At 44.6% G+C, this 142,239-nt stretch overlaps 8 protein-coding genes across 16 annotated transcripts; 3 read left to right on the top strand and 5 right to left on the bottom strand.

Moving 5' to 3' along the window:
* Positions 1 to 239: 239 nt before the first annotated feature.
* On the bottom strand, positions 240 to 6,922 carry oprm1 (opioid receptor, mu 1). 6 transcript variants are annotated; one of them, XM_047029509.1, is made up of 3 exons: positions 6,909 to 6,922; positions 1,669 to 2,036; positions 240 to 766 (listed from the first exon to the last, which is right to left on the bottom strand). In XM_047029509.1, exons 2-3 carry the CDS (start codon positions 2,021 to 2,023, stop codon positions 240 to 242), a joined length of 882 nt encoding a protein of 293 aa, XP_046885465.1. In that variant the 5' UTR covers positions 2,024 to 2,036; positions 6,909 to 6,922. The 6 variants fall into 6 exon arrangements, with proteins under 6 accessions (XP_046885465.1, XP_046885464.1, XP_046885463.1 ...); XM_047029508.1 differs by lacking the exon at positions 6,909 to 6,922 and adding an exon at positions 1,184 to 1,186 and having other exon boundaries at positions 240 to 769; positions 1,669 to 2,033; XM_047029507.1 differs by lacking the exon at positions 6,909 to 6,922 and having other exon boundaries at positions 240 to 784; positions 1,693 to 2,033.
* A 15,651-nt stretch (positions 6,923 to 22,573) lies between these two features.
* rgs17 (regulator of G protein signaling 17) lies at positions 22,574 to 30,648 on the top strand. Of its 2 annotated transcripts, none has more exons than XM_047030213.1 (5): positions 22,574 to 22,727; positions 26,756 to 26,886; positions 29,620 to 29,688; positions 29,954 to 30,185; positions 30,427 to 30,648. In XM_047030213.1, exons 2-5 carry the CDS (start codon positions 26,780 to 26,782, stop codon positions 30,613 to 30,615), a joined length of 597 nt encoding a protein of 198 aa, XP_046886169.1. In that variant the 5' UTR covers positions 22,574 to 22,727; positions 26,756 to 26,779; the 3' UTR covers positions 30,616 to 30,648. The 2 variants fall into 2 exon arrangements, with proteins under 2 accessions (XP_046886169.1, XP_046886168.1); XM_047030212.1 differs by lacking the exon at positions 22,574 to 22,727 and adding an exon at positions 25,216 to 25,632.
* Positions 30,649 to 38,161: 7,513 nt separating this feature from the next.
* Positions 38,162 to 55,974, bottom strand: pcnx2 (pecanex 2). The gene is made up of 35 exons (XM_047029442.1): positions 55,622 to 55,974; positions 54,358 to 54,560; positions 54,151 to 54,268; positions 53,995 to 54,031; positions 51,989 to 53,236; positions 51,620 to 51,800; positions 51,274 to 51,416; positions 50,799 to 50,877; positions 50,393 to 50,528; positions 49,671 to 49,813; positions 49,362 to 49,515; positions 49,222 to 49,254; positions 48,709 to 48,880; positions 48,447 to 48,557; positions 48,255 to 48,346; positions 47,572 to 47,681; positions 47,201 to 47,309; positions 47,003 to 47,095; positions 46,599 to 46,749; positions 46,277 to 46,418; positions 45,572 to 45,746; positions 44,672 to 44,780; positions 44,338 to 44,467; positions 43,522 to 43,580; positions 43,209 to 43,424; positions 42,845 to 43,098; positions 42,387 to 42,620; positions 41,863 to 41,966; positions 41,485 to 41,629; positions 40,945 to 41,175; positions 40,354 to 40,628; positions 39,619 to 39,791; positions 39,251 to 39,429; positions 38,749 to 38,997; positions 38,162 to 38,555 (listed from the first exon to the last, which is right to left on the bottom strand). Exons 1-35 carry the CDS (start codon positions 55,772 to 55,774, stop codon positions 38,373 to 38,375), a joined length of 6,324 nt encoding a protein of 2,107 aa, XP_046885398.1. The 5' UTR covers positions 55,775 to 55,974; the 3' UTR covers positions 38,162 to 38,372.
* A 660-nt stretch (positions 55,975 to 56,634) lies between these two features.
* On the top strand, positions 56,635 to 73,192 carry map3k21 (mitogen-activated protein kinase kinase kinase 21). 2 transcript variants are annotated; one of them, XM_047030269.1, is made up of 11 exons: positions 56,635 to 58,377; positions 63,374 to 63,554; positions 63,690 to 63,838; positions 64,054 to 64,229; positions 66,378 to 66,618; positions 66,826 to 66,948; positions 67,381 to 67,485; positions 68,154 to 68,304; positions 68,429 to 68,523; positions 68,721 to 69,494; positions 69,647 to 73,192. In XM_047030269.1, the coding sequence occupies exons 1-11, from the start codon at positions 57,597 to 57,599 to the stop codon at positions 70,039 to 70,041; spliced, it is 3,171 nt and encodes a 1,056-aa protein (XP_046886225.1). In that variant the 5' UTR covers positions 56,635 to 57,596; the 3' UTR covers positions 70,042 to 73,192. The 2 variants fall into 2 exon arrangements, with proteins under 2 accessions (XP_046886225.1, XP_046886226.1); XM_047030270.1 differs by lacking the exon at positions 67,381 to 67,485 and having other exon boundaries at positions 56,636 to 58,377.
* Positions 73,193 to 73,661: 469 nt separating this feature from the next.
* Positions 73,662 to 76,409, bottom strand: il22ra2 (interleukin 22 receptor, alpha 2). Of its 2 annotated transcripts, none has more exons than XM_047030272.1 (6): positions 76,267 to 76,409; positions 75,852 to 75,981; positions 75,322 to 75,563; positions 74,670 to 74,839; positions 74,390 to 74,561; positions 73,662 to 73,744 (listed from the first exon to the last, which is right to left on the bottom strand). In XM_047030272.1, exons 1-5 carry the CDS (start codon positions 76,331 to 76,333, stop codon positions 74,412 to 74,414), a joined length of 759 nt encoding a protein of 252 aa, XP_046886228.1. In that variant the 5' UTR covers positions 76,334 to 76,409; the 3' UTR covers positions 73,662 to 73,744; positions 74,390 to 74,411. The 2 variants fall into 2 exon arrangements, with proteins under 2 accessions (XP_046886228.1, XP_046886229.1); XM_047030273.1 differs by having other exon boundaries at positions 75,322 to 75,500; positions 76,267 to 76,399.
* A 728-nt stretch (positions 76,410 to 77,137) lies between these two features.
* Positions 77,138 to 83,519, bottom strand: ifngr1l (interferon gamma receptor 1-like). The gene is made up of 7 exons (XM_047030271.1): positions 83,281 to 83,519; positions 79,638 to 79,758; positions 79,218 to 79,396; positions 78,913 to 79,070; positions 78,370 to 78,538; positions 78,150 to 78,265; positions 77,138 to 78,049 (listed from the first exon to the last, which is right to left on the bottom strand). The coding sequence occupies exons 1-7, from the start codon at positions 83,342 to 83,344 to the stop codon at positions 77,654 to 77,656; spliced, it is 1,203 nt and encodes a 400-aa protein (XP_046886227.1). The 5' UTR covers positions 83,345 to 83,519; the 3' UTR covers positions 77,138 to 77,653.
* A 28,755-nt stretch (positions 83,520 to 112,274) lies between these two features.
* On the bottom strand, positions 112,275 to 113,456 carry olig3 (oligodendrocyte transcription factor 3). Its single transcript, XM_047029906.1, has one exon. It carries the CDS (start codon positions 113,340 to 113,342, stop codon positions 112,578 to 112,580), a length of 765 nt encoding a protein of 254 aa, XP_046885862.1. The 5' UTR covers positions 113,343 to 113,456; the 3' UTR covers positions 112,275 to 112,577.
* Positions 113,457 to 125,847: 12,391 nt separating this feature from the next.
* tnfaip3 (tumor necrosis factor, alpha-induced protein 3) lies at positions 125,848 to 135,866 on the top strand. The gene is made up of 9 exons (XM_047029131.1): positions 125,848 to 126,161; positions 127,308 to 127,648; positions 130,331 to 130,521; positions 130,622 to 130,763; positions 131,352 to 131,522; positions 131,622 to 131,802; positions 131,975 to 132,924; positions 133,267 to 133,472; positions 133,608 to 135,866. Exons 2-9 carry the CDS (start codon positions 127,342 to 127,344, stop codon positions 133,896 to 133,898), a joined length of 2,439 nt encoding a protein of 812 aa, XP_046885087.1. The 5' UTR covers positions 125,848 to 126,161; positions 127,308 to 127,341; the 3' UTR covers positions 133,899 to 135,866.
* The last annotated feature ends 6,373 nt before the right edge of the window (positions 135,867 to 142,239 follow it).

Raw genomic sequence — 142,239 nt, forward strand, 5'->3', positions numbered from 1 at the left:
GAAGCGCACTAGAGTCATGTTCTAGTCATACTGTGTTTGTGGCGTAGTAGCAGTGTGTGTGTGTGTGTGTGTACATGTTTGTGTGTGCTAATGCTCGGATGCGTCGGGGGGCCCTCCAGACCCCTCTCTCCCTCTGTGTGTTTCTGTCAGAGGGTTGTCGTTACCTGTGTGACCTCAGAGTTCAACTCGTCATTGGGCTGGCTGTGGCGTGAGTCCAGCGAGGACGCCTCCATGGCTAGTCATACCTGATGATTAGTCCGATCCACTGTGTGCCCGCTGGACTGTGGGCCCTCACGCTGGGGGTGACGAGCACGAGAGGAGTTCTGCAGCTCCAGGACAGACGGGGTTGGAATGCAGAACTCCCTGAAGCACCTCTTGAAGTTCTCGTCCAGGAAGGCGTAGAGCACAGGGTTGAGGCTGCTGTTGGTGTAGCCCAGAGCAATGCAGAAGTGCCAGGTGACTGACTGTAGAGTGGAGTTGGGGATGTTGACCAGGGCTTTGATGATGACGAAGATGTGGATGGGCGTCCAGCAGATGATGAAGACGGCCACCACCACCAGGACCATGCGGGTGATCCTTCGCAGGTTCCTGTCCTTCTCTTTGGAGCCTGACAGCATACGCACGCTCTTCAGGCGCAGGATCATGAGGCCGTAGCACACAGTGATGATGAGGACGGGCATGATGAAGGCAAAGATGAAGACGCAGATCTTTAGCAGCGTATCCCAATACCAGGAGGGATGGGGAAAGAGCAGGGTGCAATCAGTGACTCCTGTTGGTGTGAGGGAAATGATGACAACACACAGACACACACACAGACACACACACACACACACAGGCCCAGCCACAAATGAACACAGGGACACAGTTGACTGCCACACAAAGAAAATATCCATGGCTTTCTTACATTTACAGGTTCTGACATACTGGAGAGATGAATTACAACTTCAGCTCTCAGCTGTTAACAGCTCTTCAAAAAAAACGAAGAACTTGACCTACTTGCATTCAATTAGAAGGACTCAAAGAAAATAACTGGTGTGTGTATTTGTACTCATCCGTGAGTAAGGTTTCAATAGAATAATGTCTCAAATGAAAAGTACATTCAGTAACACAGGTTGCATCTGTTCACTAACTGCCGTTCTGAACAAAAACATCAGAACATTGGCTTTGAAATGCTTTTTACAACCCCCTCTCATGAATTTGCTCACTCATCAGGAACTTTTCCCACCAATTGTACACACTGTTTCCTCCACTCGTACTGCAATTATGCCTAAAACTCTGGAAGAGCAATACACGTGGTCTCATCTGCCAGACTGCACTTTATACTTAATTGACCTTGATCACATGAACCTGATTTGTAAAAGCTGTAGTTACGGGCGATTGTGGAGACACACTCATGCATCATCAGCAGTTGCCTAGCACACGACTGTGTCTACTGTCCACAAACTGCTACTATGGATGCAGTTAGAAAGCCAAAATAGTAAAGCCTGCTGGAATAGTTTAATGCCTTCATCACCCTCATGAGGGACTATAGCTAAGACCCTTACTCCCAAGCCCTCAGATTAGTGTGGTGTCGAGAAGCTGGACAATTGGTCTTGGTCAGATCCATGGAGAGCAGTAGTTCTCTATGTGCTGTTTGCCACTAGGCCTCTGAGAAGAGTGTGAATGTACAGCTGTACTTGCCATGGTTGGTAACAGTAGAAGCCATAAACATGACAGGCAGGCCGATGGCGGAGGACAAGATCCAGTTACACACGTTGACAATCTTTGCATTGCGTGGCGTGCGGAAGTCCAGCGCCTTCACGGGATGGCAGACGGCAATGTAGCGATCGATGCTCATGGTGGTCAGGGTGAAGATGCTTGTGAACATGTTGTAGTAATCGATGGAGACGACCATCTTACACAGCACATCTTCAAACGGCCAGCTGCCCATGAGAAAGTTGACACTCTGGAAGGGCAGCGTGCTGGTGACTAAGGCGTCCGCCAGCGCCAGGTTAAAGATGTAGATGTTAGTGGCTGTCTTCATCTTGGTGTACCTGGGCAGAAAAGAAACACAATAGTAAAACGTGCAGGACCGACGGCTCAGGTTAGAAGGCCGCCCACTCACTGATACATAAACATGTAATGAAGGAGAACGTTTCAGTAGGTGGACAGAGAGAGAGAGAGAGAGGGGGAGAGAGAGAGAGAGAGAGAGAGAGAGAGAGAGAGAGAGAGAGAGAAAGAGAGAGAAAGAGAGAGAGAGAGAGGGAGAGATAACACCTAAACCAGTCTTTTCTCCACTGTTGTATGCTTTGAACTGGTAAACGGTGTAAACAATAATACAATGCATGGTCTTGTGTGTTATCGTACACAAGCTGCCATTTTGGCTTTTCTTGTTCCTGTCCAATGTACCTAAGCTTGTTTACTTGCAACCTAAATCCTCTTATAACAAGTGTGGACCGACAGCCTATAATTAAACTTTATTGGCTTCAACTAACATGGATATCAAGTAATTCCTTCCGCACACTGTTACATCTTACTGTCCCGTTTTTCTTATATGACAGTGTGTGAGAGAAGGCTGTGTCCTGGAGGAGTTGGGATTCTTGATTCATGGGATTCTTAACTGGTCTCAGCTTCATTATAGTATGCTGTTCCCCAAGTTCTTAGGAGCCCCATCATTAAAATGTTATTGTCAATTTTCTTTATTACTATTTGCATTTTTTTGGTCAAGCATACCAGCCAGGAAACCATGATTTAGGAACACTGTTTTAGTAACTACTAAAACTAAAGAAATACTTAAAAATATAATAAAGAAGCTGGATTTTGAAACATTTATAGAAAATAAGGTTGTTTGACTTGCGCACTGAACCAGTATAATCTGTTGGGACCAAATAGTGATTACAAAGAACTAAACGGCTTTAGACATTTATTTTCCATGCTAATGGATAAAAAAGTTTAATATTACTTTCAAGTAGCAAGAACTTTTAACAACCCTTATTAGAAACAATAATCCAAGGACACTAAACACTGGCCAATGGAAAATAGGTCATCACTATACTAATTCTAGAATGTCTTCATTTGGTGTTCCATAAACCCTGTACATAACAACACCTGCATCCATAATGTTTCCTAATTTGCCTTTTTAATAAGACCACGTTTAATTCATGCCTGTTCCTTTTCACTCAGTCGGAGTGAGTGTTGGTCTTTACCTGGAGATTTGAAAAATGGTCTAGGTTTATCTCATTTTCTAATATCTTTATTCCCCACTAATGAGGAGATGAGAGATATGGTTGAATTACGGCTCCGTCAGCGACCACAGAAAAGAGATCGGGCTATTTTTCCCATCTCTCTCATCAGACATGATGAAGGGGTGGTTATGGATATATTGGACATCCATTATTCATGCAGCCACATAATTTCACATGCACATCAATTCACCCAAATAGTTAGCATAAATAGAGCACAATAAAAACTTGTAATGGAAGAGTTAAGAAAATAATTCATGTGGGAGCCATACAGTGGCGATTTTAGACCCTTTTAGGGGTGTTCAAGCACCCCTAAATTTCATCTCAGCACCCCTAAAAATAATAATATATATTTTTTTAAATATATATTATTGTTTATTATAATTTGATGCTGGTAGTTCATGAAGAAAGGGACATCCTTAGTTTTTTCATTCATTCAATATTTTGCATAATAATACATAAATGTATTAATTGTTATCCAGTGAATTTAAGGATTTATTTAGAAGGAGGGGGTTTAGCACTTTTCCAAGGCACTGTATTCATGTCACATTCTCATTGGGGTCTGAGCACCCCTAAAGGACTGATCATAGCATCGCCCCTGGAGCCCTATGCACACCATGTAGGGTCATACAGTAGTAAACCCCTTCTTTGTGGCTGGGTGAGGAGTAGTCCCTTCTCACCCAGCAGGGGATGCACCGTTGATATGGTTAGTGAGTTACAGTACAAAGCTAGCAATAACAACTGAGTATTCCTGTCACTAACCAGCCGGGGCGATCCAATTCCATCCTATAATGGATAAGTTTGAATGCACCAAGGCTACATCTCACCATGGCAACACAGTGCACCATAGGGGCTTGAGCAAACTGGGCACAGAGGAGGCTTAGAGTATCAGGGAAGTAGATATTGTATCCACCTGAACACACAAGGACACTTCACAAGAACCAGCCTTTTATTAAGCCTGAGTGGACCATGGGTTTTGATCAACCAAACTTTCACGAACTGGATTTACACAAAAACAAATACGATTAAATAGAATGTATTTCACTACAAAAGTGGCAGAGTGGGATAGATGTATGCCCACGTTTTTGTGATTATGTCTTGTTATTTACCCTCAGAATAGAGCCATACTCAATCTGTGAGGTGTGGAGGTCAGGTGGATTAAAAACATAAGATGCCAATGTATAGTACACAGACTGCCTTATGATTTACACATGATATCTGATGAAGAAAGTGGGTGTGTATTGAGTCTTTGTGCATGAGCATGTTTATGTGTGGTGTGAAGAACACTGTTTAATATTTCAAAGAACGTCAAGATGATGGAGAGAGGCTGAAGCTGGTGGTGGACCCTTTGAGAGTGGCTTGTGTTGGAGCTGGGTAATGCGTCTGGGTCTGGGTCTAGGGAGAAGGACTGGGGCAGTAGAAAGGGGCTGGAGTGAATTGAAATGAGCAGCCATAACTAAGGCAGAGGAATCGCATAAAGGTATCAAAATGACTTTGTTTCAAAATGGAAGACTTCATAGAGCATGTATTTAGTTCCTAGTTAGCAATATTAAGAGAAATTAAGGATTAATTATACATATATTTGTATCTTGAATTTGAAAGATTCTGATATTTGTTACTGATTAAAGCCAAGAGACAGTCACAGAGAGACCAATAGATAGAAAGATAAAGAGGCAGAGGGAGAGCAAGAAATACATAGATAGATGAATTGTGTGAGACAGTGGGAAATAAAAAGAATGAGGGTGAAGGAGGGGAAATTATGGGTATGATTCTAGGAGAAATTATAGTGATGAGTCTGCCACTCCTACACCACTTATCTAGTGATTGGTGCACAGACTAGCAAACTTGTGAGTGAGTCAGACCCTTAGACCTCCATCTCGCTCCCACCTCTCAGCCTCATCTCAGGATATTCTCTGTCCCACTTGGGTCCTGCATGGCCCTGGACCCTGGCCCCTATTCCCTGGCTAGCAGGGTGCTTGGGAGCCTGGAGGGGTCTGGTTATCATCAATATTAGCTTTCCTTCCAACCAGTTCATTAAACCCGTAGGGGAATGGCATTTGGAAGATAAGGCATTGATCAGCCTGAGGGGCTTGTATATAGGAAGTACGGGAAGCAGTACATAGTAGATGTGGGGGAGGGGTGGTCGGGCTGTGTTCAGCCCAAAGAGGAGCAGGTTGCCTTGAGAGACAACCCACCTCATCAGGGCCCCTAGATGAATCCTGGTGTCACAATGACAGGACAGTTCCTCAGCTGCAGCAGGTCCAACTGGGACTGATGGGGCCCTTAGCTACACTTTTCAGGCAGAAAGATAGACAGATACTGAAGTGATAAGACAGGCAGACTGATTAAAAACCAGGCAGGCAGACAAGCAGAGAAAAATAAATGACTGAATATCGAGTGAAAAAAGACGATCTACCAACTGTCAGTGCTCATCAGGAACCAGATAACGTCTGGTGGAGTAAAGCCACACTCTCTGAAGGAGGGACCCCTGGAAGGTTAGGGCAACATGTGAACATGAAAATGATCATACTGCTCCGGGAGGTGACTTAAGACAGAAGTTCCAATAGCATCGACCAGACCGCCCACAGTAAGTCCAATTGACTACTTCTAGTTCTATACAGACTAGATTTCATGAAACTGTAGAGCAAATACTATACACCAACACTGTGGGCCTCATTTATCAAGCCGTATGCTTCATGTTTTGGTTACCCGTTGTTAAGGATCATTGACCCATGCACTGTAAAGCTCTCAAGCTCTCTCTTGGAAGTCGCTTTGGATAAAAGCGTCTGCTAAATGAGTATCTCAATGTCAATGTTCTGCCCTGTAATATGTTCAGGTTTGCTGTTACTTCATGCATGTCACTACATTTAAGCTTGCGCTTTCTTTTTCCCGTAGGAAGATCCATGATAGAAATATGCGATCCCATTGTTATTTTAGAGGCGCGCAAATTACGCTTGAGGGTGGAGTATGCGCTGATTGCCTGATGGGTCAGGTTTGATAAATACTAAGCAAAATGAGGAAGCATAGCGGGCGCTGTTTACCAAACTTGCAAAAACAGACGCAGCGTAACCTGCGCCATTGTCAGTAAATGAGGCCTTCTAAGTTGTTCTTTCTGACAAGGATTCCAAGAAATCACCATCACGATACGGCTTACAAAAACAATACAAGGTTTGTTGGTGCCTGATATGGAAGCAGCATACGGGTAAATTATGCTATTTTGCTCGACACACACAATGAATCTGGTAGCTAAGACTCTGGCCTGCCTACCATCCTAGCTTCTGTGTATGGCTATGGTGTCCTGTTGCTTAGGAACAACGGCATTCTGCACGACTCATGCTTTTTGTCTGCTCAAAATGAACCCTCAGGTCCGTTCCATACATGGTTTTACATGTTATACAGGATTATTTGTCAAGTATAGTAGAGGGGCCATGGTCGTCATGTGGTTTTGTATCAGCAGATGACTAGGTGAATGTGAATCATAACATGGAAACGATGACGGCCATCTCTTTATAACTCATATTTTGTAACAGTCCAAGGAACTGTTTTCTAACTGCCTTGTGGAGAACGAAGATTGTTCCTTGTAGCTAAATGTCATTTTGTCAAATATGTGCATCCTTGAGAGGGAACATAACAAAACATTTTAATGCAGGCATTGTGTTTTAGGGGGCATAGAAATGAGAATGAGTCAGCAGACAACAGATTGAGACTGTCTCATTCTTGTCTCATTCTCAGATTGAGAATGAGACAACAGATTTTTACGAAGTGAAGGCTCTGATACATTGTCTACTCTGAACCGTAGGCCTCTGACAAAATCAACACAGTGACTAATACATTCATTGAAGGATAGACAAAGCCCTACTCATCTGAGTGTTGAAGACAAGTTCACTAAAGATTTGTCAGACTGAAAACAAGTGAACTGCTCTTCTCTCCATTATCTAGATATTTTCAGTACAACCCAAAAGCAACAAAAGATGACAGTGCTCAATTACATTTTTTCTGCTTGGAAAGATTGTCCTTCATCAGCAGTGGAAGTCATCTGCTCTTTCCTTTAGAAGCTGGAAGGGTCAAGGAAAAACAAATGAAATGGGAAAACATGATGATATGTCTATACCTACAGAAGCTATATTCACATTCCCACTGTCACCTTTCCATCATACTATCATATGCATACTGTCATCCATCATCATATTAAATAGGAGAGTTCCATCTAGGTTCCATTTGGATCCAGCCTGGGGGTTTAGGCCCTGGTATATAATACGCACATAGACTAAGGTACTCCAGTTGCTTTAGCCTTGCGGGAGCTGATAGAGAATCTGGGAACTAGTAATCAATACAACAGAGGATCTTTTTCTACTTACTGGTACAAGATCTATCGGCATCTGCATAGAAGTCTTTCTACCAGTCAGGGTCAAAGCCTTATTTTCTGTTTGACAAGTGTTAAGCTTAGGCAAGGCACACATACTGATCTAAAGCAGTAAATTGTCATTTATTGTGGATAAATATCCTGCTATTGATTGGTAAAGTCAACTTAAAAGGCATTCAGTATCAGATAATACGTTATGAGGGTAATTAAGACCCTCAGTCAACATAATGATGTTTGTGAATAGAGAAACAGCTTTGCAGAATTGCAGCAAGAGCTTTTTGTCTCATGTTCAAAGTCCGAGGAAGCCTTCCTGTGGATTGTACTCTAAGAGGCATGTTGAGCCTTAGGTAAGCCAGCTGGAGGGCCTAAAAGAGGGGGGTCGTGAGTGTGTGTGGCGGGGTTCACAGAGAACGCTATCTCCATGACAACACAAAGCACAGGGCATTATTTGAATTCCCTCTGGTGCCTGACTCTGCAAACTAAAATTGATTTTTGAATGACGGCAAAACTGTTTGCCATCGGCAGCAAGCACTGATTTGGATATCAGTGTTGGGGTGACAAATGTTAGAGACTCAGCTGAGATTTATGGTTGGAACATTATCATTAAGCATGATTGGAGATTGCAGGGATTGAATATATTGTTACGTTTATGAAAAACCCTGGATGAATTAACTTAAAGGTAAAGGGACCTGGGCAGATAGAACAGAATGTATATGAAATAGAGAGGTACAAGGCAGATACATAATATTTACCCCAGCCATGGTCATTTGCCATGAAGATGGTGGTCAGTGTGGAGCAGCAGATCTGGACATGAAGTCTACAGTACATGAGGTAATAAACTAAAATCCAAGAATCAAAATCCAAGATTATTTAATTTGTTCCAAGGTAAATTTGTCTTGCTCTTTTCAACTTGATTGAATTGCTTACTTCATTATGGTCCTCTACAAAAAACAAACGTGTAATCAAGGAAAGGATAATGGGTTACGAAATGCCACAAATGAGATACATGCACATTGCAGCAACATCATAGAATCTATGTCACTACTCCCCCAAACTTGTATGTTCAGACACGCTAGAGATGCATGTAATGTAAATGTAATCACACAAGCAATCCTCCGAGGACTGGTCAGCACGGCTTTCTTGATGACTCCTGCTGACATAAAGATTCCTGATGTTCTATTCCTAATAGGCTCAAGACAGAACTCAGGACCTCATGGACTAGACCCCCCCCCCCCCCCCCAAACCTCAACCCTTCCCCATTCACTGGGAAAGTCGGTATTGACTGCAGATGATAACAGCTCTGTATTGGGAGCTCAATAATAACAAGTGCACAAGCTACAATATCTCAGTTGAGACTGGATTAAAATATGTCTATTCCAATCCCCATATGCCCTGAGGATTTTTGTCCCATTCCTATTGTTATTAATCTTCTCAATCTTTGTCACTATTTCTAAATGAGTCCATGCTCACTTTCTCTTCCCCCATCTCTCTGTATCGCTCTTTCTCTTTCAGATATAACCAACAACTATTCCATCTTGAGGTTATACACAATAACAATTGGAAATGTTGTGAAGAAAATGCCCTTCTTGATTGTGTAGCTACATTGATTTGATAGGCGTTGGAGACAGTGCTGTTAAATGGCCTTTGAAGTGAAGCAAATGCATGGCCAGCAGTATAGCTCGTAATTTAACATGATATCATTCTCTGTGAAATTACTTTGTTTAAACATTATGAGGGACTTCTTTTGTGATCAAAGCTACTTACTTACCCGTGTATGTGTGAGTGCGCGCGTGAGAGCGTGTGCGTGAGAAAGCGCGCGTGTGATTCCAATAATGTGTCTGTTTACTGCTCCAGCTGTTTAGCACCAACCAATAGTCAATGTTTTGATTTGAACTTACAGTGTACACATGTAATCCATTTAGATATTGTCATCGTTAGTATAAAACAAACAATATTCAATGTTTTAGAAGAGGAGATTTGATTGCACCGGCCCGTATACAATTAATATAGTTGATGCTGGATGAAAAATCCATAAACAAGCCAATTCAAGGATTATTGTACGGTACTTGCGCCTCACACCGGCCAGCCTGGTGCCATTCCTTCGCATTCTTACACTCCGTTTGCCCCACTGCAAGTCGCGAAACCGACGGGCCAGGAGTAAATAGGTTGTGATTTACGTACGATGCCATGGCTTGGAGTAATATCAGTGAGGGACAGTCTCTACTGGCCTCTGAAGACATATTCATGACATATTTATGGCATGTAATATGAAACAATTTGCAACAGGTTACTCACGGCACGACTCCTTTTATCAAATTACCACAAACGTAGCCCATTTCCTACACGCAGTGGATGTGATAACAAATAGTAAAAGTAACAGGACAACGTGTTAGGACATGTATTTTTGTTTTCTGCAATCTTACCTGATAATGACATACATGACGAGCACGTTGCCAACCAGACCCACCACACATACGATAGAGTAGAGAGCGGTGATAACAATTGCGATTATCACGGGGGTTGTGTCCTGGCTCAGTAAATTGTCACAGTTTGCATCCATGAGGCTGTTGTTGTCAGCCAAGTTCCGACAGCTCACATTGTTGTTCAACATGGCCCGGTTGGAGTACAGGTCTCGGTACAGAGTATTAGACGTGTTTTCCATATGGCCTAATGATGTATGCGTCGGGCGTCGATGTGTTGTCTTCAACCGATCACTTTTCGTATGGTTCCAACGTCGCTGTCCGGTGCTGATGCACTCCACAGCACAATTTAGCTTTTCTCCTTGAACGATACTTTCGCCTACCGGACTATACGAGTTTAAAAGCGCCTCGCCGACCCTAACGCACGAGCCATGGGACAAAGATGAGACACGAAAGTAAATTAGTTTCTCGTGGAGCGCTTTCTCATTTATCGAGCAGCGTGACGTCACTTACCGTGCTATTACCCGCAGAACGGGCGTTTTAGAAAGGAACTGGGTGGAGTGTTTACACCCCACTTTTCAATACATATAAAAATGGTTTGAATCAACAAGTAGACCATAGAAACTATACTTTATTGTAACTTAATCTCAAATCTACATTTACAGTAGACTTGTAGTAGCCTATTTTACAATTAAAACTTGAGAATATGGCTATGTCTATGCTATTGTTTAGGTGTGGATATATAGGCTACGTAACCTAACAAAAACCACGAAAGCCGCCTATCTGAAACAAACGTGGTGTCCTGATTTAACTTCCTTCTCCCGGCCAGCCATCCAACTATCCACTACGGGATTTGAACACCAATGTCCCGTTATTATAATGCTAAAATGAATTCAGCAACAGTAACCTCATGTTCTCACGTCTGGTAGCCGTTCTGGATGTTGAACCGTGCTTTGCAACTGTTTTTGCACGCCTTAGAAAGTTTTAATGATATGTCTCTATTCCAAGGATACCATGGCTCGGAAATGGGAAAGTCGTAATGATATTATAATTGGGTAAGGTCAGGTAAATTTCACCTGTTCTGTGTAATCCAATTGTGATTGATTTTAATCAGGATAATGCAAACTCTGATTCATTAAAGCATCAGCAAGGTGTTAAGTGGGTTGCATTAATGCAGAAAATCTACACACAACCACAATTCTCAATTATTTTGAAAACTGAATTTGCTGATCGCCAATATTTTCAGACAATTGATACAGAATGAGTTTTTCAATATTTGGTTAACTGTGCTGAAATGATGGAGGCACTGATGGGAAGGAACGTCTAAAATGTTGCATCTTTTTAGGGGGCTGGTAGTAAAACACTGTTCATTAGAGACCTGATCCATTTGGTTCTATCAATGGGCGTTTGTGTTCCCATGAGGATAGTCAGGGCTTGGAATCCCACCTTGTTACATCCCTCATTATGACTTCTGTGGAGAGATGATATCAGCTTTTGAAACATGATCAGAAAGGATACTCGGTCTCAGAATAAATGCTAAGACTTTAGGACTTCAATGCCAGATGGTGATCCTTGAGTACATGTGTTGTAGTCAATGAATCAACCATGGCTGTTACACTTCAAGATAGGCACACAATTATGGATCCGCAAAGCCAATTTATTCACATGCTCACACAATAGAAAGAATGAACAGCCCCCGTGCTTAATTAATTACAATGGTCAGGAAAACAGCCACTTGACCAGGTGATAGGAGTTTAAGAAAGAGTCATTCAAATGGCTATCTATAACAACAACCACTGTCTGCAGAGAGCCATCTTCACTAAAGAGAGGCAAAGGCTTCACACTGTTGCCATGGCAACGGACATTTTCTCTATACCCTGTCTTCACCAGAAAACCTTGTTTGTTTTACTCCTGTCAGTCAAATCCGGCCTGATGGTGAGATGATGGTCATGCAGTGAACATTCAGATGGGTACCTTCTGATTACTGACATCTGGCATCATAGAAAATGTGACATGAGCGGGAGATTTTGGTTTTAGCTCAAGTACTGTAGATTGCATTTGTCAAGGGAGAGACCGTTCCAAAACCCTCCTCAATCTGGTTGTTTAGATCTGTATATGAGTCAAAGATGGGTTTACTAGGCCTGCGCAGAACTGTAGGCAATGACCATATAGATCACCCTGCAGGCCTTTACCTAGGGATGAGACACTGAGCAGCAACAAAAGACTCAGGCTTTAACTCATGTCCGCAAGACAACCAATTATTACATCGTTTTTGTAGCATGTGAGCTTCAGAAGACACTGGTGTCTTCACCAAATCTAAATATTTATTCATTCCAGTTGACTATTGAATGTGTTCGCTCACGTTTAAAGATGTTCTCACAGTCTCAAGTTTACAGATAGACTTAGTATTGCAAGGCAAGTTGGTGTTGCCATTGCTGTAATGCATTGTCATGTATGGAGTACATTACAATTCAGAAATTACAATTCAAATTACAATTCGCTATTCATAACAGTGCACTTGGATAGAGTTACAGATGAAAGCCATTCAAGTCTCAGCATTGGTATCCTAAGCTTTAAATAGAAGGGGAAACTATATAATGTCCATAAAAACGTTGTCAAAACAAGATATGTTGGAGTCAGCATTTACTTCATATGTTTACAGAGACTAACTATTTAACAAAACAAACTATATTGGCATAGGGTATCTACTCTCTTTAGGTTAGGCGTGTGTAACTTTTAAGGACATCTCTTTAAATGGGATTTGTTTTTCTACACAATTTTAACTGAAAGCTTGAGGGCATGCTAAAGTAGGTGTAAACTTGTCTTATTCAAGGGTACATTTCCATTAATGAGCAGTTAATTTGATGAGTTTTTGAGCTTACTCTGCTGGCTCTGTTCACCTCACACCAACTCGGTCCTTTCGGTCGCCATCTTGAGCTGAAGCCTCATTGGTGTGTTTAGTGTGTATAAAGTGTGTTTTATAAGGGGTTTGTTTCCATAAAGGGCTTTCAAACTTTGTGCCTCCATTTGAACTCTTTTTTTTTTGAGAAGAGAGACTGAACATTGATTTAACATAGTCTATGAGTGAGGCAAATGAAAAGACAGCTGACAATGTATAGAGCGAGATAAGATGTTACAATAGGAAAACAATCCAAAATAAAAAATGAGGGGGAAGTTTTCGGTCAGTGTTACAGCAGTTTCTTTAGATAAAAGCTTCTGCTAAAAGAAAACATTATCAAAAAAAGACAACAATATAATTAAAGAAATGTGACCATTTAGAAAGAAATGCAGAGAGACGATTTGCATTAATGTGTTTAAGTAAAAACTCAACTGAACTAACTGTGTTCAAATAAACTAAAAGAAAACCCATCAGATTAAATATACAGAATTTCCAGATGGTTGGCTCTAATATCATACAGTGGACTTAGGGTCCAATCTACTCAAAGTAAAAACTTTTTTTTTGCTCCACCACTTGTAGCTCAGTTATACAGAGGAAATGCCGTTTGTATGTATATGTATTTTATCTTGTTCGTTGTTTAAATAGTGTCAAACTGTATTTACAAACCGAAGTCTGGGTCAAATCTCCTGTTCCCTTTGTTATTTCCAGTTCCCCTCACCCCCGACACTCTCTATATACACACACACACACACTCCTGTAAAGAGATTATATCTACGTCTGTATTAGTATTCATAGGATAGGAATGAGGAGAGGGTGACTTGGCGAGCCATTGAAAACACCTGAACATTGAGTACAAAGTATTATCACTATGCAACATGACTGTAATACTTTTCCTGATTATTATTTGTAATATAATTGTCAGCCCTTAAAGCATTATACCCAGTCAGAACAGTCACAGATTTGTGTGAACAGTCCTTTAATGGCTGTTGTGCTTGTACGTAAACTTGCTTTGTTGCAGAGACTAAAAACCAAATTGTTTCTTTTTTAAGGAAAAGTAAACAATTCCCTCTGGCTGCAGTGTGTGAACCCAGATACCCTGGGTAAGAGAGGAGTCAAGTCAATGGCAAGTTCATGGTTAAACTGTGGTGACGCTATGCAGCCACTGCCACAAATTAAGGAGCAGGAGCTGGGTAAGCTGTTATACTACACACTTGCACACACACACACACACACAAACACACACTCACACACACACACACATACACACACTCACACACATACTCTTTTATATTCTCCACAATGTTTCCCACACCTTATGAGCTTTACAATGCAATTCCTGATAAGAGTAATCTGTGATAGACCTTCATAAGATTGAAACAGCTTGAAAAGGACTTCATGCGAAGGACAACAGAGAAACAGGATGCTTTGTCTTCTACCAAGGACACAGAGATAAGGTGATTGTTGGTGATAGTCAGATTGCGTCTTAACGACTATAGTTTAAATGCCTCCATAAATAATTCAGTTATACTTCAATGTTGATTTAGGTATTAGACTTGCACATTGATGTATGCTACAGTACTTTCATTATGAGTTAATGCACCCAAGTACGCTTAATTGAATTTAGAGCTGTGTCAAAGGATTATAGATATCGCCCACTGTCCCTGAAACTAAGAAATTAATTAAAATCAAAGTCATGTGATAATTTTTTTGGGGTCCATTATTAAATATTACATAATAAGGTATTACCAGGATAGTTCACCATTTCAGTTTTTAGTGTTGTTGAAAAGCACACACACACACACAACTGGGTGTTGTGTTATTTTCTTTGTATGATGAAATTAGACACTCAAATTGTGCTGGTCAGTGCATGCCCACATTTTATCTAAAAAGTGCTGTAAAACTATTGAGAAAATCTTCAATTCCTCTTATCTCTTTCCTTTTCTGGGAGAATGTTTCGGCTTTATATAACACACTCAACCTTTTGTTGTCCTTATCCTTTTATCTTTCTAACCTTTAATCAAGCTCTCACAACTAGATGTTGTTAAGTCAAGATCCATCTATGGTCAGTTGAAAAGCTAGATAACTATAAAAGTAAAAGGGCTCTTGACCTGTGGGGGGGTGGGGGGATGGGGGCGATTGGGAGGCCTACCTCCAGGATATCGCTCATTTTTTTTACAGTTTCCCAAATAGGCGGTTTTGACAGCCACTTTGAGACTTATATCTGCCTCCCGAGGATTATCTGGCAGGTTTCCTGGAATTCAAATCAAAGAGAGACACAATCGGAGGAGTACTGATGATCACACAAGTGTCCCCATTACTCTAGTGGCAGAGCAGTACTCAAAGAACCAACATGGAAACACCTGAATATGGAGGACTTTTAGAGACATGCTGCATGTCAAACAGATATGTCAAGCCCAACTCGGTAACATTCTGTACTGGCTACCCCCTCACATTTTTCACATTTTGTCATGTTACAGCCTTACTTTATGATTACAATTAAGGTCCATTTACAAAAATCAATTGATTCAAAGTCTTTTTAAATTTTTTTTACGAACAAACATTTTGAGCAACATTTGTTGTTTTGGAGTGAGGTTAAAATGGCAGGGCTTAGTGTCATGTTGTCTTATCTACACAGCAGGTTTGAGACATGCTCTGCACATGCAGACAGGGATAGATTACACTCCTTGAAGAGATTATTTGAAACCACACTAGTCTCAGCCAGCTAATACATCCACATGTTGAACTCCCTGTTCGCCAGAGGGATGGCTAAACATTGCCACTCATTATTTACAATGGGAGAGAGGCTCCACTAGAACATTCCAATTAAAAAATGTTACCACACTGTTCCACCTGTTCTTATTGAATAATTCAATGATTAGCAGTGAAGAGCTGCCAGGTGCAGGGCTTCCAACATCAGCGTGTGCCCTAGGCCTTCTGGGGCCTGGCCTGGGGATAGGGTTCAAAGAGAGAGAGAGAGAAAAAGATTGAGAGAGGAAGAAAAAGAGAGAGACTTGAACACACGCTGCATCCCAGAACATCAGGAAGGCTGTGGCTCAGCCAAATACAATTACACCCTCAGAAACTCGAACTACGCTCGGCAACCCACCCTTGGGTATATCTTGTTTAGTATCCATGGCAACGAGGATGTCTGCTCAGTGGACTCTGGCACATGCATTTAGCTGGTTCACCTCTTCAAAGAGGAGGGTGGTGACATGACTAAAACTTCTGCAGACTACCAAGTGTTCCCTATGAACATTTAATATTCAGCTGGATATTTTAACTCTCTACCATGTACAGTTTGATGGATGAAGTCCTCTAAACTCGTAAATAACATCCGTCTGTCTGTCTTCATGGAGTGAAAGAGACAAACTGGAACCGTTTGAGGAGGAAAATGGCTTTTCAGAATCTCACCAGAAGAGGGCGCCATGACAGCCACATCCCTTGAACTGCAGTATGCAGTACAATATGTATCACCGACTGTTGCAGGTTCCAGTCATATACGTCTACATCCTGTACCCATTTTCTTCATGAAGCAGTCTCGTGGAAAGATCACACCAGAAGTTACACTCACAGCTTTTACTAGGGTCTGGAGCTCAGATACATTCTTCCTTGCATCCTTTCTGGAACCTGCTTTGACTAAATATTATTTTCGAGATGAGAGAGCATTATTCGCCAAACATCTGTTAAAAAAGCAATCCATTTCAATCCAACCATCCGAGGTTGCTTGAGAAAGGGAAAAGAGCAGCTGTGTATCACATTCAGTGTCTTCTACTGGTGCCCTCAGCCTGCTTTAGAGCTGTCAGGTGTGTGATTGGCCACTGATGAACAGCCATTACATCCCTATCCCAGGATAGAAACCATCAAACCACATTTAATAGACTTGACTGGCAATGAGTTGAATCACGTGGACGAAGGCCAACCTTGACTCTTTTGTTTGGCTTCTGGGAACCCTCACAGATAACTCCATTAATGCTAATATCCCATTACTGTCCAAGCGTTGCTTGTGTGTGTTGTGTGTGTGTGGTTGGAGGGGGGGGCGTCATTATTGGTTGGGGCTGAGTCTTTTTCATCACCACTGTTATTCTCATGTTGGAATGCAATTAGTGTGGTGTGTGTGTGTTTGGGAAACTGAAAAAGGAACATCTATTTCCATACTGTGTATGTGAGTGTGAGTGTGAGTTACCTCATGTATTTTTTATTACAATTGGCCTTTGGGATTGTTGGAGACAGAGTGTCTCGATGTTTTTTGGGTTCAGTTACATTTTTTATAATCGTTCTGATTGAGGCTTTTTGTAGCTCTGGGGATCCAGGTTGATTGCACAGGTGCTTAAGTGAGCTGGGTGTAAGGTTGCTGCAGTAGAAAAATACACAGATGGAGACGATTTTTAAAATCAATTTCATCATTTTGTGTCTCTTTTCGGTCCATTTTAACTTTGCATACATTTTCTGGAAACTTGAATCTTAGTGTAACAGGTGTCATTGAGTCACGGTATTGCTTCCTTTTTTACGATAACCAGTCTTAGTCGATTTCGAAAATAACTCTTTCCCTAAGACTTGGCTGTTGCATTGTCCAGAGCCATGTCCACGCTGACAGTCCTTTACATCCATTTTGGCCAATCAATCATTGCTCTGGTTGTGGACAATCCAGGAAATGTACATTCACTTCAGTTTTTGTGTTAAACTATGTTGGATGAGGGTCAAAGTTTCCTATGTATTTTTTTTCTTCAATTTTGTCTTAAAATTTAATAAATAAATATAATAAGTAAATACTTAAAATTGTTGTTATATAATTCAACCGATTAACTGGACCTTGCAAAATGTATTAAATGCATTTGTAACAAGCGTGTACATATGTGTACTCTCCCACATGTAAAGAGAGTAGAAAAGATAGAGGCAACCTCCTACCATTGCAATGACAGATCTCATCTGGATGTCTGGTGTCATGATACTATGATGGGGTTAATGTGGAGAGTCATTCTGGATCTACAGTAGGGTTCAGGGGCTACTGACTACTGTGTCTAGCTTCAAACCCAAGCTGTGATCTGATACCCAGAGAGGATATATAATTCCATTCAAGGTGTTAGATATAGCTGTGGGTTTGAATGTTTCATGTGAGACAGGTGTTGTTACATAAATTCAATTCTCATGAGTTACATAATAACCCTTATAACCACAATCAGTTTTTTTGTTCTGTATTATAATGGGTAAATCCTTTATGAGGAACATTGCAATTCCTTTAATTGCCTTGGGGACATGTTTATTTGAAGCCTTCAATCAACTAGTTAAATGTTTCGAGTTGGATAATTATTATACTCATCAGGAAAATGTGCTTCTTATTTTGCTAATTATTTTTCCAGCCATTTGAAATATCCAACACTTAGGGAAAAATCTCACCAAGGGATTTCTTCAACTAAATTTGAGTGTCTGACTATCAAACCTTTTCCTATTTTCTTTTATCACATGGATACAAAAGCTCTGTCTTGGTTCCGATCTGCTTTACTTTGTGTTTGTGTACAGCGTACTGGTGTCAGTTTGAACTGATAGGTTCAGGTATATGAGTGACCTACAGCATGTTGAATTAGACATTACACAACACATTTGATTAGCTCACACACTTTCACAATCAAACAGCTGAAACTGTTTTTTTGACTCAGTAAAAACTTACCAGAGGCAGCACACACAACAACGTGTTGAGATCCCCAACTGTACGCTCATCAGTTTTTACAGTCCACTGATAGCTAGCTTTTGTTTGCTTCTCCTGGCTGCACCCTGTCCTAGTGCCTGCGGCTCTGTGGGGGCAGCAAGTCTTGGAGGAATATATCCCCTTAATTAATTAGGCTTTTTAATTAACAAGTCGTCTTTCATGGGAAGTTGCACACAGAGGTAACACTTGAATGCATGCGGAATGGGTGGGTGTGGGTGGTGGAGGGGGTGTGGATGCAGCTTGTCAGTGTTGCTCATTCTTTCAGCCAAATGGGATTTAAACCACGCATGGTTTTAGAGTTCTCTGAAAACTGAGGGACGCTGTGATGCGAGAAGTGATGCTTTTTCAATTTGAGGCTCTTATCCTTTGAATTGTCCCTGGTGACCGAAACATTCACACAACAAAGGCTCTCAGATGCAAGTCTGGCTTCATTTTGTTCCGCCTGAAATAAAAGCACATTAAAGGACTATCCATATTAAATACATCAAAGAAGAAGTCTGTTTCAACCCAAAGTGTTCTAATAATTTAAATTATATGTTTCAAGTGGGAAGGAAGGAACTGACTTTCCTATAATTAAGTCTGGCTCTACATCAGGTAGATCAATTTTTCTACCTCTGAAAGGTCACGTCAGACACCATATTTCTCATAATGCGTGATTAGATGCCCAAACACTCAATCTCCTTCAGCATTCACAATTTGACATGTGTGAACCAGAAATAGGTAAGAATTATTGTGCTTTATATAACGTTATATTTGCCTGTTAAAAATTACACATGGAAGGTATTCTTTTATGATAATTTGTAACAATCTTCACTTTCAAGTTTTTTTTTTGCACATGCAAATGGTTTGGATTTTATTCTAGGAACTGTGTATAATCTTTATTAGCTCAGAATTCCAGTTTAACAAGTGGAAATATGGGGTGGAGTGCAACTCTTCCAACTCAGATTCTCATAGATTCTCGAATGTGCCCAGAGCTGACCCAGTAAAATATTGGCATGCTTCTGATACTGTGCTTTCCAATTAAGTGCAAAACCAGCAGGAAATTTGCAATAGGTTTGAATTATATAAATGCAAAACTTTGAATGGTTTTTAACTGACTAGACAGAAACTCATGCTATGTCTGAGTCATGAACCATGAACCATGAACCAAAGACCATACGCAAATCTCTACACTTGTTCAGTCTATAATATGAAGTTTTGATCAGCCATCCGATGTACATTTTCACATTTCCTTTAGTTAATTGCACTGAATAACTGAAATGTGAAGTGGATAAGAAATAATGAGCAGGAGAGAGAGAGAGAGATAAAGACAGACAGAGAGATAAGGACAGAAAGAGAGATAAAGACAAGGGACTCTGAGCTAGAAGGTGTCCAGGAGCCTGACACCTCACACTATCCTGTCCTCAGATGATGTACATCACTGTAACAAATATTCATCCGCTCCTCTTGCCTCTTTGTCCCTGCCAAGGTTGATTTGAGCATATATTTGAACCATCTGGGGGGAAGGTTCTTGGGGATAGCAGAGGTGATAATTAGGTGCTGATTGTAATTGTAATTGAGGAGAGGGGATGATTGATTAAAGTTTGTCTGGGAAGGGGGCAGGGGGGGGCAGAGAGAGAAATAGGGAGGTGTGGGTTAATGTAGAGGAGGAGGTAGAGGGAAGTTGCAGGTGGGTTGGAAGTGGTAATGGACAGGGGTAAGGTAATTAAAGGTTCCTGATTGTGCTCGCATGCTGGGTAGATCTGTATCCATGGAAACCTCCTGTCAGATGACTCAATTCTGATAGCTGCTGTGGCAGTTGGAAACACTGCAGATTTGGAACAGACCTTCTGGACCTGAGGTATAGACCTCACAACAGCTCCCTTCCAGAATAGGTCATCACAACTGGATAATATAGATACTGGACAATGTGGTAAGTAACAGTATGAGTACTATAATATACAGAATATACAGTGTACTGGAAAAAAATAAAGCACAAGTTCCATGCTCAAAAACACAACAAAGTGCAGAATCATTGGGCTTTGTAATCAAAAGATATTGAAAAGCTTGGAGGCTCAAAACGTTGCACTGCTATTACAATTTATTCAAATGATTATCCCCTCAAAACACATTCACTTAATGATAAACTGATGTTGCCACCTGGGTCAGTAAACAGCTGTGGGGAACAATCTTCCCATTACAGTATATGAGCCTCCATTCTTACACACAGGACTCGTCATGACAACAAAAGGGGCGAACAGTTATCCTAAATGATAGCATGTTTATCCACAGGTGAAAACCTTTTACTTGACTATTTTTATACAACTGGTACTCGAAAGTAACTGAAAAATGTGTAGAATATTCACACCGTGTAAGCGTGTGTGGGTTGTGTGTGTGCATGTATGGAGAGGTGTGAGAGAAAAAGAGAAAGAGAGAAAGAGAGAAAGAGAGAAAGAGAGAAAGAGAGAAAGAGAGAGAGAGAGGGAGAGACCTGAAAGGCAAAATCAAAGAGATGTATCTTCTTTTCAGTTACATTTTCATCAATCAAGGCTATAATAACAAAACCGTGTAAAATGCATTAATTTGAGACTGAAAAACGGTTCAGTTGGTTCACTTGATCGAAGAAACAAGGAAATGAAATTTTAAATAAAGATTGTATTCATCTTATCTGTTTTAAGAGGACATCTTATATGTCAAGTACGTCACAGCACTTGACATATACTTCTGGTGATGACTCATCCATCCTGCTGGGCCATAAAATCAGTGTTCTCCATAGTTGGGTCTGAGTTTCTCTGGTAAACAGGGCACCAGAGGTAAGTGACCTTCAAACGAAGCCGCATGCACTGTTGTTGGGTAAACATCATTATAAATGTTTGTATGGGTAAGGAAAAGTCAAGATAAAACGAACATGAATGGCTCCATGGTATCTTGCAAACAAACTCCTCTGTTCATCATTCTAAAATAAGAATTCTTCCAGATGCAGGGACGTTGAAAGTGTCTTATAGAATGGGAATGTCATAGTGCATCTGGCATGAACCTAATATTATGAACTGCTTAAAGGGAGTTGTGATTTTTACCCAAAGTAACAGGTTTTCTTGAACCAACACCATAGACTTCTCTGTCTCAAAAGTGTTTCCACAGAAAAGAAAGAGGGCAGCAGTGTTTTGGGGCCCTCTAGTGGAAAAATGGGTCTTGAACATTGACTGAACATGACCAGCACCCACTCTCACTCCGTTGAAAGTGGAATGCTCAAACAAAACAAAAAACAAATGAAGATGTACAATTCAGCTTCACAGACCAGGCCTCTGTTCTTATCCACAATGCAGGTGCTACTCATTTTAAAACATTTACATAATCTATTTATTTAAACATTCCCCAAATACATTGTCTGTGGACTTGGAGAGAGTGAACATGTCACTGGAAAGAAGTATTCATGTAACCTGAGTCTTGCACTGATATCAGGAAAGATGCCTGTTTGAATAAGCTTTGAACATACCATTGACGAAACAGTTTTTAACACATTTGGGCACCTTCAAGAAAGACTCCTAATGATTATGTCATGAAACTGGAGGTTAAGTATGCCTTCCTTGAAATAGGGAACCTCTGCTAGGTACAGTTTCCAGTAGGAAACTACTGGAACTGGTACTTCCTACATGCATTAGGTCTATAGGTTTGCTATAGGTAAGCTCGTCAATGGGATATATATTGAAATAGCAGCATTGTTTACAAAACAGTTAACACTGCATGGTTCTCACATTCTTTTAAAATGTCTTGATGTAAAAGCTTTGTTAGTTTTAACTCGCTTGTAATTAACCCATGATAGTGACACCGATGCAGTGGAAAAACATGGTCACCATAAGCGTGATACATTTTCCTTATTATTTCTATGGATATCAATAAAGCAGCTGGCTCCCACTGCAGCCTCTGGCCAGCGCGAGGCGAGCTGACAGTGACAGCACGCCTGCGCAGTGTATCCACGGGCTCGCCGTCGGTGGGTGCTGAAGTTGGGCGGATGGAAGAAAAGCAGCGCCGATGGAGATAAAACATCGGGATGCAGATTTATGATGCGATTAGACAAGCATCAACATTAAAACACATTTAAAGTTAACACTATTGGGAACTGACAGGCAGAAATAAAAGGGTAAGATGCAGAATATTCTTTATTCGTGCCATTACAAATGCCCCACTAGCTATCTTGTTAGCACTAGCATGCTAGCTTCTGCTGTCGCCTCCTCTTCGTAGCGAGATAACGGTCTTGGTCGGTCGGCAATTGAGAAGTGGGTGTTATTTGTTTTTTGCACATTGTTGATGCGACAGCAGGGCTCTCATTGCTTCCTTGATGTTTAGTATTACAACTGGGTGTTCTATAAATCGGAATAGGCTTGTCTTTGCAACCTACCTGCAATTACTTAGTTCATCAGATGCTTCGAAGGCGAAGCCCAGCTGCAAGAGACCATGCAAAACACGCCAGGCAACAGCAGCAGCAGGAAAGAGCAGCTAGCTGAATGAGAAGACTGTAGTGTAGCTAGTTAATGACATACGGTTTGCACAGGCCTCTAACATGGCAATGAGCTGCAGTAGCTACATGTCACAACGTAATGGTATTGCTTTATGCATTTTGCCATTAATATCAGCTAAGTTTGGCTAATTAATTAATTTAGCAGCTGACATGATCATCCACTAGCTAGCGGAGCTTATTTGGAGCCCAACGCCTGCCTCGATGAGATAAAACCCAATATCCCGGGGAATTCGTCTTGGATCCAGTAGCAGATTTTTGGGTTCCGGTGTAAATGATCTGGGATCCAATACTACCCAACACCAGCCTATCACTATTTTATGAATATTAATCTGTAGCTCACTTGTTTCTGTTTAATGCTTCACAGATATAAAAACGGCCACTTAAGTGAAGTGACATTGCACTGATATCAGTTAACTGATGCATTTTTTAGATGGTACAGGTAGCTTCATGTGTTTTATTTAGGCACAGATACACGTTGTTTTTTCTTTCTCTCTTACTCTTACTGTATTGTAGGCCAGTTATACAGCAATAATATGATATTACTTATATAATTTATGTTGATGTATGACAATAATTGTCAGATAAGTCACTATTATGTGATGGATTATGGCAATTTCCCAGCATTGAATTCCTGACTGAATTGGTGTCCATCATTAGTTGTGTAGGTCTACTAATCAAAACAATTGATAAGTAATTTTCAATGTATGTTATATGTTGTAATTTAACCTATAAGTTCAGCATTAAGCTATTTAACAATATGTTTGCCAGTGTTTTCAATGGGTACTGAAGTAATTACATAATTAATATACATGCATTGGTCAGCATCATGTAACTTTGCCACTCTGACCGTGAAATCCTTATTCGTTTTCTGATCTAAGTTTCCTTCCAGGATAGTGTGTTGGCTGTGTGCTGTAGGCCCATTTCTGATCTAAGTTTCCTTCCAGGATAGTGTGTTGGCTGTGTGCTGTAGGCCCATTTCTGATCTAAGTTTCCTTCCAGGATAGTGTGTTGGCTGTGTGCTGTAGGCCCATTTCCGTAAAAAATCATCATCTTGTTTCTGTTTCAGATGTTGTTTTTCTGCTCCCCGTTTTCTCAACTCAAACACAAATGGTCCTCTCACTAAGCCCCTCCTGAGCTCCACTGCAGCCCCAGTGGAGAGAGAGAGATAAGGACAAGGGGAGAGAGAGTGAAAAGAGAGAGAAAATAGAGAAGGAGAGAGTAGGAGAACGAGAGACCTGTCCTTCTCAGACTCCGTCTCAGGGATGGTGAGAACACTGTCCTGTAGTGGCCAGTCTGCTTACCTCTCCTGCACCAGCCAACCAGTCAGCCTCTGTAGTCAACCTCCAACCTCTCACCACAAAACCATGACTTTTCTGTCCAATCAGATAGTGGAGACTCTCTAATTCACATGGTATGTTCACAGTCCTCTATCGTGTGTATATTTGCAGTCAATACCAACACACATTTGTGGGAAGTTAACCTTCAGGTCTTTCATCTTGAGTTGAATAGTTTTGATAAAGTCTTTTCAGAAATGATTCTGGATCAAGGCTGGAAGATCTATTGAGGTGACTGAAACAAAAATGTATGGTGACATGACAGAGTTGATATGCTAATTTGAATCACTTCTCCTAAACTGGAGACGATGTTAGATAAGAGTATTGTGAAGTAGACCTTCCCTTCAAGTGCTCTACTGGTCCACATTAGACATTTTCTTAAAGACGTAGCAATGCATGGGACTTCCAGGCACTAATGTTTCCAACCCGATGAAGATGTCCTCTTGGTCTAATGGGAAATAAATGTGTAGTATTAGGTTCAGTAATCGATTAGGCCAAATCCAAAGTAGTGTTATTCTTCATTTACTTACTCTGTCTATTATGGTACAGTGGATCTAACACTATAACATTCTGAGATTGCAATGTGTTCTTATGGCCAAGTTGGAGAATACAAAGTTATCTCTTGTCGGAGTTGTTACTCTAATAAAAGAGGTTCTGTAAGCGGGTTTGGTTGTCCTTGGGTAGGAACCCTTTGTCACGGTTATTTTTTAAACCCAACCGGTTATTGCACTGTGTTTCAATGGGGGTTTTGTACACTGACGTCAGAGGAACGCTCTGTAGTTCTAGGTTGTGATAAGAGTACAGGATGGCCCGGTACGGTCATCCATGACTGGAGTATGGAGAAAGGTCTGAAGTGTGTTTGTGTTTCCACACAGAGCCTCACGTATTTGCATGTCTTTTCAGCCCGCAGCCTCCTCCCTCAGCCAGAACAAAGGTGTCCCTTACTGGGTTTTGCATCCATGTGCATGTTTTCCACTGTTCTCCTGCCTCTAGATACTCTGGTACTGAATAACTGATACTCAAGTACTCTGCTCTGGTTTTGCATATGTGTCTGATGCCAGTGGCCTGTGTGGACAGTGACACAGAGCCAGACTTACTCAGATGGGAAACTGCAGTGCTACTGAACGCATTCTTAGGACTTGCCCACCTACCCTATATGCAGGAGGAACCCAGGTTGAAAAATGACTGTGGAGGTAAGATTATTTGGCTCTCTGTTTGAAGACAGATAGTAGAGAAAGTGTATTGAACATAATAGACCTGCTTCAAAGATTAGCCTACCAGTATTTAGGGACTTTGTAAGGGTGATATGATGCTGATTAACCCTATTTCAAGGATAACGACCTGGATTTTCTGATTGTACGGTCTAGGAGATGGTACTGTGCAATAAGGCTGGATTGTCCGTCTTAGAAATGTAGATGGCCATTTTGAAGGGTGAACCAGGCCTTTATTTTGGTTATTGGGTGTGGATGGTTAAGCTTATTTTTGTTTGCTCAGCAGCTGTTACCCTCAGTGTGGCTCTTCACTCTTATCTAAGCAGTCTAAGAGGGTCAGTGAGTGTCATCGTCTTTGAGCAGTGCGGTATTCCTTTTATATAGAGCCCATTTAAGATAGACTTTGACTAAAAACAGATCCACACTGTTAAGCTGATGTGTGTGTGTGTGTGTCTTGCTCACTCACTGCAGAGATTTGGCTGTGGACCAGAAAAGGCCATCACCAGGAAGGGAATCCTCCCTCTTTCTGTCTGTGTCTTAGTTTTCATGACAGAGTTGTATGGATTTTCAAACCCATACAACAGCATACGAAATGCTGTACAATACCACTACAGTGTTAATAAAATAGAGAATAAAGAGATTTGTAGAGATAGAGATTAAACAAATTATAAAAAGGGAGGGTGAGATTCAATAAAATGTGAATATTTTCCATTGATCTTAGGGTTGCATGTTACGGCTGACATGACTGACCTACACATGAGTGAAGACAGTTAAGGTCAATTGTGGGCAGCAGGGACAGACTGACCCTCAATCCTAGATCTGGCCTGTGACTCCATTTTCTTTTTTCAATTTATTTATGCATTACTGTAATATGTCCCTTTAACTTTGGAGTTGAAATGTTCATAGCAGTCAGAAGTGTTTTATTTTGGAAAGATCACTCACTCACACTCTACTTAGTTGTAAATGTGTATTTTTCTTATAAAGTAAATTATACCGTGATTGCATTGACAAAGGCGTCTGCAATAGCTGCAATAGTTGATAGTTGATAACTAGTTATAACCTGTGTATGTGTGTGTTTGTGTGTGTGTGTGTGTGTGCCTTCTAGCTCCGCAGTGTAAGTGGACTTGAGATGAGGAAACGGCAGCAGGCCCACATCGAAGGCCCCCCCCAGGCGTCCGGACCGCCCAGGCCCAATACCTGCTGCCTCTGCTGGTGTGGCTGCTGCAAATGTCTCTGGTAGGTCACAGCTCGTTGTTCTGGTTCTGGAAGGTTAAGTAGGTCCTGTGTTATCTCCTGAATGTGGGAGAACACCTAGAGCCAACAGTGGTGAACAGGTGAAGGTGAAAGTTCATCTCATTGTATAATAAAATGCTGATATATATCATTTTGGCATAACAATGAAAGAATCCTCTCAAAAAGCATTAAAAAGGAACCCCTTTGAACGCTGGTTCAACCAAGAAATGGTTCTTTCTAACTAGATAAATAAGGTTCTTCTGTTGTTGCTTGTTTCTAAGGAGAAGCCTTTTTGGGTCTGCTTACTTGAAGGTACAGTTATACCTAAATTACAAATCCTACTTATTTCTGGTCGGTTGTCATTTCTCTGTTTCCGTGGCTTCCCTTACTGGCAATGTGCTACTTTTATCAAATGAAGAAATCCTTATCAGCTGTGGACGTCTGACGTTGAAATGTTTTGTTGTACGATTCCAATGTGATTGTGTTTGAATGCAAAACTCGACAACTAACTGCTTTCAATTTGCATATGATGCAGAGATTACATTGATAAGACTTCCTGTTGAATTGCGTCAGAGTTGGTGAGTCAGTGTCTACACAAGACGGCAGACTTGGTTGTATCCGGTTGGAGTTGCTACTATTGTCTAAACTCCTAAGTGTGATGCCTTGTTTGTCACTAACTCAGACTCAAAGGCACTCGTCCAATTTAGACTATCTGGTGCTTCAGCACTAATAGTTCTGGAGATAACGACAATATTGAAAGGGCCACAGCCAAGCAGGACAAGCCTTGTGCTTGTGCTTCTCCAGCCTCCTCCAGCCTCCCTCGCCCCCCCTAGCCGCTCCAGCCCCTCTCCGTACCCCCCTGCCCCTCTACACGTCCGCCTCCCTCTCCCCCTCCACGTGTGTCTTCCACTGCCGTCCTCCCGCTCCCTTTCAGCCCCCTCGCCTCTTCGTCCTCCCTCAGCTTCCACCCTACTCTTTCACAGCATCCCCCTCTGCCTTCCCCCTGCTTGGGGGAGGCCTTATCTAGTCAAGGAGCAGCTATTTCCATCATCACATCACATGCAAAACAGCTGTGAAGAACATGCTGTATATTTAGAGCGTTGGGAGCATGCAGGGAGCCCGTGGCTGACTAGCCCATTACTCTGACACAATGGACACTTTGATGGAGATGCAAGGAGGAAGTGAATATTCGCCACTGTGGCATCCAAAATAGACTCTTCAATAACACTGGTCATGTGTGGTCACAGATAAACATACTGTGGATTTACTACAGTCGATGCTACTTGGGGTGACCGACGGTTTGCATGGCTCAGTCAAGGCTCATTTGTGATCCGCAAGCATGAACTGTGTGGTTCTGCTTAACCGAGTGGTCTTTTTTGTCCGATAGCAAAGAGGCCTGATCGCATAGCTGTCCTCTGGTGGCCTCTCTTCTCCAGCAGCTCGGTCATCATGGTCCAGACACGTGGATCCTCCGCAAGGAGTTGAATCATTAGACCGAAGAACAGGGCTGGGCCTCAGTTCACGCTAGATCAGGAGTCAGGTCTTCTCACTGGGCCTCTTAAGCTCTGTGGTGGTGTGAAGGACAAAGGCAGTGTCAGATCAGTGTGAGATTCCAAGAGAGCTATGTGTGTGTGTGTCTGTCTGTGGGTGTGTGTGTGTGTGTGTTTGTGTGTGGTTTATGGGGTGCGTGGTACGGTGGTAGCAAGAGAATGGTAGTAGAGATCATTGTGGTCTGCCAGGATCAGGTCACTGCTGAAGAAGGAAGAGAGATATGGGAAAAGGAGGTCAGTTAGCTAGGCAGGCCCAAGGCTGGGAGCACATGAGTGCTGGAGCAGAGGCGTCACAACACGGTATAACATGGCTAGAAGTAGCATAGCATAGTGGACCTCAAGAGACATGAGTCAGGTGTTTTCAAAGCTCGGTGGCAGAGTAAATGTCCTGGGCAAGTTGAGCACTGACTAGCTCAACTTGTTTTTGATGTTAAATAATTATTTTGGGGCATTTTTTACGCTGGACAGTTTGTAGGTGAAGTGTTGCATAGAAGGCAGGGAGCGAGAGAGGGGAAGACACACAGCAAAGAGGCCATGGCTGGGTTTGAACCCAGGCCGCTACCAGGGCACCTTGTGGTTCCTTAACGATCCCACGACATGCTGTTTTTGGATGCTTTCATATAGGCCTTAGTGGTCCCTATTACTGTATCTGAAGTTTCTTTCCCGAAATTCAGCCTTGTTGCAGAATTACAGCCACTACGAGCAGTCCCACAATGAGCTTTCCTCAGGATGTGCTGTTTCTGTGTCTGTAGCTTTAAATGCTATGAGGAAGAAAGAGGCGGGGCTAACTGCCATGCTTTGGTCGTTTGCAAGCCATGATGTCTCGAGGAAAAACCAATATCGCGCTCGCACGGTCGTTGCTCATTTTCTCATTGGTGGGCCAAATTCTCTGTGCGGGCTAAACAGAGAAAGGGGAGGTAACCTTTCTCCTAATGACGACATAAGGAGAGGATTTTCAAAACCAAGCATTTCAGCTTCATTTTATCTAAGGCGGAGAAGAATACCCAGGGCTAGGTTTACACCTATTGAAATTTCTAGCCACTGGGGGACCAAAGGCAGGCTAGGGGAACTCATATTAATGTTAAATAACCTCATAAAGTGAACATTTCATGTCATGGGACCTTTAAAGAAGGTGGCCTGTTCTGTCATGTTCCAGCCATACTGATTCCTGTGTGTCCTGTTGCAGGAGTGAGGACCGGTTGGAGAGGAGACAAACGTACCCTAACATGGACAGTATCGAAGCCACAGAGGAGCAGTAAGTCCCCGCTCCTCTCTGTGTGTTCGTGTGAGAGCACAAAGCTTCTTTTGATTGGCCAACCATGCTGTCACTCACTGATTCGGTACAGTGGGCTGTCCGAGTCATGGCTTGGTTGAGTCTCGCCATGTGCTTGTTGTCACAGTAACATAATGGAAGTGTATGCATTACAATGCTACTCAAAGCTGATTACCCAAATACGAAACAGAAGTTAATTTAGTTCATGTTTTTTGGTTTGTGTGTGTGTGTTTTATATTGCGTCCAGGCACCCTAGTCTAGAAGAGCTGGTGTCCTGGGCACGGAGCTTTGAGATGATGATGCGTTCGTCCGAGGGGCGGGAGCTGTTCAGTGAGTTCCTGCGTTCCGAGTACAGCGAGGAGAACCTGCTGTTCTGGCTGGCCTGCGAGGATCTGAAGAAGGAGACCAACCCCACAGCTGTGGAAGAGAATGCCAGGATCATTTATGAGGACTACGTCTCCATTCTGTCCCCTAAAGAGGTACAGGATGTGGATTAGGGAGTTTGGAACGGTTGGATGGCTAGATGGATGGATGTGTGGATGGATGAATACATAGAGAGATGGATAGATGGATGTATGGATACAGACAAGGACCATGGAAAAAGTGAATGAGGCCATAAGGGATAAGGGAGTGAATGGATCACCCTGGATGTACCCGGAGTGAACATTTTAGCACTGTCCGGTTTCCTCAATGTGAGAGCCTACTGTTCGTCCCCCCCAGGTCAGCCTGGACTCACGGGTCCGAGAGGGCATCAACCAGACCCTGGCAGAGCCCAGCAACCTGATGTACGAGGAGGCCCAGCTCCAGATCTACACCTTGATGCACCGCGACTCCTTCCCCCGCTTCCTCAACTCGTCCGTCTACAGAGACCTCCTGGACAGCCGGAGACGCTCCTGCCTGGACACTTAAAGGCACGCTGCCACGCCACAGCGCCCCCCCCCCGCCCCCCCCCCCCCCCCCCCCCCCCCAACCACCCTCCGAGACGACTACTTCTGCTCCTGACCCCCCCCCCCCCTCGAGGGAGCCGCCGGAGCCGGGTTTGCTCTCTCCTTTTATTGAAAAGACATGGGGGGGGATAAAAGAGAGAAAGAGTGGATGGTGGATGCCATGGTCCAGTGTGTGCTGGCCTGTCTGTCTGTCTGGTGGGCTCTGCTGGCCTTTCTGGTCTGTCTGTATGACTGTGTGGACCAGGACCCGACCGCCACCCCCCTCAGGCTACTGGGACACAGAGGACAAACCCACTACTTCTGTACTGTACTGTATACAGCTCTCCTCTTCTCCCTCCTCTCTCTCTTTCTCTATATATCTTTCTGTCTCTCTGCCATTCTTTCTCAGATATCTACACCATGCCTCAGGCTGAAGTTGTTTGTTTTTTTCCAGTAGAGGGTGTGGCTCCTGAGTGACTGAGGCAGTAAGGCTTGACCGTGGGTCAACCATTTCCAGAACCCCCCTGACTGTGCATGCAACAAGGTTCTAAATCTTATCTCTATCAAGGTTCTCTGTCCCTCTCTCTTTCTCTAACCTCTCCGTCTCTGATCTCTTAGCTTGGCGTTTTTTCAACCGCAGACTGAAAAAGGTTCTAGAACATTGATATGTGTCTGACGACCTGAACCTCTGACCTTGGAGCCTCGTCTCCCTCTAGCGCTGTCCCTCCTGATGCAGAGTCAAGGGAACGTCCACTCCACCCTTTTAGCTTGTCCTTGTTTTATTGAGGTCAAAGGCCATACAGCAGCGTTGTCCGTCCATCTGTCCGTCCATCTGTCCGTCCATCGCAGCACTTTCCTTCTTTACAATTCTATGGGAGAAGTAAGGGCTAGAATTGTGGTTGGGCAGCTACACGTTTTATGAACTTTACTTTCCACAGAGAAAAATCACAATGCCTTTTACAGTATGTACATGCGAGCAGGGCAGCATGGGAGCTGCCAGTGTCTGGAAACGACTTCGCTTTAACCATGTCCTCCCCCCCCCGCCCCCCCCCCCCCCCCCCCCCCCCCCCTCACCTTCTTAGATCCTCCCTCTCTGACTCAAGCACAGGTAAGGGAGCAGGGGAGGGACACACTGCTGGAGGGAAAAAAAAAACTTATCCCCAAGACAATAAATCATTATTAACTCCTTCAATTTCTAGATGAAGAGAGTTGCAACAGTTTACTTTGTAGTTTTATATTGTATATATATTATAATATAGAGATGGTAATCACAATGCCTTGTTTTTTAAGGTCATATATGAGATGATAATGTTTATAATTAGGAGTGAGTGGTCAGTTACCAGACAGCAGGAGGTGTTGACTGTGGTAGCAAGGTTGGAGTGACCTTAGCTGTGGACTGACTACTGGGTCAGTATCCTGATGGACCAGCCCAGAGAACCAGCACCTAGGTACAAGCCCAGTACCAGCCCACTGTAGTGAAGGACAAGGAGGTCTGACAAGCCTCTGGTTTACCAGCTGTGGATGTGTGTGAAAGTGCGTGTACATATTTATGTATATGAGTCTGTACGAGTGTGCGTATGAGAGTGTGTGCATGCCAGGCACGTGTTTGGTAGTTCAGTGTCTGTTCTGCAGGACGAGTAAAGGGACTTGCCACTCACGCTTGCCCTGCCCTCCTCTCCTCTTCCGCAACTGGCCAAAATACACTTAAGACTTGACGGGGGCAGTGTTGTATTCCAAATGTTGCCAACAAGCAGGCCATTTATTATTATTATTACGTGTGTAACATACTGAACATTTTCCTACATTTTGAAGAGGGTCTTGACATTGTTCTATCATAGAAGTTTGAAGCAGGACTTGTTTAGGACAATGAACTGACATTGAAGCAAGATGAACTACATTTCTGAGAAAACGTGAAGAACTCAGCAGTGATTCCATGTCCATCTCTAGAGAGGGAGACTGGTTGTGTTGTAGCTTGCTAGCTCACCTAGCGTGAAGGGTTCTGGAGAGTTCTTGGAACAGTGCCACATGGGTGTGAGTATTACCGTGATATCCTGCCATCCTGTTGATCTACCTGAAGTTCGTGTTGCCAAGGCAAGTCCATAGTTCATCCAGCACTCTCACAGACACACTACTAAAGTGCAATTTGATCAAATTATAGTCTGAAGTCTTTCACTTTTGTGCTCCTCCACGTTGGTGAAAGTATTCTGTACCCTAATGGTGACAGCCATTTCCAACGTCCTACAATTACTGTCAAACTCCCTATATCTCTCCTCACATTTAGCCACTTATGTAGGCCTACTTTTAGGTTTGTGGAGGCCCATGTTCACTGGCAATAGAGTGCTTATGTATGCAGTACATATAGTTCACAGGTCCTGAATGGAGACAACGAAGCGCAGTGCATGCACCACAGTAGTTGGAAGTTATGTAGCTCTACTTAGGTAACTGGCGTGGTGTTGTGGTCCAGACCGGGCAGCCTGTGGACTGGAGGGCCACAGTGTTCCCCTGTAGCTCATGTCTCCCCAGAATGTTACACCAAGTAAACCAGGAAATCAAGGTGCAATCGAAGCCAAGTTTACATTTACATGGTGGTGAGCAGTCCTGGAACAGTCTGAGGAACCCACAGAAAAGGTGGAGGTTGCTTTTGTCTTTGCCTGACAAACCCTTTCGGATTAAGAGTGTTTAAGCAGAGAGGTGGAGGTGAAGGGGCTGAGGTCAGCTGGTTATCTCCCCCTCCACCTTGAACGACATTGTGATTTTTACTCGGTGCCAGAAAGAAACAGTTATAGTTAGTTTTATCGGCATTTTCAACATTGATTTTACAAGCAATGATGTGATGTGGACGACGCGGTGGCACCGGTTTTGAATTGGTCGACTTTTTTTGGAATTCAGAATGAGTGGCTGTGGACTTTTATTGACGAAGAGGTAATAGAAGAGGAGTGTGACGACAGCCAGAATGCTGTCGTCCACTTTGCTGGTTCTCCTCCTGTACAGAGTCAGTCTGTGGGATGTTTCACTACCTCTCATGTCGGTTATTTATTTCACTTCATAGTCGTCAAATGTACTCGTTGTTTTTAGATCTACTTGAAGCCTAACACTGTAAACAAAAATGTGCACAGAAATATATATGTACCAGAGAGGGTGGAGCAAGATTAGCCAATTTTTTTTGTTTTGTTTGTTTAATTGTATTCAGCTGAACTAGATTTTTAGATCTATATAAATAATTCAGGAAATACACTGTCTAAGGGCTAATCCATTTTGCCTATGCAAATCTGTTACTGTGGAGACGAGGGGAAGGGCCAAGCTGAGGTACCTTTCAGATGGAGTAGATGGAACAAGGTTTACATTGCCCTCTGCTGATAGTCTTCAATCTTATTCAGCAAAAATGTACGCTTATATATTTGTTTCTATATAAATATTATAACTAGTAATATACAGAGAAAATAGTATATATATATAAATATATATATATATGCCTTGGTTATGAAAAAAGACACCTTCATGAAAAACAAATAAATGTATTGTTGTTTCTGTTGACCTGTGGCTGTGTTCTGAGATCTGGGCTGAACGACTCATAACTGGAAGATGTACCTGAATATACCTAAAGACCACAACCCATCCTTCACACGCCTGCCCATGTACACACGCATGACCACCCAATGACTGGAATACACACCTGCTTACGACCCAGACACATCTAACTACTTTCAAGACATGCTTGGCTATCCGCTGACTGGAGGATGAGCCTCATGACTGCTATAGCATTCGACCTATCAGCTCCATTTCCTGACATACTTCCAAACCCACTGTTTCCCTCAGTCCCAGGAGCTTGTGTGTGTGATAAAAGCCACCTGATATTATCATTGATATTCGTATTCTGCAATGCTATTGTCCATTTCAGGTTCAAAACCATTATGATAATCAATGGTGCTTACAGTGGCATTTGTTCTGGAATGTTGAAGGGCTATTTCAGACGTGAAAGCCTAGCAGAGATGTTGAAACCACCAGTTGCAAGCAGGGATATCTACCTCTTGGTTGCCAGATCCTGTTACAGCCCTCTATCTGGCATATTGTAATGTGTTTAAAACACGTTCATAAAGCACCAGAGAGACAACTGTTGATAGAGTCAGGGTGAAAGGAGACAGGTGATCATGGGAATGGAGCAGGTATGTCCTCCACAACGCTGATGACATGCAGTAGATTTTAATGGAAGTGATTGGATGGATCTCCATGCAGACTTTATATATGTACAATAATTATAGAGGGAAATTGGAATGTCAGAGTTCCCCTCGATTTTTCATCATTCCATTTTTTCCTCATGGCCATAATATGGTGTACTATAAATGTAAAATACATCACTGTTTAAAAACATGCCAATGTAGCTACATTCAATCAGACTGACCTTGCCGTCATTTCCGTGTAAACTTTTCTCTTGTCATCACATGAGGTTGATGAATCATCATTATATGAAATTGCATGGTAATGTCAGGGAGACGTCTCTTCTGTGTCTCTTAGCTGACCCTCACGAGCTGGAGCAGGCCAGGACCAATCAGAGGCTATAGACACCAAAGCCTGACTCTTAACGGGTCCATTTGAAACGTAGGGCACGAATACAAGGACCCTTATTTAGTCGTGTTACTTCTGTGAGAGGGCACCATTACAGCTGTGTCTTGTTCTAAGATAGTGTTCATTTTGTACAGGTGTTTGGTTGAAGAGTTTTCTTCAATGCACACAACTGACAAGGCAATCACACTCTGTTTATTGATTTCGATGCCTGGACCTCCTATCTCCCCCTGTCTCCATGGAGATTATTTAGGGCCTATCCCAAGACAAAACAACTCTTTTAAAGTCACTTGAGTGATTGAAAGTGATATTTTTTATTCAGCATGCTTTTGCTAAATGAAATAATAATTCAGTTATTTACCATAAACAATACTGTATAAGTATATATTAAAGTACTGCAGTATGCAGACAATTAGTAATGTTGGAACCCTTTTGAGAGGTTTATATTTGACTTCTAGTATGTTTCACTAATATATATAATATGAATATTGAATTATTTTTGAGTGTGTTCTTATAGATGCCTGAATGACTGAAACCCTCTTTATATTAATGAGAATAGGTCATAGTTGATCACTTCAGACAGAATGACAGAATTTAGTTGCATGATTTTACTGAGTAACCTTTAACAACCTAAAGGCCATTTTAAGTGTTTGAAATCTATGACTTCAACTGTCTAGACGGCATCCAGAAAGGTTGTTGCACAACAACCTCTGGTGACTATGAACATTTATTTCTGTTTATCAAGAGAAGGGTCTAGAAGGAGTCTATTAAAGTCCATGTAACTGATCTAGCTGTATGATATGATGTAACTTTTTCTGAGCTGCTAAATGATCTTGCCATGGAATAGTAATCAAGGTAAACATGTGAGATTATGTAAATATCACTTAGGGCTTTACATATTCATGATTGAGTATGTTCATGGACCAGATACATTTTCAAGCTCCAAACTGACCTATAAATGAGTGACTCCGAGTTTGTTCACCATCTTTAGATACCCTGACTTTACTCCAGAATGGTTCTGTTGCATCCTGAGAACATTATCTTCAGCGGAACAGATCGATCCTCTCCTCGGAACGTTCTCTCCAAGAGGAAAGATCGATCCTCTCCAGCAAACCTTCTGTTTTCATAGAATGGCCCTAGGCTCTGTAGAGAATGTTCTATACAATAGAACAGATATATCATCTCTTGAGAATGTTCTCTTCAATTGAGTGCTTCTGTCCTTTTCTAAGAGGTGGGACTTGTCCCAGTAGACATGTTTAAAAAGACCCATGGTCGTTGTCGCTTTTACAGAAGTGAAACCACTTAAACTCCTGCAATAGGGTGCAGAGTTGCCAAACGTTCTCCTGTTGCCTGGAGTCTTTCTTTGCTAGAATGTGCCAAAACACTGACAGTAAGGTGAACCGGCCTTCTCTGATCTCAACACACAGGGGAAGAGAGGAACTCTCTTGTTAAACAGTGTGGTTTCTTTTCTTACATTTAAGATATTTGCTACAAACAAACACAACCTAGATTAAATCAACATCCCTCACCTCTTTTTGGTTGGCTTGTTTTGCCCTCTTTAGATGAAAGCTGAAGATGAAACGTGGGCCTGTTACTTGACTTTTTCTCTAAGAGCAAACATGGAAAGTCTTAGTGAACACAGTTGTCACTGAGGTTTTCACAGGGGAGGATACACCCATGTACAGAAGGAGATGATTCTGAGAAAATTAGTAATATTTTTGACAAGCACTGAACACTGGTGGTGTGTTTACCTGATGGGTCTACATGGGAGACGTTTTATGGCTCAGCACTGAACACCTGTGCTCCCCACCTAAGACCTGAATGATAAACAATATATAAAGGACTTTGAGGAATACCTATCAGGTAATAATGAAATTGTAACGTTTGTGTCAAAAAATATGCTATTCACTATTGCTGTTTAATAGTTTTGTATTGTTTTTGTTTTTATTTATTTTAACTGGTCTATATTTCATTAGTTCTTTTATAACTCAAAAATACAGTGTTCATTCATGTTTAACTTATATTTCCTGACATATGGATCACCTTTCTGTTCGCGCTTGTTGAACCGTGATACATATGGATGTAGTTAAGTCTCTCTATTTGTTTACACAATGACATCTTGCATAAAAGAATATTCCAATCTATTGTAAACTGCCCTTGATTATCTATGTGTAATTTAAATAGTGCTGCTAGAGAAATAAATCAATTCTAAATGTAACATCTTACAATAAACACTTTTTAGACTTTTACCGCAGTGTGATTGTGAGTTATTTTTAAAAGTTGTGTGATCTAACGACCTGTTCTACAGTACAGTATGTCATTACATCTTCAGCAAAAAACTTTTTTCTAAACACCATGGTGCAGTGAGTTATCAGTCTGAATCCTGCATTTTGTCCTGGCCGCCGGCTACACATTTCCAATAACAGATAAAATGCCTCGGATTTAGAGACATAATATTGCTGGAAATAACTCACACAACCCATGGTGCATCTAATCCATTTAAGCAGTTAGCCTGTAAAGCTCACTAAACCAACCATCTTCATGCACGTTAGTCAGGAAGGAGAGGCAGGGTGAGAATTACAGGGGGTTTGGGGGGGTCTGAACCCCCTAATTAAGACTTGGACCCCCCTACAAAGAGGTCAAAACAACAGGTCGGGGGGGTCGATACGCGCTTTTGACTGCTAGACAAAAGATGTTTTCCCATTCCTGAGGTAAACTAATCTCTGATCTAATATAAAGTGAACATGAATATGGGTTTATGAGGGAGAAAAAAAAGATTCTGTGTTTAAAGAATCAAAAAAGAGCCTACTTCTCAATTTAACTTTAGTTTGACTGTTTTGTTTGTACATCAAACAAGTTTTTTCCCCCTCAAAACTGTATTTACACACACACACACCACAATCATGTGTCTTTCCCCTTACCAAATCTGTGGATTTGCGTAACTTTATTAACACACAGGAGTTCTCTGGTTGAAAAAGTCTGTGTTTATTCCAGTCTCTGGACCGACATGTTAGTTCATTTACATTCAAACAACAGGTGTCACCATGCTGTGGAACAGAGGAGGAAAAGAGGAGCAGACGTGGGTTTTATCCGCATTCCATCTTCTTCCATTAAGTGTGTGTTGGTATGGTCTCAAACTGTATTTGATCAACGCATGTGTGTGTATTTGTGTGTGTCCTCTCATTCGGTGTTTTGATCAGTCAGTGGCTCCTGGGATGCAGAGACAGAGGCAGAACCAGATTCTTCCTGGGTCCTGTCCAATCCCTGGCTGAGGCCTCGGTCACCTGACTGCATAGTGTCTCTAGGACCAATAGCTGTGTTGGAATTTGAGGCGTCTATACTCTCGTAGGCCTCCGAGGTCCACTGTGAGAAGAGTGAAGGGAAAGACCCGAGAAAGTCCTGGATTGATTAGAGGCTCTTAAATGTACAGTCAACTACTTAAAGGGGGCAACCAACACATAGCATAATCCTTCATTATTAAATAATGATTTGATGAACGAGTAGAAGGTGGAGTTGAAAGCAAGGCAGAAAGGTCAGTGGGTCAAGGGTGAGGTACCTGTGTGGCCCGGCTGGTGGAGCGATGTGAGGGTCCGATGGCGATGTTGACACTGCTGGACGACTGCGTGTCGGTGGTGTTGCCCCCCTCGGCCGCCGACAGGCCTGATATCACCAGGCCGCTGGAGAAGCTGCGCTTGCCGAACAGCAGGCTGAGGGTGGAGGAGGAGGAGGACACCTGGCTGGAGCGCTGCTGGGCCGCCGCAGCCAGCTGGGAGCTCAGGCCTCCCGCCGTAGACAACCGTGGGACCTGAAGAAAGTATGTTAGTATGTATCTATGTGTGTGTATGATGACGTTTATCTGTATTTATTGTATTTATTTATGATGAGTGGTTTAGTTATTTATTTGTGAGTGGTTTTAACCGGATCTTAGAATCGATTTTCGTTCTAGCTCATGTACCATGTTTTGGAATGACAATATAAAATCCTGATCCTTATTCTTACAGAGGAGAGGTGTGATGAGAGGCAAGGTGTGTGTGGAGGGAGCGTGTGTGTGTGTGTACCTGGGAGAAGATGGAGGCAATGGAGGTGTTGAAAGACAGCTGGCTGTTGGAAAGACGCCGCACCAGACCGTGGGCGGAGCCTGAGACCTGCTGGCTGTCTAGGATTGGCCCTGATTGGCTGGTGACAGGTGGGCGTTGGCTTTGGGGCTGGACCGACCGACTCCTGTACTCTCTCCTGCCTAGAACCACACACACACACTCACAAATGTTACCCTAAAGCTTAAACGGTGCCCTGCAAACCAGTAACTCTTTCGTTTCCTTCTCGTCTGCTTTGGCAGGTATCTACTCTCCAGTCCACAGATTCAGAAAGTAGCCTAGCATCCTGTAAAATGGTGCTGGCGTGTGTTTTCCTGGTCGTGCCGAGGTACCTGTGGTATGGTGCCGGCTGGCCTGGGAGGTCCTGGGCCGGGCCTGGTACAGACTCAGGCTCTGGGAGGTGATGGATGGATGGTTCTGACTGAGGGTTGATGAGCCACCTGCACAATCCACATCCTCCATGTTCACCCCACTGTTACAGCTGGTCAGGTTGTCCTTGCGCACCCTGGAACACAAACACACACATGAACTAACATGGACACGTGTGTGTTCACATGAGCACACACACACATCCTCCTGCACACACTAACTACTGTAAAACAGGCATCAGAGATAATGTATTCTTGCTGACATAGCAGGCTTCCAATCTGTGCTTTTAGGCTAGTGCTGAAATTGAGGAAACACATTTAACTCAAGGGTAATGAATTAGGATTATAAATCTAATCTAATCTCAGATGAAAGCCTTGCATAAGAGGCTTAAAGAGTGCTGCTCGGGTTCACATACACACACACACACACGTATACACTTATACATAATAGTGCCATTAGCAGAACAGTGGAAGCTAATGAAGAATTATTCAGATGAGGCAGGCTGCTAGCTAGCATGTTCCCAGGCCTCAGGCTAGTATAAAGGGGAGAAGAAAAAAGAGAACGAGAGAGAGAGAGAGGTAGGATGATGAAGATGGTGCTGTCACTGCACAAAGACTCTGGCAGTTGTCCCAATCTCTACCTTTCTCCCTTAAATGCACCCCTATACACCCACACCACACACCCTCTCCAGCACTCACCGTAGCCATTTGGAGCAGAGCCAGCTGCGAATGGCATCCAGGCTGAAAGGCCCTCCCCAGATGCTTCTCAGCTGGCGATGTGTGCCCATGTAGGACGTCGTCAGGGGCGACACGTACATGGGGTATCCCAGCGGCTGGTCACATGACGAGTTAATCATGTTCCGCAGAGCCTGCTTAGAGTTCTGGATGCTGCCACGTTCCGGGTTCCTGTTCCGTAGGAACACTAGTTCCTGTTGTTGCCCCGCCCACAGGCCTCGCACGCACTCCTTATTGATCTGGGGGGATAGGGGGGGGGGGGGGGGGGGGTAGGGGGGTTACAGATACAAGTATGTTGTGGAAAATCGTAACAAATGGACAACCTTAACCCTGGAGTCAGGTGGCTGAGCGGTTAGGGAATCGGGCTAGTAATCAGAAGGTTGTCGATTCAATTCCCGGCCGTGCCAAATTACGTTGTGTCCTTTGGCAAGGCACGTCTCCCTACTTGCCATGTGTGTCCCCGTACTTACTGTAAGTCGCTCTGGATAAGAGCGGCTGCTAAATGTAAACCTTGACCTGTCTTTGACATCAACACTTCTTACACCACTGCCTCACCTTGATGACCTTGAAGCTGAGGTGGCGTTTGTACAGCATGATGATCTTGTACTCGTCCGTGCCGTCGTCCACCATGTGGCGAAGCGTGAGCAGCGTGTCGCGGCTGGACAGCACCGCCTTTCGCCAGGCGGGGTCGCTCTCGTGGCAGATCACCAGGCTGCCGCGGTAGTTACTGATGGCCTCATACAAGATGGACGCCTCCTCCGTCTCCTCCAGACACGTGAAGTGGTCCTGAGTGGCCGATGAAGGAGGGTCAGCATTAGGCACGGTCAGGCTCTGTATCTGATTCACAACGTGCACATCGCTCTCCTCGTCGTGAGGAGATGAACAGGTCACCGAACCAGGTAAGTTAACTCCCCAGCTGACACCCAGCGTTGAAGCAACATTGCCAGTAGGTTGCTGCAACATTGTGAATCAGCTGGTGGGTTAACTTACCTGGTTATGTTGCATAACCTGCTTTCTGGAATACCCCCCAGGTCAACTGGAGTTTGGGTGTCGTGATGGTGACAGGGCAGCGTGGCTGTTTCACTGCTAGTTTACCTGATGGAGTTTGAGGCTCATCCTAACCCCAGGAGCCACCACCTTCTGCAAGAGGTCCATGTCTGCAAACACCCACTCATCCTTGGTGGCGATACGGAAGTCCCCCTTAAACAGGGTGTTAAACCCATACAGGAAAGACTCTAGACTGAGAGGGAGGGGGCAGGGAGACAAAGACAAAGGGAGGGAGGGGAGGAAGGAAGGAAGGAAGGAAGGGAGGGGGCAGGAAGTGAGAGAGAGAATTATAAATGGTAGACTAAATGATGTCATGTAACTGCCCCCTTTTGGAACATCTATGCAACTACAGACCTATCCATATGCAATTCCAGATGTTTTGATGATATATACACTTTTCCTTGTTTACCTGTTGTTTTTGTTTACCTGTTGGACATGTTGTGTGAGGCTGTTCCCAGTGACCTCCGCCCCAGGACAGAAAGAGCGTAGCACAGAGTAACCAGAGGGGAGTCCTCGTCACACTCCACAGGCTGCAAACACACACACACACACAGACACAATATCCGTATACTGTATTCATTCAGTGAAGGTACTGTCAAACTTTTTATGAAGAAAATTAAATTTAATGGCCCCCATTGTCAGCTATGACAAAAGCTGTCCCACCCACATTTTAAAACAAACCTATAGCCCTAGTGAAACTATGACGAACAAATGACACTGTTCCCACTTGAGCTCTCTAACCAGAGGACTGACTAGTCCTCCTGTCTGTCCCTCTAACTGCCTGTCTGTCTGTCTGTCCCTCTAACTGTCTGTCTGTCTGTCTGTCCCTCTAACTGTCTGTCTGTCCCTCTAACTGTCTGTCTGTCTGTCCCTCTAACTGTCTGCCTGTCTGTCCCTCTAACTGTCTGTCTGTCCTTCTAACTGTCTGTCTGTCTGTCCTCCTGACTGACCTGCTCCCTCTTGTTAGCGCAGTACTGGATCCACTCCAGGTAGACGTTGCAGAAGCTGGCGCGTGTGACACCCTGCAGACAGTGGACATAGTCCTCGTCGATCTTTACGCTGAACACACCAGGGTCTCTCTCAATGTGGTGCCACTTGGTGTAGGAGGTGAGGGCCTCCTGGAGGGCCAGGTCCTTCAGCCATGTCTGCAGCTTGGAGCACTGCACCAGGTAGTAGATGATACTCTGGAGAAGGGAAAGGGGAGAGGGGTCATACCATGAGTTCAGAAATAACCGTAATGTGACATTCAGTTCGACTAGGTCAGGAAGGAATTCACTTTGACTAGGTTAGGAAGGAATTCAGTTCGACTAGGTTAGGTTAGTAAGGCCTAGGACCTTGCCTTCAGATAATAGGTGACCAGCAGGAATTCAGTTTGACTAAGTTAGGTTAGTAAGGCCTGGGACCTTACCTTCAGATAGTAGGTGACCAGCAGCTTGCGGAGGTCGTACACCTGCAGCATGGTGGCAGCGTTGTTCTCGCTGATGCTGTAACCCTCCAGCAGGTACTTGGTGGTGGTCACCTCCCAGGCCAGCCAGCGCAGGTTGAAAGCCGCGTTACAGGACAGCACGTGGGGCAGGTGGCCTGGCTCGCAGCAGCAGCAGCCTTCGTCCTCCTCCACCCCCTCTGTGATGGCCTCCACCTCCCTCTGCTGGCAGTAGGTGCCTAGGCAGGAGGGGGGGGGGGGGGGTGTCACTGATAAAGTGTCTGCAGCCCTCTGCTGAGCATTCACCCTGTGGAAGCTGCCATAGGGTGAAAAAAAAAAGGTGCCTGACCTCTGAACTCAAGGCCCCGGAGCTGGAAGGTGACGAGGCCGTTGCCGACCTCCACGATGTGGACGAAGGCGTTGAGGTAGTCTGAGGCCAGGATGAAGCAGTCTCCAGAGCTGTAGTTCCCCCAGCGGCCCAGCAGGAGATCCCCACACAGGCTGTGCTGCAGCGAGCGCGTCAGGTACTCATAGAAGATGGAGTTTAAGTTGTTGTCATCGCATCCTGGGGACAGAGGAAGGGCTAGTGATGAAGGATCGTTCTTTGTTTGTTTTTTTGGTGGTCTAAATTAAAGAGTGGTATGTATACAAATAGAGGTTACCAGTCTCTTTATCCACCTGAGACACCAGTCTGCTGTTGGAGTTGTCTATACGTTTGGTGCTGCAGAGAGAGAAAACAGCAGAGGAGAAGAGACCCGAAAAGTGGAGAGAGGGAGAGCGAGAGAGAGAGAGAAAGAGAGAGAAAGAGAGAGAGAGAGAGAGAGAGAGAAGAGAGAAAGAAAGAGAGAAAGAGAGAAAGAGAGAGAGAGAGAGAGAGAGAGAGAGAGAAAGAGAGAGAGAGGAGAGAGGAGAGGAGATTAGGCACAGGTCAGAGCAAACAGACATGCATGACATTATGGATGTTATGCAAGTACAAGGTCTGATAAACAACACTACAAGCCCAAGCTGGATTCCAGGACATATTCTGAGTGTTCTTTTTCAGACCTCTCAAGTCACTGTTGTGTAAGAACAGGAAAAGATGTCTTCATCAATAAGTTAAAGGGTGGAGTAGCTTGTCTCGTTTCCTTGAGCCTAGTCAGGGCTACAACACTTGGCAAAGGTGTTTGTGTGTGTGTGTGTATTTATGTATGTGCACGCAAATGACATCATCTGTCAGACAGACTTGCTCATACAGGGAGGTCTGTGGCGCTTGCTGGGGGCTTGTGGAACATGCAAATTTCAAAGACTTTCTCTCTCTCCTGCTATCCTGCTTTCTCTGAAGCTGCTTTCTCCTGTCCAACGCTTTCATTCAGCGTCTACTCTTTACTCCCTATTTCTAGTTCTACTTGTCTTCCTCCCCAGGGTTTACAGTCAACATCCCTCTACTTCTTCCCTGACTACACATAGGTCCACAGGAGGGGGTGGGGTGGGGTTCTTACTTGTAGTTCCTCTCCCAGAACTTGACGGGTCGTGGGTAGGAGGTGATAAAGATGGCGCTGCCCAAGAAGGGGCTGAGGGGGGTGTAGAACATGGTGGTCAGCAGCGTCTGCAGCAGCAACATGGCCGAATCTGAACTGGGAATCAAGGTCTTGTCCGGCAGCCAGAATACACACACCACGAGAAATACACAAACATGCAGACAGACATGGTACTCACCCATACACCCTGTACCCAGATTAAGAAACCAGCATGCATAGCTACACCCACACACACACACCCACACACCACAAAACACGGGGTAAATGACGGCCTGTTTAAGGGGTTTAAGGATACGAGGTACGGCAAAGGGCTGGGCGAAGGCGTGGAAGGCGGAGCCCCATGCTATCTGCCAGGGAGCGATGTAGACCATAATGAAGTGCAGTTTCAGGAGCAGTTCCTTCAGCTGCAGGAGAGAACGACACAGCCAATAAGCACCAGGAGGTCAGAGCGTGCGGTTCTAATCACCTGGGAGGGTTTCTGGGAGGACACGGTGGTCAGAAACCAAGTTTCTGTCAAGAACCCCTCAGATCTCCAGGAGCAGAACACAGACTGCTGTCTATGTGAGTCACAGAGACACCCACACACCCACATTCAAACCTACACAACTCCACACACACAGACACAACACAAAGAAAGAACTGATTGTCCTTTGTACCCGCTCCTAAAATAGCTAGTAGATAAGATAGTCAGGAAGAAGAGCTACACACAAGGGAGGTGTGGATGATGTCTTACTGCATCAACACTGCTACTACACATCTGTAATCCCTAGGGAAACTTGGGAAGCTGGTGTCAGTTCTCTCTGCCCACTGGGTGGGGAGGGTGTGGGAGAGCGGGAGTCAGAACTGAGGCCGGGTCGCCCCGGGAGTTCACTGGATTTGTGCACTTACCATGTAGGCAGAGGCCTTATCGCTAAGGCCTGGATTCGAATCCGGCCTTGGTCTTTTGCGGCATGACTGCCCCTCCCTCTCACTTCCCTGCCTTTCCTGTCACACTTCACTTACAGTAAAACTGGCTAAAAAAGCATGGAAAAAAACTGAACACATTTTTTGAGAAAAATAGCAAATAATTGAAAAGCAATAATTGAAAAGGCCTTTTTCGAGTACGTCATATTCCCTCGGCTTTCAGCATTTGTATCATTTATTTCTGTGTGTGTGTACGTGTGCGCACGCACGCACGTCCCGGGCCCCGACTGACCTTGTGGAAGACTATGGACATGACAAAGAAGTCGAGCAGGAAGCTTTCGGACTTCTCGCAGTCAAAGGTGAAGAAGAGGATGGTGAAGAGGAGGGTGACGAACTGGAAGCTGGGATTGCAGAAGGAGGAGCGCAGGAGCTTCATCCCAGCAACTGTCATCAACAAGACATCACAGCTGGAGCGAGACACAGACACCTGAGCCAATCAGGTCCAACACAGGCCCAGCAAAGCAGCAGCAGCAGCAGCAGGACACTAACATCCTGCTCATAACATGACATCATCGCATGCTCAGCACAGTGTGTGCTCAGAGGCAGTCTATGTTTGTTAGAGTCTCATTCCTGACAAACACTTTAATTGTTGGCTTGATAGACTGCTGTCTTAGGATAATACACATGTTTTAACGGTAGTGTCAGAACTGCTTAACTTGGTGAGCGACAGGGCGGGATGAAGGGGGAGATGGAGGGCGTATGGGGGGAGAAGGGTTTCTAGAATCATCTAGAGGAGATGACAGAAGAGAGGTTGGAGAGGAGTATGATCGTTAAGATGAGAATACGGGCGAGGAAAGCTGGGATTATTATTAGGGGGGTGTGATGGGAAAGGAGAGGAGAAAGGAGGAGAGGAGGAGAGGAGAGGGGAGAGGAGGAGATGGGGGAATGCAATAGAAGTACAGTTTTCCAGTCAGGAGAAGATAGAGAGGATACTCACTGGATGCCCAGTTTCTTCCGATGGCTGAGAGAGAAGCCTTCGTTGGTGAGTGCGCTCAGCACAATGGCAGGGTAGATGACGTACTTCTCGAAACAGAGCAGGCCCACGCAGAGACGCTCAAACCACATCAGCTGGGCGTCCTCTGAAACAGGAAGCCCACGCTACAATCAACCAATCAAATCAAACCAAAAAGCATTCACAAGGGAAAAGCTCATGAAAGAAACACGTCCAACATGTGCACAAAGTGTTGTTTTAACTGTGCTCCCTGTCAGAGTGAACCAGTGACAGCAGTAAAAGGTCAGGTGTCCCGCCTGGTCCTGACCTCGTGGTTCAAACTGCCCGTACTCCTTGCTTTTGAGGACAGGGTGAGAGATCCAGAGCCAGGGGTGCTGCTTCCTCATCTGGGGGATGAGGTAGTGGGTGACCATGCCCACTGTCCCCGCCAGCGCATACAGCACAATGGTGACAAACGGCTGGACAGGGGAGAAAGGGGGAGAAAGGGGGAGTAAGGGGGTAAGGTGAGATGAGGAAGAACAGTGAGAGAGGGGGAGTAGGGTAATGGTAGTAGTGGTAAAATTATCATATTCATCTTTTTCTACAGAATTGGAAGTGTACTTCAAATGTACAGATTCTCTACTTTTTCATGTTTGTACTTATACTTTGTGAGTATACTTGTGTTTTTTCACTTGGGTGGTTAAAGGATTCATCAGGGTCTGACAAACTGACCTTAAGGGACAGGAAGACAGTGCTTGCTGTGATGGCGAAGGTTAGGATGTAGGCGATGGAACACACCACTAGATCTGAATACAGAATCTCCTTCTGCAAACAAAGAAGAACAATGTACAGAATGTTACTGTGTTACACCATCCTCACCCTAACTCCATTTGTTTTCCTGGGAGAGGGGAAAAATGTAGTTATTCTCACCACAGAGTTCCTGAGCTTTTCCGGTAGGGGGTCCTTGATGCCCGACGCATCTTCATCCTCCTCTTCGCTGTCAACCAGGGCTGGCATCAGTTTAGACTTGATAAGAGACCTAGCAGGGTGGGGTGTTAGTTGAAGGATTAGGGATTACAGGGGTAATTATTATTCGGTGTACAGTGTTATGGTTGACTGTTTACAACTGCATAGACCAGTTGATATCTGATACATGCAGAGGGGCAGAAGGATAGACATCAAGACATAGACACAGACAGAAACTGAGAAGGCCAGCCAACCAGCCCAAACAGCCAGCCAGCCCAAACAGCCAGCCAGCCAGCCCAAACAGCCAGCCAGCCAGCCCAAACAGCAGTACGTACAGGAGGGCCGAGGGGTCGCTGCTCTGGCGACTCAGGTGGTAGGACAGGACCACCAGCAGCCCACAGAACCCTGAGAACAGAGCTGGTGTGTGCAGCTCATCCCATGGCTCCTGGACAACCACACACAAGACAGAAGGTTACAGGGGACAAACAACATGAAGCAGTAATTGCCAAATATTCATATTCTGTAAAGGAGAGCAGAAGACTGGACAAGGCACCCTCATGTTTCCTTTTTCTTTTACTAAGTTAAGTCTCTCTATTAGGGATCTCTTAGCGTTCATGTCAGTTTAACAGTCGTGTGCACTGCAGTTTGTGTTGGCACAACATTCTCACTACGGGTATGTGCTATTTTGCTTTTCTGTAACCAGACTCTTGGACACATTAATACCATCAGTTAGAATACTAAATCAGATATTGGCCAGCAAGCAAGTCTGACAGAAACTCGTTCAGACAACCAGGGCCCACCACCCCTGCAGCCCTCACTAGTCTGCCAAGGTACTCTGTACCAAGCTAGTCAAAAGCTTTACTTCTACCTGTCCTACACATTGCTTTACTCTGCTTCACCGCACTCTCTCACACAGAACATTCCCAGAACTATGGCAACTGAAATAGAAACACTTTCGCATGATACAGGCATACCCATTCTAACCTTAGCCCAAGCCCACCAGTGAGTTCAGGAATACCTTGAGAGCCCCGAAACAGAAGCCGTAGAGCAGGGAGAAGGCTGTCAAGCTGCGGAGGAGGCTGTACACGGCAGAGTGGAGCCCCGTGGCAGCTAGCAAACACGGTTGGGTTCAGGGGTTTACATAACAATGTTAGATATTTCGAGTTAGTTGCTAGTAAGAATGTTTCCAGAAAAAGAGAGCACCACAGACCTGTGCCACCGAAGAAGTGCATGTCGATCTGCTCCAGCAGGTAGATGACAAAGGTGTTAATTTGTGGAAACAGTCCAACGAGGAACGTGATGGGGAAGCAATAGGTAAAACCTGAAACAAGGAAAGCGATTACAGACTGTGGACTGGCATAATTATACAATCCATATCAAACCAATGTTTAATTTCAACAAAGCCATGGCGGCAAGTCTTTTCCACTCCATACCCGGTAAATGTCAGTAGGATATAAGTGTCAGTGCCATACCTACTAAGATGTCCCGCAGGAATTGGAGGGTGTCGGAGATAGTGATGGTGATGCCGTAGATACTGGAGACAGGAAGGTCTTTCATCCTGAGGCTCTGCTCCAGCAGCCAGATCAGACTGCAGAATATACAGAAGTAAGCTGCCCGACTGTAGGCTACCAGCTGGTTATGGCCCTGGAAAGGGAGAGGGTGATTGATTTTAAGAGAAGGGACAGATAGAGAGAGTCAATATATCTACAGTAGTCTGGAGCAGTAGTGCTTTTTCTGCAATTTTTGACTTTAATGACTTGTTATGATGACTTACAAGGCCGTAGCCATGGAGTCAACATTGGGGGGGGATTTTTATTTATTCATGATCATTTCGGACAGCGGCCTGTCGTAGCGTAGCACATTTACATTTTTATATCAATATATTGGGGGGGACATTTTGACCAAATGTGAATATTGGGGGGAAGTCCCCCCCCCCCAATATGTATTATGATTACGGCCTTGATGACTTATGATTTCAGACTTACATGGGTAGGTGAGGCAGCATCAGGTTGAACACTCTGCAACACAAGCAACAAGACATAAAGTTCACGGTCTGTTCAACAGTAAGCTATCAGCTAAAGATAGACTTTGCGTGATAGGTAGTGTGAAGGGTCATCTGCAGTACCTTGAGCAGAGAGTACTGGCAGCTTGCAATGACAAGGCAGAACTGGAAGACCCAAAAGTCTTTGAAGCAGCCATGGTTGAGCAGAACAAATCCAAGGAACGACACAAGGAAGGCCAGAAATACCGCCACCAGATTCTCCACAACATCCTGGTTCCTATAGGGCCACATAGCCTACCTATTAAACACTCAAACTGCTTTGCACTGACCTGACCAGGGACCTAATTCAGTACACCTGGTTGTGGGAATAGTGGACACTTTTATCAGAGTTTCTATCGCTTACCAACAGTTATAGGTGAGGTGACTGTTTACCTGTCCAATAGGGCAAGCAGAGTGAGTCTGTCATACAGGAGGTTGATCCACTTCCCTGGAAAGAGTTTGAGTTTGTAGTAGAGTTTCCTGGAGGGCTTCTCTTGAGTGGAGGTTTCCGACGACTCGTCTATAGAGTCCTCTTCCTAGAGAAAACATTGTCGGAAAATCAGTCTTATTACAGCACAATTCATGTGGATCATCAATCTGTGTCAACACAGATTCTGTGTTGGCCACCATATAGAGATACTGTGATCTCAATGTGTTCACATACAGCCTTGTTTAGTAATATCAGTGTGCTTGCTTCGTAATTGTGAATGAAGAAGTAAAGTGCTTCTTGAAACCCTATCTCAACCTTAAAAGGAAAGAAAAGACCACCATGCACCTTTCCTGCACATTAATCACCTCACAGAGATGTCTAGCTGGCATTCCTTCCCCCAGCAGCCATTAGTTAGCCCACAGCCTCTACAGAATGGTGTTTGCTGTCAGCCACAGACTAGGAGCTAGGAGCTATAAGCTGCAGGGAGAAGGCTATGGCTGAGTCATATGAGATCTATGGCCAGGCAGCAGAGTTCTCACGAGGCTGTGTAGTGCGATGAATGGCTGCTGTTGATTGTAGGGCAGAGTCACGGAGTCAGAGTCAGAGCGAGTTTTAGAGGCAAAGCAACAAACGCTGGAATCGAAGGAAAATCAATCAATTTCAGAAATCGATCGGGGAGAATCACCTGGAAGATCTCTGGATGTGTTCTACGAGGGCGGATCCTGTGGGCAGGGATGATGCGGCGCTGGAATGGGCAGTCGGAGTGCCCACCCACCAGACCGTCCTGGCACTCCGAGTTGGAGGAGGTAGAGAGAAGGTCACTAGACACACACACACAAACAAACAAACACTCACAACATAAATATTTGTATATTGTATGTTGTTAGGGTATGCATTTTAGATTTTCTCCAGATCATTCAACACATGATATCTTGGGGCTATGTTGTTGTTATTATCAGTGACCTATGCACTTTGTAAAGCTCTCTCTTAAAAGTCGCTTTGGATAAAAGTGTCTGCTAAATGAATAAATGTAAATGTAAATGATACAATCTTTCATATTATCCACCAGACTAAAATGAGTGAGTTGTTACCACATGTTGCCAGTAATGAGTTCCGCCCCCAGTGGTAGGTTCAAGGCTCTCTCAGCGTACAGCTTCCTGGGTCTGTCTCCTGGGAGCAAGAACACAGGAGCAGACAAACAGGGATCACAGAAGAGTTCACAAGGTCCAGAGGGTAGTAGGGTGGGACAGAACCATTTTCTATGGACGATGTGGGAAAGTTGGCAGCTACTCACTGTGTACAGTGTGGAAGGTGTAGCAGGTACTCACTGTGTACAGTGTGGAAGGTTTAGCAGGTACTCACTGTGTACAGTGTGGAAGGTGTAGTAGCTACTCACTGTGTACAGTGTGGAAGGTGTAGCAGGTACTCACTGTGTACAGTGTGGAAGGTGTAGCAGGTACTCACTGTGTACAGTGTGGAAGGTTTAGCAGGTACTCACTGTGTACAGTGTGGAAGGTGTAGTAGCTACTCACTGTGTACAGTGTGGAAGGTGTAGCAGGTACTCACTGTGTACAGTGTGGAAGGTGTAGGCATCTTCCTTGTTGGTGGCCTCTGGCCTGCATATGACCTGCAGCATGGAGCTTTCTGACTGGGAGGTCTGGGAGGGGAGGGAGTCATAGTCTGGGTCCTTCTCCCTGTCTGTCTGGGGGCTAGTCAGAGGACATAAGACATTGTAAGACATCACTCTGATCTCACACAAACCATGGTCTGCCTCCCATACTCTCTCCGTCTATGATAGCAGGCCCCCATGTATATAAGCCATCTGTAGGAAGTTATTAGCCTACGACCATTCTTTTTACATTGAAATAGAGGATATTTTCTGTGATGCCTTTTCTCCATGTTGTTACTGTACCTGTCAGGGGAGACGATGGGTATGGGTTTCTCCAGGATAGTGTGGAGGGTATCTGTGGTGGCCAGGCTGTTGGGCGGGTTGGGACGCTCCAGCTGCTGGTTCTCTGTGTTTGGCCCTGTGTTTGGCACTGTGACGGGCTCTGTGATCGGCTCATCGGGTCTGGGAGTCCCACTCAAGTCTTCTGGAAACAGGTGACAATACAAAATATATTGCTACTTTACTGTTCACTCTAACACAGCTAGACTTTACTTTAGAGATTTTTTCATGATAGTTTGGTATTTTTCAGAACAGGAATAGTCGATGTAACAATTTTGTGACTAATTTATTTTTAATTTATGATGAACAGTCGTAGCAATCATGTAGACCCGCCTTCTTCTACTTCTTTCTCCTCCCTTACTGGCCCTTCTTCCTGTGGGTTGGTTCCGACCCCCCTAGTGCTGAGGGACCCAAGCAGAGAAACAAACTCCAGGAAGTTGGTCTCATTGGGTGTCTGGCCCTCCTTGGCCTCCAGGTCTGACTTGGAGCTGGTCATGGTGGGGTGCTGGTTCTTGTTCTGGGCCCGGTCCACCAAGAGCACTGCATCCTTTCCACTGTCCATGCTCAGGCCTCGGACGTGAGTCCTGCCGCCAGGCCCCAGACAGTATCGACCCAAAGCGGGCGGGATACGCAGGAAGCCATTTGCGTCCATGTTGAGCTCTGGGGGGTCATTCTCTTCATTGTGGGAGTGGACATCAATGCCTGACGAACTATTTTCATTGGTTAGCTGAGAACTGGGATTGTTCTCATTGGTCAGTTGGGGGCTAAGATATTCCTGGTCCAGCTGCAACACATCAGAACTCACTAGATCCTTGGACAACTCAACATCCAGACTGGTTAATGCCTGCTGAGAAGGGTTTGTCTCTGAGACGCTCTTGCCCTCACCCTCCCCTTCTCCCTCCTCTTCAGGTGAGTCGAAGGTTATAACAGGGATCCTGATGTGGCAGTCTCCAGTGTTAGGACCTCCTCCCTGGTGGTCTCCACCCCTCTGAGCGTGTGCCTGGGCAGACTCTAATATGCTCTGCTTCACCGACTCCTCCAGCTCGGCTGCTGTCTGGGCATCGCAGCTCATGGTGATGATGATCTTCACCGTGTCGCTCTCCTCCAGCCGAGCTGATGGGGGCCCCGAGGTGTCCACCAGGACCACAGCAATCTCATCTGAACAGTAGGTTTCCTCCAATGGGCGTTCCTGGACAAGGGCAGGGTGTGGGGGTGGGAGAGCTTCCTGGCAGTCTTCAGGGGTCTCTAGGCAATTGTTGTTGGGATCTTGGTGCTGTTTCTCCTCATTGTCATCCTCCTCCTCTCCCTTCTCCTCCTCTTCACTCTCCGGATCACTCCCCTTGGAGGGAGGCAAACCTTCGTCTGCATCTTCCCTGCCAGCATCCTCCTGTTCTACATCCTCCCTGTCTTGTTTGTCTGCAGCGGCAGTCTCCCTGTCATGCCCAGAGCTGGGCCTCTGCTGGGCCTGCAGCAGGGGGGCACCCAGGTCGGGATTGGGGCTGGACAGGTCATCAGGGGATGGGTCATCCCCGGACATCACAGACCCTGTGGCTCTCACTTCCACTCTGCTATCACCATGACCTGGAGATGGCAATGAACACACAGTTATGGAAATAATTCTCCATGACCGCATTTATTTACTGTGACTGCAACAGCTCTTAAAGCTGCAATTGGTAAAAATGTTTTAATAAATTCAAATAGGAGAAATAGCACTTTAGATTCTTGTCTGAACTTCTGTGCTTTCCTCCAGCTTGACTTTGATTGACAGGGGTTTCACAACATAAGTTAAGGAGGGAGGCCTGTCTCGTCCAAGGAAATTGGCTAGAACAGACAAAACCTTAATTTTTTGACTGAAAAAATCTTTAACTTTAACTTGCACATTTCAATAATGCCAATACATTACACAGAACTTATCTGAAATAAACTATTGCACACAACATGGATGGATTGAATCTTATTTCAAATTTGACTATTATACTGCAGTGTAAAATTAAATTGCTGGACTTTACACACTAAATGCCATTGGCCTAGGGGAAAAATACAATTGTATTGAATTTTACTAAGTGAAAAACGTTGCCAGGGTAGCAGCCTGTCCAAGTTTTGCAATCTCCTCCTCTGCACTTTTATCATGGCCAGACTTTATGAGGTAATTTACTGGTATAAACCAGCTGATGTCTGCATGCCTATCTAACACTGGCAAGTGGGAAAGTGGCCCATTCATCTATGCAACCATTTCAAGGATAGCAGTAGCTACAGTACACTTTGTTCTAACTATGCAGTATGAGAACGGTTGTCAAAATCCAGGTCAATCTATTTGAGCACAGAGAAAATACAGGTACCTTCAGTAATCTTCACATCCTCTGCCTTCGAACACTCCTGTAAGGATGACAGATACAGACCATAGTCAAGATTAATTGACCGTTAAGATACAACAATTTATCATAGTCAAAGCATGACAGTATTATACTGGTTAGGTTGTGGTCCAGTATACTCACCACTCCTATCAGTCCCGAGTCGGTTTCAGTCTGTTTCACCGTGACCTGAATCACTGGACTAGGCCTGTTTCTGGTCAACATTGTCATGGCAACGCTGTCTGGTACAGTGCTACTCTTTCTGTTGGGAAAGACAGAAATAATATGTCGGTGGGATTTCTAATATAATATAACTGTGTGTGTTGGTGCATGGGTGTGGCAGGGTCTTACCTCAGTCCGGCTGGCAGACAGGAGTCAGAGGCATTGCTCTTCTTCTCTGGTCCTCTGCTGACATCAGAGAGGCTGCCCTGGGGCACGGCTTCACCGCGGTCAAACATCAGGTGGAGGCGGTAGTTGGCTGCCTTGATGAGGATGAAGAAGATGGTGACAGAGGTGCAGTAGATACTGAGGGCCATGGTGGTGGGGGGCAAGGCCTGAGAAAGGAAAACAACACACACACACAATTAATACATAAATCACTGTAAAGACTGTATTGACTCGAAGACAATCAAAACATTATCATTTTGTAAACAATCTATCAAAACATTTACAGAGAGGTGTTGTCTGGGCTCAGGACTCCTTGTAGAACATGGTGTTCTGTTCACCAGTAAAGGATGAGAGTCACTCCTCTGAGACCTTAACTGTTGCCTCGGTGCTAAAAGACTTGCTCTCCCTTGGACACATGCGCTACCATTAGCGATAAGTTTAAACTAATGAGATTACATTTCCGTAGCCAGGACCAAGAACACACTTTAACATAGTCCATGTGAGCATCAAATAGTTTTACATTCTGTGAAATAGACAATTACTAAATCAAAACGTAGGTAGGTTTGGGTGACCAAATACACCATTACATAAGCGTAACTACCACACTAATTTATTCACAAATATATAAGGTCAGTAGTTCTAGATATAGCTCACGTCATAACAAATGTTCTTCTGAGTTTCACATCAATGTATTTTGAACAAAAACTATCAGATAATCATTTTGGTACACATAACAAGGTTGTTATGTTGACTTGGACTAGAAGTAGTATAATTATGCAAGACGAAAATCCCTGGAATTGATCTAACCCTAACAATTCAGCCACCTTAACTGTGACTGATCCTTAGCTCCAGTATACTGAACGGTTAAACCAGAACGTATAGCCTAGAGATGAGTCATGCGTGACCATAGAGGTAAGGATGGTGAGGTGTGTCGTGCAGGTCTTTGTGTATAGGTTACACTCATACTTGCTCCTACAACGCATGTCTCGACTTTCCAGACATGCGTTACATCGTAAAACAGCAGCATGCAGTGAAAAATGCGACAACACCTTTTTCTTTTAAGAAAACGCAAGAACAATGATACTTTTATTAGAAACAATTTATGAAAAATGTAGGAAGATTGTTATCATGAAAAAACGTGCAAGTCTATGGCGCTTCTTGATGCAACCGTGCACTAAAACGTTACAAACTGCACATAATGCGGCCTTCGTGTGTTATGTTAACTCACCAAATGTAGTGACAATGGCAGCATAAGGAGGAATATCCACAAATAAAGATGACAAGAATTGTTGAATTTGTTCTGATCTGGGTCGTGGTACCATCCTCCTGTCAGTGATGCCCAAACCCCCTGCCGCAAGGTCTGTACCACCTGGGAAACCATCCTCTCAGCGGCGATGGATGCTGCTACAATGTAACTCGACGTAAAAATGCATACGGTCGCCCCATTTCCTACGCTGTTATAATATAACTATCCATTATGGACTCCATTAAGCAATTTATGAGTGTTTTAGCCGCATCGTTCCATCCGTGTTTCAGGTCACTCATTACGGCTGTGGTCCTCATTCTGTCCCGTCTTCCTCTGTCGGTCCAGCTGCGCTTCTAGTTGAAAAGCCTCTCTTCTCCCCTCCCTCCCTCCACCTCACGGATGCTGCGTCTCAGCTCCGCACAAATCCCATGCGGGAAAATGTACATAGAATGGCATAGAATATAATAAAATAGAATAGAATATGCTACAGAATTAAACGTGTAAGACAAAATTCTGGTAGCTATTGGAATTGTTCAAAATGTAACCTATTTTAAATACATAGACAGGCCTTAGTCTTATAATGTTGAGAGTATTTCACAGGCCAATTACAATTAAATTGGCCATCTAACACAACCACTTATTTTATACGATCACTACCAAGACCAAAGACCAATATCATTCTCTCAAGTGCCCGGCCTTTACTTTGTTTATGAAATTCCTGTCTGCTAAACCCATTATGTGGGTGTTGAGGAAGCCTGAATTGGTCTTTCACACTTAACGGTGTGTTTGTTTGAGTGAGCTTATAATAGAATAACCTGGTTTTATAATCGTCATTGTGTGAGTGTGTGTTTCATTTTTATTTGTCATTCTCGATGCATTGCAATAATTCCTGTAAAGGCGCGCTCTCCTTTCACGTTTCCAAAGGATGCTCCTCCCTGCCCTGTCCCACTGTTCCTTTTCAAGTCACATGGGGGTAAAGTCACCAATCAGGTTGTAGCTCATGCAGCTAAGCATCCCACGGCCAGGGTCCGACAGTCTAGGAACGATGGCGTCGCCTGTGGACTGTTTTGATCAAAGTTCCTGGAACTTTTTCTTTTGGGTTCTTATTCTGCAACTAAACGGTGGATTCTGCTCTCAGACTTTATAACTACGCAATGAGAGAAAATATGCCTGGCAAAGAAATGCCCAACTTGTGTTCAAAGTTTTCAAGTGTCAGTGTGCAATCAAATGGGCTGACCTAACAAGGCTAGCTAAGCTACGGGGAGCTAAAGGTTTGGAATGCGATTTAACTGTAACGTAGACTAGTCAACTGGCAGGCAAACAGGCAGAACTTTGACGCCAGTAAGTGAATGTTTCTATGGTATGTTATTGGATAGTATCGTCGTTCATGAACGGAGTTTGTTAGTTTAATGGATCTTGCAGGTGATCTTGTAGCACCTGAGAAACCTCATAGCTCGATAGATAATTCAGGAGCCATTTCACCAGCTAGTACTAGCAGAGATAGCTAAAGTCTTGAAAAAACCCTTGCAGGTTGTTTAGTCAGCTGTTTTTTTCCCATGGACCAAGGAAAGACAAGTTAAAATAGGCTACCAAAACAAAACATTATTCTCATGCTAGAAATATGAAGTAAAAAAAAAAGTTCAAAGCAGTTAGCTTTGTTTCAGTATTGACCCACAAAGGCACCTTTTACAGAGTGGCGACGTGGATTTCAAGCAAGCTATCTAGATAGTTTCTGACTCGCTCGCTCTTAGCAGGCAGCACAGGACTTTGGAACACGTACGACCCAGGGCTGTACATCCCCCCCTCTTGCTCAGTCCGTGGCGATATAATTTGCCCTGAGCTTCGCACAAACTCGGCTAATGCGTTTTCGGAAAAAGTGAAGTTGTCTGTTATTATTTTAGGGTAGATTTTGCATCAACAGCTGTGCATCATATGGTGCGGCTACAGTCACCAAGAAATGGATGTCTCGTTGGCCGGTTCCCCAAACGGTGACGGGCGGCCACACAGCAGTGGAGACCATGCGTGGACGGAGTCCCCCTCTGCAAGGGCTTGGGCTCACTCTGCTCCGCTGTGTCCCCGCTCGCTCTGGACTGCCATTTACGACTACGATGGTACCGGAGAAGACGAACTCAGTCTGCGACAAGGGGATGTCGTGGAAGTACTCTCTAAGGACGCAGCGATATCAGGGGATGAAGGATGGTGGACGGGTAAAATTAACCATCGAGTGGGGATTTTCCCCGCAAACTATGTTACCTATCAACCTGCTATTTACAGACTTCCCGCCGGTGGCACGGTGGGGGTGCGGGAACGTGTCCCCATCGCTCCTGTTCCAATAGTTTTCACTGAACTGGTTTTAGAAGAAATCATTGGTGTGGGCGGATTCGGTAAAGTTTACCGAGGGACATGGAAAGATCAAGAAGTTGCTGTGAAGGCAGCCCGGCAAGATCCGGATGAGGATATCACAGCAGCGGCAGACGGTGTGAAGCAAGAGGCAAAACTGTTTTCTATGCTTCAACATCCCAACATTATAAAACTGGAAGGGGTCTGTCTTGATGAGCCAAACCTGTGTCTGGTGATGGAATATGCGCGTGGAGGGACCTTGAACAGGGCTTTGACAACCGGCAAAATCCCCCCTCACATTTTGGTCAACTGGGCGGTACAGATCGCTCGAGGCATGCACTACCTACACGAGGAGGCTGTGGTGCCTATCATTCACCGAGATCTGAAATCAAGCAACAGTAAGCGTTTCTCTGTTACTCCAACCCCAACCCAATTTAACATCCTAACTTACTTTATTGTTAGATGAGTGTATATAGTCTACCTTATGTGGGTATACATTCTTAGCATAAATACACTGTCAGACTAGGTAGCCTACACATGCATGGAGCGGGTTACCTCAGTCTCATCATAAGATGAGAGTTTACTACATTTTAAAGATGAATCGGCCTATTGATAAACCAACCTCACATTCCATGTCATCCCATGCATGGATTTTATTTAATTGAAAAGTTTGATGGTATTGTGGGGTTCAACCAGCTTACAGTACTGGCCATTCCAAGTAACCTACAAGGTCTGTTTTTCATGACAAGGTGGCAGTCTGTGTGGGGCTGTTTCCTCCCAGCAGTCTTCCACAACCTTTCACCATTCCAGCTGTTTGTCAATGCTTCTCAAATTGATTCCTGTTAATGGGCCTGCTAGAGTTTGAAAGAGCTATGTTGAAATCTTTACAATTGTTGTCTTTGTCATTTGTGATGCATTAAGTGTGTGTGTGTGTGTGTCTGTTTGAGAGAGAGGGACAGAGTGTTAGAGAGTGAAACGAGCAGGCCAGATGAAGAAATGGGTTAATATGTGAGAGTATCTAGAGAGAGACATGGTGTGTTTATGAGATGGAAGGGGTGAAACCCACAAGAGGATGTGAAATTAGGTCAGAATTTGCTCAGCTGGACACTTCATGTTGTTCAAATACAGACCTTGAGAGCACCCACCCTCCATCCTGGCCCTCAGCTCATCACCACATGCTCTGCTCTGAAAAACAGTGAATCAGATTAGGTTGAGGTCAATAAACTACTTGTTTTACCATGGTTTATCATGCCTAAAATATGTTAGAAGTGGGCAACATGGATGGAAATATAAATGGACAATTTGACAGCACAATGCCAGTGTCGAACAAAAGTGTAGTGTAGGCCGGCTTAGGGTCTAGTTATTTTGTCCATATTTAGTCAATATAGTCAGACTTTGGTGTGATTTCCTGTTGCACACACACCACATTAAATAACAAAGCGCTGGGTGTTATTTATTATTCAAGTTTTTTTTGCATGCACTTTGTCTGCAACACAAAGTTGGGTATCTCCTCCACTGTGGTATGTGGATAGCTGGTCTTATCAGCTCTGAAGTTCCTGGATGGTGAACCTTGTAGTGGGGTAGGCTAGGCAGGTTACCTGGAGGTGCATTCCACAGGCACACGTGCTGCTTGTCGGACTGATAATCTTATCTGTGGGTCATATTGACAGTTCTCATCCAGAGTGGTAGAAGTCAGATTATCGTGCCTTTGCAAAGTGCACTTTACCCATTGAAGACCATCGACTGTTGTTAGATTATAACGAAGATGCCAGAAGGAAAATGACTCTTTCACTTAATCAGGTTGGGTTAAGTAGACACACACAAATACAGGCACCACCCATTCCTAACACCAGTCAGTTTGTTTGTCTTGCCACTCCATTGCGACTTGCAGACAATATAGGTGACTCGCTGACTTTAATTGGAAATACAGCCTCCCTTTAAATAGTTCCACCATCCAGCTCCTAACCAGTGGACTCAGTCTCAGTTGCAGATCGAAGCATCTGTAGACCATCTACAAATGCCAACACACGCACAGTGGAAGAAATGACATGTTTGTTTCGGAGCAAACATTTTGAACGGACCTTGACAGTCAGCCAGGGGCACCCCCTCCTAGCCAAGACTGCACACTGTTGTTTCATAGCTAAACCCCGGCTAATCAGCTCACCAGCCAATCGGAGGGCAGCTTAGAAAGTCTAACATCTGTGGGGAGCATTGTTGTCCAGGCTAGTCTTTACCAGACATTGTTGACCAGGGCAAATTTAGGGTGCACACACACACACACACACACACACACACACACACAGTCACTGCCAACTGCCTCATGCCTTCCCAACTGGCCAAACTCATTTATCAACCTACACTTTATTGAGTACACACACAGCCTACACTTTATTTGGTCAATGATTAACATTAGGGGGAATATGTCGAAGTCAGAGAGATTGTCAGGTCTTTGTGTTGTGCCTAATCTGTTAATTCCTCCGTCCCAGTAGGAATGTGGCTAATGAGGACCAAAAGCTTAACATAAGTTTGCACAATGGAGTGGTCAAGCACTGGTTGCTAGGTGACTGCAGCCACAAGAATGCTTCGACTGCAGGGTCCCAGAGCCTTGTTTTCATTATATTTAATCTCCTCAAGAGCTGCAACTCTTTTATTACTAACCAGGGTAAGTCCTCACTTCCTCCCCTCCCTCTCCTTCTCTGGGACTGAGACGGGAGGACGGAGCAGTCGTGCAGAGGGGCCGCAGCCAGGTAGCTGGTACCAGAAGCAGGCCGAGATTAGCAATGGCAGCCACACTGAAACCTGGCCCGACGCCAGCCCTCATAACATGCTTCAATTTTATAGTTTCGGGCCCAACGGATCCTGAATTGCAAGAATGTCCGGTATGCGTGTTTGTTCTAGAATGCCACGCGGTGATGAAGAAAAACACCACCTAACAATACAGTTAGTGTCCTGTTAGAATGTGAGCATGTTTTTTCCCTTATTGTTTCATCTTCTCTCTCTCTCTCTCTTTTGTCAGCAGTTAAAGAAGCATGACTACATGTTGCAAGGCAACGTCTGAATCTCTCCCCTGCCGTTGGTCCCCATTGAGAGCGCAGACAGTTACTGCCGTCTCTCCGGAGAGAGAAAAGACAAGGGTGAAAGGAAGAGTGAGGATGCTTTCAGTGTTTTGTTAGGGCCACTAAGGCAGCAAGGTCTATTGTCAGACACTGTGAAAAGGAGAAGGGCCAAACAACTGGTGAAACCCGACGCAGGCCAGCAGTGTTTGTTGCTGTGGATGTGGTTTGTATTGGAACCATTCTCAGGATGAGTTTGCGAGGCTCATCTCTTGGAATTAGAAGAACTCCCTCCTGGTCTAATGGTTGATACTTGACACGGTTAGTGAACCCTGGAGATAAGGGTTCGATCCCTGTAGTTACTTAGACAATCTGCCACGACATACCACTACCAGGTAGACCATCAAGGTCTTCTCCACTGATGATACTACACTGTTACAGGACATAGGCCTAGCTATTGCAGAAGCAGTGTCATTTCCCCTTGAAGTTTGTATGATGTTTTGTGTAGGATATAAACTCAGGGGAGGACTCAAACTGATCTGAAGTCTGAGAAAGCGGGAGTAGAAATCATTTTGGAGTGTGTCAGTCCAAGGTAGTGTGTCGACTCTCCTTAACAAATGCCTGTTCCTGGGGCTGTGTCCTTGGGGCTGTGTTCTGGGGCTGTGTTACGGGGCTATGTTCTGGGGCTGTGTTCTGTGGTGTCCCCCGTCTCAGAAGCATGGGTGTCGTCACCAAGCCCCAGTTCAGCTCCAGTTCCCAGCCTCCCATCGGGGGCTGACAGCCACAATGGTGAGAGGAGGATCAGGCCAGGGGCACTAGGCGAACATAAAGGCCAAGCCGGTTCTTGTTACCCTGTCTGACCATCAGTCAGGGAGGGGCTGGGGCTGTCAGCATATCCATGATGGGAACAAGGACCTAGGCTGTACATCAATGGTAGTTGGGGTTCACCTTCAACAACCCTACGTATCAATGTTGACTAAAGGTTAGGAATCCATGGAATCGTGCACACCGCAATGAGCTGTTATTCCATAAGTTCTTGTACAGGTGGAACCTGTTTGGAATGGAATGTCTAGTGTCACATTCCCCCTCAGTAGACTGTAAGTCCTGTCAGTGACAGTACTAATGGGACTGAGACTTTGGGATGTTAACCCATTTAACCCACAACATACACACAATTTCTCCAAGATGCTTAGACATTTCCAAGGATGTAAACATTTTTATGTGACACTTCATCAACCAACTTCGCCAAATCAACATAATTGCTTCAATTATTTCAGGGCTTTGGCTATGTAATAACAGTTTCGGTTAGAACAGGCTTTTAGCCTTGATCAAAGGGGAACTGTACTTCTGCTTAGTATCAAAATCAGCTCAGTCTCGCCATAGTTTCCCCCCCCTTCCTCCTAAGTAGAGACACAGAGCCAATAGCCTCCTCCCTCTGGTCAGGTGTGTGAATGGGTTTTCTGTTGTCCTCACTCATTGGTCAGCTCGCTGACTGCTTCATGTCCCATTCTGCTATTAGCCTGGTATGTTTTGGCAGGAGTCAAGGTCGCACGGTGGCGCTTATCTGCCTCTGCACAAGCCAAACTCTGGACTAGAGGATTATTAACTATCAACACTCTGACCATGGGAACACTTGAATGAGTCCCCCACAAAAAGTTCATTTGTTTATTGAAGACGCACATCAAATATGAAAAGCGTGTGTGTGTTGGCCCTGGCCTTGTGGGAGTCTTGAGACTGTAGGAGCCAAGGTCAGGGAGTGTTGATAGGGGATTTCAGACAGACTAACTTCTTATTGGGTTCTGTTACACATTCTCATACACTGACACTCAGGTATCCAAACATCTCCTCTCATTTTCGGAACCAAAGGCAGGGTAATCCGATAGTTCTCACTGCATTTTTTATATTGTTATACTTAAAAGGAGTAACACAAAACAAGTGGTTTGAATGCACAGGAATGAATATATCAGTTGAAGTCTACCGTAAAGAAGGCTACAATCCTTTGCAACCACCTGATACCTTGTGGTGCTTATTAATGCCTAAAGGATGAAAGCAGGCATGTTTGGTGTTGCCTTACAGACAGGCTTGGTGGCACCTGATGACTTTCATGTGAAGAATGTTATAGACTCGAGGACAGCCCTATTATAACCATGTTATCCGCACCACTATGGAGATGGATGGAGAAGTGCATACTCTGCTCCTGGCGTGCAGATGTCCTGCCAATGTTACGCCCTCACTTGGCCACAACCCTCCCTCTCTTTCAACCAACAACTTCCCTGTTTCAAAACCTTTTTCCTGTTTTGTCTCTCCTCTGTTTTTCTTTTTTTTCCAAACGCCACACCAGTTTTACTACTTGAGAAGATAGAGAACGATGACATCGGGAGGAAGACGCTCAAGATCACAGACTTTGGCCTGGCGCGGGAGTGGCACAAGACCACCAAGATGAGCGCTGCCGGCACCTACTCTTGGATGGCGCCTGAAGTCATCAAGTCCTCGCTTTTTTCCAAGGGCAGTGATGTCTGGAGGTGAGCACCCACTCGGGAGTCCCCAAGTTTCGGAGGGAAAAGTCATGAATATGACTCTGAAGGAATCTTGTCGCTGCGGGTGTGTCGCTGCAGGCCTGTCACTGTGTGTGTTGATGAACGTGTTTCTCCCCTCAGCTACGGTGTTCTACTGTGGGAGCTGCTGACAGGCGAGGTGCCGTACCGGGGGATAGACGGCCTGGCGGTGGCCTACGGTGTGGCCGTCAACAAGTTAACCCTTCCCATCCCCTCCACCTGTCCCGAACCCTTCGCCAAGCTTATGGAAGGTAAGCTCTCAACTCACACTGTACTTAACACTCTCTTTAGAAATCCCCTTATGCATGTTTATTGCGTCGGGAGGCTGCAGCCAGAAGATTACAGAGGCGGAATAGATCCAAGATGGGGTGAAATAACCAGGAGGGTGTGGGCTCAAACTTCCAGTTGAACACATTTTTGAAGACTGTAGATAGCGAGTGTGTTTGTGCGCTGCTGTGTGTTGCAGAGTGCTGGGACCAGGACCCTCACGTGCGTCCCTCGTTCGCCTGCATCCTGGAGCAGCTGAGCGCCATCGAGGAGGCCGTGATGGCCACCATGCCCCAGGACTCCTTCCACTCCATGCAGGAGGACTGGAGGGTGGAGATCCAGGAGATGTTCGACGAACTCCGCACCAAAGAGAAGGTGACATCTACCTACTGTCTTCTCGCGCGTTGACCGCGGACGCCGCAGGCACAGATGTATGAGGTGGACATGTTAGGGAAGGTCAGACCAGTCTAAAGGTGGACGTGTTAGGGAAGGTCAGACCAGTCTAAAGGTGGACGTGTTAGGGAAGGTCAGACCAGTCTAAAGGTGGACGTGTTAGGGAAGGTCAGACCAGTCTAAAGGTGGACGTGTTAGGGAAGGTCAGACCAATCTAAAGGTGGACGTGTTAGGGAAGGTCAGACCAGTCTAAAGGTGGACGTGTTAGGGAAGGTCAGACCAGTCTAAAGGTGGACGTGTTAGGGAAGGTCAGACCAGTCTAAAGGTGGACGTGTTAGGGAAGGTCAGACCAATCTAAAGGTGGACGTGTTAGGGAAGGTCAGACCAGTCTAAAGGTGGACGTGTTAGGGAAGGTCAGACCAGTCTAAAGGTGGACGTGTTAGGGAAGGTCAGACCAGTCTAAAGGTGGACGTGTTAGGGAAGGTCAGACCAGTCTAAAGGTGGACGTGTTAGGGAAGGTCAGACCAGTCTAAAGGTGGACGTGTTAGAGAAGGTCAGACCAGTCTAAAGGTGGACGTGTTAGGGAAGGTCAGACCAGTCTAAAGGTGGACGTGTTAGGGAAGGTCAGACCAGTCTAAAGGTGGACGTGTTAGGGAAGGTCAGACCAGTCTAAAGGTGGACGTGTTAGGGAAGGTCAGACCAGTCTAAAGGTGGACGTGTTAGGGAAGGTCAGACCAGTCTAAAGGTGGACGTGTTAGGGAAGGTCAGACCAATCTAAAGGTGGACGTGTTAGGGAAGGTCAGACCAGTCTAAAGGTGGACGTGTTAGGGAAGGTCAGACCAGTCTAAAGGTGGACGTGTTAGGGAAGGTCAGACCAGTCTAAAGGTGGACGTGTTAGGGAAGGTCAGACCAATCTAAAGGTGGACGTGTTAGGGAAGGTCAGACCAGTCTAAAGGTGGACGTGTTAGGGAAGGTCAGACCAATCTAAAGGTGGACGTGTTAGGGAAGGTCAGACCAGTCTAAAGGTGGACGTGTTAGGGAAGGTCAGACCAGTCTAAAGGTGGACGTGTTAGGGAAGGTCAGACCAGTCTAAAGGTGGACGTGTTAGGGAAGGTCAGACCAGTCTAAATGGGTTAACCATCCGTGTGTGTGTGTGTGTGTCGGCAGAGAGAACACCACTCCAGCCAAAAGGGTAGCCATGGGAGTGATCTGATCGGCTTTTCTTTTAATTGGCTACCCTCTGTAGCCGAGCTAATCGTGTTTTTAACAAAGCTAACTATTAGCCCTGGACTGGTTTCAGCGTTTCCCTTCGTTAAGACCATAAGCTGCTTCCTCCTAAGTCAGCTCTCGTTAGGCTAAATGGGATTTGTTAATGCTGGATGCCGCGAGAAGGAGCCTGCTTCTGCACATTCAGCTGGATGATTAAGCCCAACACTAGTTGTGTCTCAAACTCATATTGCTGACATACATTAATAAGTATGTACAGTTGCCCACTTCCTGTTGTTTACTTATAGATAACTGACAGCATTTCAGTTAACTGTAATTAGGCCTGCTTTCCGATAAACCTTTGAGACAAGGTGCTAGTTTTATGATGTACTGTAGTTATGTCCTCTAATAAATGACAACACTGTTTCAACTCAGCAGAGGATAATGTGTGCCTGGGTGGGCCTGTTGAAGCAGATTTGTAGATGTCATTCTGGAGGGATTATTCTCTCTGCTGAGAAGAATGATAACTGGAGCAGCTTTGGGAATATGAAGAGAGGGGCTTATCACTCTGCTGCTTCTGTGGCATGTGTGGCCAAGACTTTTACATCCAGAATTACTCAGTCTAATCTGTTTGTCTCTGTTTATCATAAATTCTCCTAGGTCCAAGCTAAACTTTCTGTTTGCCTGTCTGTCTGTCTGTCTGTTGTTTGTACCTGGCTATCTGTCTGTCTCTGCCTGCCTCTCTGCCTGTCTGCTTGTCTGTCTGTCTGCCTGCTTGTCTGCCCATCTGCCTGCCTGCCTGTCTGTCTGTCTCTCTGTCTGTCTCTCTGTCTGTCTCTGCCTGCCTGCCTGCCTGTCCGTCCGTCTGTCCGTCTGTCTGTCTGTAGTACCGGTCGCTGACCCTCCTCTGTGTGCTCCCTGTAGGAGCTGCGTTCCCGGGAGGAGGAGCTGACGCGGGCCGCCCTGCAGCAGAAGTCCCAGGAGGAGCTGCTGAAGCGCCGCGAGCAGCAGCTGGCCGAGCGAGAGATCAACGTCCTGGAGAGAGAGCTCAACATCCTCATCTTCCAGCTCAACAAGGACAAACCCAACGTCAAGAAGAGGAAGGGCAAGTTCAAACGCAGCCGGCTCAAACTGAAGGACGGCAACCGCATCAGTCTACCCTCAGGTGTGTGTGTGTGTGTGTGTGTACAGTATGTGTGTATAATGGACGCTGTCTCTCTCTTTCTGTTTGTGTTCTGGTCCTCAATTGTCGGCATGTCTTTCCAGCTGTTTCTCTGGATACCTTTTGGCTCCCTACATCTCTGTGTACATCCCCTATGGTGGTCTCCAGGTGGATTACAGTTCTGCCCCCTTCCCTCTCCTCTGTGTGTAGACTTCCAGCACAAGATCACTGTGCAGGCCTCGCCCTCCATGGACAAGAGGCGGAGCCTCAACAGCACCAGCTCTAGCCCCCCCAGCAGCCCCATCCTCATCCCACGCCTACGGGCCATCCAGCGTAAGTACAACTGCTGCCTGTAACCCGATGGGGATTCAACTTCGGTTTGTCACTCGCCTTCCCCCCCCCCATCCCCAAAACGTTCATCTATACCAGAGGTGCTCAATCCTGGTCCTAGAGAGCCCCTGTCCTGCATGTTTTAGATGTTTCCCTGCTCCAGCACACCTTATTCAAATGAATGGTCATTACTCGGCTTCCACAGAGCTTGATAACAACCCATGTATTTGAATCAGGTGTGCTGGAGCAGGGGAAACATCTAAAACATGCAGGACAGGGGCTCTCGAGGACCAGGATTGAACACCCCTGATCTATACCCAATAGGACATGCTTGTTGGGAACCCGGAGCATTTTGACTTTGGATTTGTTTTTGATGGATTCGATGTATATTGTAGAACATGTATGTACAGTCCACACCTATGTTTCTCCCTCCAGTGTTCTCGCGTGTCGAGAGTGTCAGAAGAGACAGTATGTATGTGTATCACCAGGACGTAGACCTGACCAACGAGCTCACACACTCCGCAGGGGTCAGGAAGACAGGCAAGCTGCTGTGTGTGCGCTCACAGGCTAACTTGTGCTCCATGCTAAGGATTCTGTTGGTTGGATAGCAGGATTCCCACTGTGAAGGGTCCTGTGCGCTCATTAACGTAATTCCAGATGTGGAGTGTGGTGTGCGCTTATTGGCTAACCTGATATTCCTTTGGGCGAGAGCAGACTAAAAGGGAATTATGCTATTTTTGTGCCTTTTGGATACAAACACGTGGATTTTCACCAAGTTGATTTGCTGAGTTTACACTTCATGATATGCTAAATAGTTTGGCAAATGCTAATGATAAAATATATTTGGGTCTGTCATCAGAGTTTATGATGAGCTGTTGTAGTGTATGTGAAGTCTTCAGGGTTGCACCTGGGTTCAGGGACTGTGTTTCTCTGTGGTTGTGGAAGGTGGAGGCTCTCTTCTCTAATCATCCCTTCATTCCTTCCTCCTAACACTTTAAAACCACTTCAAAGCTCCATGCCTGGCTAACAAATTACTGACCAGACTCCTACACATGGTCCACTGACACTATCAACTCATTTAGCATCCCTCCATTAACTTCAAAGATCAGGGTGCTAGGTTAGCGTTCGAAAACGGTGGTGTGGAACATTTCGAGGAGCCTGTCCTCAGTTCAGGGTTTCCCTGGCTCACGTGGTCTCCGTGGTTACAGTGACCCTGGACGAGAGCAACAGGACGTGGGGGCGGAGCACCAACTACCAGCTGGAGGAGTTTGAGGACGTGAAGAAGGGCATCAAGAAGAAGGGGAGGACCTGGGGCCCCTCCTCCGTCCAGACCAAGGACCGGCCCGCCTGCGCTGAGAGGTGAGAGACACGCCACGTCCATGTGCTCACGTGGAACGTTCTATTCTCAATTCTAAACACACAAAAAAAAACGGATCATAATGTGAGAGAATGAGACGTCCCTGTGTTTGTCTGGCCCTGGCAGAGTGCGCCCGCTGTCGGATGGCAACAACCCCTGGTCCACCAGCCTGCTGAAGGGCCAAAAGGCTGTGCCTCTCGCGGCTTTGTTTGCAGAGCAAGGTTAGACTTGGGACATGGTCGTCATCCGTGACTGTCTGCTATCAACCGATAAAATACACATTGTTTTTATTGTGTGTTTTGTAGTTGGATCATAAAAAACTACTATATTACATGCATTCCTACTGTATAGATTATCCGCAACAGTGAATGTACATCTCATGAATTCCGATGGGTCTCCAATGTGTCCACCTGTACAGGGACCAACAAGGACGAGGCAGGCTCTCCAGAAATCTTAGACGGCACCTCTTCTAAACCAAAGCAACTGAAGTTCCCCAACCAGGTGTACATAGATCTACCTCGGTGGAAGGACGAGCAGGCGCTGCTGGGCCTGGGAGGAGAGGCGGGGGGAGGGGACAGCCAGGACGACCCCTCCACCACCTCCACCTCCTCCGCCAGCACCACCCCCCAGCACACCCCCACCAACAGCCTGAAGAGGGCGCTGGCCCGCCGACGGACAGACACGGTGCTCTACAGCTGCGGTGCTTTGCTGGCCTCCGTGGCGCTCGGGTTTGACCTCCGGGAGTCGCTCAAGGCCCCGCCCCCCGCCGAGGAGGCGGAGCTCCGGGAGGAGAAAGAGAAGAAGAAAAAGGAGGGCTTGTTCCAGCGAGCCACGCGTTTCCGCCGCAGCACCTCCCCGCCCCCTGGGCGGTCCCGGAAGGAGGAGGCGGGGCTGTCGCCGTCAGGGAACACACCTGGGCCCGTCAACCTCCTGTCCATGTCCTCCATCTTGGAATGCCACTCCACCAAGTGTCTGCTGCAGCCGGGGCCGACGGAGGGAGGGGAGAGCAGGCCCTCGGTCAGTCTGCCAGACGACCCCAGCCCCCTGTCCCCTCCGGAGGGCCAGAGCACTGGGACTGCACCCAACGCCCAACCTGTAACCCCAGAGCCAGAGGCCCAGCCTCCAGCACCAGTCTCCAGCCTCTCAACAGCCTCACGTCTGAGGAAGAAGAAGTCGATTGCCAGCCAGAACAGTAAGTCTCTCTTAGATCTGTCCGTTTCATCAAGTATTAGTCCACTCAGCTGTCACAGAATTGCCGAGAGAATAGGTCCATTAGCATTTCAAAGATGAAGTGCTCACATTCTTCCCATCTCTCACGCTCTCTGTTGCGCTCTTTTTCCCTAGCTAACGGTACGTCCAGCTCCCACCCCTCCACCCCAGCCCCTCCGGCCGTAGCCCCCCAGAAGAAGAAGCAGGAAAAGGAGAAGGATAGTCCAGCACAGAAGCCCGTGAAAGGGGAGCCGGCGCCCCGGCCCAGGCCCCTGTCGCTGCGCGGGAAGCCCCACTCCTGGGGCCTGCTGAGGGGCCGCAACAAGAGCTACTCTCTGGGACACTATTCTGGTGAGAAGAGCGCGCGCAACCTCAACATGGTGCTTTCCTCTGAGGGGGGCGGGGGGTGCTCCCTCCTGGACGTGGACACAGAGGGGCAGAAGCGGGACTGCACCGTCCCCCTCTGCCGCATCCAGAGCTCACCCGGGCGCCCTTCTGTCTTTGAACTGGAGAAGGAGTTCCTGTCTTAGCTCTGGATTTGGGGCTCGCCAAGCTGCCTTGACCCCCACAGCGAGTCGAACACAGCTGGAACGCAGACGCAAGAATACAAAATGGAAAACCGACACACCACCTCCACCGTGTTCCAGTGTGCTAGCACACAGCTTTGTTTCAGAGTTCTAGAGCCTATCCTCGTTCCAGAGTTGTAGTAACGCACCATAGTTCCACCGTTCTACAACACGGCCTCATTCCGGGGTTCTAGAACACACCTGGAGCTGACGCGGAATCGTTCCAAGAATGGGAACTTTCCAGAGTTGAGCGGAAACTCCTTCACCAGCCATTCCAGGGCAGCCCTCCCTTCTCCCTGCACACAGATCACTGCTGCTGCAGCTACAGGATCTCTGTCATGCATTCACCTTTTATTTATATCTGTATATGTTGATAGGTAATTTAATATGAAGACTGTACCCTAGCATCAGGTTTGTCATACAATGAAGGAATACGTTCCATTGTTTTGTTGGAGAATGGTCAAGACGTTGTGATGTGTACTCACACTGGTGTAGATCAACGACAACTTCATACAAAAAAAAGTTGAACAAAATAATTATGATTTTGCCTGTAAATATTTTTTGTCCATTTAGATTTTATGTTGGTGATTATGTTATTCTGTTATCTGATTGTTTTTACGTGACCAATGCAACAGTGTTCAGAATCTACCAGGTCAGAGAAGTGCATATCTATCTCCTGGGGACAGTTTTGGACCAGACTATTTGCTGGATTACAATGTTCAGCTGGAGTGGCAGTTGGTGACTGGGTCATTGAACACTGGAACGACTAGTACTGAACATCCAGTCAGAACGTCTTATCACTATTGAACTGCAACACTGTTAAAAACTACTGGATGAGTACTAGTTCCTGGTACTAGTTGGACCTTTCCACTGGAGGATGCAATACCACTGTTTTACAAGGCTTTTAGCTGCTATTGGCTAGTTTTAATTAAACTCAGTTTGACTCTAGATTTATAGGTTCTTTCAACTTTGTTAAACCCTATAATGTCTGAAAGAACCAAGACTTAAGTCCAATATCAATTTGATGTTGCAATTGTGGATACAAATATTTTATTTTACAACCGCATTGATAAAGTAGTAATGATGATCTTAAATGCCTAACAAAGCTCATAAAAGCATAAGTTCCTTGAAAATGATAAGCTATCCATCATGAGGACCATTGTTTCACCCAGTACAGCTAGACCCTGTGTAATGTGAACGTATTGCAAACGTTCAATGTGTTCACAATGTCTTCAGTTGTGTTCAGTCAGTAGTTCTTGCATGTGCAGCAGTACAATGGTACCAGAATGGAAGATGCTGATTTTATTTTATTTTTTATATGTATAATTCAGTCCCCTTATTTAATTAGGAGATTTTGAATCGTCTACTGTAACAGTCCAGCTATGACCTCAAACCTAGGGAGAGTCCCTGTGTTTCCCCTCAGTCGACGTTGAAAAGTTGTTCCTTTCAGGATGGAATTCTATTTCTCTGTACTCACGTACAGATGTCTTGGGAAAAATAGCTTGTAATTTTAAAACCCTCCTGCCTAAATCCATTTTATTTTGTGTTGTTTACAAAAAAGATTACTGTTTACAAAGAATGATGAATGTTTGTTGGATTAGGCTTCTTTAGTACTACTGAAATCAGCACTTTGTGTTAAAAGCAAACTGCATACTCCTCTGCTGGTTCACGTCAGTTGTGTATATTTGACAGACTACTGCTGCAGAGTACAATACACTGCCTTTGAGATCCCATTTTAATGCATGCCCATAACCTGATTGTATTGGGGTCCTTGTTATTTCCCAACAATATGCTTTGAGGGTCATTATGGGGAAGAGACACGTTATCAAGTATAAACTTATTGGAAGATGTGAACATGAGATTTGTATGTTTTTGTATTATACAGTTTGACAGTATTGACCAAATAAGGTGGTTATTTTTCATGTACATCCTCCCAATCATCAGCTCTTTGAAAATGTGTCTCTCTGAATCAGGTGTAGCATTAGTGCCTAATGATCAAATGCTCAAATATATGGTTTGATTCTGATCTTGAACAACTTTGAATAGTGAAATGGTACTTTGTTAACAGTTCATATTTGATTGTTTGAATGAATGAAATGCTTACTTATGAAAAATACTTTCAAATGTTGTTAATGAGTATTGTACGTGTGGTTGAACCTGTCGGATCAGACGCAGTACTCATTCTAGTTTCATAAAAACCTTGGTGTTGGAGTATGCTCCGGTACCTAAAGTAGTTTCCCTCTTTTGGCTCTGAAATATGATCCTAAACCTACAGTGAGAAAAACGGCATATAGCGTTTCTTCAGCTTCCTTCATGGCGGTACTGTAAACCGGTAACAGACACGCATACTTCTTCACTTTTAAAAGTCAATACATTCCTACTGCTGTGAACACTCTGGAAGGTTCCATTGTCTTGGAACAGACCCCAGTCGTTTCTCCAAAGCTCCAGCTCTGCACACACCATGAGAGGCTGGTATCCACACTGTGTTGTTAACCAACCGTTTGGTTTGTGAAATGATATACTTGTCAAATTGACGGAAATGTATTTTATATAAAAACAAGCTGATTTGTTACGTAGTACCGTGTATATATTATGTATTTGTTTTAGTGTCTCATTTTAGTTTCTTCTTTTTTTCTCTGTTAAATGAATCTACGGTAACTTCTGCTTTGACTAAGTTGATTTGAATTATTTTGTATACGTTATTCTTGATTATTCATGTATCATACACCTTCTTTGTGAGCAGGACTCCTAATGATCCCAGTCTGTGGCCTTCTGTTACAACTCAAACCCAGCCCAAACTGAGAATAACTTAACTGTATTTCATCAGTGCTGAAAGGATGTCTTGGGGTACTAGATTTTGAAATGTGAACATAACTATGAAGTGTGTCTCTCCGTATAGGCTGGTGGATGGCCCATAGGGATGGTGTTGAAGATAAACATACAGTGTAGAATACACATGTAGCCTAGAATGAAGGAGACTATTGTTAATGACTCGCACAGGTATGACTGTCAGATCTGTACTGTCGTCTGAGAGAAGTCTGCAGAGATTTTTCTAGAACTGTCCCTTGTATAAATCAACCACAATAAAGATCTCTTCAAGGATATTTTTGACAAAGAAAAAACGTGTGTGTATTATTTTTGTAAACAAAACAATATATGTTTATAATTTATTATATTGACAGATGGGTGGTATCTGTCACCCTATGTACTAAGGCAGGTGTAGACTGGCACAATGTTTTGGGTTTTATCTTAGCAATGGCAATGTGCTGTAAAAGGTCATTCAAAAGTGTAACATCACTCCATAAAGGAGAAGCGCAGTACTTAACGGAAATAATAAATTGACAATCTCTTAAAGCTATAAAGTACAATCTGCCTGCAACTACCGCAGGAGGAGTTTCCGCACTTTGTACAATATCCCTGGCAGATGCCGTTCTCCAGGAACTAAGTCACGCCATTATAGCCTACATGGCTAGCTGAACAATGACACCAACACTGTAGCCATTTAAATAGATACTTCTAGTGGACGGTAGCTAGTGCGTTAATCTGGGAAGGGAATGAGGTAACAAGGGGTGAATACACGTTTTAAAAAATCCTTCCGGATGAGTGCCTTCAGTCATGAGAATATCTGGTGGCTTTTCTTGTTTGAGAACCAGAGCTCCTTCCGTCCCTGCAGGAGAGAGAATAGGGAGAGAGCAGAGAGGTGTTGGTAGAGAAGGATGAGTAGGAAGAAGAGAAAAGAAATGAGAATGGCCCACAGCCACTGCAGATACCTATCTTGGTGACTGTACTCATGTCACTGATCTATAAATACACCTACAAGGGAGTAAGTGAGTTAGGGAGTAGTCAGATGTAATTATTGTCCCAAAGGCATAAGTCCCCTATCTGGATCCATCCCTGAGGAGACATAGTATCTCTCTTGTCCTCTAATACTTTCCTCTCATACTTGAATCCTTTGTCAAGGCAGGGTTTTCTGTCTTCCACAGGGGAATCCCGAGACTGTCCAACCGGTCCTCACACACACGTACTGAACACTTTCTGTGTCTCTCTACCCTCCTTTCAAACAATGCCTCTGAGCTGTTCTGCCTATCTCAGGTGATACTTGACTCTCAGGTATTACGTATGTAAGCTTCACCTGTTAATGGGTGAAGGACTGTGTGCTTACATACCACTATAAGTGAGCACTGTATGGATACATGCTTGTTTTTCTGACTGCAGAGCTGTTACTGAAAATGACAGTCCAGTACCCGGTGTGCACCGTATATGTGTTTCTGAAGGGACCTGTGTAAACAAACATGTACGTATGTGTGCATACCTAGAGGAGTGTCTTCCCATGGTCAATGTGTGGAGACACAGTGGGCGTTGCCCCGGGGACTACTCTGTCTCAGTAGGGGCTGGATGCTCTGGGCCTGGAGGCAGTACCTGGTCCTGGGACTCAAGTTTGGGATCATCAGCTGCTTGGAGCATCCCTCCACCTCAAACACCTCCTGCTCAGAACGGAGACAGGACATCTGGGGTCAGTACACGATCACTTTCTCATCGTAACAAAGACCTTTGGTTTTATATTAACAGATGCAGTGTTTACAGAATGTTACCTCCTTTCCATTGGGGGGTATGAGGTAGACTTTGTAGGTCAGTCTCTGAAGCCTGGCCATGCTTATCCTCTTTCCGTTGGCTCTTCTGAGGGGCGAGCGAGGAGGGCGTAGCCGAACCACAATGCCTTGCTCTTTTACGCTCAGTCTCAAGATGGGTGAGCTGACAGATGCTGCGGGAGGGAGACCAAGAACACATCTCAGATGAACCAGTAAACCAACACGCCGAGTCAGGAGAAACAGTCTTCCTTGCCGAGTGTCTCATGTGAAGTACAACGTAGACATCTTTGTCCTGGTTTTTCTAAAGTCTGTGAATCTGTTACTGAATCTGATCTGATCTTTTTTGACTCCAGTGTGATACAATCTAAAGTCTAGTCGTGGCTAGTATGAAATGTTCAAGATGATCATGATAAATGTGCACATTGTGATAACTCGTAATGTGGGCCGTAAAGACCTGATTAATGTTCATTTTGGAATATCATATCTTAGATTATATTAGTCATCTTGAATATCCTTGCAAATGGTGAACCAACTCCTTTCAGGTAAGGGAGCCTATTGGGACGTGTTATTTTGGGAGATGATAATGAATCTAGAGCAGGATCTTGATAGAGGTCTCCTTGTAGACGAATCTGCTTGGTTCCCCACCCTGACTCACTCTCCCAGCTGGGGTTGAACCTCGGGGAGAGGACCCACGCTGATTGGCTACCGGGCTTGGAGACAGAGACCTGGGCGTAGTACCACTCTCTGGGTTCAGAGGTCACCTGGCTGAGGTCACAAGTCAGCCTGCCGATACTCTGGCACCCGTCCACATCCCTCCACTGCTTCTCCCCATAGCTTGAGCACAGAGGAGGAGATAAGTATGTGCACCTTTGGATTACAATTGACCTAACATCTCCTCTGCAGAAAAAGAAAGGATGAGACAATGCAAATTCTGTTTACAATGTGAGTTGGCCACGTTTCCGTGTCCCATGAACTATTAGCACACAGGAACCTACAAGCATGTTAATGAGAGCAACCTAACACATCTTCTATGAAGGCTTGGCTGACACACAGTACAGAATCTGTTTGTCACAGACTTATTAAAGCACAAGAACACGCCTCTGGTAAAGATAAACCCTCGTGGGCATATTATCTGCAACGTCAGATTGATTGAGGATCAGCTCATTCTCTCAGTGTTTGACTCACATCTTCCACTGGACATGGTAGTGCAGGTCACTGCTGGAGCCAGCTGGTGGATCCCACTTAAGGACATTTTTGTAGTCCAGTGAGTTGAACCTCACATGCTGAGGAGAGAGAGATGGAAGATCCCCTGGACCTGGAACAAGACGAGAGTCTCAGCACACTAACAGAAAGAACACGTAAAGGACAATCTCTGTGGAGAAACACACATTAAGGTTAGGAATCAGTCAAGGGGACACAAAGTATGGATATGGTCATACACACAGTAAATTGCTGACAAATTCAATTTGGTAGGACTCAATCAAACCTACATATAATATGAATGTGCAGGCCAAGCTGATTGCCAGCCAGCCAGTTTGCCATCCAATCAACAATTCGGCCAGCGAGTCAGCCAGCCAGCCAGCCAGGGTGAAGGTCTTACCTGCAGAGCAGGTGCTCAGGCAGATGCTCCAGAGGAGCAGGAGGTCCAGGAGAAGCAGCGATGTCATGGTAGCAGCCGGGGTGGTAGAAGCAACTGTGCCACACAGACCTCAATACCCTTTATAAGACATTTCAAGTTCCCCTTCCTCATTCCTGCTGTTTCCATAAACTCCATGAACTTTTATATGCTTCCTGTGATGCAATGACCTTAAAAGGTAAAAGGCCAACACGTGTTCCCTTTAGTAATGGATTCCAGTGAAATAAGTATGTGGCAAGAGTTAAAATAACTGTCACAGCCATGTGTGTCTGCCTTGAAGTGTACATGTTGACACAATAGATGCAGTGTGCACTTTTGTGGGTGTGAGGTATACCTGGGAGGGAAACTGACATTTAAAACACTTCCTTTTCCTTTCATAAACTTCCTGTTTATGATAATGGCTCCATCCGTTCCGTTGACACGGCAGGTTGGGGATGGGGCCACCGTCAATGCTGCATGCAGTTGGAACTACTAAACATGATCATTGTAAAGTGCACTTCTGATCCTTAATTATGTAATTAACTTGCAGTGTTTTGTACATCAATTTGGATAAGCATCTGTAAACTGAATACATTAAATGACACTTATACTAATATGAATTTGTTTCTATTTCAAAATCTATTTCCTTTCATTCTCACAAGGTATTTTATCTGTGTTTTATGTCCAAAAATACCTCAGAGAAAGGTTTGCCTCTTGCCAGAGGTCACTTCTTGAACATACTGAAAGTGTAACGTGTCATGACCAGCAAACACTCATCTGGCCCCTCTTTCCTAATTTGGTAATACTGTGTGTCTGTGTTCCTTCCCCATAAGTCAAACACACTATTCATTCAGTACTCAGTGTTTCGACTTTAATGACACGCACATTTGCTTCTTCTTCCTGCAGTGTACAATTGGTGTCGTTGAGAGTAAAGAGTAACAATGGGGTAGGTAAAAAATGTATTTAGTATTATTTACATTTATTCATTTAGCAGACGCTCTTATCCAGAGCGACTTTGCACGGCGGGGAATCGATCCGGCAACCTTCTGATTACTAGCCCAACTCCCTCACCGCTCAGCCATCTGACTCCCATAAGTGTGTATTATACACACTTATGCTTACAAAATGTCACAAAAAAGGAAAAGCGAAGACATTGTACTGGTATTAGCAAAGCTGTTAAGGATACACTTTTATAATCTGATCTATTTTCCAGTGTTGAAATAAAATAAACCAGGACACGTGTGCAAAAGGCTTGAGTACAAATAACAGCACAAAAGTAAATGATCCCTCAATGATCCTCTGGCTTTTACCATTATACACAAACGAAACGATGAGCCACTTTTTAAGACAGAGCATGTGCAAGTGGTTTAGATCACTTGTAGGCCTCTACCATGTCTCCAGCATCCATCTCGACTATAATATTGTCCCGCCTTTCGTAACCTGAACCAGCTTGAAGATCTTCCCTACAGTCCAACTGAGCCTCCTCTACCATCTCTACCTCGCCCTGCAGGCTCGACTCATCACGGGGTAATGCTGTCACATCCTCATCGGTCACCTCCTGGGTCGGACGGCGAAAGGGCAAGGGGAAGTGGGTCTGCTGTCCCGAGAGGCCAGGGTCGGAGTGTGCAGGGTGGAGGTTGGTCGTGGGGGTCTCCACTGAGAGCAGATGGCTGCAGCTAGTGGGGCTAGTGGAGTCCTCACTAAGCGGAGATATGTTGGTTGCCTCTACGCACAGCGGGTAGCCATTCACCCCTTTCAGCATCTTGGCCTGATGAAAAAAGACATGGTACTGAAGCACAGATACACAAACAGGAACGTTCACTCACACCCAAACAAGAAAAGATCAGTAGGTGACTGTTGATACTCACTATAGACTCGGGCAGAGGGACTTTGGTCCATTTTCTGAAGACCATGTAAAGCACACAGCCGACAACCAGGATTATTATGACAGGGAGCATGATATAGAGGACGGTCAGGGAGGCATCTAAATGGGGCAAAAGCAGTCAGTGTTTATTTACACTCACACGCACATATACCATCTGGATACAAGTGTGTAGACTGAACACGCACAGAATACAAACATCTCACCCGTGGCTGGTGGAGGCTCGTCTATGCAGATGAGCTCAGGAGTCGTAACAGTTAAGGCACCCATTAACCCTTTAATGTTCACACAGTGTTTGTCTGCTGCCATCTCCGCCGGTAACCGAGCCTCACATACATGGTGGTGTTCGCTGTCGCAGGAGAAACCATGCTCCTTCTGGGGACAGGAGGGGGGGAGCAAAGTCAGGTGACAGCAAAGTCGTTTTCTGAGCTACATGGCTAGATCATTCATACCAACCTAAAATACATTTTGATCTGATTATTCAAATTGTTCCAATGTATTGTTGGGACTGCTTATGTTTTCAAAAGAAGGTCTTCCACACTGCTGGGGTCCTGATCTGCTACTGTAGCATCCGGACATGGACAACTGGACATGATGTTTCAGTTGACAGTCTGGCATCTTTCAGCTGTTTGTTTGCTGCTGTGGTTTTTGTTTTGTTTGTTCATCTGAATCCCATTTCTACAGAGGATTTATGCCTGTTGCCAGACCATTACTTACTTAAATGTTAATGAAAAGAATCTGGTCCTTACCTGGTCCTTGGTGATGATGACGTAGTTAAATATCTCAAAGTTTTCCCAATCTGATGGGTTAATGGCCTTTTTGTAGATGTGAAATGGGTGGGGGAAGTAGACCTTGACATGGTGATCTGGTTGGACAGAGATGTTGACCAAGGGGAGGTCCACTGAGCCTGGAAACAACACAAACCATGTTTGAGAACAGACTTGTCAAAAACAACACAATTCCATTCACATACGTTTTTCTTTGTGTGATTGTGTGTGTGCGTGATTGTGTGTGTGTGTGTGTGTGCATTTGCAAAACAAAAGTGACTGCTCACAGATCTGTTTGAGGGAGGAACTGTATTCATAGCTGAACGTGATGGCGGAGGCATGCTGGGACTCGTTCTGACCAGACACGGTCACAAAGACGATATAATCATCTCTGATGATTCCCTGTGTTGCCGCGGAAACGTTGCAGTAATAGGCTGGGGTGTCAGTACACACCTGCGTGTGCGTGCTGCGAAGGAGAGAAAGGAGGCAATGTTGCTACAAAGTAACGAAGGACGATTGTAACATGTAACATCATCCCCACCACCAGCAATGACTTTTTGAGTAGGTGTCCCAAAGACTTTAGCGGTGGTGTTTTGAAGCTCAATGACCGTCCAGTGTTAAATGACCTCAGTGCTACGGTTGAAAGGATTCATGTTACCAGAGCATCGCTCCATACACAAACAACATGTGAAGAAGTCAGGGCTCACCCCCCATAGTAGGATTGTAGGGTGACGTTGAAGTGAGGCTGCAGCTGTGGTTGGCTGTGGTTCCAGTACACCACGGTCTGCAGGTTGTGACACGCCACGGTCACATTGTCCACCGCGAGCACTGTGTGAGGACAGGAAAAGGGCCATCGTTAAATCAGTGAACTTCAGTACAATGTCAATTGGAATTTCAGTTGGAAGAAGGAATGCTTTTTCTTTTTACTTATCAGATGATAGTCAAACTGTTGAGATAGTAGAATAATGAATCCAGTAGCCTATAAAGGATCATGTGCTTTCACCCATCTACTATTGTTTTGTCTACTCTATAGGGAGAGGATTTTTTTTTTGGAACGGTTTTACTGATGTTGCTATACCCTCCAGTGTCCAGCAGAGGGTAGGCTTGTACCACTGGAAACCTATTTTGTATGCCACTGCCTAACCTAAACAAACTAAAAAGTACAGATATCCTCCCAGGAGAACAGGGTTTCCCGCAGCACTTTGCTTTTAAGGCGGCCGCCTTAGCAACACACGCCTGCCGCCTTAACTACGTTGTCAAAAAAGACAACTAGAGAACTTCATTTTTGGAGGAGAACTACCCCCCCCCCCCCCAACCCTGCAGGAGACACATCAGACTCCTCAAAAAGGGCAGGGACAAAAATATTGTAATATAGAAAAGACTGTAGGAAAAAAAAAAAATCTTAACAAAACAACACAAAATGTCTTTTGCTTAATTCCAACTTTGGTTTATGTAGTAAAAATGTATGTAAAGACATTGACTTGCCTCACGGACAGCACTGGAGTTGGCCCATATTGTGAAATAACAAACACAGACACGCTTGTCCTTTTTCCACCAACATCTTATGGGTTACGTTCTGGTAATAGAAGGGAACAGTGGAGAAGCCAAGATGTTTTTGAAGTGAAATTGTAGAGGGGAAACAAAGGGTGCAGTGGACTGAACCCAATGCTTGGTGACGATTTGGTCATCTCCTGAGTTTCAGGCAGAGCTAGAAGGTAGCACGAGAAAGGGTAAGCTGTACACCTATGCCAAACTAGCCGAAGAGATGGCCAAGGCTAGGTGCAATTGAAGGCGAGAGAAATCATAAACAGTTTGCCAATAACACAGCACCAAGGTTTAAAGAATCCTGAACGTAACCAGTTCAAGAACCGGAGCTACTTTGGTGGAAAAGGGAACTGAAACACGGTCGCCTGTCATTCCGACCAGCAACGGCCTGATGTGAATGTGGCTGTGTCTCTGTTCTACACAGGATGCATGTTATATGATAGAAAAGATAAAACCAAGGCAACGATCATAATTTCCTGTCAACATGATTAGTCTACAAATCCAAACAACCTTAACCTAGAAGCCCAATCTTGTAGTGTTGAAGAATGGGCTTGTATAGTATGTAAACATACACTCACAAATCAAAACCTAGGCTAGTAATAGCCTGCGTGCGGATGAAAGGTGTAAACCACATTTCCGTACTGAAAGGAAAGCCTCTCACCACAAACACAATCCTGTGATAGGCAACACACACAATTCCAAGAAGTTATCGATGATGTCATATCCTATTGTATAAAACATTTTGTAAAACACCACATGAAACCACTCATTGTTAAGCTAGTCCCATAAGGGTGTGGTTACACAGAGACATGGGAAACAGCCAAGCACGTCTGCCAACAAACCCACAGGCCTCCATACCGTTAACACACTTCACCAAAGCTGCCATCTTGGACACATTTTCTATTGCTTTCCAGACATGCCATTATCCAATTACTTTTAAAGTCAGAATCTGAAAACATGACTTGACCTTGTGAAATCTAAGATCGCTAGCTAGCTTAATAACTTTCTGAATCGATGGAAGAGTAGGAGGCAAGCCCCAACATAAATAGGTTAAAATGCAATGAAAAAGACGATGTTTGCAGATAAAAGACACTCATGCAAATTACAAGAGCAACAGCAAACAACTGTTTCACAAGCTGTTCTGCTTTTTGTATCTCTCTCTTCCTCTGCTACTACAATCAATTATACGAAGGTTCAAGGTTTAAATTCCCAGTATATCCAGCATCATGTTTAGTGTGTGTATATTGTGTGTGTGTTTGAGTATATGTGGGGGGGGAATTAAGTTAACCCATCACACCAGTTCATCATGACTCATTACTATGAAACAGACAGGTTGGTTTCACCAACAATGTGGTGGAATGAAAAGCAAACTGAGAACCTTGTATGTTGTGGTCTGGCTGCCATAGCGTGTGACTAGAACCTGCACTAGCATTGGTTTAGAATAACCACTGCTGTTTCATAATAATAATGAGTCATGGTGAACTTGAGGACAAGACCCCTTCACAAACTAGCTACCAGAATTTTGGATTGACACTTGCTGTTGGTATGCTCCAACCGTGCGATGCTGTTGACATATGAAAAATATAATAATCAGGTCTTCTAACATCAACAGGAAATCGGTTTGATTTCTTGTGGGGAATCTTGTTGAGTTTCCCTGGCTATACACTGTCTGTAAACACCAATGACATTATCTATTTAATTTTTTTACCTGTTACCACCTGTTATGTTCGTAAGTAATAGGCTAAGTCAGGGGTGTCAAACATACGGCCCGCGGGCCGGAACCGGCCCCCAAGGAGGTTCGATCAGGCCCGCAGGATAATTTGAAAGTGGAAAAAATGCATAAAAGACATGGAATTAATATTTTTAATTCGCTGTAATTCATGGATTATCCGCTAAGGGGCGCACTCTTTCCATCAGAGTAGAAGACAAGCCGCATCACTGAGACAGACTGAAAACAGCAGACGGTATCAATTAATACCTTGGTCTCTACTAGGGATGGGCGAACGATGCCTTGTGAAGCTTTGGTGGTTTCTTCCGGATTGTGCCGGCCCAAAGAGCCGAACTATCGGCGCTTTGAAAATGAACAGCGTCATCTAGCAGCCGTTTAAACTGGCTGAATGAGGCGTAGTGGTTGTCTCCGACGGTAGACTACCCTACGTTATTCAATATTTAATTAAGGCTACATGTGTTCATTTTGATCTGATATTAGTGCTCACACATTAAAATGTTGTGATACATCCGTAGGCCTTTAGAATTATGTCATTTTCTCACAGTAAAAGTTAAAGAATATCGTACGAGATTCACTGGACTGGGGCGCGAACTTGGGATCCCAGATTCGCATTAACAATATGTAGCCGTACAACGCTTTAACCAACTACACCACCGAAGAGATCATTACTTGTTAAAGCGGTTGGACGGAGTTTATACGATATGGTCTTTATATCAATTAAACTAGATAACACAGAAGAAAGACATGATATTTTGGTTATTTATAGCAGAGTATGGTATAATTTTAATGGTCCGGCCCACTTGACATCTCCCTAGGCCGTATGTGGCCCACGATGCGAAATGAGTTTGACACCCCTGGGCTAAGTGTTAGTTTTAGCTAGCTAGCTGGGTTAGTCTAACCTACTGAAAACGTCAAGTGGTAGCTAAGCTTCAAGGAACTGCTGACTAAAATTGTAGCCCATAGAAAAGTAGGAGTTTATTACTCAGTATGTATAACTATGATACGCATAACGTTAATTGCATTGTAAAGTGGAAAGATTAATGTTAGTACAGTAGGCCTACCTACAAATTACTTACCGTACGAGTCGACATTTTGAATTATAAGAATGAAGTAAATGACCAGGAAAATTGATACATTCATTTTGTTTTCATGTGTACTACGCTAATGTAGACCTACACTATAACATTTTACTGTATATTAACATATTATTATGGAATTCCGTGCATTATCAAGTAGCTAATTCCCCTTCCGTAGTTCCAGCCACCCAAGTTCCAGCTTTTCGCCTATGGCTGCCTCGCATTCGTGTTTTTTCTAACAGGAATTACATTTCCGGTTGATTTCCTCAAAAACATATCTAAATAAAGGTCATAAGACAAAACGTACTCTTTACTATATGATGGGGATTTTGTTCTTATAAAAACGATAGAAGGATACATTATAAAATATAAATAACAAACTAAATAATGAAATACTTTTCATTAGAACCAGACGCGCGCCGCAATATCATGGGAAAGAAATTGATTCAGGTAGCATAAGTGAGAGAATAAATCATATATATAAACGTTTATCCTCTGCATTGAAAAATGAGATGCGTTTTAGGTAAAAATGCAATTAGGAACTATATGCCATTGTAATGGCACGTTCATTGTTTACACGTGTAAAGTCTACATTCATATTGACTACACACGGTCTACACACGGTTCTCTTGACCTCTTTCTTCTCTTGAAAAAATAACTTTTGTCGCCTCAATAATGAGTGATTCAGGAAGGTGAAATACACTACCACATGGAACAATATTGGCACATTTAAAGGATACAATTAGTATATATTCTGATTCCTAATAGAGGCACAACAGTTACTTTTCCAGCTTCACTAATTGGAAGTCCAGATACACCACTCTTTTGGCAACCACTTTGCACCATTCTGAAACGTGTTTCTTGCCCAAACAACCGAATTGATTGATAGTTTTGGAAACCTAAATATATTTATAGTAACATGCTCTTTGTTGTTGGTGATAACTGGTTTACAACCCAATTCATATTCCAGAAGGTTTTGTCCATGCTCTTATTTTGTAACCGGAAATGCTGTTCAGGACTATTGTGACTTGTTTCATAGTTAAGGCTAGTCCATGTTATAAAATATGTCCATGTTCAGACTCAGAGATTGGGATTCACGGTACTTTCTTGCACTTGCGCATAAAACAAAGAATTTCAAAAGAAACATTCCGAAGCAAACAAGTGCCTACATGTAGAGGAAATATGGTCAACATTCCACATTTGTTTTGCTGAAAATTGTACAACACAACAAGAACAAACAATTGTATACCTATACAAATGTAGAATTAATCATTTATCATAATTAAATAATAAATAACGATTTTGGACTTTACATTGTGTTAAAATAGCGATATAGCGAAGTGATATCAGTGATAACTACACTTTGCCAAAAGGAATACTGTGATTGGCAGTCATTGTGGCGTATCCCCTGAATCATTTCAGCATTTTATTTCAAAACATAAATAACAGATTAAAAAAGGATCATATGAAAACAAGTTTGTCTTTCAATTTATATGCTATTTTGTAATCTACTAGCATATACATTGTACTGTTGATTAGAAATCTCTCCCCATCATCTCTGCTGCCCACAAGCCCAATCCAGCTGCTACAGAAAGAAACACTGGAGACAACACACAGAAATAATAACACACTCAAAGAGAAGAACACAGCTAAAGAGAGATGGAGAGCTGTCTCTCTCACCCATCGAAGGTCTGCCGTGTCTGTGAGAAGATGTCTGATCAGACCTCTTTAAAGCTGACTGTGAAACAGGATCAGAGGCAGCAGTGTTCTGGCCCATCTTCACTCTGGGTTGCTGGTTCTCTGTCTCTCTCTTTCTCATAAACACACAGTTTCAATCTCCCCAGTCAGGGAATTCCATCCTGTTTGGTTTTGTTGGCTGCCTACGGTCTGCAGACAATACTTTTTGCCATCTCACTGTCTGGGACACCTCCCCACATAATGCCAAACTCCTCAGACTCTGAGGTATCTGTTTAAGCTCAGCTGGGGTGAGGCTTTTGACCCCATCAGTGACACCAGGCACCCAGGACTACTTTGTGGTGCAACGTCTGGAGCATCTGACAGTGGCCTACCCCCTGTTGGAGCCATCCCACAGGCAGAAGGTGGTGCATGGGAAGGACATGAGGGTGGCCTACCAGGAGGAGTCTTACCCTTCCCCAATCTCTTCCTGTCCAGATTCAAACTAACAGAGAGGTTCAGCTTCTTCATGACTTTGACATCATGATCATGATTTGGAGATGATTTGTATTTACCCGTGTTGACAGACACAACGTGTGTGTAAAGACAACGCAGAATTGTATTTGCTTGTATACACAGTAATTTCCTGTCTATGAAAGCAAAAAAGTAGTGTTGATTTTAACTGAGGCTAGCAGCTCTATAAATCGTTCTGTCAGTCAGTTGGTTGGTCTGTTGTTTGGTTGGTGTACAAAACTTGCTTGCCCGTAGTTTGTCTCAGCAGGAGCGGTACCGCAGGTCCTTCCTTCGTGCTGCTGTGAGACTATACAACCAGCACTGCTCTACACACACAAACACACACAGGACTCAACCACTCGAAATAATTGAAAGTGCAAACTACTGTGCAATATTTATATTTGTTTGTTTATATTTGGTCTCCATATGCAACTGGTGTTATCTTTTTTTATTATATCTTGTCTTTACTTTGTAAATTATATGTATACTTCTGTCCACTTTGCAGCTACAATGCCCGAATTCCCCCATTGTGGGACGAATAAAGGTATATCTTATCTTATTTTTAGTTTGTGCTTGTTATTTCAGGGATTATCTGCACTGGCACTGACAAATGTATATTATATGACCACATGGTGGCAGCATGTACCAAATTAATCAGTAAGCAGAAGCTTCTGAATGGCAGAAACATGACTGATAATGTTTGAATCATGCTTTCTCTAGTGCTGTTGCGAATACGGGCTGATATGTCAGGGATATACTTTACAAATCTGTCAGTTTATGCATCAAAAAAGTCTATAATAAAATAAAATAAACATAAAGTAATGATGTGGAGGTTTGTGATGTTACACGTCAAATTTTTAAGCCACATTCTTTTAATGCAATCTGTATTTTTTAATATCGAGGATTTTTTATTGGTTTTAATGTTTGTAAATGTTATGTCACTATCATGCAGCTTGTAAAACACCAAAACAGAGAGAATTAATTCAGATATTAAAATAGACTAAAGGTTAAATGAAAGAAGTGAATAAATACAAGTCATTATTTAATTTAGTCTTGTTCTGGAGCATCTTCACCACTTCATGCCACGCCATGACCCACTCAAGAGCGGTCATGGCTTCCCTTGATCCTGACACATCTCCTTTCAGCCGCTTCCTCCACACTCCAATGGAAATATTGTTTATATTCAAGTGATTTCATAGAGTTTTGTCCAGCGGTTGTCTCAGCAACATTCCCTAGCTGTTGCCATGGGGAGGTGATTGTTGAGTATCATGTCACACATAACATCACACCCTGGCGACATGCTGGGCAGAAGGATTGATCCCATGGTCGCTGTGACACTCACCGTGGCAACCAGGGGCTGGGAAATGGGCAGAGTCAGATCTTGAGTCTCCTGCCTGCTCCTCTCTGCTAGAGGTCAAAATGGTGACTCTGAGTTATAGATAAACTAACATTACATTACAGTAAAACATGATAACATGACATATGATTTGGCTTCTAATGTCCCCAATCCAGGATACATCCTAGATTCAATCTCCTTAGATGTTGTTTCCAAGACCCTCAAAGCTCTTAGTCTTGTTCAGTGAAAGCTTAGGAGAGGCTTAGAAACGCTCCATTAGATACAGCTCTGCAGGGATGATCTTAGCATGAGCACATCTTTCATGCCCAGTGTGCCTACTGGTTGTCGCTACAGCCTGGATGACCACAGGGCTTCACTGTAGGCCCCAGGTGGAGGCCCAGACAAAAGGCTAAGCACTGGGGGGAAACCCAGGACTTGAGTTTGCAGAGTAGAGGAACAGGGCTTGAGACCTGGGATTATATGGCCGGCTCTTGTAGAAGTTTGTAGCTGGGCAAGGGAGTGTGTGTATGTGTGTGTGTGTGTAGGGGGTGGGGGGGGTTAAGGGTGTGAGGAAGTAATAAGATACCAGGATGTGCGTATACCAGGGTTCTTGGACTGAAAGCGCTAGCCAAAGAGGAGGCGTGGAGAAGGAGGAGCGTAAGGAGGAGGGGGGACTGGAGTCCTCATCACTCTCTCCACACTTCTGCTGTCACTGTCTTTGTGAGAATGGCATTACTCACTCCCCAGGCTTCTGGCTCCCAGGTAACTGACCTGGGGGTGGTGGGGTAAGGGCTGGATCTGGTAACCACGGCTTTGGTGGGGGTGGAGGAGTGGGGGTAGAGGGGTGTGGGGTGGAGGGGTGGGGGTGGAGGGGTGGGGGTGGAGGGGTGGAGGGGTGGAGGGGTGGGGGTGGAGGGCTGGGAGGTGGAGGGCTGGGAGGTAGAGGGGCGGGGGTGGAGGGGTGTGGGGTGTGGGGAGGAGGGGTGGGAGGTGGAGGGGTGGGGGTGGAGGAGTGGAGGGGACATTGTCGGTGAAGCTTTTTCTCCTTGCACAACAATAAGGATGCCATACTTAAATTGTGTGCTGGCAACATTTGGGAAAACAGAGGCTGAACAATACTGGCTTGGGAAGAGACAGGGCTCTCTTCATCGGTATGAGAGAAGGATTTCGCAATTATAAAATTGTACTTCGTGGTGGATAACATTGGTCATATACAGTTCTATCAAAGATTCATAAAGATATGATATTTCATGTCCTCGGGTAAGAAGAATGTCATGAGACAACAATGAGAAAAGTTGCAGAAATACAGTCACAAATTTGAGAAGAAACATTTGTGGATGGATTTTGTGCATTCTCTTGTGCAGTCGGAGGCAAATAATCATTTCATATTGTTTACTTGTCCTGTGTTACTGCAGTGAAGACAATCCCTATAATAATAGGGTACTAGTTCCATCTCACTTGTCTGCAATGATGAGACAGTGTTTTAGTTCAGTCCAATACTCAGAGATTCAGTATGGATTTTAATGACTTTCTGTCTTTCTGTTTCTTTATACTCATTTACTTTCATTGGCTATTCAAATTGATATCAGAAAGCAGCTTCCCCCCTGGTGTCTAGGCATATAGAAAACACAACTGAGTAAACAAAGAAAAACGTGTTAAACGCTTCCTTGGTGTCAAGCTGTGTTTTTTAAATGTTTGTTTTCCGAACATCACTCAGTTCTAATTAACTTGTTGTCTTAATTTTCAATGAGGGAATGTAAGATATCTAGAGCATAATGATTCGTTAGCATTATTATTGTTGAAAAGGTTAAAGTTTTCTAAAGAACCAACTTTCAACCTTGCTTTTGAAAAGAAATTGACAAAATGGGCCTGACACTGAAGCCAATCCAATCCAATCTGGCACAAGGCCTTAAACATACTGGTTCCCTGACTGTAGTTTAGCGGACATGTTGTGTCCATTATGATAGACTACACTAACTCCAGGGGTCCCGGGTGTGTGTGTGTTGTTGAGTGCTTAGTAAATGATTTACCTCTGGTGTTGAGAAGATGAACCATTATCCCTTGATGTTCTGTTGTGGCCTGTCCTCCAACGTTAACACCTCGTTAGGGGGGCGGGAAAATAATTTAGCCAAGAGGCCCCTGGGCTGCGGCTCCGATCTTCGTGGAGAGTCACTGGTCAGTCTGAGTGCGACCCCTGACCCCTGACCCTTACACTCCTCACTCCTCACTCCTCATTCCCTGCCTGTCAGCCACACCATCAGGACAGCAGTCGTCGAACAGAGACTGAGAGGAGGTGCGGGGGAGGAAGGGAGGGCACAATACATTATATGGGTAGTTTGAACACTCTCACCAAAAACAGTTGATTGAGCTAAAACAAAGAGGAGCGTGCGCACACGCACACAGACACACACACACACACAGACACACACACACTAACACTTGCACACTTTCACCACATCCCCAGCAGTCAGAGGGAAAGCTTTGTGAGGGATCAAAAGCTGTGCAAACAGACACAGGATTTAATTGTTGCTCTTTATTAGGAGGATAAAGGCAGGCTGGAAACAACAATTGGCAGAGAGGAATGAAAGGATGAGGATGAGACAGAGGAGGATGACAGCATCAGAGGGCGTTGGTGGGAGGTTTCGATCAGGTTGATTTGTACAGTAGAAGAAGCACTTGTTCCAACTGGTTCACAGGCTGCTTGACATAATGACATGCCCCCATCCATCCAAGTCACATTCACATTGCCATACCTAAACATATCAGCCTCATCAATATCTTCATTTTCCTTTAAACAATAGTAAATTATTAAACCATATTAATACATATAAAATAACAAACATTGTTATACATTTTATTGTCAACCTTGGTAAAAAAAAGGTTTATGAGCTAATGGGTGACTGTTCTCACCAAAGACTGTGTATCTAATTTCCTTTTGGCTGTATAAATTCAGTGATATGTCAATTCATCTTTTTAACCATCTGATCACTTTGCAGCCATATGCTTCTCAGTACATGCTCCATATTTGTTTACCTAGCATGTGATACAGCCATACGTTACTAGACAGTTTGAACACACCTAACTGTGCTGAGAAGAAAGGATGCCCTCGTCGCATATCCTGACATCAATATATGAGTGTTTTTTTTTCCTGTGTGAAAAGCGTCGCTCAGTTAAGTGGGGCTTCTTTGGACTGTGCCTAATGGTGTAGTATGAAGTGTTGAGATGAAGGGGAGGCCTGCACCATGCCTAATCAGCCTTTCTAGCCTGGGTCAAGACATTCTGTCTGGCTCCCCTCTCAGGCCTGCCACGGAGGACTCCTCCATTCACACACACAATGTACCTGTCAGTCTGAACAACACTTCCTGCCTCTACTGGCTCCAGTGCTCGCAGGGAAACACAATATTTCACGGCACCGAACAATGGCCTGTCTGCCCGGACCAACCATATGGTTACTATGGGGCGCAATATTGACACACATCACTAATTATTCATAAAACAGGATCAGAACAGAGGAGGCGTCCGTAGGCCCGTTTCTCTATTCTGTGCCCGCAGTGGAACCCCATGGAACCATGGGGTCTGCTGGAGTTCTTCTCATGTGGATGACACATCAAAGAATTAGTACCCTCTCTTTTTCCCCTGTCTTGCTGGGTTTCACCTGTGAGGATTCTCACCACTAAGAAAGAAGAAGAAATTCCCAAAGAACAGTGTGTAGCCTATGCGGTGCATATAGTATATACTGTATGTAATACATACATACTATATATACATACTATGTATATATAGTTTGTGTGTTGTACTGCCTGTGTAGTTTTGCTGAGTAAACACAGGACATGTTGGAATATCTAGCAGTCGTCCGTCTAACATACACACAATTCTTTTTAATGACCACCACTCCAGAATGTGATTAATGATTAAATATGAAGCCACTGAAACACTGAATTGAGCTAAGTTATGCTAAATGCAGACACTCGCACTTCAAGTGTGTTGTGACTTGTTGCTGTGTAGCCTATTAGTGACTGGAGTGATCTTGACCATCAACTTGCCAGTATACAGAGACCTTGCAGAAGATTCCGATTGGTTCTAACAAGCATGTGTAACGTTTAATGTCTGGTTCCCCATCGTGTAAGACGAGCAAAAAGCTTATTCTCCATTTCAGGCCTGTTGTTGCCTCAGTCGGTACAGTGACTAATTGGCTGGTGTCTCCTCTACTGTGAAATTGTCCTCTGACTGTTTAATTGAGTCTTTGAGTGTGCTATGTTATTATCTATACCTGAGACAAAACATTGTTCAAAAACCAAACACACCTTGGGCCATTTCATGATGTCCTGTATTTAAATTTGCATATTATCTAACATCTTTTTGGTCTCCTGGCTCAGACCAAACAGCCTCTACACCAGTGATCCAGTCTTCCTTCTCCCTCTTCAGATTCAGACAGCTCTTCCACAGCTTCTCCCCCAATCTCAGATCAAACCTTTGTCCACAATTTAGCCCGATAACTCAAAATACTGACCCTGATCAACCAGTCCACCAACTTAACCCCAGCCCCAACCCCAGCCCCAGCCCCAGCTCCAGCTCCAGCCCTAGGCCTAGCCCCAACCCTTCAGCCAGCCTCACCCCCTGTGTTGTGGGAACCTCCTCTTGTCCATCAGGCCATGACAGGCTCATGTCGAGCCAGACTGCTTCTCTCCGCCCCACAGCCTGGGTGATTGACAGATCCTCACATTCTACCTCACTGATGGGGCAGGGCTCCTGGTCTGTCAATCGTTAAGGAAGCTTGACGAGTCCCTCCTGTAGGTGAAGCTCCATAGTCACAGGTCTATCAGGCCCTCCCAGGCCTAATAGACCTGATTGAAGGTGGCAAACCTTATGATATGAATCCACAACCATCACTTAAAACATTTTTGTATATTTAACTGGTATCTCGAACTCTTGGCCACAACTAATGTAAAGTTAGCGTGTTGCCGCAGATGCCACGCAGGCCCGAGAGCCCCCTGGTGGTCAGGTGCAGCCCTGCGCCACATCTGGCTGGGCAGAGATGAGCCATATTGCGTTCCATCTGCCAAGTGGACCCAGTGTGGCACAGCCGCGCCCAGGAACTGCCCGGACTGCTCCGACCAGCGCCGTAAATGCTGTAATTCATGACTGTGAAACAGCAGGCTATTAACGCTGCTCTGAGGAATGAAGAGAGACGAAACCTTTGGCAGCCGACGACCAGCTTCTGTCTTTCTGGTGGCGATACAAAACATTTGCCTTAGATACCAACCTGGCATCCTGGTGGCATAGAAGAACCAGAAGCAGCACCCCCCTCCCCTCTCAAAAAATAAAAACTCTTCGTCCTGAGTCAAGCAGTCTGGTGAGCCAAGGGGGTAATATGAGAGTGAATGTCACCCCTGTCCCAATGTGACATGGGGGAAATAGCCTTGTTCAGCCCAGCCCTGCTCTCAGCCATATGCTGATGTTTTCATATTCTAGAGAAATGAGTTGAGGGACTAATAAAGTTGGTTCAAGTCAGAATGACATCCCGATGCTGCTGGGAGAGAAGAGGCCCCTTCTGTCACACTGACGAGACTTTTAACTACGAGCCACAGTTTCCACTCGTCTCGGGACGAAAGAGAGCTGGAGATGTGGAGTTGCTCTAACCGCCCTGCTTATCTATTTTTCATGTCTTTATCTGTACTAGTTGTTTTAATGAGGCCTCTAATGGCTCTGTAAATCCCAGGAAGTGACAGCATCGCCTCATACTCAAGTTGTGCTGATGGGGACTTTTTAAGATGCTGCCGGAGATTTGATTACCTTGCAGTAATTAAACTGTAGTGTACTATAGGAGTATTTGTTTACCCTGAGTAACATTGCTCCTTACATTGGTCCTTGCACAAGGAATTCATAGATGAGCTCCTAAAAGACGCTTGTTTGACCCTTGGATGTGTTTCCGGCCAGGACACTGCCTGGTTCCAGAGAGAGAAAGAGAGAGAGAAAGAGAGAGAGAGAGAGAGAGAGAGAGAGAGAGAGAGAGAGAGAGAGAGAGAGAGAGAGAGAGAGAGAGAGAGAGAGAGAGAGAGAGAGAGGAACACGTGTGTAAGAGAGAGAGGGGATGAGGACAAGGAAGGCAGTAGCACCCTTCTTGGTATATTTGATGACAGTAAGCTGTGTGTCATTGCACCAACAGTTCCCCAGGTTCCCAATCAGGGGTGTTATGTAAGTCGTCAGGTTTCCTAAACGCGGCGCTCCGATATCGTTTGTAACAGATGATCTGTGGTTGCGCGGCGTGGTGCAGGCTGACAGATGCCCCGTGCAGCTGGTGGAGAGAGGCTTTACAGCCCAGTTGGAACGGGGGTCCTCACACTCTCTACAACGTTGGCCACCATTGCCCGTTTTAATGAGTCACGAATTGCCTGTTTATCTTCTGCTCCCTGCTGTTTCGGCATTTTCCCTTCCAGAACAATCCCAGAAACACATGCTGTTACACACAGCAGAGCAATGTGTGGACACGTTCATGGCCAAACAGTTACAAGGAACAAAGTTGTTGTGTTTTTTTTTTATCTTGGGTGTTAAATTAAGAGAGGAATGACATGTTTCAGTAATAAAGCAAGGTTTCAGATGGTCGCTGTGACCCCGCCAATATGGCTGCCCTGAGAAAGCTGCACCCATTTGAAGCCCCAACAAACACAGAAATGACTCTATAATTGGAGCGCTTTGTTGTTCATGTGTTGGCTCGGCTAAAAGCAAGGCTCCTCGCTTCGTGGAATGGCGCTACATTATGACAACACATGGCTCCTGCTAAAGAGAGCAGAACTGGCAGAGTGATGAGAGATGAGCAGGTGGTGTTTACCATTTTTTTTGTTTTAACTCTTTAAAATGAGGATCTACGAAAGTTGTGGCAACTTCAGATCATACCAGTTTGCAGACCAGTGTCAGTGTAGCTGTGTGCTGGACTCAGGGAAGGGTCGGTATGGTTGTCAAAGTGAGAGAACTGTCTGGACACGTTTCAAATATGGAGCAGACAGAAGGGGTCTTTGTAGATGCTCTGTGTTGATGTTCCAGAAGATATTCTCAAAGCCGTCGATTCTTTTGCCTTAATCATACCTTTAATATTTGAGGTTGACAGAGGCAGCTTAATGGAGGAACAGGTGGCAGAAACAACTGCTTTCCAAGACTTTGAAAAGAATGTACTGGACAGAGTTCACAGGAATTTCAGTTTTAGTATCTCTCGGGCTTTGGATGTTCTATGGTGTTCATACAGCATCATCTAATGTCCCTGATCTCAAGACCTACAGTACGGTATTCTAGAATGTCCCAAACTTCATGATGTGCTCCATGGTTTTCTAGAATGTCTTCGATTTCAAGGCTTACAACATGGTGTTCCAGTATGACCCAGATCTTAAGCCCTTTCGTCAGATATCCCAGCAAATAATCTAAGGAATCTAGAATGCCTCAGAGCTCAGGTTCCTCTCTGTTTTAGAACAACCCACATCACAGATCTTACTATACGGACACAAAAAAAGAGCTGTGTTGCAAACCCAGTAGAAGTGGGAACTATCCTTGGAATCTTGGCCGAGGACAACCTCATCACAGCGCCGTGAAATCCTCATTCTGCCTCTGTCCCCTTTGTGGTGAGCACCGGGGTTAGGGCCGACATTCTTCTCATTGTACATATCACTGAGGCAGAGGCGGCCAAGTAGAAAAATCCTTGTGGGCGAAACAATGGCAAAAGCCACCCCATAAATGTCTCCTGTTCAGCCTCGCACTATTGACTCCCTGCTTCCCCACCAAGATGGCCCTGTCTGACCAGTGAGCTTTCAAACAGCTTAATTAGCTGAAAGCCCAGCCTTGTCTCTGCATGTTAGAGCTGAAATAAAACAGAGAGGCAGAAAAGCGGCCTTCTCCGCCTCTCATTGTCCTTCCGCTGTCTGTGCTGACAGAAATGTGGGTTTCTGCTAAAGAGAACACAAATACAACAACATTCCTTCAGGTCAGAAAGGACTGCCTGACAACAGAAGGATTGCCCTGTCCCCGCGAATCTCTCCGGTTGTGAACCGCAAAATGTACCTTTACTTAAAAATGTCTTTCAAAACGAATTCATGCCGTTGAAGTAACAGTATTTTGGTGTGTCTTTATGGAGTTAGATTAGTTTCATAATTCAAACAAACAAACGCAACACGATTCAAACAAACTTAACATGATCCAAACAAATATAACACGATTCAAACAAACAAACGTAACACGATTCAAACAAACGTAACACGATTCACAAATGTATTTCGTGATTCTCAAATGTAACGCGATTCACAAATAAATGACCCTATTACATTCGTTTGCAACCTGACAAACACAAGTTACAAATCCCTGCATTCGTTGGTGTGAATCCCTGCATTCGTTTGTGTGAATCCCTGCATTCGTTCGTGTGGATTTTTGGAACTTTCCTGACGCGCTTAGATTCACAAATGCATTTTTTCTAAAAGATATCCTCTGCAGCCTATCAGATGTCTCCAATTTTAGCCAATCACCGGAGAATGTCTAATATGGGTGGACGGGCTCTGCGTTAGCCTAGGAAACACGGAAAATTACTAAACATGAATCCAGCCATTCTCAACCATATTCAATCACGTATGATCATCGGTTTAATAAGATTAACAAGCAACATTTCACCTACATGCTACCAGACGACATTGCTCGTGATGTGAAGGAGACGATGTCCGTCATTATGGCAGGTTGTTGAAGACCACATAGACACGTTAATGTGATTGGCTAAAATTGGAAGAGACGATCTGATAGGCTGCAGAGGATATCTTTTAGAAAAAATGCATTTGTGAATCTATGCGCGTCAGGAAAGTTCCAAAAATCCACACGAACGAATGCAGGGATTCACACGAACGATTGCAGGGATTCACACCAACGAATGCAGGGATTTGTAACTTGTGTTTGTCAGGTTGCAAACGAATGTAATAGGGTCATTTATTTGTGGATCGCGTTACATTTGAGAATCACGAAATACATTTGTGAATCGTGTTACGTTTGTTTTAATCGTGTTACGTTTGTTTGTTTGAATCGTGTTATGTTTGTATGAATCGTGTTACGTTTGTTTGGATCGTGTTAAGTTTGTTTGAATCGTGTTGCATTTGTTTGTTTGAATTATGAAACTAATCTAACTCCATATGTCTTTGGCAGATCTTCAAATAACATTTGCAAAATTTAATTCAACTTACAGTAATGAAAAACCGTAACTCTCAGTAATGAACAATAATGATATGTCGATGCAGATGTTTAGCTACATTGGCCCAAACTCATACGATTTTTACATTTGATGACATGATGTATTCATATTTGTGCTGGTTGACATTCCAAGAGGGAGTAGGGCACATTAGGATCTGAAGAGGATGGCTGATGACTACATACACTACAGTTGTTTGTCCACTGCACTGCCATTCCTTTGAACCTCGTTCCTCTGTCTCGCCCATCTTTTCAGATCTGACCCCCGTTATTCTTTTATTCCTCTCTCAGATCAAAGACTCAGACCAGATTGATTCTCATGTGAACACAGTTGAGGCAGGGACCCCGGCCTCACGGCGCTCTTTGATGCCCCAGACGCCCGCTCACCGCTGCTTGGTCCTCCCTCGGGTGAAGATGAACCATGGAAATTACTAAACAAACTAACCATTCACAAGCCATGTCAAAGGTGAGCACCGGCCCCCTTTACTGTTGCCCTGACACCAAACCACTCCCCCATAAACCCCCAAAGGGCCATGTACCTGCCTTTGGTGAAGAAAAGTGTATTTGAGTCTGTGTGTGTGTTTGCATATGTGTGTGCGTATGTGTGTGTGTGTGTGTATGAGAAAGAGAGGGAGAGAGAGAGAGAGACAGAGAGAGAGAGAGAGAGAGAGAGAGAGCGAGAGAGAGAGAGAGAGAGAGAGAGAGAGAGAGAGAGAGAGAGACTGGCTGAAGTCTGTCACAGTGATCTATGGGATGATGCCCTCTATGGCAAAGACACAATAGGCATATCATGAGTGTAGGAGGGAGGGAAACCAGCAGACTGGATCAGACTGACAGCTCACCCATCCTATCAAACCCTACAGATTCTTCAATGACACTGTCACAATAACAGTTAGAATTTAGTCATTTTACAATACCTGGTTATGCATCAGGTTAACTTCTCTAGTGGCCTGTATGATGATTGAATACCAAACACTTATATCATCCTAATGAATTCATAAATTAAATTATTACATTTGTTGAAATATGCATGAGCTATATTTCTATACAGGTCACAGCTCAGTTTTACACCTTTTGTTTAGCCAGGCCTTTGATGAACAGACGGTAAATCCAGGGAAAACAAGAACGGTTTGGATTCTCAAGTGTTTTTCAATTGGACGTTCAACCATGAAGTTCACATGTCGGACAAGCCATGCCCTACAACGGCACGTATTGTCAATTTCCTGACTTCTAAGAGATATAAAGCCCATATAACTTATCTTTTTAACAACCTTAGTCTTTGAGAGCTGCTGGGTCTGAACCATATTTAACCCTTCAGTGCCAGACCACCCGCCAGTGTCTGGGCCTCTGTTGGCATGAGTCACTGGCGGCCCGGAGGAATATGATATAGAGCAGCCTCCTGGACGGACCACTGAGGCAGGCTGGGGATTTATGCCCTACAGAACCCAAACATCTTTAGAATATGGCCTGTATGGTCACACACAAAAGCCCCATAGGCTACAATGCCACAGCAGCCTAAATTGCCTTGTATTTGATGAAGAGGGGTTTTACATGGAAGTCTCCTGCTGACTAAAACCACTGGTTCCCAGGTTAGCTGGTCTGGGAGAACTGGGGGGCTGGGGGGCTTGGGGCCTGGGGGGCTGGGGGGCTGGGGGCCTGGGGGGCTGGGCCTCAGGGAGGGGGTCTACACTTGTTCATCAAGCTTGGGAAATGGACAGGGAATCTCTTGGGAAAGTAAACCGCGAATGAGAAGCTTATCATTTGTGTGCAAAGTGAAAACAAGATTATTATCCATACCATTTTCAAATGTGTGTGATATGTATTCAAGAGTCTCTCTGGTACCTTACGAGTTAATCAATGTCAAACACATTTTCTTGAAGGTAAGCTGGGCTTTTCTAATGTTTGTTTTTCATTAGTACTACACTCCACAATTAGTTCTCTTTTCGAACATACATGTAAGACCGAAGAACATTATGAGCCATGAGCCTGGGTGTTTGGAGGGAGACTGTCCATTTCAACAAACCGGCCAGTTGCAGCAACTTTAGCTTCAGGTTGATGAAGGTTAAACAAGATGTCTTGCACTTTCCTTCTCTTACTCTACCTCTCAATCCCGGACTCCCTCCCCCGTTTTCATCCCTCTGTGGCCCCCAAAGACAGCCTCTGACAGCTGACCCCAGATGACCAGTGGGCTGCAGGACAATCCTGCCGGATTAATAATTACTCTCCTCTCAGGGAGCAGGACCGTGGCCAGGCCACAGCCCAGAGAGCCAGGGTCAACCCCTGGCAGAGCTGATAGATGGGAGTCCTCCAACCAGGCTTTAACCCTCGCCCCACTATGCCAGGCAGGTAGGCAGAGCTCCGAGTGACTGATGAGATCTCACGTTGTGCCCTTGACTGTGGGTGGGAAGGCGAACAAACAGATAGCAGACAAACAGAGGCCGTGCTCCTCTCCCCCGGACCATTAATAACACTTCAGGTCACAAAGGAACGGAGGAGATCAGAGGCAGAGCGAGGCTCCGGGCTCCATGGGCTCACAGCAGGGGGCCAGGGCCAAGCTTACTGATGGGGATGATGGGGAATTCTCTGGCTGATAAAGGACCAGAACCTGGCCATTCAATACTCACTCTTTTGTCATCTGCTTATGTTTCTCTTAGAGCCTCTTCTAAATTCATATGCTCCTCTGCTATGCCTATTTGGGAGTGTGTTTGATCTAGTAAGTGGAGTCATTGATTGCACGAAAACGTCATTTGTTTTCCAGTAGTGTGCAGAAACACTGTAGTTACTTCCAAGTACTAGTAGCTATGTTCTGTACTTGTAGATGACAATTCCCAAGCAATTCACACATACATGTTTGAATACTAGGTATGTTGATAGGGAGTTTTACATAAGCACATTATTGAAGCGGAACGATACAGTGAAACAACATTTGCTGGGTTTTTATATCACATGGTTCCATGACTCAAATAATCACAGAAATTGTTTTCAAAAGTTGTTGTTCCCTGAAATTCAAGCTGTACATTTGAAAGTACACAGCACTAAAGATAATTGTGTTGCTGTAAACGTAAACAAATTCTGCTTTGGTCAATTGGGAGAAAACAAACGTTTAGCCAGGACAACAATTTCCGTTATATTCAACTGCCCACATATTGCTAGAGCCACGAAACAGTTACAGTACAAACTATCTCTGTTGACTACGGCTAGATTCCACTGAGTTCCAGGCCTGGTATCTAAACCTATGGGTTAATGCTCCCCATATTAACAACACCTTAGTTTTGTCGTGTCCTGGGGACTTTTCAACTGTCATTGCTGACAATAACTAAAGTGTCAATACAGCCAAAGCGGTCAGCGACCAGGCCAGTCCCCTCAGTCATTAATCATGGACTGGACAGTCGTGGTGTGACACTTGCGGCCAGTTCTTGTGTGGAGAGCTCTGAGTGGACAGCTCTCCTGTCCTCCATACTGCTCGGCTCTAGGAAGGTCGTCCATATGGGCCAGGTTTTTTTTTGTCAGAGACCAGGCAGGGTCACAGCCCCCAGAGGTGACCAGAGGGGTTGACATAAATCTGTACAATAATGACTACTGTAGTGGGAGGGCTCTTGCAATAGAAACGGGCTGGTTAAAATGATAGAAAGTCAGTAGGTGTTATAACATGTTAAGACAGTACAGCACAAAAGAATAACAAAGATTATGTGATGGGCTCTTTTGTCACTGCTTTGAATGATGGTGGAGGAAGTTCTTGTTTGATGGGTGCAGATTTAGTGGGCTCCGTCAGGTCACACAATTACATGTGTGGGAATTCATGAGTGGCAAAATAATGTAATCTGTGACATGTTTCTTCAGCCTCAAATGTCGATCTTTCTCACAGCTCACTGCCAGGATGAAATAGAGTGATATCAACCCAGTGCATTAAAGTCAGCCCCTTTCTTCTGTGGAACGCTCATCCATCCTCTCTCTCGTTCGCATGTTCTCTCTCTGACAGTCGACAGCTCATATTCCCTCTCCTCCTCTCTTCCCCTCCTCCTCTCCTCCCCTCCTCCTTTCCTCCCCTCCTCCTCTCTTCCTCTCCTCCTCTCCTCCTCTCCTCCCCTCCTCCTCTCCTCCTCTCCTCCCCTCCTCCTCTCCTCCCCTCCTCCTCTCCTCCTTTCCTCCTATCCTCCTATCCTCCTCTCCTCCTTTCCGTACGACCCTCCCGTTCTCTCCGTGCCAACGTGTCCGACCGCAGGCACGGCGGCAAATAAAGAAGATGAATGTGGGATAAACTGAAAGCAAACAGCTAAGGTTGTCATCCCTCTGGCTGCCATCATGGCCAAATGAATGATGATGTCTTTAAGTAAGTGACAGATCACTGAGTGGCTTGGATAAGCCTGTTTCCTGGCTAAGCAGCTTCCTCTCCAGGGAACCTGGTGCACAGACTCAGTCCTCCTCCCTGCCAGAGCTATTTTTCACCCAATTTATTTCCAAATGAAGTCTAACCTGGGGTACCTCCCGGCGGGCCAGCTTTATGCAGTGATTAATGGCGGGTGTTTAGTGGAGGTACCTGGGGGAGAGACCCATCTGCAGACTGGTGTCAGGTAGGACAGGAGCGCCTGCAGCCCTGAGATGCTGAGTGGCAGGCTGCAGCGCCCGCAGCAGATCGCAGACACACCCAGGTCTTAGCTAAGTACCTTCTGGGCAATGGCTTCTGCTGCGAACTGCATCACCTGTCACTGACAGACCAGGCTCTGTGATAGGACGATCAGGGCTGTGGCCCCCCTGACGCGTCCGTTTGTTCCTCCGCGGTCGGCACTGCGTCGGTACCCCCCCCCCACCCACTTCAGACTCTCACGTGAGATGTGAATAAACAAGATGCGCTCGTCCTTTTAGATCAATGACACTCAGTGTTTTCGCAATGTGTCTTCTTCCCGGTTGAGCTGGAATCTCCTGAAGTCAATGACATGCTCCTGCTGTTGCAAGTCTGGCCAGAGTATTTCCATGTCCATTATACGCATGAATGCCCTGTCTTTTCCACTCCATCACAGCACCCGTCCCGCCCCCCCTCCCGGCCCAGCGGTCCTACCACCAACGGCCCAGATGCTGTGTTTGGGCCCTAATCAGATTAGACTGTGGACAGGTTTACGGCCAGTGGCTGTCAGATTGTGTCTGTGTGGAAAAGAGACTGATGCTGATGCTGTGGCAATGATGGTGATTAATGACCATGTTTGTCCAAGAAGGAGTTCCATCACTGATGGACACATCACATTTGTGTCCACTACTAAACAGGTCCATAGCCAGCCTTCTCGACATACTGGCTATGTTGTGCCTTTATTTTATTTTTGGCCTACTGTAAACTGGTGACATGCACAATGGAAGTTTTTTCTAGGTCTCCTGGTTTGTCTGGCCTACATAAGGTACAACCTTTAGGTCCTAATGGGATCTCAAGGTGGCGTTTACGCGCTCAGACAGACAGACTGGTCCTTACTCACTGTCATGGCAACAGTGACCAGACTGGGATGGACAGAGACAGGAGCCCATACTTCTTGTACACATACCGACTGATCTTCATGATTACATAGACTCTCTCAGATGTTCTTGTTAAGGAGTTGGGAATGTTTCGCGTATGAAAGGGTGAGAGCGCAGCGGCGGAAGATCAAATAGAGTTTATGAAATGGCAGTCATCCAAGCCTCCTCTACAAGCCCCTCATCGGCCCCACCCACAAACCCACCGCCACCCTGAGCACAATGGACATGAACGTTTACAGCATCATCAATCAAAGGTATCCACTGCCCATGAGCAGCTGGCACGTTTACAAATAATTGTAATTATTAATCACACCGATTTCACACCCTTCAGATGTGAGGCTGAAGCCCTCAGGGTGCAGCCAGAGATGGCGCCTGAAGGCTTATTGTAGAGGCTGGGGCTGGGGGCTGGAGGCTGAAGTCTACAAGCTCAAATCAGGAGGCTGGGACTGGAAGATAGAAACTGTTGCCTCAAGCCAAAAGACTGAGACATGGGTGCTTGTGGCTGGGGTAGGAAATAAGACAACCTAAGAAGCTTGAAAGTGGAGAATTAAGCCTTGCAGTTTGGGGTACAAAGAAGGATTGTGGCTGTTCAAATCAAACCTCCCTCTCAGTTGTTGTTAGCAACCCCTTGGTGGAAGTACGAGGAGGCAGAGGGTTCTCACTGATGTCTTTATTAGCTAGCGCGTTGCATTAAACTTATTTCAGGTAATTTAGCGCTTCACAGCTGCACGCACCTTACGTGATGACGTAAGACAGCCCACAAACATCAAAACAAAAAAGCCCGTCATTACAGTTGTGCTTAAAGTTTCTCCATAATATCTCTAAATAACTTCAGCTATCAACCTCTAATCTTTCAGACGCAAGAGTCTCTGAGGAATACATTTAGCACTTCCATTTATCAACAGATGTCGCCTGTTTCCACGGCGCTACCCAAAGTCCCTATGTTAACCAGCTGCCCACCTCCCTGTCTGTGCAGGCTGTGGTGGAGTCAGCCAGCTTGTGTCATCTCTCGGCCTCTGGAGCTCAGAGCAAGGAGGGCCATTATGAAGCTCCATAATGAAGACTTGTGGACCATCTGTAAGCAGTGCTACTGTATGTGCGTTTGTGTGCGTGTGTCACAAAAAGAGTTGTAGAGAGTGTGTGTGTGTGAGCTGTCTTTATTCATTTCATGAAGAAATATATTAAATATGAACACATGCACAACAATTGTTTTTTCTCACTGCCCATTCTATCCCGGGTCAGATGGCTGAGCGGTTAGGGAGTCAGGCTGGTAATCAGAAGGTTGACGGTTTGATTCCGGCCATGCAAAATGACGTTGTGTACTTGGGCAAGGCACTTCACCCTACTTGCTTCGGGGAGAATGTCCCGTACTTACTGTAAATCGCTCTGGATTAGAGCATCTGCTAAATTACTCAATTTAAATCCCTGGCTCTCTTGATGGCCTGTCCTCTCCTGTCTCCAGACACACCCATAGAACACAGCCACCGGAACAGAAGATTGGAGAAGATAAAGAGAGTCTCATTCATCTCTTACGTTTGGATTTATAGTGTGATGCCATTGCTGACTTCACAAACACATGGATACTGGATGCAGCTGTTTTCATACCTGTCAGTCTGCATTTCACTGTCACCTCTCAGCAAGAAGGTTCTGGACTCGATTCGCGCTCAGGGCACTGTTCGGTGCCCAGACGGGCCATCTTCAGGGCCTTCCTGTGTGGAGTTTGCACGTTCTACCTGTGTTCATGTGAGCTTACTCACATTGAGAAAGAATCCCAACAAATCAATGCAGTACAGATTGTTGTCCTGCCCATGTTCATGACCAAGACAAGCGTGAGCACTTGGACGTGGCCCCCCGGCTGCCTTGATGTGGCTGATTACTGCTCCTGGCTGCCCGCGGTGGAAGGACAGCAGTAACGTAATTGGTGAACACTTACGTAAATGATTGCTAGCTGTTGAAATCTAAATATGTACAGGACTTCCCAAATTGACCACCTCTCCTCAAAAACGTGGCCAAGATGAACAGGGTTAAAGTTGCCGTGGTCTGCGGACGTCACATGAAGGACATTTTCCTAATGATTAGTTACTGGAGGGTATACGGGAGCAGCATTGCACTGATCTGGAATGATCTGATCTGTAGCCATCTAAGCATGACTGTGTGTGTGTGTGTGTATGCGTGTGTGCGCGTATGTGTGTGTTTTTGTGTGTGTATATGAGTGCTTTGCAGCATTCGGGTGCAAGTGTATGTAATCCTGAGGAGAGGCAGCAAACTCTCCAGGAGGTGACAACATTGACAGGAAGTTGATGGATGACCCCAAATCAACCCCATCCAGCCTCCCCAGCCTCCAGCCCTCCCCTGCCCTTGCATGACACTAGATCAGAGGTGGGCCCACAGACTAAGCCCTTCTCAGGTATTGAAATGAGCCTTTCAAGCCTGTCCTCCAGAGAAAGTGAACCCTGCATGGCTCTTACCTTAATGAGGTGCAAATGAGGAAGTCAGCCTCTATTCTCATCTCAGATAAAGACGGACCGAGAGGAAGGCAGGCTTTTATTGGGTAGTTAAGTGATCAGGGTAGACACATCTGATTGGTGGAGGAGGAGAATTCAATAGCTTTCACTCTTTGAGAGTGACAGGTGTCACTCGGTGTGGCTGCCTGTCTGCCAGCCTCACTCCTCACATAACTGGGAATAATGAGACAAAGCTCCAAGCAGTTAGTTATGAAAAAAACATCTGTGGTGTGATTACTTATGTTGATTCGAGGTTCTCACATTAACACCAATAACCCATTGAAGAGCTTCAACCCAGGGGAAAGTTTTTCATGTTTCTCCTAACTTATCTTCCAAACAGTAATGCAAACAGAAGATGTGTGAAGAAATGTTGGAACTGAATGGATCACAGCTGCCACTGAGGAAATGCTAGAAGCTGGAGACATCCTCAGAAGTCCAGTCTGTCTGATGGTTTTCTACCAGGGAAAAGCCTTTCTCTCCACAGATGAAGTGAACATCACCACCATCTGCGGCTCCTCCATGTCAGTGCTTCACCCCTTCCCATCATCCCAGTGGGGAGGCCCCTCCCCCTGGGTGGCTGAGGAAGTTGCATGCTGTACCGTCCTGTGGGACAGATGTGTGAGTGTGTGTGTGCGTCAGCCATGAAAGACCAACACACCAGAAACAGACAACAGGAAAGTGTGCCATTCTGACTCCTGGTCTAAGCAGCCCAGTGTCCAGGCTGGGCCCGTCCGGGCTCACACCAGGGGGTTCCAGGAGCCATTGACATGTAGTTCCCTCCATTAGGCCCCAGCGGAGACGTTGCTTTGCATCTCCAGTCGGGTAATAGTCTGCTAATGGGATCACGGTGCTGCGTCCTGCCCCAGGGAGAGGGAGGGATGGAAGGATAGGGACAGATGGAGGGACGGGGCCTGTCTTGATGGGCGGAGGGATCTGGGTGGACGGGCAGGGCTGACGGATGAGGCATGGCAGGACAGGGGAAAGTGACAGTGGAGTGACAGTGGACACCTTGGAGTGTTTCCTCTGCTTGTGGAGAGAGAAGGGCTACATGGGGAGGGCTCTCACTAGTCTGTCTGTGTGTGTGTGTGTGTGTGTTTTGACTTCATCTAATTAATTTTCGATGTGTAGAATACTTTTGACCACTCTTTCCATTACACCTGTATAGTACCATAGCATTTCTTAGTGTTTACTGTAGGAACATTGCCTAGCTGAAGAGCTTCTGTAAACTTTGCTGTGTCCACCAATTAAAAGAACCCTGTTTCCTGTTTCCTACCCACAGCTTGGAGCAGACCTTTATAGAAGCCCCTCACAACTCTCTCTGATTGTCAGTGTCATGGTAACCAGCTGCTAGATTCCATAACAACATCCAACAGCTATCAGCCAGCATCTGCTGCAGCATCTATTACTCTCTCAGTCTCTTTCTCTCTCTCACACACACACACACACACACCATGCATACATGCAGGCACATGCGCACACAACATACACACATGCAGGCACATACACACATAGTGTTTTATTAACAGAAATAATTCCAGGCATCCACAACAAAAAATACCCAGTGTCTTCAAAGGAGCTTACCCACTTCTTCACTTCATGTGCTGTCACTCCGTTTGGTCTGAGGTCACAGTTAAGGACAGACAGTCACACAAATTAACTTTCAAATCGCATGTTTTTGTTATTTTTGTTACATTTCTTTCTCTTATCTCTTTACCCTGGTCTCTGGTAGACACACTTGCACTTGGTCACACAAACACCCCTCCCCCAGTGGTGTCTCCTCTCTGATTGGGTGAGTCCCCAGGGGAGCCATTAGATACAAAACGTTAACATCTGGCATGCATTACAGCACCAGATCAGCTGTGATTTGTCCATATGATGTCTCTGGCCCATACAGCATTTTGTGTGTGTGTGTGTGTGTGTGTGTGTGTGTGTGTGTGTGTGTGTGTGTGTGTGCGTGTGCATCCTGTCACTTCTGCTTTCACACCTCTGTTGGTGCCAGGCTGTAATTAGCTTTGTCTTCCACTATCCTGCATTAAACACCATAGAGATGTATAGGCTGAGGGAGAAGCAGTTGAGGACTCACTCAATTAATCCAAACAATCCAAAACATTTGAGTTTTTCTTTACTTTTGATTAAAAGTGCAAATACAAAAGCTAGAAATCGAAGTTTGCTTGCATGCAGAAGTATGACAAGGCAAAGGTCATCCTTGAATATAACAGCAACCTCGCCCCCAAACACACACACTCACTCACACACAAACTGTCATCTACCTCAGTGTTTCACTGACACAAATCACAAATAACTGCTTGGTTCACATACCAGACAGTATTCCTATGATGGTTATTGTAGAGTGATAGAGCTGAGTATCATGACTCCCCCCATTAAAAACAGCCTGTCCAACTCGCACAAATATGTTGACAGATATTTACTTGTTTGTGTTTGTACAGCAAGCTGTCTCTCAGTTGTTTAAGATGAAATTGATCAAAAGCACCAACTGTGACAAAGTCCTCTTGGCATGGTGACTGGCAATGGGTGGCCTTGCCAGCTGCAACACTGCCAAGAAAGGCGTGGGATGGCACTGCAGTGAGGAGAGGGTGAGGAAGGATGTCCGGATGTACAGACGGAGGGACATTTTTTCAGTGAACCTTTCATGCAGGTTTAGGGGTCTAATTGAGTTTCTTGGAAAAGACGGCAGCAACTTTGAAACTTGCAAACACATTTAAAACACATATTAAATCTGATCATGACTTTATTTGCTCTCTATTTCTCTCTCTATCTCTCTCTCTTTCTCTCCACACATACACCTGTGGCACACCACACCTGTGTTGGTACCTGGTCCCACCTGATCTCTCCCCTCCTAGTCCTTTTCCCTTTCTGTTTTGTGTGTATCAGTGTGTGTGTGTGTGTGCATGGAGCAGGGGCCCTGCCGGTCCCATCTGCACACATCTCATTTCCATAAGCATTATGTGTGGCTACGGAGAACACATTTAGCCAAGCTGTCAGACACATCGCTGCTGAACAGCCTCCCTATTATAGCAAGCCACGAGATGTCAACTCAATAAGCTGTGTGTGTGTGTACACTTTATATACGGTCTACCCACACACACACACACATAAACCCCACAAAACAAATGTTACACTGTTTTAACCGCATTTTCTTTGTTTGCTACATTTCATAAATGATTTGCATTCATTCTGTGTGACAAGTCACTTGTTTAACTGTGATTCTAGTTCCGTGTGTTCTTGGCGGGAGCATAGACTCTCTCCTCGCGTCCATGTTTCACTTTGTTACCCAGCCCTGCCCGCTGGGAGGGACACTGCCTCCCTGCCCTCTGCCACCCTCTCAGCTGGCACACAGACCACCGCCCGCTGGGCACCTCCTCACCCTCTCCTTGCCTCTCTCCCAATACAACCTTTCTCCGGCTTGCTCATTTCCCACCTCTTTAAATTCCCTGTCCATGTTTCTCGTTCACACTTCCTTTCTTCTTTGGCACCCTTCACTCTCTCATCCCTCAAATGAAGTAGTTAGACCAAGCATCCGAGAGTCAGACAAAGTAACAGATGCCAGACATTGAGAAGTTTTATGGAGCCTAAAAGTTAAATGAACCTTATTGGCTTTCAACACATTTCATTGTGTATCACTGTAGCTCACTTTCACACACACACATGCACGAATGCACGGGCACGTGTACAGAGTCTGTCAACTTTTTTGATAAAGTTCTCCTTTTCTACACCCTTATTTCCTCATGGAGAGACTATGCTTGTGGCAGATTTGCAGCATGTGTTTGCCAGTGATTTAAATAGATATATTTTTCCCATCAGCACCTGCTCCCCCAGTCGACCCTCTCTCGCCAGAAGGTTGGGGTGACGAGGGCCGTGGCACGTCTGTGGTTGACAATCAAGGACAGTTCGTTTGGGGCGGTGTCAGGACAGTAACATTCTCCCAGGGAGTCCCTTAACCGCAGGCCGCTGGCAGACGGACAAACACTCGCTGACAGCCATTTACGGCCAACTACTGAATGCCATCTGTCAGACACTGTAGGAGGACATAACCGCTCTCCCACACATGATAGCTTGATTTTGTTCCCTCTCTCACTTTCTTTTTCTCTCTCTCTTTCTTTCTTTCTTTCTCTCTCTCTCTCTCTCTCTCTCTCTCTCGCTCTATCTCTATCTCTATCTCTATCTCTATCTCTATCTCTATCTCTATCTCTATCTCTATCTCTATCTCTATCTCTATCTCTATCTCTATCTCTATCTCTCTCTCTCTTGCTGTTTCTTCTGTATTTACAGAGCAGTGACTTTAAAGCAGGCTTGGAGGCTTGGATGCAATGTAGCATGAGAGTGTAAATAGGCTGATATTCTACAGTAATAGGAGTCTGGGCCATGTTAAGTTTGACTGTGATGAGTCTTTTCCATCAGAGTTTTTGAGTGCTGGTTTGGAACTGCTCTCTCATGAGACTTGCAAATATCACTTTCCAACCATGAAGAGACCCTTTTTTTCTGAAAAGCCCTTCAGTTAGCATGCAGAGATCTTGGTTTTGATAGGCCTTCACATTGGTGTATCAATCACACCTGAGTATTTCAGTTTTTGTGTGAATATGATGGATACTTCACAAGAGCTGAGTGGTTGAATAATCCACCAGGGCAAGAGAAAAACAAACGTTTTACATTTTGCTGTTTCTTTCTTTTTATTCACAGATTCACAAATCAGGGTTAGCATATCTGATACTCCTGAAAGTTACATCAGTTGTGTAACAAAAACACAACAATGAACCATTTAACCACAACAGACATCCAATCACATTTGATTCTCTGGCTCAAATCTTTTATTTCCTGTGACCAAACATTGACAAAGGGAAGTGTCACCACACCTCTCACTGCACAATTAACATGCAAATTCGTTCTGTCGCTAATGGCTATGGCAAAATTCTCTTATGATGGAAATATGCTTTCTGTTTTGGCTATATAGGATAAACATTTGTCTATGAAATCAGCTGATGACAGGCCTGGGGCATTCCCTGGGGGCCAGAGAGGAATGGCCTTTGCACCTGCCACCTAATTCAGACCTGGGCTGGGGGAGCAGGGGACCTGGCATCCAGACTGAAGAATATTCAGCCTGTCATCCCACTCCATAACTTAACCCCACAACTGCTTTTGTTCTAAGGGCTGGGGGGGCGAGCTGAGCAGCAGCTTCGACGATGCAGCCACTGCCTCTTATTCAACTGAAATGTATTTTCAATTGCAGCCCCCGGCGTTGGCCCGGCACAAGCCTGGCTTTGACGGGCCGGTTTGGCTCTGGGCTACCAGCATTGTTAGCATTGTTAGCATCAGTGTCTATTGTATGGAGGCTCTGAGGGAAGGCATACTTAACAAGGCAGCTCTCTCAGAGTGTAAAATCCCAAGTGTTTCCAGTAACAGGTGTGTCCACTAAGGATGACTGGTCATTTGTCAATCCTGAAAAGAATGAGCGGCTACTTAGAAAGCTTGTCTTTTTGACTGCAGCCCATCAAGACATTACTTGAGAGCATGAAAGGGTCTGCCTTGTTAGTTGTCTTGTGACCCTTCTGTGGTTTTTAGGCTGGTGAGCTGGCAGCCACTGAATGAGGCTCCACAGCAGTGTGGCTGATCCTGGGACTGTTGCAATTTCCCTCTCAGAGACATCCATGGGGTAATTAGAGACCCGTTGATCAGCGTGCAAACTTTTCCCAGTCTTTTCCTGGTGATTGCAGTGTGGAGGTGAAATGCTATCTATTATACAGTTTACTTTTAAAACATAAACGACATGAACGATTCCTTTCTTGATTCCTTCCTTATTGATTGATCAGTTTATTTTATTTTATTTAGACTAGGCTTCAATTTCATACTAACATTCTGTCTTTAGCTGACATCGTTATTCAATAACTGAACAGATGTATATTGTTTTCAAAAACGGAGGTAAGAACATCCGTCTTTCTGCAAGACTTTTAGATCCAAACAACAGTACCGGTAGTTATGATGAGAATCGTAATATCTGATGAATCTCCCACTGAGGACTTTATTAGCTGCAGATCTGTATTTTAAAAAAAAAGCAGAAAAGAGGAGGATACATCTCAGAGGAAACTAGACAAACATATCACTCACGTGCATCCCTAACAATAATTACTTATGAGATTACTCTACTGTAAAGTTTATACCTCAACAATATTAGAATACAAACCAGACAAGTATAGGTTACAGAAGCAATCCTTTTCAAACATACATAGGCTACTTCGTCTAGAATTTATAATAAATGATCGAATGATCTAGAATAATATTTACGCTTTACTCTTGATAAATATTGTAATTATCCATCTCACAATAAGGGCTAGATACATTCAGAAAACCTCATTATCAGCATTAAGAAATATTTCTCGCCCCATCGCTTTGAAAATGGTCCATAGAATAATGTATTTTAAGTAATTAGCCTACTCTAACTCATGACTATTAACTAACTACTGCAAGCCTCGTTTGACACTGCATCGTGTCTGTGAACGGTTAAAAGCCTCGGCTTAAAAGGACATTGCAAACCTCCTGTTTAAAACCCATCTGGCACGGATAGTCTTTCCGTAACTGTTTGTATCCTAAAGACAAAGAGTGAAATGAACTCCCTCTTTCACTCTCTCCAACCTGCATCAGTTACTACGAGGAAAAAACTTGAGTTTCCCAACGAAAAGTTACAAAAGGCTTTTTAATCCACTAGCTCATTTACATGCTGGAAGAATGAGGACTGAATGCATAATCTTCCGCATTTTAGGATTCTCTAATCCCAACGCTCTCTCTGATGTCCTTCTTTCCCTAGTCCCCCGTGAACAATTAACTTGTAATCTCCACAAACATACATTCTGTTGCAGCCTATCTGATGTGCAATGAGCCAGAGAGACGGCCCGGGGGACTTACATCCCAAACCGCTCGCGAGTCCCTTGGTGGATCTTTACGTTGTACAATGACCAGCATAACGGAACCTGTCCAATCATTAGATCAACACATACTATACATATTTGTAGCTTGCCACATTATTATTTAAATGTTATTGATGTGGTCAAGAAAAAAATCACATGAAGGCTAAAGCAGTAGAATATGTTATAAAATATATATTTTAAATTCTACATAATTTCGTCATGATAAAGTAACGTCTACATTCTCCTCAATTTGTCTATGCGTTCAGAAAATTAAACCCAAACCAATGTTCAAGAAATTCTGCCCCGACAATTTAGGAGGGTACTGACTTCCTGTACTGACTCACATATTGGATGAATATGCCAAATCAACCTCATTGAATTAATTTCGTTTTGGTAATATATTCTTGTTGTGTTGTTTCTTATTGAATTTCTACGTCCTGCTGATTTCAGGCAGGGTGATAGACTCAAAAGGTATTTTGTTATTCAAAATTAAGTAAGCAACAATACATTTCGAATTAATTTGTCACGTTGGAAGAAATGTGTGTGCAATAAACGGTGGTGTTTTTCATTTTTAAAATGATGACGTCAATAAAGTTCTTCCTCAGGTCGTAGTTTGTGTGTGCAAAAGGATGTAGGTTGTAAAAGGATTTAACCAATCACAATTAAACATATGATGAGAAAAAAAAAATTGAAATTATTATATAATGCCAAAATAAGATATTAGGCTATCTGTAAAAATCTGTTTTTCAGTGTCCCATGCATCAGGAATTATGTGAAGTGCCTTGGCCAAGTCACTGAGTCTATCTGTAGGCCTTATTGTTTCCAAGCATAAATCAATTAGAATGGAGACTGTGTACCCAATAGACATCACTTCCACTTGCTAATGTTTTTGTATATAAATGCAGAAACCTGAAATCCAAAAATCAACATACGTCGCCATGAACAAACAGCCGCAATATGGGTCATTTGAATCCGTTTTATTGAAATTTCTTCCAGGGACACTGGGCAATAATAAATAATTTGTTTGGCTAATCATCGAGAATGTACAAAAATAAAGACACGGGGTCTCTGGGCATAACAAACTCTTTCCAGCAAAACAATAATGCTTTGTAGTTGTTAGCACCGCAGAAGCCATGCATAAAAGAGATCAAAATACTAATGGACACATGTATAACAACACAATCATCGTTTAAGTCAAGTCAAGAGCCATATCATCTCACACTTTTTGAACTAAATAATCATACACTTTTTTTCATACACTGTAGAATGCAGTTTCACCATCCTTGTTACAAGGCACAAAGGGCATTCTTCATTTTCACAAATGATGCCTGATAGAACAAACAAATCAAATCAAATGTCCATGCAATGTTCCATTCAGTCCCGCTGTCACATGTGCTGCGGGCTTCACGCTATGATAGAGTTTCACAGTTGTGTTTTTGTTTACATTGTTTAAGGCGTCTATGCTGACACAAAACAAATAGCAAAACATTAGCCTATCGGGATCCTTGTTACAAGGAGGAACTTTTAGGTTGTATACGCAAAACAAGACAAACAATGAATGCATGCATGCATGGAGGCAATATCCTCTTGTCCTTGGTATTCACAATTTACAAATTGTCATTTTTCTCTTTTTCTCTGCATCTGATGTCATTTTATCATGTCTTTGTTTTCGCTCGTCGTTAGTCTTGTCAGACCTGTGGAGGTGATAGGGATATGCGGTGGAGGGGGCATCTGGCAGATGGTGCACGGACATGGTAACCCTGCCCAGTGCTGGAACCCACTTCCGAGTTGTAGCGGGTGCGGGGGAGCACTCTTAATCAGCGAATGAGGGGCGCGAATAGAGGTAAGTCCAGGTAAGGCCGTGGACAGCGTTGAGGGTGAAGACGAGGAGAGCGGGTTACCGAGGAGAGGGTGCACCTGATGCGCTGGGTTACCGGAGTGACCACTGGAGTGTGTGACCGTCCCGCAGTGGAACGCTGAGTGGTGTCCTCCGTATATCTCACCGACCAGCCGCTTCATCTCGTCAAGGGAGCTGTTCAGCATCAGGATATAGTTTCTGGCCAGCAAGAGAGTGGCGATCTTCGACAGTTTTCTCACTGACGGGCCGTGTGCGTAAGGCATGACCTCCCGGAGTCCGTCCATGGCCAGATTCAAGTCATGCATCCTCTTGCGCTCGCGCCCGTTAATTTTGAGACGTAACTGCTGGACCTCTTGCTCAGTGACCTGTTTCTTGAGTTTGTACTTGCTGCCGCCAGGTGACTTTTCCCCGGCCAGGGAGAGGTGCTCGCTCGTCATCCTGTGGAGCAGTTCGTTTTGTGCAGAGGACATGGAGCTGAGGCGTCCGTGGTCTCGAAGGAACATCTCATCCATGTCAGGCGATGAAGCTCTGCTCGAGCTGGAGTCAGAATTCATTTTATTGGTTCGGTTCGGGAGGAGGTCGCTTCCTTCCTAGACACAAGATCACCTGATTTTGTCGTTAGAATCCCGTCCCCCCTTTTTAAGAAGGATGTGTATCTAAGTCGACGCAGTGGGCTTGTGGTCCTCCGCGTGTTGCAATGTATTGATGTCTGATCTCGTGTGAGCACCTCTATGTCTGTTGTGAGGTAAAAGGGAGCTGTGGGTTTTATAGAGCTGCCTGAGAGAGGGGAAACAAAAGCTGTCCTATTCATAATGGTCTAGTTAGGATGACGTCCCCATCATAGGGCGGTGGGCTTTGACTGTCCCATTGACCACAGGAGCATCGATTCACTCTCATTGTCATGCCACCATAGGGCACCTCTCCTACCCGGGACTCTCTGAAACCAAGACAACTTGAAAACGCTCTTCTACATGGCTCCGTAGAAATATAAACGGGTTAGTTTGAAATCGTCGTTTGATCGAATCAATTTGTAATGCATGGCTTACTATTTATATTGAATATAAGGAATTCTTTATGAAAGGCAACTGAAAGTACAAATATTTACGCATTTTGTAAATGCTAGAGCTGGCGTAATTTACTTAAAATAAATGCATATTATCTTTCCTTATGTATCATAATTTAATTGTTGAAATATATCATAAACTGCCATAACCCTCTGTTCTTATAAAGTGACTATGCTATGTTAATTCTTATTTCGAACCATTTTCACATTAAAACTATATGTTATAATGCACAAACATATTTTCAGATCATTTTAAGATTGTTGCCTTTCAGTGAAATCTTATTGTGGTTTTTGAACATATTTTCGACCAAAGTTAGAAAAACAACTTATAATTGGCTAAGAGAGTTTGAAAAGTGAAAGTAAAAATATTCCTCAATTGTTGCTTCCATTGAAACATCAAAAACGTTTAAACTACTGCGTAAGCTATTCAGTTCACTATAAGATTAACCACCATTTGCATTCAATTCTGTTGTTTCAAAAGTAAAACTTTGCAACAATATACCAACATTAAGTGACGTTTCCGTACGGTCCATATCTGTCACAACACCGTGCATCATTCATATGCTAATATTGATAATGTCCAAATACCTCAAATCCAGTCAGGTACACATGATGAAAATGCACATAGCTAACAGATGCATTTGAATCCAAAATAATTTACAACAATAAATCTCCAATTCAAAAAGCTGTCAGATTAAGGTGACTTTGACCTTTTTGGTGACCCTACACTGGGCTTCATTTTGATCCATGAGTCCATTATTGGAACGTTTAAGTTAAGTGCAATTTAGAAGGCCTTTAAAAGTAACTTAAAAGTTTAAAAGTAAGGTCATTCATAAAAGACTATTCTGACTCCAGTCAACAGTTTCAGCGGTAAACTGAAAACAAATAGCAATTTGGCATGCAGCCTATGCAGAAATATCACACATTCAGGTGGAAATATTAATTTCCTTCATTTAATAATGTTCACAACAAGTGTTGACTGCAAAACCGTTTACATGAATCCAATTAAACTGAGTGCCAGATAACAGAATAACAAACACATAAATACAGAATAGCCCTCAAAACTCACATAATTATGACTATTATTATCATCATAATTATTATGAGCACTGGCAATATAATAATAAAAACACACATAAAACATAATAATAATATCAACATTAATAAAAACAATAACATAACAGCTATCATTTTAACAATAAGGATACAAATAATAAAAATTGTTGCAATAATTATTACAATTAACATTTCTACAATTGTATTTGGTGTTATCATTCTTCATTCAACAGTTATCATTATTATCAACATTGATACCATAACTTACTTTAACTAGCAATAATGCTAGATACAGGAAAAGTTAAACCCTCTGCAGTTACTAATTAGTCAATCCTAATGAAAGTTGATAATATATCAAAATAACAGATTTCAATCCTTTTCATTTAATACCCAATTGAAATGATGACACAGAAAATTATTGATGATTGAGCAAAAACAAGATAGTGTGACTAAATCAATAAATCACATAAGTGCAAGGCCTTGCTAAGGTATGAAAAATGTTAAATAACAAAAGGGGATTGTGTTGTAAATATTTAGACTATTCCTATATACTGAAGAATACACACCAGTCTTTTGATGGGGAAAAGAATAATATAATACACAGACGAGGTAATTGGAGAGCCACAAGCCTTTACTATCCTATAGCTCAGGCCACAATAAACTCCATCTCATATTCTTCTTGGTGTTCCACTGCAATAAAAAACCCCCCAACAACATTGAAAATGTGTATTCACAGCTGTCATTGTTGGAGCAGAAAAGGGTCCATCCTTATAAAGGTGCTACCAATGCAAAGAAAAGCGCTCCACTTCTTTGCTCTCTCTTGGTGGCATTTGAAAGTGTAAAGCTTTGAATACCAATTGCTTGAACTGGACATATGTGAATCCCTTTTAATCCTACTAATCCTGTCCCCAAGTGTTTCTTTGTGTGTGGGGCAACCACATAGATCTAAGTGAAAGTGTTCCTAATCCAACCAATGTGGAGAAATGTGTGAATGAGAAAGTAGGTTAGGGAGAAGGACCAGCAGTGTATGTGTGTGTGTGTGTGTGTGTGTGTGTGTGCGCGCATGTCTTTGTGTGTGCATATACGTATGTATATAATTTATATGTGTGTGTGTGTTTGTTTCACTATGTGTGTGGTAGGGGTCACTTACTCCCTACTGCTAGAGGGAATGGAAGGCCAACCAGCAGGAAGAGACTGAGGCCTCTTGTTTTACGTTCCTCCATATTTTCCTACCTCTTTTCTCTCCCCCCTCCACTTGCATCGTCCCCATTCCTCTACTCACCCATCTCTTTCTCCCCAACACTTCCACACCTACCACTCTCCCACTCCTTCACCTCAATCCTCCTCCTCTCCTCCCCTCTTTTCCCTCCTCTGGACTGGGCCCAGGCTGTGCGCCACCTCCCCAGCACCAGGACATTGGCCTAAATGGAGGATTTCATTCACCCCAACTCAGCAGTACAGTCCCAGCAGGTAGCCTCTAATGTGGTCCTTTCATTTCTTAAGCCCTCAGCTTGTTTATTATTCCTCCCTCCCTCCCACTCTCTCTCTCTCTCTCTCTCTCTCTCTCTCTCTCTCTCTCTCTCTCTCTCTCTCTCTCTCTCTCTCTCTCTCTCTCTCTCTCTCTCTCTCTCTCTCTCTCTCTCTCTCTCTCTCTCTCTCTCTCTCTCTCTCTCTCTCTCTCTTAGTCTCTCTTTTTCTCCCTCCGTCCGTATTCCCTCTATCCCCCAGATCCCTTTTCCTTAAAGACCAGTTTTTTTCACACCCCTCTGTTGACTTGGAAAAACACACCATCACAACACACATCTTTTGGGAAATTCTGCTTGTATACTGTATATGTCTTTCTCTATATATACACACACATATAGACACACACACACAGTACATATATACACACATATATACATATAATAAGAGAGAAGGTTCTGTATATTTTAAAACCCTGACACCTAATTTGAACCTCTACAACCTGCTTCCAACCACAACAGCATGCTTCTAACACTCATAGTCTAACTCTTGGTTTGCACTGGTTTGGTTAACACTAAATCCATAGAATGAACCAAGAAACAATATAATCAACAATACAGAATACATGTCCCATCCTTTCTCTAGCACTCATGATCAACCATTTCATGAAGCCTCAAGGTCCCGTCTTAGAACAGAGAGAAGGAATGATGGACAGAGACAAAGATATACTGTAGACTGTGCAAGATCATACAAATAAAGTTGTGTATCTATTTGTTCCGGAGGGTCAGATTAATGTTTGGGTTGAAGTCTGATCCAGTGTCAAGGTCAGAGGTGGACATTGCGTCTCTGAGGCTCTCTCCGGGCACCTGACCTTAGGACAACTCTATGTCAGTATCTCTTGGAGTGCACTTGAAGATGCTTGAATCTTTAGCCAACCAGGTTAAATGGGTAATGGGCATAACGCATTCAATTAAGTTGAATGTTCAGTCAGTTTTTTTCTGTTTATTGTTTACATAATCTGAAGCTAAATAGTTGAGATCTTTGAAATAAGTTGTGGATGATTTTTTTTTTTTTATTACAGTCTATACTTGGGGTTATCAATACCACTTTGTGTGTCTTCTTTCTGCATTCTGTTATGTGACTAGTAAACAACTCTTTAAAATTAGAAAATATCTAATTACCACTGTGATCAAACGATAAAAGCTCGCTAATTACACAGCTCACAACCAGCTTCAGCATGAATTTGGAGGTACTAATTATTATTTGGAGGGTTGTTTTGTTCTAAGAAGACATTCATGTTAATTAGGCAAAACAAGAGAAATTAACATTTCAGGGCTAAAATTACACCTTCATGTTCTTGGCTAACTCCTGAAGTTCAGAGAGGAATTCTGTCTTTCTTAAGCTTTTTGAGGCAGCGGATGTCTCTGAAAGAGCAACTGCAAACCCCTGGCCATTAGCGTTGTTTAAAGAAACAGTTAATCTCAAGAAAGCCCATCTACAAACACAATGTTGAATGTACTGTAATAACATTGGGTACACTTTGAAAACTGATGAGTCACTCAATAAGCTTGGATGTATGCCTTTGAAATTTCATAGTTTCACTACACTGTCCTGAAGAGGACCATTTCTCTAAGCCTGTAACTCATTGATATCTCAGGGTTGTCGTTTCTAAGAAGGGATTAAGACCAGAAAATATCACAGTCTAAGTTTCATACTACTTTTATTTCCTGTCTCAGTACAATTGAGTCAGTATGTTATTTTCTCAAACATCCATCTGGCCAACAAACCCTGCTTAAGCCTTAACATCGGGGTTAGCGTTAGCGTTGTTCTAACTCTGGAAGAGAGCAGTTGTCACACTCCTGCCAGAAGAGCTAGCTGTCTCACTCGTCTAGCATGTCTTAAAGGCTGAGACTCTATAGCTGTAGCTGAAACAGCTCCTCAACGCCTTCTTTTAACTGGCCCTTTCACTGGGGACAATTGTCTGTCTCCCATGGGCTCTTTTCAGGCTCAGTTCCAGCCTGGCAGTCTCTATTCTGCTTTTTTATGTCACTTTGTGTCTGGTTCGCCCCCTCCTAATGGGTGCACATGACCAGAAAATGAAGGCTTGCATGGGGGCTCCCCAAGAAGAGATCTAGGGAGGGAAAATTAATATGTACGCTGGGCAGATAAGCTGGACAGAGGAGGGGAGTATTGTGTTGGAGTGGAGTTACATGTAGGGAGAATAGGACCGGGCCCTGCTCTGACCACCAGCAAGGCCGCTGGAAGGCCTAGCTTCTATTGTCTGGGTCAATCTCAGTGAGGTTGTTTCATTAATTACACATTAGCCATATCGGCAAGGTGGGAGGTAAGAGGCTGAAAACCCCTGTGTGTGTGTGTGTGTGTTTATGTGTGACTGAAAACAAACCGAAGACTGAAGCCTTGATCCAGTGGAAGAGCCATGTTGAACCTAAATGACCTTGCAGTCTGAGATCTTCAGTAAAAGATGTTTGGAGATGTGGGACGAGAAGGAGGGAATGAGCGAGGGTGATGGGGAGGAGGGGTAGTCTCTCCCCACCCACCTACCCAGAGCACTCATCTTCTCCTCTTCTTATAAACATAAACTGTTTTTTGGAAAACCGATTTGATTGATTTGGAATTGGAATTGACTTCCTATGTTGAGATATGGATGTTGTCACAGTGGTGGGAGGGATGTTAAAAAGAGCACGTGACCTCTGCCTCCATCTGTCAATCACCATTATTATGTCGGCAGACACACGACTATTAAATAAGATAATGTAGTCATTAGAACTAATGAACCTTTACATACACCTTTTTTTCATTTATTCAAATTCTCTCTCTCTCTGTCTCTCTCTGTCTCTCTCTGTCTCTCTCTCTCTCTCTCTCTCAGGCAGTCCCTAGGGAGCCCAGCCCATTAAACCTCTCTTGTCCTGGGTCATTACCCCTACACTCCCTGGTACAGCCTCGGGGCCCACTCACAGTCTTACTTCTCCAATTAAAACAGAAGTCTGATGCGATGCAGCCAACCAGCAAAAAAAAAACCTGGAAGATAGAACTGGATCTCCTGGACGAACTTCGGAAAAAATGTAAAGTTGGATGTGATAGGGGGGTGTTCTAAGGGGTGGAAGGTTTAAGGTACAGTTTAAGGTACAGTTTAAGCAAACCTACACCAACACACAACTATTCTGACACAGTAACAAAAAAAGGTTTTCTCTTTGCCTTTGCAAGTAAATGGATACTTGGCTAGTCATCTATGTTTTTATTATCTCCTGTCCAGTCCTCTGAGTTATCTGCCATGGCCGGTATGGCCATCTTGGCAGGTGTAAAGAGTATAAATACACTTCTGGATAATCCAACTCCCTCTCAGATGGTGCACATGAAGACAAGTACATCAATAAGAAGCGAGCAAGCTGAGCTGCGCATTTAACACACACGCATACACACACTCAAACACACACACACAGGCACACACTAACGCACGCACACAAATCCATTCATGGCGCTGTCTGTTTGAAACCAGGCCCATAAATGAATAACTAATAGGGCTGTGATAGAAGCTGCAGCTACTTGGGCTATTAGTCTGATCATTTGTCGCCGTTTCTTGTCAAAGCTAAACCGTTCTTTCTGTGTGGGGAGGATTTTTCAAAGAAATGAATCATTTGCATATTTAAATGATGCCTCTGAGAGAAGAGAGGAATTAAAGTGAGTGTGTGTGTCTGTGTGTGTGTGCGTGCGTGTGTGTGGGGAAAGCGGAAGATGGGGGCAAAGACAAACAGGAGGGAAGGCAATTGACAAAACTTTTTCAAACACAACTGGACCCTTAGGAGAGGGACTATCAATGGGGACTATCAAAACCAAGTTGTGCTCTGGACGGCTATCTATGGGGAACAGAATGTGCAGGTATAGACTGTGCATGAGCCATGGGCTAGGTGGGGAGTCAGGGACAGGGACAGAACTGTGTCTGATGAGGCCCCTGCACGCTATAAGCACAACTATGCGCATAACTGTGTTATTTCAGCACATCAGATAACTGAGGGTGTTGCTTATGCTGGTTACGGGACTAACTGTCCCTACAGGGTCATTAATTTGGAACAGAGGATGAGGACAGCAAGACTGCAGCAAGACTCTCATGGTAGCAGAAGCTCTGTTGATCGTGTGCACCAGGCTCCAGCCTGCAGCCTATATCTCAGTCCCACATCATTAACGGTCTGAATGTAAATACTTTACAAGCACACACCTCCATGTGTGGCAGGTAAAATGAAGGAGTGACGTTTTTAATGTTATCCCGTCGCATTTGGTTTGAATGGGTTTGTGGGACTTCTAAGAGATAGGCTACACTTCCTGCGTTGTTTGTAATGAATTTGTGTCGTAGATAATTGGCAGTGTAGGCCTGCCAACCTCAGAGTTTCATGGTGTTGTGAGTCTGTGTGTGCTCTCCTTCCTGCTCCTGTGTGTGCGTCTGACAGTGTGAGTGATAAAAAGGAACAACACACCCCACATTTTTCAAGTTTGTTTGACGTATTTAAAATGCTAATAACCACTTTATTATGTGCTATATCAAATGCAAATGTTTTGTTTTACTGCAGCGAATTTAGTCCGACGATAGCATTTGCATATCTTATGTCTGTTTCCTTACCATGCTGTGGAGCAATGAAGCCAGCCAGCGGCACAATAAATAACATTAACAGGAGCATTAGATAAACAAGCTCCAATGATGTGCCCATTAGGACCTGCCGTGGTATTGCCCATCTAAACGAAGGTGTTTGCCACCCGCAGCATATGGTCCACAAATTCCCTCAAATCAACTCAGCTCTAACCATTTTCCGGAGGTGTCCTAAGAAGCAGACGGATAAAAAAACATCACCATAACGGCTTCTTTACGACGTTGAAGGAATGTTGCTAAATCTACACTCTAATAACTGCTGGACATTCGTCTTGGTGTGTGGTACAGAGAGATTGGAGTTGAGTTCATACTTTCTGTTAAATGATGGACTCAACAGGAACTTTTCAGTAAAATTCGAATTTATCAGTGGAGTACTGAGTTTAAAGGGTTGTGATTTTGTTAAATGGATTATATTTCAAACCTTCTCAAGCTATATAAGAGAGGTAATGTAAAAGGTCAATGCTAGTGAGCTGTTTTCTAATCGATTGGATGATGTGACAGGTGTTGACTGACTGTTATTTACCTGTGGCAAATATGTTGCATGGTTAGGTAGACATGTATGTAGGCTGCAGTAAGGGCATTCATACCTGACTGATGTAATCCAAACATCTTGTGTGATACTATGGGCATCCCCAGCCAAGTCCTAAGCCCTTCCTGTATAGACCTCTGAGAATAACACAGCAGTACAACTACGAGCCTTGTTCATCGAACTTCAGTGTTGCACGTCTTCAGAACTAACAGGTTGTAATGCCCTCCATAGCCATGAAAATGCAGAGTGATCTGAAACATGGAAGCGGTGACCTGAAGGCAGCCCGGTTGAATCCAGCCAAGGACTCGAATCCCTCAGCAGGTAGGATGAGACCACGCAAGCAAGAAAAACCAGGCTAAACCTTCACCAGGCGCCTCCAACAACTTCCTCCAACAGATGGCCTGACGTCCCTCAGGACAGGCCTGTGTGGGCCACCCCAGGTTGCCAGGGGAGAGGGGGGTGACGGTGTGGAGGGGAAGGAGGGGGCCAGAGGCATATGTCCACAGCCCTGTCCCCTGCCGACTGCCTGTCTCCATGTTGGGCTCCGATCCCTAAAAAGTCTGCCTAACCACACACACATACACACACGGTTGGCAACGCCTGGCAGATTGCAGCAGAACACCCCCCTCCTCTCTTTCCATCTGCACCTTAAGACCCTCATGGCCCGACAATGAGGTGACCATGTCAGTGCCTGCTTAGAAACAGAGGGGCGGGCGGTGAGGGAGGGAGGGACACATTAACAAGCTATAATCTCAACTGCCTTATCCATAATGCATTGTCTGGGCCAATTTACATGGTGCTGGACCCTTTGGGAAAAGGACAACATCCATCACATTAGTTTATTAGCTTTCTCTCCCCATCTCCCTCTCTTTTCTTTTTTTGTTGGCTTGTTTTGTCATGGTTGTTGTACAGAGCTGTGGCTAGCTCCATAAAAAAGTTTGAGCAGTTCCATGGCATGGCTGTGTGTAGCCTACAGCATGGTAGAGAAACCCCGAGGCAGAAGCCAAGAAAGAGGTGGATGGGTCGAAGAAGGAACAAGTTAGGGTTTGATCTTTAAAAGTACATGTTTCGTACAAGTAAATATTTAGGCCTTCCTTAGGATATCATATTTGGATATTCATTCTTATAGTTTAACTAGTCAACACATTAACATCCCAATCATCAATGACATTTCATTATTTTTTAATAAGTGAATTAGTGTTGACAAAAAAATAGGCCTTTACATTGTGGGCCAAATTTATGGCAAAGGAATAATTATAAATATCTATCACAACTGCAAACATTTAAGATGTGTTTTTAATGTTTAGTCCAATGTTCCAGCAAAAATAAAAGAAAATATTATGATTTAAGAAACAGAATTTGATTACAGCCTTCCCTTAGTAAAAACACTTAATATATATATTTTTTAATAAAACACAAATTCAACAATGTAAACATTGTTTGATTAAAACACAACTTAATATAAATATAATGTTACTTCAATAAATGTATATCATTTTTTTGTTAAGGTTATTCAGATTTGTTTACTAAATGTGACAATTACTAGGCTACAGCACATTTGTTTCCTATTAAGCTCAACGCAGAGACCCCCAGATACCTTTCCTTTCAAACTAAGACTATAGACTCCAAGCCGCCTGCGATCCATAAGTCTCATCTTAGACTCCCAGAATGGAGTCTGAATCAGAGGATAATAATTGCAATCATATATGTGGAAGTTTAACATTCACGCCATACTGTACCATTAGTTTCACAAATAAGTAATAATTTGCTAATGACAACATTATGTTGAGCCAGTTTAGGGGCAATTAAAGTGAGTGATATTTACATATGCCTAATGAATCACCGTGCGTGGCAGCTTGAGAGAAGCTAATGAATATTCATCCAGGCATTCTCAGCCGCCGCCGCAGTTTATAAACTGAATTATGGTTGATTTGCCCTTTTAAAAAATGAACATGGGCGCATCTCCCACAAGGAGGGAGCGAACAATAAAGCCTGATTATAAAAATGTTTTAGTGGTAAACTGCTGGTAAGGAGATCACGGGGCTAGTGTTTATAGACTTCCACCGCCTTCATAAAAAGCGCGCCTCTGCTCACCTTCCATTGGGCTGAGGTGTCGACAGGGCCTGCGGTGCGCCAGTGATTGACCTGTAATTATCGTGCGTGCGGTTGATTCCGACTCCTCAGGTGCGGGTTCAACGGGCAATCAGTAGCCCATATTCCAGATACATGTTATATCATGCAAATACCAGCTAGCCAGCAGGTGTTACAAGAACAATCTTGATAACAGTTGTGGCCAACCGCTAGGTTGTAAAAAAAATAGACACAATATGTTTCCCTTTCCTTAGATTTGTTAAGATGTAAACCATGTGTTTCACCTGTCGTGAACTGCAGCATGCATGCTTACAGCTTCAGTTTATGATGGTCCAAACGAGAAAAGTTATATTCTTGTTGTAGGCCCTTTCAAAAATGCATTCAATCTGTTTTATGCATAAGTCTAGGCTATATAAACTCAACTATGAATCACACATACACATAGGCCTGACCATATATACTTTTATGTGGCCCAGTAGAGGGCTAAAGTTTCCCATTAAAATATGCAGTGATATACTTTTTGAAAATGGCACAGTCCGGCTTAGACAGCTTACAGCCTTCTGTGGTGCTTCTGCCATGGGAAATGGAGCTCAGGTCACTCTGGGTGAAATATATTGACCACCCACTGCTACTTTATTGGCAATACATCAATCAATATACAACTTGTCTGATAAATCGATGATTTATTAGTGAAAATTAGAAATTGTAAGTGCAGGTGGTAGCTTTTTGACAATTTTTGACACAACTATGTTTACATTGATGCCGACCACGGAAAACTATTTTGAATAAAAAGACAATGGACTTACTACTTCAAGTTGTGCTAACATCTAGGCCTTGGGAAATGTCGGTAGATTATTTGTATAGGCCTATTCCACTTTCAATGAGTAGGGCCTATTAAAACCCTTGCTAAACATGTTGCTTCACTCTTATAACGCTGAGTGGAAGGAACGGCGTGACCTTCTGTCCACCCTAAAGTGGAGCATGTCTGCCATCTTGTGGTTAATGCGATGCACTGCAACTTGCAAAAATATGTTTTATCCACCCAATAATCACACCATAGTCAACTATAAAACGGATATTGAATATCGTATTCACAAATGTCATGGCAATCAATAATTGAAGTTAACAGATCACCTATCAACGTAATTCAATGGATTTTTGATAAGTCACATAGGCCTACTTATTTTCTTCTTGTGTAGGCTAATAGTAATTTATGACAGACTATTGAAACTTAAGTGTAGCCTACCTATATTATGTTGGGTTGCATGGTAGAGGAAACTACAGTTAAGTCCGGAAGAGGGCACTGCTGCAAAGGAAATAACAGGCATGGAGAAATCTGTTTTGTACAACAGCAAACATAGGCTACAGCAGCCTATTGATTTTACTTAACAGGGATAGGTTTTGCAGTCACATGGGGATTACAGGATGTGTAAATGAAAAATATAGGCAAAATCTGAAAAAAAGTCGCGTCTTTATTTTGGGCTGTGGAAAAAGAAATGGGTAGTAGCCTACTTGTGATCTATTTTGAAACTTTTTTTAATTATTATTATTTTAGGCTGCCACCATACAAGTGTTTGAATATTTAGGCTAAATGAAGTAAACTGGTAAGACAAACATCAGCATCTCCATCCCAACTCCGAAACAGAGAAAGTGACAGGTTTTTATCATCCGCTTAACTATCCACAGACGTGTGACGTGTGTTCTGGGAGGAACTAGTTTTTATCTGGCTAATGCCTTTTGCGGTTGTTGTGCTTTCCCTTCTCTTTAATTAGGAGTGACTGATACTGAACGTTCTGTCCAATAACCTGTTGCAACCTAGAATTTGGTGACGTTATGTCTGAGAACATAACCTGTTCGCTGATTCAAGGCCCTATTTCTCACGTAACAACATTTCGGTTCTGTAAACCTAGTCGTGTGCCTTTATTCTTCCCTTCCCTTGAATTACTATTCCTTTCCTTTCCTGCCCATCCACTTTCTTTTCCTTTCCCTGATTTCCCCCCTCTTGATTCCTGAGTCATGGCTAGGTCGGGCAATGACTACCCTCGTTCCAATGATTATTCTAGGCAGTCTGAGTCTCATGAGGAATATGCATGCAATGACGTTATAGTTTTTTTTTTCTTACTAAGTCTCGTCCTTTGTGCACAGTAGGAGGGACAATGCTTTTTCAGTGCGCAATTCGTCACTAACCCGTAGAACGTAACGTCGCTCCGTACAGAGACACAGACGGACGCCCCTACTGGCAAAAAGCCATAACTGCACCTATCAATGAGAGATCGGTGGAAAGTCCCAGCCTGGAAATCCCCTCAACCATCCCCGGGCTTTCCGTTCCGTTCTTTACAATTACTTCGGAGGATCTATAGGGTGCTTAGACAGAGTGTACATCGAACACACCGAAATAGATCAGGTTGAGAAGACTGAATGGCGCCGTGGACATCTGTGGTTGGGCAGACTGAAGTGGCAGAAGACCCTGAGCATCCTTAGGGCTTTGTTGGTACCGACATATTGCACAGGTAACACTCACGCCTTTGCTCTCTTTTTCTTGTAACGCAGGAATTAGTATTCTCCATTTTGGGACATATATCTTAATTTTGCACGATGCCTATGCTTATATTGTTTCTGAGGGACATGGTGATAGCTTTGCGAACGACAGTAGGCGCCATGGCTTTGACAGCCATTGTTTACGAAGACGTCACCCTCTCAAGCAATTAAAAGGCTTTTAACCAGTCAAATGAATAATTCATGTATCGTTGTACCTTTGCTTGTGGATTGCACGAGCCGCAGTGTTACATTGTCTCAGAGGTTGCTGATTGAGGAATTACGTAACCTAAACGTCAGCAAAGTCTGACTGTTATTGTGTTTGTGAGGCACCCGCAGAGCGCACCATTGTGGCACTGTCTGCCCAAAGTCTGCCCCTGTAGGAATAGAGGCTGCTGCTACAATATTAACAGACTACTTGTCAATCGATGTTACCGTGAACACATTTTAGTAAGGCCAAATTCTGGAAATGTCCTTCCTTGCTAACAAAAGAGTAGTAGGCTAACCATTGTCTGTGCACAGTGCCTGGAACTAGTCCGATAGGACAGCATAGGTCCAGGTGTCAGACAGGCCAAATGAGACTACTCACCGACTCGTTAAGTCTGGCGAGAGAAAGTTATTTTAGACTGTAAAACTAAAAGTCAACATCATTATCACTTCTGAAAGCAGTTCCTGTTTTTGTAGCTTGTAAATCTCACAGCTCTCTATTTTATATAGGTTTCAATGGTTATTGAAGGTTGATTTATAATTCATGGCATATACGTCATTACATTTTAGACCTATATCACAGTCATTGATCTTCTTGACTGCTGTGTTGGTGTGTGAGTAAGGTAGCTCACTGGTCTCTCCCAGTCTTATGTCCTATAGCCTGACTGTCCCTAAGGTCTGTCTCTGTTATAAGCAGTTCCTACAGGGCATAACATGGCTCACTTCAGCTGGACCTGTACACCCTGTTGGGATATTTCTTTTCTGAAAGTTTGAAAATAACAAATGACTCAAGATAGCTCTTGTGGTCCCCAGTCACAATGATCTGTGCCCTTCTAGGAACAATGTGACTCCTCCTGGGTTGGTGCCAGGTTTCATTTGTGTACCCAAGAGTTCTCCATTTTTCTTCTCCTCAGTTCAGCGTTGGTGCTAGTCCGCGTGGCCAGCACCATGTCCCAGGGACAGAACTTCCTGCCCAAGTTCCTGTTCGTCAGCAACTTGCTGAAGGCGGTGAAGATCCGCGAGCGCGTGCCCAACGATGTGGTGAAGCCGGCCGCCAGCGGTGGGCTCATGCACCACTTGCGTGGCATGCACCGCTACACCCTGGAGATGATCGGCATGAGCCAGTTCCCCCAGGCCTTCCGAGAGGTGGTGCAGGCCGCCATCTTGGATAGAGCCATGCAGATCTCCCTGGAGCAGGAGAAGAAGCTGAACTGGTGCCGCGAGGTCAAGAAGATGGTGCCCCTCAGAACCAATGGTAAATGACCCTTCTAATAACCCTCCCATTACACTCCTATTTTCTCAGCAAAGGGATGGCTGTTGTCTCATACATTTACTAGAGGTCAGTGATGGCTAAGGTGAAGGTATGGCAGGATTACAGAGGGTTACAGTTTGGGGTTTAAGGTTTGTGATGGTAGCAGCACCCCAGGTGAGCACCTCAGATGCTCATTGTCAAGGTTTCTCTTTTCTGTGGAGGAATTCTAATGTGTGAGAACTAGATGAGTCAAGGTACTTTAAAATATGCTTTCAGAAATTACCCATTCACACATTTACAGTAAGTGAGACTCATGTCATCCTTCCACTTTCAGAAGTGCGACATTCGTCGACTGCTGATGGTTGTACTGCTGTCTACCTACCATGACGTCAGAACAATAGCCCCAAACAGTAGGAAGGGATGTTTGAAAGCATACAGCAACAAGATTGTTGACGCCAGATATTTGAGCCTGTCTGGGAAATTCACAGTCACATTTTCTTTCAGGCTTCAGATGAACTTGTTCCATTTCGATGGGATAATACAGCTTCCTGTAATGTGGATTGTGAATCACAGGCCTCTGTCCTTTGTAGATTGTGAAACCATGTGTTCCAGTAACTCAGTCAAGCGATGAGGTAGTTTGGGGGGTTTCTGATAATTGGAGTCTTGAGAAAGACCCCTAACGTTCACATGTCTCTGTTCTGACCCGGCTCTTGTTCTATGATGACTGGAAATTCCTCCCAGTAATTCCCTGTGCTGGTGTACCTAAGGCACAGCGGGGGGGGTATAAGTGGGTGTGTGTCGGGGCGTAGGGATATGATGTGTCTTAAGGAGTGTGTGTGGAGCGGTAATAATGTGTCATGGGCAGAATGTGGATCTTTTCATGACCCAGAAATCACTTTGAGCTGGAGTGTTCAATGCTGAGTCACACAAGCACACAACATCAGGTGACCAGAGGACAGGGACAAGGACAGGAGGAAGAGTCAGACAGACAAGCAGGTAGGCAGGCGGGCGGGCCAACAGGCAGGTGGTCAGGCACGCAGGCTGACACAGATGAGGGCAGAAGAAGAAGACAGAAAGCCATAGATGCCGACAGACTCTTGGACAGGACGCATGCCTCAATCCCTCTCATTCATGGACAAAGTATTTCCTCAGAGTGTCTAATGCAATTCCGGTCTGTTTCCTAATGGATGGGATTGTTTAGTATGTTTATGGGTATTTCCCAGATTGTATTGCATGTGTGTCATGTGTTCTTGTGGGTGGGAACAGGATGCTTTTTCAACAGCCAGTTCTTGAGATTTCTGGAATGAACTGGTTCCCCAGGGCTTGATGAGAGCTTGGTTAACTGGTGGCCGTCACCGATAGATGTGGCTACTTGTTTGACTAATGCACAGACATCCGTGTGGATCATAAAACAGTTTAAAGAACGTTTGAAGCCGTGTCAATGGAGGAGGGGGTTTTGCACATAGAGTATCTGGGTATTTTCTCTCAGAAGAGAATATTTGTACAGAATGATGCAACCTCTGGGTGGAACATGAAGGTGACCTGAGACCAGAGCGTGAGACCAGCAAAAGCCTGTTTTGGGCTTCATTGGAACCATGTTTGTTCATGTAGAAACCGAAGTCTGTCTTACATTCAGTTTTGTCAAGCTGCTGAGAAGCTAATGTTAAATCTGACAGAACTTGCTGAGCAGACAATCAAAAAAACAGAATGTGTACACAGTGCTTAAAGGTAGTGTTATTTAATTTTAGCCATATGTTCCTACACTTTACTTTGGACTTCAGACCTCACTAAGGAGTTGAGGTGATTCAATGTAGTGCAGATTGTGTGACGTTGTAGCGGTTGCTATGGATTCCAGTTGTAAGGCTCAGGTGTACAGAGGCGCAGAAATAAAGAAACAACAGAAACAGAGAAAGAGGAAGGCCAAGGGTGTCATGTGTCACATTTGAATAACTTCCTCCTTTCACTGGACAACCAGTGTATGTCACTTTTTACATGGCAACACACGTGGCCCACCCCTGAAGTAAGATCCCAGTGGTTGGCAGGGATGACTGTCACCGGGGAGCGTTCGACACAGTCCAAGCTCTGCCTCTTTGGAAAGTCCAGAGTTGGTAGGATCAGAGGGGATGAGTGGAATGGACACTCACAGCATTGACACACACAAACACACACACACTCAAATTACTTATCAGCTCAACTGTGGGAAATTCCTCTGCTAAGTGTAGCAGTAAGAAGGGTTTTTCAAACCAACCACACACGCACACACAGGCATGCAAGCACAACACAACACAAAGATACACACTTTCTCATGTTTCCCAATGACAGAAAGACCCAGCCCTGTAATGAGAGATCAAATTAAATTCTTGCGTTTTGTGGTCAAGACAGTTTAAGAGTGGTGTAAGAGCAACGTAGGTAACTTATGTAAGTTATAAAAAAATACCCTAGAAGGCAGTATGTGTTCACACAGCTTCCAGAAGTGAATGAACTGTACAGGTCAAAGTTTCCTGTACTTGTTAAAGACAGAGAGGTGAAAGAGCCCAGCACACTAACGAGGATGCTGATAGAAACAGGGCTCCTAAACGTTTCTCAGGCTTGTCTCACGTTTCCTCTATGAGAGACGAATGGTCCGCTAAGCGACGCTAACTCCCCTCTTTCCGTGCCACGGTGTGTGCGTGTGTGTGTGCGTAGGGGATGGGAACTGCCTGCTCCACGCGGCGTCTCAGTACATGCTAGGGGTGCAGGACACAGACCTGGTGCTGAGGAAGGCTCTCCAAGGGGTTCTGAAGGAGACCGACACGGGGAGCTTCAGGGCTCGTTTCCAGACCGAGCTGCTCCAGTCGCAGGAGTTCACCCAGACAGGCCTGCACTACACCACCACGGTGAGGATCCCGCACGCACGCTCGCAAGCACACAGACACAGGGCCTGTTACAGACCGGAGCGGTGTCGTTAATGTTCATGCTGTCGTTGTGACGGGGCAGAACTGGGAGGAAGAGTGGGAGAAGATAATCAAGATGGCGTCTCCCGTGTCCAGCAGCAACGGACTGCAGTTTGACTCCCTGGAGGACGTCCACATCTTCATTCTCTCCAACATCCTCCGCAGACCCATCATCGTCATAGCAGGTGGGTGGGGCTGCCGGGTCAGGGGTCACGAGTTGAGCCTCGCTGTTCACCATGACAGAGATGCATAGACATGGCAGAAAGTACCAAGTATTAGCAGGCACATCATATACAAGAAACTCACGGTCTGGAACGAGCAAAACCTTGTTAGTAAATAGAACATTTATTGGGAAATAGTAAAGTCAGTAGTCTTTTGTACCTACAATATAAAGTAGGAATTACCAAGCCCCACCAGACAGCATTTTACAACAGGTAGTTTACACATTGTAATTGCCAGAAAAAACCCCATTGTTACTATATAATTAAAGGAATAACCAGAAAAATACCCAACATCTCCACATGACAGCCCGGTAACAACCAGGTAAATACCAGTGGAATCAATCTGGGAACATAAACAGTTATTAAATGAGAGAGGGAATTCCCTTCCCCTATCCTTTGTTGCAAACAAATTGGCTAGTGAACTCTGGGAGGTGAGGGGAGAAGATCAGAAAAGAGGATTAGGTCGGGATTCAAACCCATGCGGCACCATAACCTGGCATCGAGGCAGGCATGTCTAGCTGTGTCCCCTTCCTGATGCCTGTACCCCTACAGACCAGGTGCTGCGCAGTATGAAGTCAGGCTCCTCCTTCTCGCCGCTGAACGTGGGTGGAGTCTACCTGCCGCTGCAGTGGCCTCCAGGGGAGTGTTACAAGTATCCCATAGTCCTCGGCTACGACTCACAGCACTTTGCCCCTCTCATCACCATCAAAGACAGTGGACCAGGTGGGGAGCAGGTCACTCGTTACTGCTAGTCAGAGATACTAGTCTCTATTTATACTAGTTACTGACAATCAACTAACTATATGTGTGTGTGTGTGGCAGAGATCCGCGCGGTGCCTCTGATCAACCCGGGCCGGGGGGGTTTCGAGGAGCTGAAGGTCCACTTCCTGACGGAGAAGGAGCAGCAGCAGAAGGCCCGCTTGCTGCAGGAGTACCTGGTCCTGCTGGACATCCCCGTCATCGGCCTGGGCTACGACACCACGCGCATCATCAACGCTGCCCGGTAAGGACCCACGGGGGTAGGAGGCGGAGGGGATGCGTGGAGGACCCTCTGTCTCATAATGATGACACCAAACCACTGCATGGCTTCTGTTATTGTGCTGTTAGTGGTTGAGTGTAGTTGTTGTGTGTAGAGCTGTGGTGCTGACCAGGCGTGTGTGTCCCTGTGTGTTCAGGCTGGATGAGGGGAACCTTCCGGAGGACATGAACCTGATGGAGGACTACCTGCAGCTGGTCAACCACGAGTACAAGCGCTGGCAGGAGGACAAGGAGCAGGTGTGGGCGGCCCAGTCCCAGAGACCCCCCCCCTTCTCCGTCTCCCAGCTCTCCCTCATCGAGATCCGCTGCGCCACGCCGCGATGCACCTTCTACGTCTCCGTGGACACGCAGCCCCACTGTCACGAGTGCTTCGAGAAGCGGCAGGCCAACGGGCACATGGAGGCGGCGCCCACCAAGGGAGGGGGCCAGGCGGGGGTGGAGGTGGAGGCCCGCGGGGGCCGCAGCAGCCCGCCGGGCAGAGCCGTCGTGTCAAGCCCCCGCTCGGCCCCTCCCACGGCGCCCAGCCTCAGCCTGTACAGCGAGACGCACGCCATGAAGTGCAAGACGCCCGGCTGCCTGTTCACCCTCAGCGTGGAGCACGACGGCCTCTGCGAGCGCTGCTTCAACGCCCGGCAGAACGCCCCTCCCCCGGCCGCCACCGCCGCCCCGCCCGCCGCCCCCCCCGGGGCTCCCCAGGGCCTCCCGCTCCCCGCCCACCCCGGCTGGCCTCAGTGGGGGGGCCGGGAAGCCGAGGCGGAGAGGTGCAGCATGTGTCGCCAGGAGGTCTTCAGGGTGTTTAATGGGCTCTGCACCCCCTGCATGCAGAGGACTTCCACAGAAAGGGGGGAGCCCCAGCACATCACCCCCAGGACTGAGGCCTTGTCGTCGGGCTGGAGCCAGCCCCGGGACTCTGAGAGGTCGGCCGCCTCCGTGCTGAACCCCAGCCTGGCCCCCGGCCACGGGCACACGTCAGCCTGGCAGACGCCACTGGCACGACCCTGTAAGAGGTCGGGTTGCCAGTTCTTTGGGACGCCAGAGAAGCTGGGCTTCTGTACCATCTGCTATGTGGACTACCAGACCAACCATCGTAAGTTACACCCAGCCTACCGTTAGCAGCACCTTCATTTGAGAGTTCTCCAATATTCTGGTTTGTAGTGTCTGACGAGGTGTAGTGTGGTTGTATCGTTTGGATCCATGTGGTTAGGGTTAGTTTTAGGCAGAGTGAAAACTGGGAGCTCTTTGAGCCTGTGTGAAGTTGATTCTCTCTGACAAGTCTCTCTCTCTCTCTCTCTCTCTCTCTCTCTCTCTCTCTCTCTCTCTCTCTCTCTCTCTCTCTCTCTCTCTCTCTCTCTCTCTCTCTCTCTCTCTCTCTCTCTCTGTGTTTCTCTCTCTCTCTCTCTCTCTCTGTGTTTCTCTCTCTCCCGTGCAGAGTTAGCTCTACCCCCAGCGCCGACACAGAGCCGCCACGCTTCAGAGGCCGGCTTTCAGAACGCCACGCGGTGTCGCGGCCCTGGCTGCGGCTCGCTGGGCAAGGCCATGCTGGAGGGCTACTGTAACAAGTGCTACGTAAAAGAACAGAGTGCCCGGCTTAACCAGGCCGCCATCCGCACCCCGCACTCCCCCCCTATGGTTATGGTGAGTCCAGCCTGACCTCATCTGACATCCTGTTGACCCCCATCTCTGCTCCTCTACCCCTCACCACCCCTCACCACCGCCCTGGTGTAGCTGCTGACATGGTGTTATATGCTCTCCTTCTCCCCCCTCCTCTAGCGAGCTGCCAAGCCCAAACAGTCCCAGACGCAGACCCAGACGCAGACTGAAACCCAGACCCAGACTCAGACGCAGTGCAGGCGGAGCGGCTGCAGCAACGAGTCCCCGGGCTGCACGGACCTGTGTCCGGAGTGCCACACGCGGGGCCAGAGGGAGAACCGCAGGGCCCAGGCCCCCAAGGAGAAGTCCAAGCAGAGGTGCCGCACCCAGGGCTGCGACCACTACGCCAACCAGGAGAAGCAGGGCTACTGCAACGAATGTGACCACTTCAAACAGATCTATCGTGGCTGAAGCCAGGGACTGTACCCAACCTAGTTGTGCCATCCTGTGCCCACCATGCCAGTCAATGCACCACTGTTACAAGGACCCCCTCCCCATGTCAGCTGTCTTATGAGGGTGGGGGAGGGGGCGACAGATTACCTCTTAGTGCAGTTCTATAATCTTACATGTATAGGAGGGGGAACCTGTGTGACTACTGACTAGCTAACTCATGCCTACATTATGTATCTACCTAAGGACACGATCCATCACATTTGGACAAAATGATTGTATGTAAAACCACGAGCATGAGATATGCGTTGCTTTAGAATCCGGCCAAGGAATACCATTTGTCTGTGTGTCTGTCTGTGAAGCAACTACTACTGTAGTTTGTAGAAGCCCAGTGGAAGTTGGACCTGACCTCTTCTGAGCAGTGCCTAGTCGGGCCAAACCAACAGTGCACTAGCATAACAGGGAAGGAGGCTGGTTACCGTACAAACCTGGTTACTGCATACATGTGACACGTAAACAGGTGTACCAGCGCCAGTCGTCAGTCCCACTGTAAACTGCTGATGTACAGTGTGTGTGTGTGTGTGTGTATGTGTGCGAGAGAGAGAGAGAGAGCTGCAGACACTGGACAGGCAGGACCCTGACAGTATGGTGCTACCTGTACAGAAATACATTACTCTTAATAACACAGAGCCTGTGTGCGTGTGCGTGCGTGTCTGCGTGCTTATGCATGCACATGTGTGTCACATTTTAGTCTGATACAGTAAATCTAGATGGCAGTAATACTCCACCTTCTCCATGGCACGGTGCAGAGATGTTGCCTTAGTGGTTGTGTGACACTGTTTGCTGTTCACCACTTTTATACTCTGGACTACAGAACCCCAGTCACTGCTAGCCCTGACAGAGTAGAGCAAGGTTCGAGTCTTGTCTCAACCTGTCCTCCACGGAACTCCAACTGTTGTTGACAAGGCCAGTTATTGACTGAATTCAGTTAACGAATAGATAAGAGGAGGAGGAGGGAGAGGAGGAGGAATAGGGGATTGCCAACAAAGAAGGGAGTGTGTCAGAAGGGAAAGAGAAAATAACACGAGGTGAATTCCCCACCGCTGTTCTCCAACCTCTCACCTCGCCCCTGTAGCAGAGCAAACACCACGCCCCTGTAAGGAGAAAGAGAGAGAGACAAGCAGGGAGGGGGAGGGGACAGATGCAAACAGGTGGAAAACATGCCTTTGGAAGGTGGGAGCCGCTGTTGTCCTTCATCTCTTTGCACGGCCACAGTAGTCTGGGTCTCTTGACGGGTATTATTCCTTGTCAGGCCCTCAGTCTCCATGCCTAGTCTGTAGTCGGTAGGATAGTCGTGACCCCTCCGGTTGGCCGGTTCTCCTCTGAGGTCTGCTCACACGATGCCTCGGCCCTAGACTCGCAGCAGTCGGAGATCTCCTGACAGATCTGGGCTTTCTACAACTGACGTTTCTTGTTTTTCCTCATTCCTGCCAAACAAACTTGACGTGCCATCATCCACCCCGGTGTTGCTGCTCTGCCCTGCTGAGGACAGCCTGCCTGTTAGATACCTGCTTAGCTGGCGTCTGTTGACGAGAAGACGTTTTGTGACAGCCTAGCTCTAGATAGAGAGATGTGCTTAAATCAGAGTAGAAACACATAAGGGCAATTAGCAGTCAGCTTGCCAAGGGTTCTTGAAGGTTTCTGGGTCTGAACTGGATTCATAGCATCACAGACTTGTTGCACAACACTTTATAAGCTGCTCTGGAATCTGGCTCGGTACTTTGATATGCGTAGGGACATTCCAATGGTAAACATTGCCAAGCAAAGCTGTAACAAAAATGCAAAGGTGTAAGGTCAGTTTTGTGTAACCTTTCAATAATAGGGTATTGTACGACAAGCCTTGATTTGTTTGTTTAGTATTTATTCATATCAAATATCCGTATTGTGTGATTATTTATATGTTGTCCTGAAATGAATTATTTTTATTAAGAAATCTGAAACACTGACTTTTCATTTTGTGTGTGCATGTGCGTGCATTGTTCAAAGCGCAGTACTCATTGTTTTGCCAATGAGTTCTACATCTTACGGTATCACTTACACTATTACACAGACTATTACAACACTCCTCAACCCTCCACAACAGATGTTTCCCAATGAGTGAGATTGTTAGTTTGTGGAGGCATAAAGAGGGGACACTGTCAAATAATGAATCATTTTGATCTAGAGTTTATAATCATGCACTGCATCATTCTCAACCCCCCCCCCCCCCACACACACACACACACACACACACACACACGCATTTTCCCCTTCTCTGTCTGCCCCCCCCCCTGCTCTGCCTCCCCGGCACACATTAACTCCCTCATCCTCATGCTCTGCTGTTTGAGACTTGCTCAGGTAGTTTCAGTCCCTGCTCTTTCTAACAAAGTCATTCTGAAAGTGAACCCAGAGCCCACAATCTGTCATACCCATGCCCATCTGACAGACGCTGCCTGGAAAGCAGGTAACACACTCCCCATTCCCTTGATGTTGAGTCACAGCAGAGGGGAAAGTGTTCATCAGGGATCCTCAGATGCAGGGGGGATTTGATCAGAGATTGGGGGTATTTGTAGACATTTAAAGAATGTGTGGGAGGGAGTGTGCGTTGGTGGCCACAATGTTAACTTACAGCTACCAAAAGAAAAGCAGGCGCGTTACTTGAATTTAGTATTGCATGCAGTATTTGTGTCATCTGTGTTTTAACACTTTTATTTTGACACATTGGCCTAGTTTTAAAGCCTTAGGTGCCTGGTGTTCTGAACATTTTGGAGTATGATAGCTCAGCGTGTTAGCAGCTGGTTGACAACTGTGTCTTCTTGAAACAGGAAGTCTCTTCATTTTCCTATCCAGCAGGAAGTGGGTTCCTCACCTTTTAAAGCCACCCTGACACTGCTGTGGCAACTGGAAACAAACACACCGGTAGCCTAGTTGATAAACTGGTTGCTTAGTTACTATCAGATAAACGTAAATAAACTACTTCATTGGCCTCATTTTTAACATGGAAACACAGATAGGACACGCAGCACACCCTATTGTCTACAGGTGGATGACCACAAATTTGGCCCTATGGGGCGAACAAAACATTCCGCCACTGACCCAAAACAACTACTTAAAACACCTTTAAAAGTACCAAATCCATGGGATTTATTAAAACAACATAATTTAACAAACATAACGGTACAACAAACTCTCAGGCTAAGAGGCAGCAAGACCACAGCAGTCCCCAAGCTAGAAGCCTCTCTCTGGCAGCAGGAAACTGGGGTCTTTATCTGCTGCTTGATCACCTGGCCAGGTGCATCTCATCTGGCAATCATGGAGGACACAACCTGGGCGGAGCTACAGAAAAGGGAAGAAAAATGACAAACAGAACACAAAACATGTGGCCGTGACACTAGCCAAATACACTTTTTTAAATGTAGCAAGAGCTCAGAAACAGTAGGGAGTCAGCAGTTATATGTCTGTTGGCAGACATGTTGAGAACCCAGTTTCACTCCGCCTTCACAACACTGTCAGAAGCTGCACATCCATGGCCACTCTTTTTCTAAAAACTGATGATGGAACATATGTTTGAAAATATACTCTATAAGTGCAGTGCCTTGCACTGCCGCCTTGCAGCAAGTTCCTGGGTTCAGTCCCATCTGGGGGCCTGTCGGTTCTGACATCGGCTACTTCCCGGGCCTTTTCTGCGTGGAGTTTGCATTTTCATCCCATGCTCAAGTGGGTTCCCTCTGCAAAAAAAATAAACATTATAAAATATGCAGAACCGATTGCTTTCCTGCCCTTCTGAGTACATCTGATGTCGCTGCATCTGCTCCTGGTTGCTCTGGGAGAAAGGCACAGCAGTGACCTGAACCATTTCTCCAGTGGAGAAATGTGTCCAAAGCTCCCTGCATGCATGGGTGCCCAAACCGTGAGATTAATTAAGGATTGTTCTTCAAAAGTACTTAAATGATTTAGTGTGGTTTTATTTTATTTTTGAGGACTTTTCTGTGTCTACATTATCTGTATTGTAATTTCTGCTCACAAAATGATTTAGGGTTTCCGAGACAGAGTGATATCTGTCTCCTGGGGACAGGTGTTTTGTCAATATTTTTTGAAAGGGCAACCCTAACTGGAAAACCTCATAACACTCCCTTGATTTTCTTTATTGTGAAGTTCCACTGTGTCATTTGTGTGATAAAAGTAGAGCTGACAGATGTTCAACAATGACCTGATGCAATTTGACCTCAAACCCTGATGGAATCCATAGTCGTGTGTCGCAGATTTGAATCTGGTGATGTCATTTAGTCCTTTCTACAAAGAAAATACTGCCATCTAGTGACTGTATTCAATAACATACAAATTACTCCAAGTAGCACAGTTACTTTAATAACTGTTACTCTTTTTATATTTAGATATCTACAATATTGAGTTACATACAAGAAGTCTATGTGCATTCAAGTAATTCACTCCCGATTTAGCCTTGACTTAATCCCAGGCCGAGGTTGGTCAGGGCCCAGATGCAGACATAGAGACGTTAGAGAGAGTCGGATGTGGTAACTCAGGTTTACTTGCCAAACATCACAAGGAAAAACGATAATAGGCGGCTGCATATATGAAAAAACAAACATCTAACCGTAAAAAAATTCTAACAAAAGGTTTCTGAGCTGTTTTCTTTTTTTCACACTAGAAAGGTGTAATTTTCAAGATGGCATCCAAGATGGGCTGGAAGCCCTTAAAATATCCTAACTCCTTCATTATTTGATCTAGCCAAGTAATCTTGGTGTCTAACTCCATTTTTTCTGCGTCTATGAATCCATTGGACTTATCTAAATTGCACTGACATAATTACATACTTATGGAATACATGATTTTGTGAGATTACTGTTTTTTTTTATTACTGTTTTAGGTTTTATCTTTGTTTGGGGTGAACCAGAGACGTAGTGAAAACACTCACCCCATCGTTAACTTCAATGCAGAGACTGAGTGTGTGGGAAGAAAGGAGGATTTCCTTTCCAGATCTTGCCACAAACAAGGACTTCTCAATCTTATGACTGAGGAGCTACAGTATAAGGGCTGCAATGTTATCAAAGCATCAGGTGATGCTGACGTGGACATTGTCAAAGCTGCAGTGAATGCCTCAGAATATCAGCCCACCACCTTGATAGGGGAGGATACAGACGTATTCCTCTCCTCTACTACCTCTACAAAGCTGCTAAAGTGTATAACATCAGTGAGATGAAACACGTCCTGGGTAGTGACTTGTGTTCCCAGTTGCTGTTAATTCACACCTGAGACAACTTCACAAATCTTTTGTGTTGGCAAACAGACAGCATTCCAGAAACTTGTGAATGGTGAAACAACCATCCAGTACCGTGCGTGCAAATGTGTTTCTGCTCACACATCAAGCAAGGAATGTCATAGAGCACCATGGGACCAAACCAGTGGCAGTGTTGTTTGGCGGAAAGAGTACCGATTTACTTGCCTCTTTGTGCTACAACCTTTTTAGCAAGAAAATCGTCACCGCCAAATAATTTGTTACTCCAGAACATCTGCCTCCAACTGAATCCTCAACCAAATACCACTGCCAAAGACTTTACTTCCAGATCATGTGTGGACTGGAAAGGTGGCAGCCCTGTTTTGACTAATTTTACAGAACCACACAGCTCTAATGGTTATAAACCACAGAAACCACCAACACTAAACAAAACGATATGCGAAAGGAGAAAATATGTAATTACTTAAGGGAATTTGTCATTACTTTCGCATAAATATGCTTGTAACCAATTGCTTTAATATATAATTGCACTTGTTATCACTTATCTATCATCCAAATATGCTCAATAGAATATTAAATTGGCCAAAACATGTATCAGGTACCAGTATTCCTGGTTTAGGGGGAATACAAAGGAGTAATGGTAATTTTAAAAAGGCTTGGTGACACAGACAAAACTATCTGGCAAGGGAGTGACAAGACTTATATAGGTGAGTGATTGGCAATCGTCCCTGATGGTACCAGGATCCCAAAACTTAAATCTCCTTCTGAACACGGGGAATTCAATTATAGAGTTATCAAAATGTTATTGTATGAAAAACGTTGATAGTGCTCCCTGGTAGCTGTACTACTGTATCAAAGAGAGGCTTTGTTTGAGTAGTCTGTGCATCTTCCAATCACCCTTTCTATCTTATTATCATTCATATGCATTCTATGGAAGTACTCCTACTCAGTTTGTTCTGTGGTTGTTAAAAACTTTATTAAAACATGACTTGTTCAGCTTTGACAACCACCTTGGATAAACCAAACAAATAAAAAATATAAACATCATTTCCATGGGGTGGGGGACCAAAGGAAGTATGGCTTATTTTAATCTGGATGTAATGCTCCTTTTACCCTGTCCAGAGGATAGGTCTGCTACGACCAGATGTCATTATGTTCCTGCATTCTCTGTCCCCCGCCCCGCCCCTCCACACACACATACACACACACACACACACACATACACACACACACTCTACTCATTCCTGCCTCCACCCTCTTCTGTGTTGTCAGGGCATGTAAAGAAACAGCAGTAACCAGTTTCAAAAACAAACTCTCTCACACCCGTATACACATAAATCCTTTTCCTTTCCTGGGTGTTGTGATTGTGAGTGTTGGGGTGGTGTGGCAATCTTGTCTGACTCATCCTGTCTGACTCATCCTGTCTGACTCATCCTGTCTGACTCATCCTGTCTGACTCATCCTGTCTGACTCATCCTGTCTGACTCATCCTGTCTGACTCATCCTGTCTGCTTGTCCCAGCTACACAAATACATTGGAAACGGTGATAAGCATAGTTGACACCCTAAATCAGCCATACTATGTTTTTCTTCAGAATTTCTACATCATACTTAATTACCCCTTTAATGGTTTCTGGTTATGAAATAAATACAAGAGGTTGCATCCTCTCGCCATTACTTTTCACATTGTATACCAATTATTGTCTCAACCATAGTAGCAGCTGTTCTCTCATTTAATATGCAGATGATGTAGCTATTGTTGGTCTCTTAAATAATAATGAGGCAGATTATACAGCTGAGATCAGCTGCTTTTATAACTGGTGTAAAGACAACACACTGATCTTAAATACTAAGAAAACTAAAGAAATAATCATTGATTTTAGAAAAAACTCCTCTCACTCACCTGTCAAGGTGGAAATATCACCATTGCAGTTGTGCCTGAATATAAGTACCTAGGTACAATTATTGACAACAAGCTGACATGGAACTCCAATACTGGTGTCAGATTTGCAAAAGCCCAGCGACGGATATATTTTTTAAGGAAATTACGAAGTTTCAAAGTATGGAGGATTATAGGGGCCGAAACGAAATAAATAAATACTTGGATAAATAAATAATTATATAACACAAAGCTGAAATAAATGACACAAAATATATAATTGTTACATGTATTTGTGTGTATATATGTATATGTTTACGTTTTCATGTGTTTACATTTATTCATTTATACTTACATTTATTCATTTATACTTACATTTATTTATACTTACATTTACTTATTTATACTTACATTTATGTATTTATACTTACATTTATCCACGGTGAAACTTCCTGCAGCAAAATAAATCTGTCGTCCCCCCGTCACCAAGTCAGGGGGCGGGTCAAAGCCTCTGATTGGTGAATGAACAGTATTACACACCAGGCAGGCTGAACCAGTTGATCAAGCTCTCTTCAAGCTAGAGGGATCCTCTATCGCCTCACTCTACAGCTGCTAGGGGTGTGCGACACTGCACGATGTGGTATAGATCCGATACCAAGGAGTAAATACAGGGCCAGTATTGCCAATACCGATACTTTGGGCTTAGAAAAGCAGTGGAGGGGCAAAGTGAGTTTGAGCGAAGTTAGACGGTGTTTGCACAACCACTATGATGTAAAGGGAATTGTGTACTCAGTGTGGAATGAAACTTAAGTATCGATCTTATCACGCTATCAATCAGGCTATTGATACCAACGTTGGTATCGATAGTTGCTGGGTTTCCCAACCCTGCCACTGTCGGTCTTAAGATCGATATGCCCACCCCTATGCTGTATCATCTCGCTGAGGATCGTGAACACATTTTCATTGATGTCTGTGTCAGGTAGTGCCAATATCATTCCTATAATTTCAGCGAAGCTCTCAATATGATGTAAAAAAAAAGTGAACTGGCAGGTGCCTCCATCTCTTCAGCTTCCGCCAACATTTCGACCACTGTAGCATTCAATATTTCATTCATTGAATCCGCATAAGGTGCTGCCACCTTGGAATAGTCAAAAGCAGTCGATTCAAGTTGAACCACCAATCAGAGGC

The sequence above is a fragment of the Hypomesus transpacificus genome, chromosome 11, assembly GCF_021917145.1.
Source record: "Hypomesus transpacificus isolate Combined female chromosome 11, fHypTra1, whole genome shotgun sequence".
NCBI classification, from domain to species: Eukaryota; Metazoa; Chordata; class Actinopteri; order Osmeriformes; family Osmeridae; genus Hypomesus; species Hypomesus transpacificus.

Excerpts from the sequence above, each read along its gene's own strand:
- il22ra2 (XM_047030272.1), bottom strand. The coding sequence starts at position 76,333 with ATGACATCGCTGCTTCTCCTGGACCTCCTGCTCCTCTGGAGCATCTGC. Across the intron at positions 75,982-76,266 it reads CCTGAGCACCTGCTCTGCAG|GTCCAGGGGATCTTCCATCT; the intron begins GTAAGACCTTCA and ends GTCTTGTTCCAG. Across the intron at positions 74,840-75,321 it reads GTTCAACCCCAGCTGGGAGA|CATCTGTCAGCTCACCCATC; the intron begins GTGAGTCAGGGT and ends TCCCTCCCGCAG.
- olig3 (XM_047029906.1), bottom strand. The coding sequence starts at position 113,342 with ATGAATTCTGACTCCAGCTCGAGCAGAGCTTCATCGCCTGACATGGAT.
- pcnx2 (XM_047029442.1), bottom strand. The coding sequence starts at position 55,774 with ATGGTTTCCCAGGTGGTACAGACCTTGCGGCAGGGGGTTTGGGCATCA. Across the intron at positions 48,881-49,221 it reads ATGCTGCCTCACCTACCCAT|GGCCATAACCAGCTGGTAGC; the intron begins GTAAGTCTGAAA and ends CTCCCTTTCCAG. Across the intron at positions 43,425-43,521 it reads TCAGGTGGATAAAGAGACTG|GATGCGATGACAACAACTTA; the intron begins GTAACCTCTATT and ends CTCTGTCCCCAG.
- rgs17 (XM_047030212.1), top strand. Across the intron at positions 26,887-29,619 it reads GGCTGCTGCAAATGTCTCTG|GAGTGAGGACCGGTTGGAGA; the intron begins GTAGGTCACAGC and ends GTCCTGTTGCAG. Across the intron at positions 29,689-29,953 it reads ATCGAAGCCACAGAGGAGCA|GCACCCTAGTCTAGAAGAGC; the intron begins GTAAGTCCCCGC and ends TATTGCGTCCAG.
- map3k21 (XM_047030269.1), top strand. The coding sequence starts at position 57,597 with ATGGATGTCTCGTTGGCCGGTTCCCCAAACGGTGACGGGCGGCCACAC. Across the intron at positions 63,839-64,053 it reads CTTCGCCAAGCTTATGGAAG|AGTGCTGGGACCAGGACCCT; the intron begins GTAAGCTCTCAA and ends TGTGTGTTGCAG. Across the intron at positions 67,486-68,153 it reads CGCAGGGGTCAGGAAGACAG|TGACCCTGGACGAGAGCAAC; the intron begins GCAAGCTGCTGT and ends CCGTGGTTACAG.
- ifngr1l (XM_047030271.1), bottom strand. The coding sequence starts at position 83,344 with ATGAATGTATCAATTTTCCTGGTCATTTACTTCATTCTTATAATTCAA. Across the intron at positions 78,266-78,369 it reads CGAGCCTCCACCAGCCACGG|ATGCCTCCCTGACCGTCCTC; the intron begins GTGAGATGTTTG and ends TGCCCCATTTAG. Across the intron at positions 78,050-78,149 it reads TCCCTCTGCCCGAGTCTATA|GCCAAGATGCTGAAAGGGGT; the intron begins GTGAGTATCAAC and ends TTTTTTCATCAG.
- oprm1 (XM_047029508.1), bottom strand. The coding sequence starts at position 2,023 with ATGAAGACAGCCACTAACATCTACATCTTTAACCTGGCGCTGGCGGAC.
- tnfaip3 (XM_047029131.1), top strand. The coding sequence starts at position 127,342 with ATGTCCCAGGGACAGAACTTCCTGCCCAAGTTCCTGTTCGTCAGCAAC. Across the intron at positions 130,764-131,351 it reads ACCCATCATCGTCATAGCAG|ACCAGGTGCTGCGCAGTATG; the intron begins GTGGGTGGGGCT and ends GTACCCCTACAG. Across the intron at positions 131,523-131,621 it reads CATCAAAGACAGTGGACCAG|AGATCCGCGCGGTGCCTCTG; the intron begins GTGGGGAGCAGG and ends TGTGTGTGGCAG.